The sequence below is a fragment of the Aedes aegypti genome, chromosome 3 (genome assembly GCF_002204515.2).
Source record: "Aedes aegypti strain LVP_AGWG chromosome 3, AaegL5.0 Primary Assembly, whole genome shotgun sequence".
Classification (NCBI taxonomy): Eukaryota; Metazoa; Arthropoda; class Insecta; order Diptera; family Culicidae; genus Aedes; species Aedes aegypti.
In genome coordinates, this window is record NC_035109.1 from 234,924,438 (window position 1) to 235,026,777 (window position 102,340).

At 37.3% G+C, this 102,340-nt stretch overlaps 4 protein-coding genes across 4 annotated transcripts; 2 read left to right on the plus strand and 2 right to left on the minus strand.

The window, feature by feature from the left end:
- Positions 1 to 17,519: 17,519 nt before the first annotated feature.
- Positions 17,520 to 19,224, minus strand: LOC5576224 (serine/threonine-protein phosphatase 2A regulatory subunit B'' subunit gamma). Its single transcript, XM_001655952.2, has 2 exons — positions 19,109 to 19,224; positions 17,520 to 19,047 (listed from the first exon to the last, which is right to left on the minus strand). Exons 1-2 carry the CDS (start codon positions 19,158 to 19,160, stop codon positions 17,711 to 17,713), a joined length of 1,389 nt encoding a protein of 462 aa, XP_001656002.1. The 5' UTR covers positions 19,161 to 19,224; the 3' UTR covers positions 17,520 to 17,710.
- A 1,413-nt stretch (positions 19,225 to 20,637) lies between these two features.
- LOC5576223 lies at positions 20,638 to 21,362 on the plus strand. Its single transcript, XM_001655951.2, has 2 exons — positions 20,638 to 20,897; positions 21,028 to 21,362. Exons 1-2 carry the CDS (start codon positions 20,775 to 20,777, stop codon positions 21,238 to 21,240), a joined length of 336 nt encoding a protein of 111 aa, XP_001656001.1. The 5' UTR covers positions 20,638 to 20,774; the 3' UTR covers positions 21,241 to 21,362.
- On the minus strand, positions 21,317 to 31,176 carry LOC5576222 (trafficking protein particle complex subunit 5). The gene is made up of 4 exons (XM_001655950.2): positions 30,872 to 31,176; positions 30,681 to 30,807; positions 29,529 to 29,711; positions 21,317 to 21,446 (listed from the first exon to the last, which is right to left on the minus strand). Exons 1-4 carry the CDS (start codon positions 31,039 to 31,041, stop codon positions 21,348 to 21,350), a joined length of 579 nt encoding a protein of 192 aa, XP_001656000.1. The 5' UTR covers positions 31,042 to 31,176; the 3' UTR covers positions 21,317 to 21,347.
- A 7,419-nt stretch (positions 31,177 to 38,595) lies between these two features.
- LOC5576221 (cathepsin L) lies at positions 38,596 to 93,783 on the plus strand. Its single transcript, XM_001655949.2, has 6 exons — positions 38,596 to 38,747; positions 38,901 to 39,053; positions 84,065 to 84,270; positions 84,669 to 84,790; positions 92,785 to 93,221; positions 93,291 to 93,783. The coding sequence occupies exons 2-6, from the start codon at positions 38,961 to 38,963 to the stop codon at positions 93,450 to 93,452; spliced, it is 1,020 nt and encodes a 339-aa protein (XP_001655999.2). The 5' UTR covers positions 38,596 to 38,747; positions 38,901 to 38,960; the 3' UTR covers positions 93,453 to 93,783.
- Positions 93,784 to 102,340: the final 8,557 nt, after the last annotated feature.

Below are 102,340 nucleotides of genomic sequence, written 5' to 3' on the forward strand. Positions count from 1 at the left end.
TTCAGATAAAAACATTTATTATTAGTTAGGTATGTTCCAACAAAACACACAAGTAGGGTCTGTGCTGGCTAGATAAGAATTGATTTTCTAATGTAAAAAAATTCAATGTAAATGGTTATTTTTCAAAACAAAGTTTTCACCAGCATCAATGCCCCAAGGAAAAATGCAAAACTATAAAAATATTTATTTGTTTTGAAAAATATTGTGATATTCGTTATCAAAGTCGTGCTCATTCTTTCTGGGACACCCTATATCAGGGTGTCGACTACCTGGAAAAACCTGGAAAGTCAGGGAATGTTAGGGAATTTAATTTTTGACCTGGAAAGTCAGGGAATTTCACTTGAGGTCAGGGAAAAAATATCAATACTACAACATCAAACGATTTGATGGTCTGCAAAGATATCGATCAGACTAAGTGCTATACAATAGTTAATAATCATGATGTCCACATTCAATACAAAATTCTCCATTGAGGTAATGCTATAATGCATAATAGAGTAAACTGTACTTTACTGCCTAGATATATCCTCAGAATTCAAATTTTCTTGAACAAAAACATCAACAGTGAAGCCGAATAAAAGCTGTATTTAAAAATTTGAAAAGTATAAATCTGGTGAATTAAAAAATCATTTAAATTAAAAAATCATTTATTTTGAAAAAAAAAAAAACTTATCGATTGGCTACTCGCTGGTGGTGATCTATCGATCAATTTATCAGCTCGTAACACTCTTTGGTTTTCTAGATTTGTGCTCCTGATGGCTGTACATTTTTTCGGTTGAACCTTTTGTACAGTGTCACTGTTTTTTAAATTTAATGTAAAATTGCAGCATGGAAAAAAAATTAAAAAAAAAATCGAGGAACTCCTCGGACAAGATATTTCATTATTTTTTTCAAGTTGTTTTTCAAAATAGTTTATTCAGATAATACCACATTTCTTCAGAATTTTTATCAAGAGCTTCTTATAGATACAGAAGTATTTCTGAAATCATGGTAGAAATTCCAAATGTTATTCTTGAAGGCATTCAAAACTGAAAGAAATTCTCCAATATTTTTTAGAGAATCCTAGAGATAAGAAGGTTCAAGGTGGGGATTGCTCATCAAACCTTCCGGTCCGCCTTATAGTTACGTACTATTTGGTGCTGGGTGTAGTTCTTGTTTTTCCAGCTGTATCGAAAAACATGAGCCATAGTCTTTGGCATACAATCGGATCTATCTTTAGCAGAAAAGAACCGAAATGTCTATCGACGACCGGTGATTGCTAGCAGATATAGTGGAGAGCTTGTCTTGAAACGTTCATCGCTTCAAGCTAGTTGAAAAACTGAATACACTGATTGCCTGTCGATCAGAGCCGAACTAGGCATAGATCGTATACATACATCTGAATCTACATGTCTCCGATGTATTACATCGTTCCAGGTGGGAGTTATCTGATATGTGAATATGGTACCATAACAGAATTTTCCATCTGAACGAAGTGATAAATCATAATATTCCGCAAACTGTATCACACATCTACAGAATGTATTGCGTGAAGTTAAGACACAGCAGAGTATTGGGTACATAGGACCAAGTCCCTGGCGGGTGGCGCGAAACTGATGAGCGATAGACAATAGAATCAACAACACTGCCATAAGGGATAGTAAGCATGTGACTATTGTCGAAACTATGATTAGGAGGCAAATCAACATCCCAAGATCAAATTTTTGTTACAACCAATGTAGGTGTGTGTGTGTGTGTGTGTGATACAATCCACCTCCCACTGGCCGGCAGTGCTTTTATGGAAGAAAATTGTATGCATGTATTTAATAATACCCTTCGATATCTTTATATCTGCAGACAATTTTAGCCCAGGAGATGAAAGGTGATAGCTCTACTGAAATTCCAACGACCCATTTCAAGAATGGCAGTAAATACACACACATTCTGAGGTCATTTTCATTTACAGTAAGCCCCGCATAAAAACATCCAGATATCAAATGGATATATGCAATGTTTTTACACTTCCCGAATCGAAAATTATATTTTCGACCCTGGCACGTATTTAGTTTGAATTGGTAATAAGTGAGTAAAGTAAACAATAATAAAGAACGATTTTACCAGGATGTGAAGCAGTTTTTCTCCGTCGCCGCACTGGGGTTTCCGTAAAATACTATACACTTTTTCACCGCACTCCACGCGCAACACGTTCGATCCTGACCGCATCACCCGCCCCGCAGGAGCAAGTGTCGTAGTCAAAGGATCACACTACTGAACCGATCCGCGAGTCACGCCACTTTTTTTTTCCCTGCACTTCGCGCGTAACACGTTCGATCCTGACCGCATCACCCGCCCCCGCAGGAGCAAGCGTCGCAGTCAAAGGATCACACACTACTGCAAAACAGGGGAAAAAATTCTCCGGCAACGAAAATACGCGCGAATCCGTCAGCAAAATCAATCGGACGACGCCAAACCGAACTGTCCTGCTTGGGCTTCACAAAGCACTCTTTGTTACAACCAATGTAGGTATTATTAAATTAGGCTGTAGAAAATGATAAATAACTGCAAGGTAATAAATGCTCGTAGTCTGTTTTCTTCGAATACACATGTATAAATTGTTAAAATTGCCGAATCATACGCGGAATTTATTAAACGGATCATGAAATTAGGACTGAAATCATAATGATGATAGATTATCAACTTTCCTTTCGTCTTGCTATTTGTTACCGTTAGAATCACCAAACTGATTGGTTTCCCACTACTTACACCAATACAACAGCACGAAAACTGAAGTATTATAATCGCGCGTTGGAACTTTCAATATCCATATATTACATCAATAGTGAATTCTTGTATGTAGCCAGTATAAATAACAGAATCATCAACTTCTTGAACATTCTTTAACTGAAAACAGGATGCTTGTTTTATCAAACATGCTCAATCTGCACCTAAAATCTCGGATCCAAATAGTTTTCTAAATAAAAATTGTGTCTAAATAAAACGTGTAGGCCAACAAAACATAATTGAGTAGGAGTTTACAAGTTACTTAGCACATGAAAAGCAGTTTAAATTAATCTATTACTAGATCAACACTAATGCTCACATTTTTATATTCTCATTTCATCATGGTCCTCATTGCTCGAGCGGAGACGAACACCCTGGAGATGGAAAAAATCGACAGCGCTACGATAAGGAAACGTAACAGATGAGGAACTATCGATACATTTATCAATTATAAAACCCCGTTTTAATGTTAATACTTTGTTTCTGTTTTTTTCTGTTTTTTTTCGTTTCAGCAATCAAATAACCGAACCAACTCTACTATCTTTTCATTTCTTCTTCGTTATACTTCGTTATACAAAATAAATTATCAGCACCCATTTCTGTAACCTCTGGAGTACCTCAAGGTTCTCATTTAGGCCCACTTCTTTTTATTTTGTATGTAAACGACATTTCCTTTTTACTTAGAAAAATAAAATTTCTTATATATGCAGCAGTGCTGGAAAAGTTCGCATCACGAAGCAGCTCACGAGTGTATACCAACGCATAACAAACATCACAGACTCGGGATCTGGCTAGGTGTGAGTAAGCCCGCACCCGTCTGCTCGGGAGAACATGTCAAAACAAGAAGCAACTAGCTCGCGAGCGTTTACTCGCGAGTAACCGAGCATGGTGTGATTTATTATGGTTTTGACAGACAAATTAATTGTATAACCATCATATCGATAGTAAACTACTAGTTTGTAGTCAAAAGCCCTTGAAAACCATAAATCTCGGAGGGTAAGCAGCTTTTTTCCCAAAAGCACAATATGACTCTGAGCAGCTCCGAACACGTTCGCGAATCACTTTTTGCTTCAGTTACTCGGGAGTCGACAGATGCGAGTAGGCCAGCGCTCTGACGCTCGGGAGCGTTTGGTTTTGTTTTTGTTCCAGTTCAGATGAAGCGTTCGCCACTTTCCATCACTGATATGCAGACGACATGAAGCTCTTCATGGAAGTAAGTAATTCTAGCGAAGCAGAAGAATTCCAGAATGACATTAACTTATTCTTCACTTGGTGCCATAAAAGTTTACTTCAGCTCAATATCAAAAAATGTAATTCAATAGCATTTAGTCGAAAATATGTAACACCACCAATTGAAGTATTTTTAGGAAATCAAGTAGTACAGAAGTGTAAAATTGTAAGGGATTTGGGCGTAATCCTAGACTCTAAACTCACTTTTGTAGAACATTATAATTCCATAATAAACAAAGCAAACAGCATGCTTGGCTTCATTAAGAGGTTCAGCAACAATTTTCAAGACCCATATACTATTAAACTATTGTATACTACATATGTAAGACCAATTCTGGAATACTGTCACCTAGTATGGAACCCGTATCATGTCGTACACGAAGAACGCATAGAATCAGTACAGAAGCAATTCCTTTTATACGCCCTTCGGAAATTGAATTGGACTGTGCTGCCACTTCCGTCGTATGAAGCACGCTGCATGCTCATCAACTTGGAAACACTTAAGCAACGCCGTGAATTCGCAATGATTCTCTTTATAAACAACATTATTTCGAACCGTGTAGACTCCGCTGCACTTCTTTCTCAACTAAACTTCTACACACCCTCTCGGCATTTAAGAACAAGAAAATTATTTTCAGAAAAATCATGCAGAACGCATTATGCTCAAAACGGACCAATAAACCGTATGATGCGTCAGTATAATGTACATTGCGAATTCATTGGCATTACTATGTCCAAAGAGCAGCTTAAAACACAACTAAAGAACAATAGAAGTAATCCATAGCATGTAAGAAAGTATTGTAATTATTGTATGTAGTCTACCTATGCTTGACGAAATAAATAAATATAGTCCTTCTGGCACTGAACCGAGTGGTGCGCCTTCCGCTTTCTTACTGGTGCTGTTTTTCCTGTACATTTGGCATAGTGTCGGAGGTGGTGTACTGTATTTGCTATACAACGCGCTACTTTCGATATTGTGCTTGGCGTGTGGGGAAGCAGTACTAGTGGTGAAGCGGAGGGCGCCATTCGGTTTAGTGCCAGAGGGACTATATCTATTTAATGTATCTGAAGCTTGTGGGACCGCTTTAATTCCGGCGCCTGCTTGTGGAAGATCCCGGTGTGCTAAACGGTATAGGACATGTTAACGGGGGAGGCTTGGTAGGTCCTCACCCAGCCCGTGTCTAGATGGGCGGATAATTGTCTGCCAGGGTGTGGATTGAGCAATTACAATTACAATTACAATCCTAGAGATAAGAAGGTTCAAGGGAAAATCTTAGACGAATTCATGGAGAAGTATTGAACGAATATCTGTAAAAATATATTTATGAATTTCAAGAGGAATTTCTGAGAAATCTATATGAGATTCCTTGAAGCAATTCTCTAAGAAAGTTCTTAGGCAATTTCTAGAATTTTACATCTTTGTTCATACGGATTTATAAGTTTAAAAAATAAATAGGTACTTAATTGCTCAATTTTGTAATATTTACTTGAGTAATCGCTCAAAAATAATTAATTGACATGTAAAGTAAAATTTTTTTATCATGCAAATCGTCGGATATGTAGCTTTTTGTACAAATGGTACTTTTTTCTGTTTAAATTAACCAGTGGTCTGGAATTTTTCTGGAAAACGACTGGAAGGTCAGGGAAAGTCAGGGAATTTTATTTTTAAAATTTAGTCGACACCCTGTATATCTGAGTCGCTATTTATAGGATTTAGAGAAAGCATATGGGCAGGTTAGCAGTTGGTACACAAAACAATTACATGGCGCTTATTAAAATTTTAAAATGAATAGATAAATTTCTCTAGGATTTGTTCTAAGATATCGGGTAATTTCCACAGGGATCACACTAAAAAAATAACAAGATTTATCACAGGATTTCCTTTAAAGATTTCCCAGTTTTGTTCTTCAGTTGCTCTATGATATCTTCCCAAGATTCCTACAGGAGTTTATTCCAGACACAAATGTTGTTCGGTCCTTACTGTCATACACCTTATTGTGCTTAGAAGCATACTGGGCAACTTGTAATCAGAAGGCACATTGTATGTTTGATTGACACGTATTTTTCGAAAATCCATGTCCCAATTACCCAATGAAACACACACATTTCCGTATGTTCATTTCAGTGTTTTTGAAGAAATTCATTGATATTTTTTTCTGGAAACAAATAAATTCCTCCAACCTAATTTTCAGTACACTTTCAGACATTTTCATGATTGTTTTTTTTTTATATTAATTTTCATAACCCGCATAATCATATTTTTTCAAGAATTAATTCTAATGACGTTCATAGATTCATCTGGGATTTATTTAAAAAATAGTTTATGAATACTTACCTTGTACCTTACTTTGATGGCTTCAGCGTAGCGTCAAGCCATTGCCGGGCGTTGGACTTGGGCAATACCTGTTGAAAGTTTAGGGTCGCCAGGTCCTCTTCCACTGCGTACAGTCAGCTTGTTCGTAGTCTGCTGCATATTTTGTCGCAATACTTTGTTCCGACATTCGCACTAAGTGACCAGCCTACTGAAGCCTGCCGTATTTCACACGCTCGTGATTCATGCGTCTGCGTCACTAGTTTCCCACCGAGTCCACGTCCACGCCTCGTGCCCGTAGAGAGCCACCGGAAAAATCAATGTTTTATATAGGGCGAATTTTGTTTCCGTTTGCAAGTTGCGGGGCATAAGCTGGTACGTAGTCTGTAAAAGGCTCTATTCGCTGTCGCAACACGTCTTTTCACTTCGCGGGAAACGTCGTTGTTACATGGCACATGTGTTCCAATGTAAACTAATTCTTTAACATCTTCAGACACATCCCTATCAAACACTACCTCAACACCTACACCATCAAGCCTACCTCTATCTCTACCTGCAATCATGTACTTCGTTTTGGTAGAATTAATGGTCTGGTCATATCCTATCCAATTGGATTGAACATTTTCTCGGGTTACTGGATACCAGAACAAATCCAGATGCTCCCGAAAACAATACTTCAGTTAAGAGCTTCTAATATGTTATTTGTTAATAAACCGAGCTAAGAATTGAATGAATTGAATAAGTAAGGTAAATGCGGCTTGGATTCATCTTTACCAAACTTAGGGCAATTCGCCTAATGTTAAACGGCTAAAACCCTCGCCTATTGTTGAACAGTCCGTGTATTCCTTACGGCGTGTTCAACAATTAGCGAGCATTTTTTCGTTCAACATTTGGCGAATTACCCTATTTGCTATAGAGAACTATTCAATTCATGATAAAAAAATCGAAGGATTAGCAATTGAAATACTTTCAATTGGGGTAAAGACCTACTTGGGCATTTCGGTGATTTGCTTTGGCATCTGTGGTTTTAGTCGGAAAAATTGTCTGAAAATCTGAAAAACAATGGAAATTTGGTGGCTATACAGGCTTTCTTTTTTATAATAGTTCATATAACCTGATGAGTAGGTATTCACAAAAGTGGCCATATCTGTAAAATCTGAGTGGTAATTCAGTCACAGAGCGTAACTATTAAATTCGATCATAATTTCTTTCAAAATGTGTATATTAGTTTTTCGTAAATTCTTTTTAGTATAATTCCAAACATAACATTCATTACACTTTTATATTAAATTTAGGGGAGGGATTATTAGAGTATGTATAAAACTACAAATTGAACTTTAACACTTCACTTTTGCAAAAAAAAAATAAACTACTAAAATCACTAGTAAGGCGAGCAAATACCTTTAAACTCTAAGGGGTCGTGCACAAATTACGTCACGCTCCAAGGGGAGAGAGGGGGTCAGGCCAAGCGTGACAAGCCTTACAACATTTTCGATGGACTCATACAAAAAACGTGACAAAGGGGGGGAGGGGGTCGAAAAATTCGAAATTAAGCGTGACATAATGTGTGTACCATCCCTAATATGTGTTGCTTATCTTGACAGATAGGCCTATTTCGTCTGCGACTTATAGACTTCTTCAAAGTCGAGCACTCGACACTTGTGTTGTGTTGTTAATTTTTTAGTTGAAATTTATGGTCATCATATCAATTTAATGATATTGCTCAGAACCCCTAATAATTTGTTGAAAAACTTTGGTAAGAACGGCACAAACAAGGGGTGCTCATCTTGTTCCGCGTTCCCCTACTTGAAGGTTTCAAATGAAGAGCTTTTGGTTTATGTGGGAATATTATCAGTTGAGTTTTGGAAGCATTAGGAGTAATATTCCATTTTTGCAAGTATGAAGATAAAATATCCAAACTTTTTTTGCTATCGACTACAGACGATACGCAGGGAGTTCTGTTTGATCTTTCGACCTTGACACTTGCTTTTGCCGGGGCGAGCGACGAGGGCAGGATCAAACATGTCGCGCGTTGGTCTAGTAAGTGAAAAAGTGGCGTGATCGGTGAGTTCGGTTGGAGTAACTGAAAAAGTGCCGCGATCGGTTAGTTCTGTTTGATCCTTCGACCTTGACGCTTGCTCCTGGGCAGTGCGTCAAGAAAGCCCGAACAGTTTTTTTTTATTCTTTTTAGGTCGCGCGCTTATTTTTTTTTTCCTGAGTGCTTTTTTATAGCCGAGCAAACGAGTGAAGCCGAAAGTGGATTGTGGCTGCTCAGTCAAGGATAACGGATCAATTGGTGAGCTCGTTTCATGCTACTATTTCTAATCTATAAAATATGTATGACTGCACATTCAATCGTTACAATGGTGGGATGTAAATATGATTTTTCAACAAACTATGGATGGTTCGTCACTGTGAGTGTCGACACAAACTCTGATTCATGATTTATTTATGTTTAACTTTTTTTTTCAGAACACCTCTTATATACCTTTATTTTTGTAATTAAAAAAACTTTGAATGGTTCGACACTACAAGTGTAGACTTGCGAAAGGTTCACTTTATTCAACAAACTTTGGATGGTTCGCCACTGTAAGTGTCGGCATAAGAATAAGAGTGTTCTATGATGTCCCAACCAATCGAGTTTTTTGTTTCTTTTCAAATGAGTAAAATATAATAACACATGCTTTCGTCCTGACAGTAGGAATGTTACATTTAGGTATTTGTTCAACAAACTTTGAATGGTTCGTCACCTCAAGTGTCGGCATAATTTTCCTCTACATAGAAATTGTTCATATCAAATGAAAATATTATATTTACGTATAAGCATGTATAAATCTCACAAATCATTGTTTATCATGGTCTAATCGCTTATCAAAGTGAATCCTTTGACCCAACGATCCTCCCCATTAACAAACATCCCTCCCAGTAACCTTTGTGGAGATGCAGAGGCAAACACGGTCTCCAAAAAGCAAAGGTTACACACTAACATTCCTTCCCCCAATCCCACCTGACTGCAAGGACGTGGCCGGCGCCGTTATTGACCCTGTATAAATAGAGGCACTGAATTATGCACACTGAAGAATATTATGGCCAATCCCAGCCGAACTTCTAGTTGATTCTTTGTGCATTTTCACTGACTTCGGTCAATCACGGAATAGCAACCATTGATATGTGTAGTCAGTCTAAGCTAAGCTAAGCTAGCTATCGACTACAGACGATACGCAGGCTTTATCTTTTGGCGGAGAGGCCTGTGTCATTTGCAAACAAGGATTTTTTACATCCCCGAGGTAACTCAGGTAAGTCAGATGTGAAAATATTGTATAATATTGGTTCCAAAATGCTGCCTTGTGGAACACCAGCTCTTACGGGAAGTCTTTCAGATCTGGAGTTTCGATAATTAACCTGAAGCGTACGATTTGACAGATAACTTTGAATTATTCTAACAATGAATGTTGGAAAATTAAAGTTTTTTAATTTTACGATCAAACCTTCATGCCAAACACTGTCGAATGCTTTTTCTATGTTCAGAAGAGCAAGACCAGTAGAATAGGCTTCAGATTTGTTGGAACGGATCAAATTTTTACACGTAAAAGTTGACGAGTGGTCGAATGTCCATGGCGGAATCCAAACTGTTCATTGGCATAATTTGAATTTTCGTTGATGTGGGCCATCATTCTGTTCAAAATGACCTTTCCAAAATTTTACTGATGGAGGAAAGCAAACTGATTGGACGATAGCTAGAAGCTACTGCAGGTTTTTTGTCTGGTTTTAAAATTGGAACAACCTTAGCTTTTTTCCATTTGTCAGAAAAATATGCTAATTGAAAACATTTGTTAAATATATGAACTAAAAATAATAAGCTACTTTCTGGAAGTTTCGAAAACGTTCTCTTGATTGAGAATATTTTCGAAGTCCTGAGTAACTTGATTTTTAATTGGACTAGTAAGTCCTTAATTATAACTGTGCGCACTTTCAAACTGCATAGCAAGTTTTTGAGCTTTTTCGCAATTAGTTAGTAATAGGGGAACTGGGGGTAATATGCCCATAGGGGGCAAAAGGCGCCATCCTCGATTTGGACGAACGGTGTGGTTTAGAATACTTTTTTTCACCCTAGGTTATAGAAAATGGATAAAAATGCTTCTCTTAATTTATTTTTATGTGTTTTTCTCAAGAAAAACCGTAAAAAAGTATAAAAACGTTTTTTGCTATTTTCGTTGCAATTTTGTGCGATCTTCAAGGTAAAATTTTAGGTCGATAAATAACCAACTTTCTGAAACTATCGCCGAGGGCAAACTTGTGCACTGTCATAGTTTGTATAACATGCAAAAAATATGTTGAATTTGTACTTAAAAACCTTATTGAAGGACCTAAACTTTAATCAACTCATAGGGCAAAACGCCCACCCTTATTTCATAACACCAAAACAGCCGTTTGAATTCAAATTCTATCAAATGTAATGCCATATTGAAGTTACGCGCAATTCGGAACCATACAAATGTACAATTTTGGCATCATCATGTATACTATTATTGAACAATAACATCTGAACAAACGCCCGGATGTATGCAACCTATAAACAAGCATGATTGTGTGCGTATGTTTACAGCACAGCTAACGCCGAACTGAAGCGGGGCGTTTTACCCCGCAAAACAAAACATATGCAGTTAAGCAAGTTTTTTAAAAAATACTTTATAAACCCCAGAAAAGCTAAAAAGGATAGCTGTTTCTACTATTTGAAAAGAAACATGTTTGTTTACTTAGCCGACCATAATTCAAAAAGATCATAAAATAATGTTCTTCACATCTAAAATCGCTGTTTTCCTTAACGTGGGCAAACTACCCCCAGTCCCCCTAATTTGTCTTCCTCCTTCAATGCCGATATTTAGGGGGGGGGGGTCCGTAGCCTTGGGGTTACGCTTTCGCTTCATAAGCGGAAGGTAATGGGTTCAATTCCCAACCCCTCCACAAAAAAAACCGTCCAGCCACCAAGAAGATGCCGCACGGAGGACCGTGCTTTGGAGAGCACATCCATCCTCCGTCAGTATCAGATGGTGACTGAGACAAACTGACCCTGTATTCGAAGGCAGCTAGCCTCAAACGACTCAGGAACACGGCAAAAATGAACCACCGCAAGAGCAATAGACTATGGCTTATGGAAATCGATTGGACTAACAGCAGAGCACTCTCCTACGTGCTCAGTGTGAGAGTAAAAGAGTAGAAGAGAGTGAAAGAAGATGTAAATACCTACCTACCTTACCTTGATGGCTACAGCGTAGCATCACGCCATTGCCGGGTGTATTGTAGAGCTCCATCTTCGTCGGTCTTGGGCGAAACTTCTCCAGTTGCCCCGAACGTTTAGGGTCGCCAGGTCCTCTTCCACTGCGTACAGCCAGCGTATTCGTGGTCTTCCCCGAAGCCGCCGACCTCTACCTGGTTCCCTGCTGAATATTATTTTCGCAATTCTTTCTTCCGACATTCGCACTAAGTGACCAGCCCACTGAAGTCTGCCGTATTTTACACGATTGATAATATTCGCATCTTTGTACACCTGATACAACTCGTGATTCATGCGTCTGCGCCACACACCATTTTCGAGTTTCCCCCCGAGTATTGTCCGCAGCACTTTACGCTCGAAAACACCGAGAGCTTTCCGGTCTGACTCTTTCAACGTCCACGCTTCGTGCCCGTAGAGAGCCACCGGAAGAATCAATGTTTTATACAGGGCGAATTTTGTTTCGGTTTGCAAGCTGTGGGACCTAAGCTGGTTACGTAGTCCGTAAAAGGCCCTGTTCGCAGCCGCAACACGTCTTTTCACTTCGCGGGAAACGTCGTTGTCACATGTCACAAATGTTCCAAGGTAAACAAATTCTTCAACAACTTCAAACACATCCCCATCAAACACTACCTCAGCACTTACACCACCATGCTTGACTCTATCTCTACCTGCAACCATGTACTTCGTCTTGGTAGAATTGATGGTCAGGCCTATCCTCAGTGTCTCCCTCTTCAGAGGCACGAAGGCCTCTTCCACTGACCTGCGATCGATTCCAATTAGGTCTATATCGTCCGCAAAGCCAAGGAGCATGTGCGATCTTGTGATAATAGTGCCATTTCTTTGCACGCCAGATCTCCTAATAGCACCCTCAAGTGCAATGTTGAACAGTAAATTCGAAAGTGCGTCTCCCTGCTTCAATCCGTCTAACGTCACGAACGAGGTTGACACCTCGTCTGCGATCCGAACACTTGATTTCGAACCATCCAGCGTAGCACGTATCAGCCCAATTAGTTTCGCCGGAAAACCATTTTCAGACAATATCTGCCAAAGCTCATTTCTTTTCACTGAGTCGTACGCCGCCTTGAAATCAATAAACAGATGGTGAGTCTGTAAGTTATACTCCCGGAATTTGTCTAGAATCATTCGCAAGCTAAACATCTGGTCCGTTGTTGAACGGCCCTCACGAAAACCAGCTTGGTAGTCGCCGACGAGGGACTCCTCAAGCGGTCTCAGTCTGTTAAACAGGATGCGCGACAGAATTTTGTACGCCGAATTCAGCAGGGTAATTCCTCTGTAATTGGCACACTCCAGTCTGTGCCCTTTCTTGTAGATAGGGCGGATGAGGCCATCCAACCAGCCGGTGGGCAATTCTTCGTCCTCCCATACCTTCAGAAGTACTCGGTGGATCGACTGGTAAAGCTACTCGCTTCCGTGCTTGAGAAGCTCGACCGGGAACTCGTCCTTCCCAGCAGCCTTACAGTTCTTCAGCTCGTTGATAGCCTTTTTAACCTCTCCTATGGTCGGTGGGTCCACAGCTTGATCGTCATCATCTATGTTCATCCTGTTCCTCGCTACATTTCCATTCTCACCGTTCAACAATTGCTGAAAGTGCTCCTTCCACCTGGCAGCCACCGCCGTTTTATCGGTCAGCAAATTCCCTTCTCGGTCATTGCACATGGCGGGCACTGGTACGGTATTGTGCCGCGCACCATTGACCGTTGCATAAAATCTCCGCATATCATTCCGGTTCATGCTTTCTTGTGCGTCAGCTACCACACTTTCTTCGTGCTGCCTTTTCTTTCTGCGGTGGATTCGCTTTTCTTCGGCTCTCGCAGCCCTGTACCGCTCTCTGTTCTGTCGGGTACCGGCCACAAGCATACGGCTTCTGGCGACATTCTTCATGTCTGTCACCCTCTGGCACTCTTCATCGAACCAGTCGTTCCGTCTTCGTCGTTGACCAGTGCCGATCACTTCCCGCGCCGTTGTTGTCACAGCTTCGTGGATAGGGTCCCACAGGCTGTCGACGTCTCCAGCAACGTTGACTCTTCCCAACTTCTCGTCTAGTTGCTGACGGTACTGCGCAGCTACCCCATCAGTCGACAAGCGTTGTATATTGAAGCGTAGCGTTCTGTGTGTTGCGGAACTCGTGACGCTGGATAACCGCGCCCGAATTTTACCTACAACGAGATAATGATCCGAGTCGATATTAGGGCCTCGGAAGATCCTGACATCAATGACATCTGAGAAATGTCGCCCATCAACCAGCACGTGGTCTGTTTGGGAGCAGGCATCGCCACTCGGGTGTCGCCAGGTGTGTTTGCGGATATTCTTTCGCGCGAAGTATGTACTGCTGATTGCCATCCCTCTAGCAGCAGCGAAGGTTACTAGCCGCAGGCCATTATCATTGGTAACGGAATGAAGGCTTTCCGTTCCAATGACGGGTCGGAAAATCTTCTTTCCCGATCTGCGCATTTGCGTCGCCGATGACTATCTTGACGTCTTGTTTTGGGCACTCTCCGTAGGCCTTATCCAGGCTCTCATAGAAATCATCCTTCATGTCATCGGGCTTATCGTTCGTTGGCGCATATATGCTTATCAGGCTGTAGTTGAAGAACTTGCCCTTCATTCTCAACACACAGATTCGGTCGCTTACCGGTTTCCACCGAATAATTCGCTTCATCTGCTTCCCAATCACTATGAAGCCAACCCCACGTTCTGCTCTGTCGCCACCGCTGTAGTAGATGTGGTACTTGAATGAATTGTTGGCGATGGGGTCCACCGCTCGGAATTCGCGTTCTCCGGTTCTCGGCCAGCGTATTTCCTGGATAGCTGCCACGTTCACACCGACATTCCGCAGTTCACGAGCCAGGAGCCCAACACGCGCGGGTTCATTCAAAGTTCTCACGTTCCTAGATACAACTTTCCAATCGTTGTCCTTTATTCGTTGCCGAGTCTGTTGCCGTAAAATCAATCCGTTTGCTCTACTTTTGCCTTTCTTGGTTGGTGAAGAGTTTTCGATAGGCCACCTAACCAGGGTTGCGCTACCTACATCGTGCTAGAGGGGCTGCCTCCTCGATGCTGACACGATACAGCATCGTCCGCTTGTTCTTTACATGATGACCACGGTCATAGCCATCACAACCATCCACCTTTATCAGGGCTTTGGACCTGTAGCTCTGGTTCTCAATAGTTTCAAGTTTTTTCGGACATGCTACTATGGTGAGCCGTCATGCGCTAGCGGTGTTAAATAAAGATTAGTTAAAAATAGATCTGTATCGGCAAAGAAGATACAGAGGCACTGATTCCGGCACAGTAGTGGCCACAAGCACAGAGTGCCCACAAAAAAAAAAAATGCCGGTATTGATTTCTGAGGTTTTTTTTTCTTAATTTTAGATAATTTCCAAAAGGACTTAGAACCAGGGACCAATTGAGAAATTTTATTTACAAAATTTTTGTTTCCTGATTAGGAAAAACGTTTTTTAATTTCTTTATGCAAGTTCTGCCATATCACTTTCATAGCAGGATCGCGAGTGCGTTGAAATTGACTTCTCACGTTTTTAAGGCGGATCAAGTGTTTAAGATCATCGTTTATAATCACGGATTCGAATTTTATTTCACGTTTTGGTATTGCAATGCCTCTCGCTTCAACAAGTTTCGAGAACATTGTCAATATAAAGTTTTGTTTGCAAAGAAATGCTAACATCAAGATTACTACCAGTGAATCAAATTGTCATCAAAGAGGCGAAAAACAAACAAGAAAGCTACACTTGTTATGGACCAGCAGGTCTGCACCAAAAAGCGAGAAAGAAAGAAAGCTACACACTTAAAATAAATCGCAGTATCCTGTAAAACAGGCCTGCCCAACCTTTTTGAACCGCGGGCCAAACCGCAGAAACAATTTTGTGTCGCGGGCCACATTTTAAACGTACTAATATTCGCATGAAATCTGCAAAAATCAGTGATGAAGTATACTTCATTTGAAGAAATCAATAAACAGATAATAACCAATAAGCTTTCTGTTGGATATTGTGATTTTATTTTCAAAATTTTATTATATTCCTGTAGCTACAGAATTTTTACCCCAGAAATTTTGGATTATTCGACTTTGTATTATTAGCATGACCCGAAATGTGCTAAAATCCTAATCAAGCTTTTACGAAAACATTGATCAGAGTGTCCATAATTTTACAGAAACCGTGTCTAGAATACCTTCAGAATCTCACTCAATAGTCATTTCGAATGCAACCTTGAAATCCTTGAAAGTGATAAAAAGTATTTCAGAAGAAACCTGCGTAAAACTGTAAATTCACTTAAGGTCCTGCCAAGTTTAACATAGTGTTAGATTGTAGTCTTAGCCAAGATTTTAAAAAAATATGTATTCCTTGAAAAATCTACCTGAATTCAATGAAATCTTGGTTAAATTTCTGTGAGAATCTTTCCAATTGTCCACTTGTTATCCGTGAAAGTCGTGGCTACTTCATTTTTATAATCCTGTCCAGGATTCTGCGTGAATAACGCCCAGGTGATGGTAAATATTATTTCCAATATTCTGTGAGAATATTAGGCTATGATTCAGTGAATTTATGTATGAAAATATAGCCTTTTGTCCATAAGTTTTTTTAGCCTGCATTTTTTTTAATGCCGTAGAAAGTCATGGTAGAAATATTGTTGAAACACATGATATTTGATATTTACAATTTGAATCATTCTCAAAAATTAAGCATTTAAGAAGATTAATCAAATAAATACCAAGCTAAAATATTGGCTGAAAATGAAATAGTCTTGGTATTGTCTAACTTCAGGTTGGTAGAATAGTCAACGGGCCAAATATGAGAAGAATCTTCGAACCCTCCGCGGGCCGCACAAAATGAGGTCGCGGGCCGGATGCGGCCCGCGGGCCGTACGTTGGGCAGCCCTGCTGTAAAATAAATCACCGAAATTGAACTGTAAACAACAAAAATACAGATTTTCCAGTGAAATTTACTATTTTACCGACAAAATCCGTGAAATCAACTATTTTACCGGAGAAAATCTGTGCAATCTATTATTTTACCGGAAAAAATCCGTGAAACAAACAATTTTACTGTAACCCTGTGAAATACTAACGAACAGTTCGGTAACAGCATTATTTTCACCGAACTTCTGTGAAATCGTGTGACAGTCGCTCTGGCAGGCATGAGCTTCCTTTTGTTTCAGTTTTTGCACACCACTAACAAGCAATGAAAGCTGGCTTAGCGGTAGCAAGCCTGCTTCCTGATCGGTAGGTCGGGAGTTCGATACCCGGTCTGAACCATTTTCTTCTTTTTCTTTATGATTTCGTTCAAAGATTTTACAGATTGTTCGGTGATTTTTCACCGAAGCTTCAGCTGTTGAGATTACGGTGAAATTTCACCGTAATCCGTAATTTTTTAAGTGTGTAGTCGCTCACAACCTGTTTATCCATACTTTTACGGATTGGGATACAATCAGAAGCAAAATTGTCATGACAATCACAGGACACAACATTGTTGCAACCTTTTCAACTCGCGATTAATCAGTTGTTTCAAACACAAAACCAAATTTATTTTATGCATGCTGTTCGATAGTGTGCCAATGTTTACCAACACAGAGAAAGTTCTCGAAAGCCCAGAAAATCGCTGCGCACGTGGTGATCGATCTTTGTCATATTCTTCTCAAGTGATGATAAACTGATGATGCGGAATAAAATTATTGGAACAAGAATAGGAGATGACAATGTCTTAGTTGCTGGGTGTTGGGTGACAATTTATTCACTGATTACTACCAATTATGTTTCCTATGAATTCCAATCGGCTCAAAAATAATTGAATTTGGAGCTGATAGGATTGATAATCGCTTCATGGGATATTTGGAATGTAACAGGGACATGATCAGAATCAAAATCAGCATGAGTTGGCTACAAAGGTGACTAGAAAGCTTAGCTGATTAATATAGAGTGTAAGGCAACTGTAATGTTTTATTTAGTCTTAGTTAAAATAGTTGTATAATTGATACTGTTTGATATTCACGGAATGTAGTATTCGCCCACTGAGCACTTGGATCTATTTGATACTGTAAATTCAAAAGGCCGTCACCACCTCATCGAAGCTGTCCCCATTCGGGAGTCGCCCCCGATATCATAAATTGTGGGATTCTTCGTTCGTCTGGGAGTCCGTTACCATCACTTCTCGGTTCTCATAGGCCCAAAACTTGTGGAACTCGATCAGTATCGAGACGACAGTTTCTCCATGTCCACTGTTGATGAGGTCTTTCAGGGTTATCCTGCTGGGATCGGCCGGTTTAACCATGTCGAAAATTTCGTCCTTCACGTCGGCAAAGTTGACCGGTTCCGCTCGGTGGGCTGATATTTCGTCCTGAATGCCTTTGAAGAAATAGTTCAACGTGAATGCTGTGAGGTAGCCTTTGTGCTCGACGTCAAGAATGCGGAACAGATAATGCAGACTTTGTGGTTCGGATCGGTTCTCCAGAGCCAACACAAAGTCCAGATAAGTCTTGTAGTCCATTTCACCGTCGTAGGTCAAGCATTCGGCGAACACGCGGTCCAGGAAAATGGGTGTAAGCGTTCCCGATCCGTAGCCGATCAGTTCTTTCTTGCTGAGCATTCCGTTGTGATCCTTGTCCAAGTTCAGATAGTGTCCATAGACTGATAAGGCTGATGGTGCGGAGAACCAGTTCATCTCCTGAGCATCCTTAGGAATCTCTTCGTCTCGTAATTCGAGTAAATCATCCAAAAAACTACACGTCAATATGTCCCGTATCCGGATGCGTCCCGTCCTCAGTGGATCCAGGAAAAAGAAGAACTTCCTTACGGTCGTGCAGACGTAGAAGCTATGAAAGGATTTTTCCAGCCCTTCCAACTGCGGAAAGGTCGGAATCAGCTCCAGAATGTACGATTCCAAATCCGACTCGTTTAGGTAACCCTGTCCGGTGTAATCGTACAGGGACAGGCCAATCCTCGTTTGCTGCAGCCAGACCTTCCGCATGGCGTAGTTGAACAAGGACATGACACTGATCTTTCCCGGATAGCTACTAGATACCAAGAGCCGGGCAAAAGTTGAAGCCGTCAGGTACCTCCTAAACTTGTCCCCAGCGATCGTGGCCACCTTGCAGTAATTCTCGTAGTTGATATACTGCTCTTCGCCCATCAGCGGTGGGGAATGGTGCTTTTCCAGCAAGCTCCACAACAACTTCAGCTCGTTATTGTCCAGCAGTTCTTTGCTGCGCTTCTGCAGGAACAAAGTCCGAGCTTCTTCCCGGAGTTTTTGGGCCAGCCCATCGGTGTTTTTCGGCAGTTCGAAATGGAACTGCGGAATGAAGCGGTACGATTCTGATCGTCCGGATTGGTCAATCATCCGTTTGAGCTTCCCATGGGAGTTGATCTGCTGCCGATACTGCTGGAAGAGAATATCTTCGATTTCATCGTCCGTTTTGGATGGATACTGCTGGCGAACACCTGGAAATGATAAGGGTTAACGTACTGTTGGGACAATTCACTTCAAACTGGTAAATCTTACAGTTTTCATTAACATTTTCTAAATTATTGAGCAGTTTATCTCGAAAACTCATTGTGTTTATGTTTTCGGGATTTTCTGACGTTTTGTTCAGTTGCACTGAACGAAATCCCCTGCCATGAATTGAATGATTATTGCCTCATTCGAGCCCCATGCCTATTTTCCGACAAGAACAAGATGATTTTCATCTTTGTTGAAATCTCGCGTAACTTTTCAAAACGGCCTATCTAACATTTCACACATTTCGAGTAAATCGAGCTTGAAGGTTGTGAAAATATATTTTGAAACTGTATCAAAATGAAACAATTTTTCCCCACTGTGTTGCTTGTAGAGGGAAGCAGTGAAATCGAGTTCAACGTAAGAAATGAAATTTTGTCAATTTATTTGGAAATTACACTATAAAAACATCAAATAAAACGTTTTGACCAAAAATATGTACATTAGAGTGATGCAAATTTTGAAATGTTGGCTCCCCAATGCTTAAACAATTTATATTATGGTAAATAGCGTTCTCCCAAAGTTTGAAATGATTCGGAAGTAATTTGACTGTGCACAAGCCATTTGAAATTTATATGGAGATTACAATGGAAAACGCCAACTTTTTGTGTTCAGGCATCTATCTCTTCGTCTTAATATTTTATGGAAAAGTGAACAAATTCTTTTAATGTGAAATCCTCCCAGCTACAACTTTGCCGAAGACCACTTTTTGATTGGACCTCAGGATAAATTGTTATTCATCATCATAAAGTTGGTTTGTATGTAGCATGCTCCACCAACTATTCGGCAGGCAACAATGGTGCTCCTGGCGGGAAGAATAGATCAAAGTAATCCAGGCTACTATGTTCTACAGCAAAACAGCAGTGTGACTCTGAAAGTAATTGAATGATCATCTCAGCATGGTTTAGACTTTGATATCATTAATAACAAATTATCCTTACGTCCCATCACAATGTGGTCTTGGGCAAAGTAGTAGCTGGGAAAATTTCACATGAGTAGAGTTTGTTCACTTTTCCATAGATTATTATTGTCGCACCGCCACCAAACCGGATCGCGCCAGTGAGACTCGCGACGCGCCTCAACTCGCCGCATTTTGAAATCAGTTTTTTAGTGTGGCGCTGCATTCTTACGATTTTTATGAACACAGCGCACTATTCACATATTAGCTGCGACGCACGGGTCCTGAGAAAACAATAATTTTGAATAAATGTTGGTCTTGATTTCTACCGGATACATAATATTACGAGCAGTCAGAGGACTGAACACAAAAGGTTTGTCTTTTTCATAGTAATTTCCATAGAAACTTCAAATGGCCTGTGCACAACCAAATTTCTTCCGAATCACTTCAAATTTTGGGAGAATGATTTTTATCATAATTGACACCGTTTAAGCATAGGGGAGCAAAAACTACAAAATTTGCATCAGTCTAATGTACATAGGATAAATCACAGGACGTTCTGTTTCAACAATTTAATGTAATTCTATTGAATTTGGCTCAGTGTATCAATGTTCGATCAACTCGCAGCTCTCGGTCGGCTGTCATTCGAATCTTGCGTATTTTGAGCATTTTGAGCAACTCTGATGGGGAACTGTCAAAAAGTATTCCTCGAACAGCCGTAACAGAAGCACTGTGCCTCACTCGATCGGAATCGGGGGAAAAACTATATCCGAGATGGCCAATCCGGAACAGCAGATCCAGCAGGAGAAGGCAGCCCGCCGGGCAGCCATCCGTACCGAGTACTGGCGGACGATGACCAACCCGCACGGACATCTTCACGGCGAAAGTGGCGGTGTGGTAAGTGTTTGTGTCTTTTCGCTAAACGGATGGTTATGTCATCGAGAGGGGAATCTCTTTGGCCATCAAAACAATACTTATCCTAGAAGATGAATCTCATCGAAATTTTAAATGCTTTCTATCGTCGTAGTTCGATACCGGTTTGGCGCGCTTCCAAGCCATGCGAGTGAATCACTTCGAACACTTCAAACCAACGGGACGCACCCTGAAGATTGGCTTGCTCAGCACCGTTATTCCGATTGTGGCCTACGCTGTGATGTTGAAGAAAGAACGCGACGCACGGGAAGAGCAATACCGCACCGGACAGGTGGCCTACAAGGATCGTCGATTCAAGTTTATCTAAGGAAGAAAAGTTGCTCAGAGCCAACGAGTAGAGAGTGAATTTCGGCTGCAGGAGGGAATGATGCGAAACAGAATTCGATTGGTAATGTAATAAATTGAAAAACATGTTTATTTTTCCTCCAACTGTTTGTCTCTGCTAATAACGTGATCTTCGAACTTGACCATATAAGTGGTGCCTTTGTGCCAGTGAGCGGAAACTTGACATGTCTGAAACAAGAAGAAAGGTAATTTAGTATCTGGAAGTACAATATGAACATTCTGAGAGAATTGAAAATCAACGAGACTATTTTGGGCCCATTCACAAATTTCATAACGCTAGAGGGGGTGGGTGGGTGTCGTGAGGCTGTTACGGCTCATACAAAATTTGCAAAATATTCATACAAAATTCGTTACGAGGGGGTGGGTGGGTATCGAAAATGGCGTTATGAAATTTGTGAACAAACCCTTTACAAGTCAAACTGATTCTTTTGATAAAACGTGACTTAATATTAACCGATGGTGAGACTCTTCTTACATTTCAATAAGGGTTTGAAGTAATTATTATGTATCAATCATTTGGAATCATGTATCAGAATAACTAAACTTTAGTATGTTGCGACTATGTCCTATCCAGGGCAAGCAATCGTCAGATTCGTCACAGTGCGAAGACGAAATAAAAATAGACATCGTCATCCAGTATAATAACTCTGGCAGGTCGTCGTCTCGTCATCGACGAAAGAATGCACGACAAACGTCAATCCAAAATCGTAAACGAACCACTTTGTCTTCATTCCGTTCGCTCCCCTGTCTCAAAGGAAGGAGGCGTTTATTGTATATTCGCTGGCTATGCACAAAACGGCGAATGCCATCCCATAATTGCTTGTATTGGCAATTTAACCCGTACGCAGGGCCGCATTTACGTCCAAGGGGGCCATGGCCCCCTGGCCCCCACATTTTAGGGGCCCCCACAAATCTCACAAACATATCTGTAGATGTTTTTTACGAATAATAGAATCAATCAGGCATTGCAGAATTCTATCTCATTTTAGTATGAAGCACGATCAAAGCAAGCAAAGAAAAACATACCATCTGTTGCGGTCCATGATCGTCATTGTATCGCAAGGTGTAACAAGTCTGATAAATGGAAGCAGTGAGCGAGAGCCCCAAAGAGAAAGCGATGATAAAATCCATTTTTCTCGCTTGTTTACTCTTGGGACAGGTATTTTTCTTTACTGGCACGATAAACAATCTACGAGCTTCCAATAGCAATAGTGTCCCCCAGGCTTGGAGCATGTTTAGAGGAGTTTTATCATGCACTACTATCCCCCCAATCTGATCAAAGTTGTAGCAGTAGACGATAAACAGTCTCTCATAATGTGCAGCATGTTATGATAGTTACAGAGAGCGATTCGTGAGAGATTCTCTCAACTTTCTCAGGATTCAATCCCTGGAACTGTATCATATGATTTGAATTTTTTTAAGTAAATCCGGAAGAATGTGCAAAATTATGCAAGTAAGATTACTAAAACAAAATATTAGAACATTCAAAATGGGATTTTGTTTATTGACTTAACGAGAAATAAAAAAAAATGGGAAAAATACAAAAACGATTTGGATAAACAAGTAAAGTACTATCATTTGCAGAAAACCAAAACATAACCTAATAGGAATCAGCGGATAAGAGTTTAATTCTCCATCAAAGAATTAGGCCAGATATTTATCTTTTTTCTTTTTTGTAATTAAGAATTCAGATATTTTCTCAAATATTCAGAGATTATTCACAAAATTTCTTCAGGGGTTCATCTTCTTCTTCTTCTTCTGGCATTACGTCCCCACTGGGACAGAGCCTTCTTCTCAGCTTAGTGTTCTTATGAGCATTTCCACAGTTATTAACATAGAGCTTACTATGCCAATGATCATTTTTGCATGCGTATATCGTGTGGCAGGTACAAAGATACTCTATGCCTTGGAAAGTCGAGAAAATTTCCAACCTGAAAAAATTACTGGAGGTAGTATCATCGGAGGTAGTATCATTGGAGAGCTCAAGGATTTTCTGGTGAAAATTCTGCAGAAAATGTTCTATACATCTTTCATAAAGTAGCTGGAAGAATTTCTGAGAGAATTGGTAAAGGAATCTCTAGAAGAAATTTTAGATCTTTGTATGAGTTACTGAAAGTATGATGAAATCTTTGGACAAATCATTAGAAGATTCCTTGAAGTTTTTCCTCGAGACATGTGAGACGAAATTCTTGAAGAACTTGCTGAACATCCGCGTCAACAGTCTTCGAATATTTCTCTGGAGCCTGTAAAATTTTACAGCAGGGTTCACTACAATTAGAATAAGGAAATAAGAGACTCTAAAGACTATTTTGATTAAAACTAGAGACCTTAGAGACCGTCCATTAAAAATGGCAACTTTTTAGACACTTAAATTTAAATAAATAGAGACCTGCTACCAGATCCACACCAATTTCTTACCCCCAAAACTGTTAAGTAAATCTGTATGTTAAACTACTTGAATATCAAAACATACATAATAAGTATAATCTGAATTAGAGTACCAATAAAAAGGGATTCAACAAATGAATGTTGTTGTTGACAAATATGCCCGAAAACATCTAATTCAACCTGTAAACATATACAATCCACAAAGCTATGTGAAATATCAAAGAAAATATTAGTTAAATTAATTTAAATTTAAAATTGGTTAACGTTTATGAGAAATTTGGATTTTTTTTGTTAAATTTATCATTTGCAAAAAACATTAAAAATATCTAGTCTATTCTAAGGTATCAAAATATTTTTCCGAGGAAAGGGCCCACACAAGGCAATGGCCCCCGGGCGCCCAAATTTGTAAATCCGGCCCTGCCCGTACGACTGATGCTTCAACAATAGCTCTGTTGGAAAGCGTGTGACGTTGACGATTCAGAAATCGTTGTTCACACGTTTTGTTGTTTTGTTTTTGTTTTATTTCTTCAAAAAAGGCTCATAATCTATCGACGCCACGGTTCATATTTTTAGTCGGCTCAGAGGTCCCGAACGAAGATTCGACTATAACGAAGGAGGCTCATTTGTTCGTCATGACGCCGAGCCTTTTGTGGCGGACAACTGCAGTAAATCGTCATCCAACGATGGTTGAGTGACGATGACGATTCTTTTTTAGTTTCGTCGACGACTTTTTCCATTTGACGGTGACGATTGCCTGCCCTGGTCCTATCTGACATTTTCTAATAGTTCAATCGTTTGCAAACAATCCTGGAAACTGCACGTCAAAAAGAGGATATCAAACTTTATTACACTATTTTATACTTTATTTTATTAGTAAACTAATACCGAAAAATAAAAAAAAAAAATGTTTCAAAATGATCCTGCCAGCATTTTTTTTTTATGATTTATGTGCTGTCGAATTAAAAAAAAAGAAATTTTATAGATTTTTTGGAAAAAAAAAATCGATTTTTAACTCTGTCTCTTATAATCCGATTCCAATATGGTTATGAATGATGTCAAAGCTTTCAATCGACGATAAAAGAGCTCAAATCGGTTTAAAAATAGCTGAGAAATTGATCAAAACGTAAAAAGTTGAATAATTTAGAATAAATTTATTATTTTTTCCAGCACCTTACAAAATTCTTCCATTGATATCTCTGTAACTAGTAATCCGATTTCAATGAAAATTTGAAGGCTTATGAATGAATTTGAATCGGTTTAAAAATGGCTGAGAAATTGATCAAAATGCAGACACTCGAAAATATTAGAATAATCTTTTCCTACACTGAGAACAGCGTTGCGGTTGAAAATACTATATCAGAGGGTTAAATTAAATACACAACGCCACTTGATTTGTGCAGACTAAATTTGCATTTATTTAGAATATTTTGTGCATTCAATTTTACCATGGCACCATTTGTATAGTAAAAATTACTATATCATGGTTAAAAACTTGCAGCAGACCAGATTCGAACCGAGGATCTGGCGATTGCCAAGCGCGAACGCTAGCCGCTCGGCTATCGACGCGGTTGGATTGAGAGGGAACAAAACGCAAATAAAAAGCGTTCATGATAGCTCAATCGTGGTTGGGATAGTAAATTTAAAAACACGTTCATGGTTCTCATTACTGCAACGCTTGTTTCAGTGTAGTACTTCGCGATAGGTACTGTTTGAATCATAACTCTGTAACGAAAAGTCCGATCGCAATGACATTTAATAGCGTTCTATATTGTCGAATTCGTTTTTGAACCCAGGTTGGAACTGGCGCAACCCGTTCTGAATCACAGTTTCAACCCCAACCCGATTCAGGTTCGACCGGACTACAATTTGTTTGACGTTTGTTTGTTTATGTGTTGATCACCGACCCAGTTCCTAAAAACGAAAACGACATATGATTGTTGTAGCTTCCATTTGGAGCTAAAAGTGTTTAAATCGGCTGACAAACTGAGATAATTTTTTTATCTTATCTTATCTTTGATTCATAACTGTGGTATGAGTTTTAATGCCCCACAGTTATGAATCAACGCTTCTGTGAATACGGTTAACATTTCATTTCTTACGGACCGAAAAAATATGCTTAAGCATATTTTAATTGATTGCAATGCTGTACAGATTTATGGTTCTCGTAAGTAAAATATGTTCTGGAAATTGCACCCGTATTTGATGAGATATTCCCGTTCTAACTTCTAATCCAACTATGATCCATATCTGTGAGGTGACTGTGATGTTTTTCTACATACCAGAGTCTATGAATGGAGAGTTGCGCGAAGAGTGAAACCAAATCTACCTATCGAACTGTCAAACCGTCTACCTATCGAGCAGACCAAAATAGATAGGGGCTATTTTCGAAGACGAAGAACAACTATTCAAAGAAGCCTCTTCGCGCAACTCTCCATTCATAGACTCTGCTAAATACCAAAGACCCTGGGGTTGTTCCTATCTGACATTTTTGAAGGGACACGAAAAACAGAATACCCCCAAAATTGAGTTTGAACCTAAAGGTGTAACAAAATAGAAAAAAAATAATTTTTGGACGTTAACAAACGAAAAACATTCAAAAATTGAGTAAACACGTGTTTCTGGCCCATACTTAACTGTTTGGTACTAAAATTGGGACTGGGCTCTAGGACCCTATTGAAGACATGTCTGATTAACTCTTTATAACATTCTGCAAACATTGACCTTTTGCATAGCGTACTATGGTCAACGTTTGATTCCACCCAATCATACGCAAACCATTCAATTAGGTTTCCGCTACCAATAGTGGATAACCTGAGAACAAAAAAATATAACAAAAATAACGAAAAGTTACATCAAGATTCCCATAGTTCTCGATTACTTTTTCAAATCGACGTAAGTAACTTCCATACGGTTTAGAGAAAATTAATTCAGAAGCTTCACAACCTGTCTTCTAAAACTGTTTTAAAATAAATCATCTTTTTAACATATTTTTTTGTGACGTGTACATTCTTTACATTTTGCGTACAATGAGCACGCGTTCAAAAACTATGGAGTTCCTATTATTTCACACAAGAATTTTATGACAAATTGATAAGCCGTTTTATTCAGTTACTTGCGACGTTTTTCTACCAGTGCAAAATCGGCTCAAGTAGTGTTTTGTTTTGATTCGTGGTTAAGTCACTTTGTTCCTCCACACAGCGGGCGGCGAAAGTAGTGGTTAGGTTGCGAAAGTTGAAAATCTTACTTATCTTACGATTTGGTTCAGAGCGAAACATGTAGAATTTCGTCTGCGAAACACGTAGGATTGATAAAGTAATTTTGTATACCTTTTTTCTTGAGTCTGTATGAATAAGTTTTCGAGAGTTCTCGCATACTCTGAGATAACGCCCTAAAAGCCATTGGTAGCCACGTGTGTAGCTCATTGTTTCTGAGCACAAGAAAGAATAAGCATCCAAACCAACATCACGGGCAGGTAGATAATGATCCTTTCTTTGCCATAGCGTTGTTAAATAACATGAAAATCCATTCAAATGCTCAGAAACAACGAGCTACACACATGGTTACCAATGGCTTTTAGGGCGAGATCAGAAGTTATGCGAGAGTTGATCCTTTTATCACAGACAAACAGACGTCATACTGCTGTCCATCGACCAACTTTTTAACGTTCGATTCGAATATATGGTAGGTGGTCAATCGACCACCCGCAGCGCTCGCGTCGTTTTTGTTCGTGTTTGACGTTTACACACTACCGTCCATCGGCCAACTACAGTGTTTTTAGTATTGGGCGTACATGTTTTCGCGACTATGATTTTGATCGCGATTTGTTCTAAGTGTTACGTCTGTTTCTCTGTGCTTTTATGTTAAACAAAGGAGGGAAAAATAGAAGAAAAAAAATGTTTGTACATGACATTGCTTGAGGCACTATTGGTACTTCTGTTCCGAACAAAATATTTGATTAATATAGATTTTTTTCCTGTCAGCAGCAGAAATTTTGCCACTAGGCGGTGCTAGTGAGCATGAAACTTTTGTTTTGTGGTGATCTCAGGATCCTTACAACTTAGGAAGATGGCGTCTTCGGCAAAGTTGTTCAGTAGCTCAAGGACTACCATTATTTGTGCCATAAAATTTGAAATTTTGACACTAGGCGGCGCTAGTGAGCATGAAATTTTTGTTTTGACGTTATGTCAGGATCCTGACCGCTTAGGAAGATTGCGTCTTCGCCAATGTTGTTTAGTAGCTCAAGCGCTATCATTATGTGAGCCATGAGGTTCGAAATTTTGCCACTAGGTGACGCTAGTGAGCATGAAATTTTTGTTTTGAGGTTATGTCAAGGTCCAGACCACTTAAAGAGATGGCGTCTTCGACAAAGTTGTCCAGTAGTATAGGAAGAGATACAAGGATTGCATATAACCTTCACTATATTGTCCACTGGACAATGTCCAGGTTGTACATTACATATGCGCGAATGTCATGTAGGTAGTACCGTTTTCATGTCGAAGCGGTAGAGCAAAAAGTGCTTAGTACGAATCCACACGTTTCAGGACAGAATTTTGATTTCTTGGTAAGTATGCTAGTTTTAACAATGTTTTGTCTCTAACAATATTTATTTTCCATAGTATTTGTAATCTAACCGGAAATAACCAGCTACAAAGGTGCGCTGGGTAATCGGTAGCCGGTTCTCAAAGATGTTTTATGTCGGCATTTTATTTCGTAAGTAAACAAATTTTAGTTTTAGCTCTTGTTATCACATAATTATTTAAAATAATTTTGTCGTAGAAACTGCAACCACAATGAAATTGACGAGATGCCAAGATGCGCTTTCAACTTACAAGTTTTGAGAGGCGGATCGATTTCCTGCAACACTTTATTTAGTTCTTAAATTTGTATGTACATTTAATCTGAAGCATAAAAATATAAGCAAATTAAAATTTAGTAAATATAATAATTCAAAAAAAAAAATGGTCTGGGTATGTTCTTATTGTATTCATAGAATCCTAATCCCTACAGGGGATTTAATTTTAATTAAAAGCTACATCCTGAAAAATGTTAGGATCGAACATGAAGAATAAAGATCTTTTTGCAATGGAAACAAAGTATAAACTTTGACTATGTTTTCTGTTTGGCTGCAATAGCATGTATTTACTACTCTCTTTATTCGTACAGGTTATATTTTTTGCATATAACATGAACATGTATGTAGAAAGGCTATTTTATATGTCACGCATATAACTCCAAGCATACCTTTTCATACTATGGTGACTTTCATAAGAAACTCTAATAGTGCAGAATTATATGAGTACCATATACCCTTTAATTAGAGAGTTGGCTCAGTGTATCTCGGGGATGGAATTCGATCCCAGGTCCTCGACGTGAGAGGCGTGTGTCCTAACCCCTACACCGTCTTCTAAAATGTGCTATGTGACGCCAAATATATAGCCATTAGAACGATAAAAACATAGTTAGAACTAATCAATGAATTAGTAGTGCTCAATGTTTTGCATCTTGTCAACGAAATTCAACCAAAAGACCCCAAAATATGGAGGAAATTTACAACTTGTTAAAAAATAATAATGAAAGGGTATAATCAGTTAGCTAATAACTGTTAACCTGAATCTCCATTGAGTCAGCACACTTTCAGTGGCGTGAACTTTGGCGCTTTAGTTTTACTGATACGATGGCTATACTAGACATGCAACGATTGCGCATCCAATTATTCATTAAACTTCGTAGAACGGAACCATACAAATCAAGTTGCAACCAGATTCAACAGGCAACTCTCAATACTCATCCCGTACTATTATGTGCACCACTTCTGAATGCCCCAATGAAAAGTGCAGGAAGAATAGTGGAAGCAAAACTTACAAAGCCACAGTTTGATAGTACCGCCTGAATAATGCCGGCCACGAAGACGGCACAATTCAGCGAACCCTTATCTTTCGGCACGCTGATAAATTTATTGACCAGCGGTTCCTTCTCGATGATGTAGTACGTGCACTCGTCATCGGTGGCATGCTCCAGTTTGTCCGCATCCTTTCCGAACAAAGTCTGCAAAGGGAAAATAACGCAATAGAATTATAAAATGTATTTCGCATTTTACAAGGAATGTATCAAAAAGTAGTCGCAAACATTCAAAACGGTATATCACAGGGCATAGCAGATCATGTGGATACTTTTTTCAAGTAAATCTTTATTGGGTCATCAAGTATCGAATAAACCAAACGAATATCGAAAAAAAAATGCAGTCTTAAGATTAAAACAAGGTTTATCTAGCATCAAAAACATTTGTTTTGCTCAAAATGACTTTTTTAAGTGTCTTTTGAAGATTCGGTGATTGAGCTTGTAGAAGAGGTTTTCTCAAGGATGTTATTTAGTTCACTTTAACAAAAATGATCTAAATAATATTAAAGCTTAAGCAAGAGTTATGTTCGATGTCCGCGTGACATGGGAAAATTTCCAGAAACCTGGAGGAAATTTCCAGAACCCCACTAAGTTACGTCGGTGTCAAAAGTGGAGTCATGGTACAAAACATTGCCGCATGGATACTAAATGCATAATTTGCGGAGGTTCTTCTCACGCTAAGGACGTTTGTCCGGTGAAGAAAGATACCAAAAAGTTTGTCTGCGCAAATTGCGGGGCCAGCCATAAGCCTAACTTGTGGGATTTCCTTTCTCGCAAATGAATCGTTGAGGCTCGTATCAGGCACAGGAATGGTAACGTTTTTCGTAGTCGGAATTCCCCAGGCAGAATCTCCAACAATGCTTATTATTCAGTTAATGATCGCTTGCGTAATAATCATACTCATCAGGTTAAATTAAAATTAAATTATAGACGTAAACTTGCTATAGTAATATGCTAAAAATACATACATTCAGCGAATATAGAAAAGTTTAATTAGATGGTCTCAAAGTTCTGTCCTTCATAGTAAATGCTTGCGACTACTTTTCGATACACTGCTTATGGAAAATGTAATAGGTAGTTTGTTCACATCTTTTATATTTACATTTATCAACTCACCTTCCACAGAGTAGTCTTAATGAACAACAGCATATTAATCAGTTTAGTTTCCCTCTTAGAACTGCGTTCCCTAACGAAATACAAATCTATTATTCTGCAACCAACATCCTTCCCGAGATCATGTAGCCTAAAATAGGAAAATAAAGGATTGAAGTTCAATCGTGATTATCGTGCAAGTCGCAGAATCATACTTATTCTGTAAATCTGGAATGGTGTTGACCCGACTCTGGGAATACTGGACCACTTCGGAGAACAGCAACGCGTAGCAGCTTAATGAAACTTCCCCCTTTCCACGGCTCAGCGGTTTGTCCAGGATGCTTACTTTCGGGCGCGTCGATAAGTTCAAATTGATTTTCTCCATTTCACGAAGATTAATCACCGGTAAGCGTTAAAATAACTTTTAAAACTGAATCACAGAACGAAGATCCCAAAATTTTATCAGAAAACTGTTGTTTACAACAACATTCGGGAGCTTCTATCAGCTGAAGTTTTTGACAGATCAGCAGTGGGTGGGGGGCGTGGTGAGTTTCCTTTTCCCCTCTCAGTTGCTCAATTCTCACAATCCAATCAGCACACGCTACACGCTTGGAATGATTGTCACAAGTGCAGACTAAATTGCACCATGAAGAATTTTATATTATTGCGGTTCTTTAGAGAATGTTTCGCTCTGCGGTAGCCGCCAAGTTCTACCGCAGCTGTCAAAGTTCTACCGCAGACTTGAGAACCACTGTATCATTGAACGAAACTATCTAATCAAAGTTTGCTAGTAGAGTCCAAGGCATTGAAAACCAGCCGAAAACAACAGTCATCACCGTGGTTTCCAAGGTTTCGTCGCAGCCAATCGATGACGCGTTGTGAAAATCAGTAATGTGACAGCTGCGATAGCTTTCTGTTCAACCATAGAACGGAAAGTTATCTCTAAAATTGCAATATTATATACTGTTTCACGTTGAAAAATGGGTTAATCAACGTGTAAAGTTCGATTTTGGACCAACTTCGCAATGTCGCATATCGATTTGCAATAGTGCGCATGATGCACACGGTGGATGGCAAAGATGCGCATAGATATACACTACACTCAGAAACACGGGTAGTCACAGAATTACTAAAGTTTATGCATTAATGACTATTTTCTGTCTGCCTCTCTTTCATTCTGCAGGGAATTTTATTCCTATTTGTCAATTCACCTGGGTTGAAGCATCGCTAAGCTTCAACCCAGGCGAAATTACATTCAGTGTAGAAATTCACAGCATCATGAAAGAGAGGCAGCTAGAAAATAGTCATTGATGCATAAACTGTAGTAATTCTGTGACTATTATTATTTATCAGTGTACTGCTACGCGTTGAAAAATGGGTTAACCAAGGTGCGAAGTCCGATTTTTGACCAACTTTGCAGCGTCGCAACTCGCTTCGCTATAATGCGCATTTATGCCCTCCACTGCGCACTATTGAAAATTTAGTTGAAACAACCCATTTTTCAATGCGAAGCAGTATATTTTTACTTGAAAGCTGAATTCGAAGTTACCAATGGTTAAGCGAAGTATGCACTTCAACAGAAAAGTAATCGCCTATCTCGATGCGTGGGAAATTTCTTGCAAGAAATGCGCAAGAAAAGCATTTTTCTTTGATCGCAGTACGCAGTTGAAGAGACATGTCAATTCAAATGGAGCTCACTGTACACTGAGAACAGCGTTGCGGTTGAAAATACTATATCAGAGGGTTAAATTAAATACACAACGCCACTTGATTTGTGCAGACTAAATTCGCATTTATTTAGAATATTTTGTGCATTCAATTTTACCATGGCACCATTTGTATAGTAAAAATTACTATATCATGGTTAAAAACTTGCAGCAGACCAGATTCGAACCGAGGATCTGGCGATTGCCAAGCGCGAACGCTAGCCGCTCGGCTATCGACGCGGTTGGATTGAGAGGGAACAAAACGCAAATAAAAAGCGTTCATGATAGCTCAATCGTGGTTGGGATAGTAAATTTAAAAACACGTTCATGGTTCTCATTACTGCAACGCTTGTTTCAGATGCGTATAGGACCATCAAGCGTGTGCTAGAATAAGGGCGTAAGTCGCATGATCGATTTCTCTTCGTCGATCCTCTCTTCAGTGAATAAAGGTGACAATATGCAAGTTTGTCAGCATTTTTTCACCTCAGGACGCAAGATTGCATCGCTGCCAAGCGGTCTGAAGCGAAAAAATGCCAACAAACCCGCATCTTGTCACCTTTATTCACAGAAGAGAGGATCGATGAAGAGAAATCGATCATGCGACTTACGCCCTTATTCTAGCACACGCTTGATTTCTTGGGCAAATTTTTTTACATTTTCTTGAGCGGAACAGCATACTTAGCTTTATGGGAAAAGTGGTTTAAAATCAGTGTTCAATCTCAAGGGACATTCAATAAATACTTTCAATTGATACGAATATTGTCTTACCCAATGAGAATATATACCGAGGCATGGGGTAAGACACTCATTAATATTGGTATTAATATCCGTTAATACGGATTAATATATATTATTTTTATGATATCAAACAGTGTGGTCTATGTTGCATTTCTCATATATTTTGCTCAATATAGAGAATGGAGGTGAGGATGTTTCAATTACGGTATCTAGATTTAGCAAGTAGGTACATGAAGCTCCCATAACATATTGAACATATTATGGCTAAAAGGTAATTCTGATCCATTCACTCATCATGATATCATGACCATATGGATCTAAGACGAACTGACAATAAACACAACTTGTTTTTTCATATAAATAATCAATTTGCCTTGGCAACTCCGGCAACAGGAAAACAGCAAAACTCCATGCATACTTTATAATTTTCTCAAAATCAATATTAATATCTATATAAATAAAAATGGAGTGGTGTTTGTATGTCACGAAATGGCTTGAGAACGGTCCAACGGATTACCGCAAGATTTTCACTGTTGCACTCCTCAAGGGATGCGATGTGTTCGTGCAAAGAAAAAATGTAGGAAAGTCTCCGGGTTTATCGGGAAAACGGGAGAAGACTAAGGTGTAATTTGTATGGGGAATTTCTTGACGTTTTCCAACAGCCTACTTGATGGCAAAACGAAGTTTGCCGGGACCACTAGTCATTAATAAATATTAATATTTTAATACTGGATTCAGTGTCCTGCCCCATATACCGAGGTGAGGAAAAAGACATTTAGTGTGCGTGCGTGACATCCGTGTACGGTGCAAAATGCTTCACAACTACTAAAGAGCGTTTACGTTTTTTCTCTTTATGAAAACTACATAGCCATTGCTTCTTCTTCCACACCTTATGTCGAGTTTGTTTCTAAACCTAAGCAAGCATGGGAAAATTCACTCACTCACCCGAACGCCACCGATAAAAATAGCAAAAAATCTGCTGCTACCGAACATTCACTGATAGCTGAACCGTACTGGGTGAAGTGTAGCATGAAAGCGTCGAAACCGATTGTGTAATAGGGAGAATCGGTAGGAACACGAAGAGAAATGAATACCAATGGACTGATGCACGAGTTCACTGTCTGTCGTTTGAGCGGTGCCGTGTCATTCACGTAACCATGGCAACGAGTGAATTCGGCACCGCTCAAACTTGAAATCAGTGAACTCGTGCATTGGTGCATGGACCAATGCACAAGTTTACTATTTTGACGTTTGAGCGGTGTCAAATCCAGGGTTTTAAACACGCTAATGGCTGCCACAAACACGCTCACTTTTTGGTAGGGATCAGTCGATTTGACGTTAGGCTTGGGTCGTTTTACAATGAACGGGCCCAAGCTAAACGTCATATCGCCTGATCCCTACACGAAAGCGAGCCTTATTGCGGCATTTCTGGATTCATTCGTTTCCATGGTAACATAAATAACATAATTTAAACATAATATATATATATATATATATATATATATATATATATATATATATATATATATATATATATATATATATATATATATATATATATATTTTTTTTTTTTCTTTTTTTTTTTAAATCCTGTTTTTTGACGCATTTCAGTCCATACAAAATGTATGGAAAAAAAACCCCGATAGAATATTTTAAAACTTTCCGATTATGAAAATAAAGACCAAATACTGATCTCTAGCGAGAAAAAATCCGATGTACATTCGATTTCTATAATCGCCTGGTTCGGATATAGCGTGCGGCACCGCTCAAAAGTCAATGAGTGAACTTGTGCATTGGTCCATACGCTTGTATACCCGGATAAAAAATACAATACAAAAACAATATAACGTATTGAAACAGTACCATTCAATATATTGGAAATACAATACAGTATTTTGTGAAATGACAATACAATTACAGTACAATATATTGTTTTCAACAGTTCACTGTATGGTATATGAGATTTTTGCAATATAATGTATGGGTGGTTAAGTATCGTAACAATACAAATATAGATATTTTCTCATACAAATATTTTGAAAACACAATATGATATATTGTTCATGTATTGTCTTGATAAGCAATTCGTGTATTGTTGTACAATACAAAAACAATTCAACAAACTGTATCATGGTTGCATGTCAGCTAATGTCAAGTGACTTCTAAAAAACTACTTATTTTGACTTTTTGAATATTTTCCACCCAACATTTCTTGCTTTTTGAACTTGTTTTGTTTATTTCTTTCAGCAAAGCTACATAGAAAAAAGCAACAGTTGTTTTACGCGAAAATAGGAATTTGACCAAAATTGTAAGGTATAAAACCAATTAAAAACAATACAATGTTCTGTTACAACATATTATATTGTTTTTGAATTGTATATCCAAACATGAATAATATTGCTTCGACATTCAATTACAATACGCTGTATTGTATCCAATACGTTATATTGTACATTAATGGTTTATTCCATTCACTGAATGATACGTTTTTATCCGGGTATGCGAGGCACGAGTGAACGCATTTAACATCTATTCGCCGAATGCATTGAACTGACTGAGCGGATTCCTACTCATTGAATAATTTCGTGGTGTGGACTGCCTGTCAGAGAATTGCATTCAGCTGCTTTCGGCTTTCAGAATCGGTAGCGACTCAATCAGTTGCCGTTTTTGTTTCGCTTAGTGCTCGCCGAAGAAGCAGAATGAGCACTGGAAATTGAAACGTTCGGCTTGGTTAAAGAAACGGCTTTCTCGATCCCGATTGTGCGTGAAAACTAGTGAGGGAAACGCAATAACTGAGTGAGTGTTTCTCATGCTTGCTTACAGAAGTGGTTCAAAATCAGTGTTCAATTTTAAGGGACATTCAATACATTCAACTGATATGAATATCGTCTAACTCAATGCATGTGTATTAAGGCCTTTTGGTGCGTCATCACAAAATGGCTTCTCCTAAAATCATTAACAGATTGTTATGATAGTATTGGTATTTGCAGCATCTATGAAATATAACCAAAGACAAAACAAAGACCTCCATGTTCCTTGCAGTTGCTCAAAATTTCATGGCACATAAAGTAGTAGAGCAAAATCTAGAATGCCGTGAAGTTTACTGCGATCTGTCAAACTTTGGTACCTTATGCAGTATCAAGGGACCGAATGCAGTACTAGAAGTAGTACCCAATCTGAAGCCGAGTGGAACGGACCTGATATAACTGCTCATAACCTGATTTTATGGATAATTTATACGAAGAAAAATGCTTCAGGTGATATTTCAATATTTAATCAACACTTTCAGATACAGCATTATCAGTTTAGCGACAATCTCGGAAAAATAACAAAGTTATGAAGACTTCATTGAAGGTCATATATCATAACATGAAAATTCACCTTCAAGTCGCTTGCGCTTCCTCTCAATCTTACTATTTTTGGGTCAAAATTTGAGGTTTCATTTTTTAGGGCCCATTCACAAATTTCATAGCGCTGAAGGGGGTGGGTGGGTGTCTTGAAGATGTTACAGCTCATACAAAATTTGAAAAAATGACATACAAAATGCGTTACGAGGGGGTGGGTGGGTGTTAAAAATGGTCAGTTTTGGCGTTATGAAATTTGTGAACAAACCCTTATGTGATTTGAATTTAGAACCGAACAGCACATGAATTTTCGGTTTTGAGGCATTTCAAAAAATAAGCCGCACCCCAATGAATTGGTCTAATATCCATTATGCGAAACAATAAACGACAATTAGAACTCGGACTTAAGCTTACTCAACTGTTCAAAACTGTTGAAACTACAAACTTCGGTTAAGTTCGGTATCGGCATTCAATTCAGTGCTTCGCCGATGCATAAGTTAGCACCTGAGAGAGACTCGCGAAGAGGAAAAATATCAACGTCATATGCAGCCCAGATTCCCCTCTCACGAAACGTCAAATGCAGCCCACACTGAAACAAGCATTGAAGTAATGAGAACCATGAACAAGTTTTTAAATTTACTATTCCAATCACGATTGAGCTATCAAGAACGCCTTTTATTTGCGTTTTGTTCCCTCTTAATCCAACCGCATCGATAGCCGAGCGGTAAGCGTTCGCGCTTAACAATCGCAAGATCCTCGGTTCGATTCTAGCCTGCTGCAAGTTTTTAACCATGCTATAGTAATTTTTACTGTCGAAATGGTGCCATGGTAAAATTGAATGCACAAAATATTTGAAATAAATGCAAATTTAGTCTGCACAAATCAAGTGGCGTTGTGTATTTAATTTAACCCTCTAATATAGTAATTTCAACTGCAACGCTGTTCTCAGTGCACCGTTTTTATGGCTGAAAAAGTGAAAAGTATTGTGCTCAAAGTAAATTGTTATTGAAAACATCAGTCAGCGGAGCAGTTTTTTTTTTCAAAGTTGCTGATAAATCTAAGCAGAAGATTAATTATTTCTAATGTCTGTTACATTTGCTGGCATGAAATTTCACTCAAACAGCTATTAATGATTCGATGTGATGCAAACTCAATCATTTTCTGTTGAGAGGTTCATGTGAGGATTTGAACGGCTTGCGCATAATTGGGTCCTAAAGCCCTGTCCCAATTTTAGTGCCAAACGCTTAAGTTTAGGCCATAAACACTTGTTTACTCAATTTTTTAATGTTTTCCGTTTGTTTAAGTCCACAAAACATTTTTTATGTTTATTATTATTTTTTGTCACACCCCTTGGCTTAAACTCAAATTTTGGGTGTATTTTGTTTTCCGTGTCGCTTCCGAAATGTCAGATAGGAACAACCCCAGTGAAAAAACTATAACCCCTGTGGTGTTTTTGTCGACTGAGCGAACGTCAAACATGATCTTAAGTGTCAAGGTTCATTTATGGACCCAATTTTTAAATTAAAGTTTAAACATGATATAGCCGTTATTTGAGCGGGAAAAATTGCTAAAATAGTTACAGTAACATGCTCTTTCGTGTTATTGAATAAAAACAAGATTTCATTCAACATTTTAGGACCCTATTGGCATAAACACAAAGTGGAATAAGAAAAAAACTCAGCAATCACAGAAAAAGAAGACCGTCTTCGCGAGTCTCGTCTCAGGTTAGCACTAGTTAGAATGCCGACGCTGAACTTCGTGAACATTTGTTGGAAAATTTCATTATTAGGAACTTCGGTTTAAAGTTAAACCAAATGCACAATAAATGAAGCAAAATGTCTTACTATTCAGTATTCTTCTAAGGCTCTCGTTTGATTCTTGGAACTTCCACTTAAAAATGACACTTCGAGAATTAGTTTATAGTTATGCAGAAATATTCGAATCGTTTAAAATTACTTTTAATTTAATTTTGACCATCTTCATTTTTAGTAAACACTGTGTGCGGAAAGAAAGCATATACCCATAATGTGTGAAAACTGCTTAGCGTGGGAGCGAACAATCGTAAACAAAGAGAAAAAAAAACTCCGGACGCGCGGAAAACCAGAGAGAGAGGAACCCTTTAAAATGCGTCACTCTCTCGCAGTTAACTCATTCTACGCCAAACAGTGACTTCGGTAAGGCAGAGGGGCAGTGTTTATAAGAGCTGTTCTATCATATAATTTTGGGCAGCAAAGTTCAAAGTGAAGATTTTTGTCAGTTTTTAAGTGTTATTTCATATCAACTCATAGACTGATTTTAAGTGGTAAGTACAGCAGGCTAGTACTGGTCAGCTAGTGTAATTATGCAATATTGTTTCATCATTCAGAACTGCATCAAACTTTCGATTCATGCTGATTGAACCAATACTCGTATACCCGCATTTTATCCCTGATCTTTTCTTTGTTACATCCCGCAGGAATTATTTAAGTGGACAATAAAGTGTGTAGCAGTGCCCGCACGGAACATCCGAAACAAAATGAAGATTCTGATCCTCTTGGTGGCCTTCGTGGCGGCAGCTAATGCCGTCTCGCTGTACGAGCTGGTCAAGGAAGAATGGAACGCATTCAAGGTGAGTGTTCCCAAAAGTTCTAACGGAGAAGTTGATCTACCTACCCAATCAACATATTCTCCATTTCCTGTTATCATTTTCTATTGCGTTTATGGTTTCCTGATTTGCCAAAACATCTAAGTATAAATATACGACGCATTAGTAAACTAAACGCGATTGACTTGTCGTGCGTGGTTTGACTACAATATGCGTATTAGGGTGTGGGTTATTTTCCGACAATTATCAAAACCAAAATTTTGTGAGCTATTTTGAATTTTTATCTCACAATAAGAGAAACCTCGAAGTTTAAGTCAGAAATATGAATGTTCAGAGGTGGTGTAAGCGACTTGAAGGTGAATTTTTATGTTTTAAAAAATGATCTTCCGAGAAATTTTCAAACTAACGTCGATTTTTCTCGATCAATTTTGAACCGTTGAGCACCATTCTTTTCAAAATTGAATTTATGATGTTTATTTAAAAAAAAAACATCAAACTTGCCTATTATTAGTTTTAGTATTAGTCAAACTACTGCTTTTAATTTTCCTCGTTTTACTAAAAAATGAACTTTTTTTCACCATAAACATATATTCCAAATATATTTACATATTATTGCTCTAAATGATATGACTTAATTCTTAAAAAAATATTTAAGGACATGAATCTTCAACTAAAAATTCCATATATGTATTCTGAACGTATGCAAGTAAAACGGTAATATTAAAGATTAAATTACTTATTCTACTTTTCTACCGTCTTTGCAATGATTTTCAATTTATTTCAAAACGAAAGTATTTTACGCTTAATCGAGAATAATGTTACACAGGGTGTCCATCCATCCGAGAAAAGCGGAAATACGGGGTTTGTTTCAGTGTAAAGCATTTGGGCGAAACTAAAAACTGCCTGTCAACTTGTAACTAGCTATTTGATTTGATTTATTGTGAAAAGATATTGAACAAATTCATAAAAGATTTAATAGAACACAAACATTCTTACAAGGGTAGATTAGAGTTTCTTTTGGTTTCATTTAGAGTCATGGCACATTTTTAATAAGATCTTTGCAAGATTCTCCACAAGAATTGAAGCAATAATTTACCAATTATATAAAAGTTCTTTGATTTTAGAAAAAATCTTAGTAGATTCGTAGCGGTTGGCGAAAAGCTGCACCAAAAATGATGTCAAAGTTCTTGGGAGATCTATTGAAATTTTGGGCAAATTTATTAAGTATTATTAAGTATTTGACCCATTCTCACCCCCAACGACGGTACACAAATTTCACTGAAGCTTTTATAACTTTGTAAATTTATGCTACAATCCTTTGTGACACCTCTAAATCCTAATATTGTTGACTCAAACTTTGAGGTTTCTTATTTTATGTGATTTGAATTCAGAAGAACACACACACACACATTTTGAGAATTTTTGAGAAAAGTAAGCCACACCCTAATGCGTTTGTACTCAAGCATAGAGGAAGTTTGTAATCTAGTTCGTGTACCTACTTACCTATCCACATAAGCAAAGAAGACAAGTGAAAAGTAACAGTCGTTAATTTCGGCTGTTCCATGGGAAAACGGCAAAATTGCTTTGCTTCAGGAAGTATGTCTTATCAAAAAAAAAATCGTTTTACGGTGAAGCGTAATCTTAAGTATGAAAGTGTGTTCTATTCTGTTGTAAATTATTTCTAAGAATAATTCTTAGGACTACTTAAGGTAAAACAGCTAAGAGTACTAATCTCGCAAAGGCAGCCTCCTACAATAGTTGCATTTTGTACACTATCATAAAGCTTAAAATAAGAGGATCAGGAACTTTGGCCTACCATTTCTTCGGTTTAGTACCTTTGAAAACGTGAGTAGTGGCACAAACCAGCCAAGTTTGGATTCCAAGATGTTTCACCTTTGACACAGAACATAGAGCAGACGCCATGTTTGAACCCAAGTTCAATGACGCAGTTCCCAACACCAGAACGTTAATTTCTAGGTCACCGTATCATCTTTTTGTGCGATTCGCAAATAGGAACCACAAAAGAATCTTATCGCTTGAGAAAGCACCATTCGTGCAGTGTGTGGCTGTTTTCTACTCATACAACTCTTTCCCTTGTATGTCGTACGATTCGAAGAGTTTGTCGTCCATTGTGACTCACAAAATCTGTTTAATTATATACGACGGCGACGGTTTACAATCAGCACATCGGAATCAGCTTCGAATGCGGCTGTTTGTTGTATCGCTGTTTTTGCCATGTTGTTTGTTTCCCTCCACGAATTGATTCATTCACACTGTCATCATCAACGGTATGGTATACCTAACTAGTCTGTCGGTCCCGCAAAATCCCACACAGCCAAAGCGGCAGTTGAAAACAAAAATGACCCTCAGACGGAACGGTTGCAACAACAGAATAACAAAACCCACAGCTGACAAACAGCAGGCGGATTACCTCGAATCGATGCGGGCCAGAGGTTTTCAAACTTCGTCTAGGTGGATTCTTTTATATAGTAAGCAACAGTACTAGTTTATTAAAAAAATAAATTATATGTGTACCCAAACAGTCTACCCATAAATGCATGTCAGTTCCATATTTGCTAGTTTTCCACTTGGGACAACTATGCGTTCATGGGCAGAAGTATACACTGTTTGGTCTAAACATTATAGATAAGATTGATGAAATTTTACTAGTATTTCAAAATATTTCAAAAGAAATGCAAGTGCCTAGTTTATTCATCATTATATTTTTTTTCTTTTTAGTTTTTTTTTTTCTATTTTCATAATGTTTTTTGAACATTACATAATTTTATGGGTGGACGTTTCGCATAATGGACATTTGGCATAAAGAGAATTATATGCCTTCTTTAAAATGCTACCTGTTCTTATATGAAACTGCTTTATGCGAAACGTCCATTATGTCAAACGTTCTTATGCGAAACGTCCTTATGCGAAACGTCTTTATGCGAAATGGGTCACCCCCATTTCTTATATTTAGGTGTTCTGTGTTATGTAAAACTATCATCGTAATTCGGTAAAACTAAACTAAGCTGCTATTAACATTTTGTTAACAAAATACTGTGCTACCTTGCTAAAATGTATTTCATTTTTTATTTTTGTTACGTTATATCGTAGCAGAATATGTGTTCTTGATAATAAATCTTCGAGCTATTTATTGGAACACCTATGAGTAAATGAGAAACGAATTTATTAATATACCATTCAATTCCGATACAGTTTGGATCCTTTGACAGATTCATGTATTTCGACGCGTATCGTGGAGTCTAGAACGCGACACTGAAGACGACCTTTCAGTTGAGGTCGAAATACACATATCTGTCAAACGATAATAATTAAATTAAACAGTATAGTACTCAATTCGGTTTTCTTTTCTTAATGTTTGTTAATGTATTATTTGATGAAAGAATGGGCCAGGTATTTCCAGCTGTTTGTACAATGTTCTTAGATAAGTTTTTTTTCTTGTTTCTTTTTTCATTTATATTCCACTTGGCCTAGCGTACCTATTGCAACAGAGCCCACTTCTGAGCTTTGTGTTCTATGAGCGCTTCTACCCTATGTTACTTGAAAGCCAAGAGATGCGTTCTCGTTATCCAAAGTTGAGAACCTCTATAATTAACATATTGCAAATTCATCGTATCAACACTTTTAGAGGGTATAGTTGTTTTGTCACTATAACAGCAGGGCAGCTCAGCTGATATCTGTATATGCTGTTTTGAGTGTGGAGAGACGTAACCGAATCGCTATATCCACCCATTCACGACTGTAGAAACTGGTTTACATTCGCTGAACTGATACGTAATCAGTGAGACAAAGGGATCCTGTACGTCTGGACTGGATGTAATTTGAAAACCCATCATATGTGTCAGCAAATCTTTATATTCCTTTGCGCACTAGCAGAGAGTTTAACTAATGTCGAATTCGTTTTTCGGTTGGAACTGGCGCAACCCGTTCTGAATCACAGTTTCAACCCCAACCCGGTTCAGGTTCGACCGAACCACATTTTGCTTGACGTTGGTTTATTTATGTGTTGATCACCGACCCAGTTCCTAAAAACGAAAACGACATAAGAATAGGTACCATAAAATGGGGTGAAGTTGATCACTTTCAAGCGAATTTATTCTGTAGCTCCTAGTAGAATACATGTATTATTATCCAAATACTTTTAAAACATGTACTGGTTGGATGTCTATAGAACTATACAAACGAAATTTCGACGAAATGTTCACCTAAAACAAAAAACATTTTAAAAAATTGAAAAATCGGAGTATTTGATTCCGGGGTGAAGTTGATCAATTATTGCGATACGTTTCCTAAACTAAAGAATTATGCTATTCACTAAACTTGGGGTCACTTGATCTGGATCAAGTCTCAAAAATCTTACAACTTAACGATATATCTATTAATTTCAAACTTGAATGTTGTAAATTACAGAACACACCATATTAAACGCCTAAAGGTATGCAATTTTCTTTGAAATTAGTAACTCGCGCACAAAAACATACATTTTTTTACTCAGAAAATGATTACTTATCCACTAAGCAAATTTAAAACTGTATTCACTGAACATATCTGAAATGTATGAACAGTTTATTTAAATGGTTTCTTCATATAGCCTTGTCAATGGTCGATTGTTTGAAGAAGAACCCTTCACAGTTCACCAAACATTTCATAAAAAATCTGTTTTTCCATGGTATAATTAACTTGAATGTCAAACGGAACTAAGGAACATTAAGAGCAGCCATTAGCTAATACGACGTCACAGAAATTGTGCTAATTGAAATCGAATCATAGCTCTCTTGACAGTTCATACATATGGGTAAGCGAATGATCAACTTCTCCCCACTGATCAACTACACCCCGAATTACAGTATATGCTCAGTTGGTTTTGGATTAGGTAGTATTTCTTTAATTTCAGGAATATGGGGTTTAAAGCGATTCCAAATATTGTTTTTGCTCCGCCGATTCGATTGTGGTAATTATAGGTCAGATTCTGTGTGTCCTCCCAGAATTTGAGCTTTTCGATTAAAGTTGAGACTTCACACATACCGTCAATAAATGACGTAGCATTTAAGGGGGGAGGCGGAGTCTTCGATTTTGCTACGAACCATGTATTAGGTATGGGAAAAAAGGCTACGATGGGGGAGGGGGTGTCAACAATTGGCCAAAAAATGCTACGTCATTTATGGACGCTGCCTAAGGTGAAGTCAAACATCAAGAGCACAAATCTAGAGAACTTAACCGCCGTTCAAGCTGAAAACTTGATCGATTTGTTACCACCAGCGTGAGACCAATTAATTTATTTTTAATTTTTTATTAGTATCATTCCAAACATTACTTTTTTTTTACTTAATCATTTATTTATAAGGCTCATGCGCCATTAGGCATTACGGAGCCGATATCTTTTGAAAGTTTTAACAATTCTTGTTGACTTCTTAATATTCTATATTAGTTTTGGGGAACCGTAAAACTCGCGGTTTGGTCGAGGTTAGGGGTAACAATATTTTTAAAGGAAGGGATAGGATAGTGGGATCTTTTCGTTGACGTTCAGCAGTATTCAGTTGTGTCATGTTTTCTCAGCTGCTGGTCGAACGTAGAGTGGACAATGACAACCTGAATCGATACAACAAGACGGTTTTCGAGGGGACACAAGGTGGACAAGTAGACCGATGAGACGGGAGAATCAAATACAGAGATTGTTTTAAAAAATCGTACAAAAGCTTCATGTATACAACGTCAAGTTTACCAAACACATCTCTAATGTCTTCCTTTTCTGGTTTCCCTTTGGTCCTGAGGGATGTACAAAAAATAGATCTGGCAATACCGTATTCAAGGCACTCCCAAACTACATGGTTAATATCTTGGTAACCTGCACCACAGCTGTAGTGATTGCTATCCGTGACCCCTTCTTCTTCTTCTTTCTGGTGTTACGTCCCAACTGGGACAGAGCCTGCTTCTCAGCTTAGTGTTCTTATGAGCACTTCCACAGTTATTAACTGAGAGCTTACTATGCCAATGACTATTTTTGCATGCGTATATCGTGTGGCAGGTACGAATATACTCTATGCTCTGGGAAGTCCAGAAAATTTCCAACCCGAAAAGATCCTCGACTGGTGGGATTCGAACCCACGACCCTCAGCTTGGTCTTGCTGAATAGCTGCGCGTTTACTGCTACGGCTATCTGGGCCCTATTTGATAGAAATAAGAGCCTAGAGAGTAGTGGTTGGATATAAGTCGACACATTACCTTAATAAAGTCTCGACTTAAGTCCAACCATTCCAAACATTACATTTATTACTTATATTATTATGTTAGAAAACACTATCATTCTAATTTGGTAAAACTAAATAAATCATTTATTAAAATGTTGTTAACTACATATTAGGGGGAGATCCCCCAGTGCCGGACAGCACCCAATACCGGACAAAGTTGAAACATTGAGAAATCATGGTCCAATCAAGATGGTGTATTAGTAGAAAAGAAAGCTATTATGTAGACTAATGTTTTGCGTAGAATAACATATGCTTGAAATATGCATCCCTTTTTAAAAAAGTAGAAAAGTTTGAAAATCTTTAAAAAATTGACGTATCTTCTTAATTTTGAGCCTATTTAGTAATTATTTTGAATATGAAAAAATACTTTGGATCCCGCAAGCATGATCGAACATAATCCTAATTTGATAGTATGCATGTATTTTGTACCATAATTTTAGTAAATATGGACAAATTACAATTTTGGTTAAGCACCTCCTGTCCCTCAGTTTCGGACAGCTTGATTTGTTATATGATATCTTTGTAATTATCAGTAATCAGTGTCTCAAAATACTTTCATTTTTCATGGGTTCCGTCGACCATGGTATCAAACATGCAATAAAATTAAGAAGAATGAACATTCATAAAAACATCGTAAAATGTGCTATTTTCATCATATATGAAAGAGGTTTTTTATAGGCATCTTGCAAACTAAGAAAAACTCAAATTATTTTTGTAAATGTTGCAATTGCATTGAATTGGTAATTATAAACTATTTCTATAGTGTACACATTCAATGATGTTCAAATTTACAGAATTCGAGGCATTTCCAGATCGTGTCCGGTATTGGGTGCCACCTTTCAAGATCGATCAATTTGGTACTAAAATACATCATCAAAACACAATGTTAAAATTCATATTTACATTTTCAAATTTATTTTTGTACACTATAAAAATGATAATATTTATCATAAATGGGTAACACGAGCCCATAAAATCAATATTTTTGGAATTATGAATTTAGTGGCTTAAGTGTCCGCTACATTTTATTTGCCGTCGCAGTTCAAAATGTTTACAGGTGAGCTGATGTCACCTGCTTATAAGAGAAAAAAAAAGAGTTTTCAATTCACTTGACCTATGGGCTTCGTAGCCGTGCAGTTAGTGTCACCAGGCATTTAGCCGCATCATGCTAGGTAGTGTGGGTTTGATTCCCGCCTCAGGCCGGTAAACTTTTCGTGAGGACTGTTTTCCGACTGTGCCACTGGGCGTTGCATGCTGGTCCGTTGTCTAGTGTGGTTTTTTTTTTTGTTTTTTACAAGGGGGAAATCTGCAAACAGATCCCCTGAGAAGATAACTCAGGGAATGCGGGGATGACGCACCAACGACGACCCGCTAAAACCAGCCTATGCACTGTGCATGAGCAATTCATTTAGAATTGCTCAAGTGGTGAACAGTGCATCGACATGACCCTTGGACTCAGACCCTCATCTCCCCGGAACCACCTTACGGTATTTCTTCGGGAAGGGACCAGTGCATATAGCACAACACGTGTAGCAGAAGTAGCCTAGGCAAACTGCTTCTCCTAGCCGACTTAAGGCGATCGTCTAATGGGTTTGCGCGATTTGGAATTTGTATGGGAGCGAAGGCGTTATGCTGACTTCAGACCATTGGGCTGCTCAAACCTGGCCGAATTGGGTCATATAAAACATTTCACGCTGTGAGGGATCATGTTTCCTCCAAATCGTGGAAAAAAGTTTTCCCGAATTTTCCTTCGCTTTTCCAGCTTACTTCGGAGAAGCGAGGTAAGTCGGGAAAATTTTGCCATTGGATGACTTTCCACGTGTATTTCTCAAAAATTATCGCGGTGACCTATATATTTTTGGGCATGAAATGGTTTGTATGAGTCATTGGAAGCTGATTGATGTGTTTTCTAGAGAAATAGATATAGTTTTCCCGGAAAATTCATGGTTTTCCATTGCATGCCAAACCGAGATAATACAGCATGTATTGATACTAAATAGTTTAATACAATTGCTCAAAACAGACATTTGAAGTATAAGTATTTGATATCAAATGAAAACTGAACTATATTTTCAGCTTTCCTCGTGATTTTCCACGATTTTCCCAAATAAGAGTAATATTTTTTAATCATAACTCCTGCCTGTTTGTATATGTGAGTAGTGGTACATGGTCTTTGTCCATTGATTTATCTGCGAAAATACGATATATGATCAATTTTTTTTCGATGTTTCCATCGATCATAATGTCCTCCACAAGACTGTGGCGAAAAACCTGTTGGTTGCATATAAAATATAGCTGAAAACAGTAAAAATAATATTGTGCATTTTTTTCGCCAAGGAATTTATTTACGAATGGGAGAATCAAAGCTGAACCATAAAGTAACGCCCGTTTGTTGCGCGACAAACCTCACATGTATTGGCATATACGAGGGGATGCCTGATATTATTGCGCTCTGAAACAAATATTTGGCACGCAGTCATGACTTTCTGTGCAATACTTGACATACATAAGAGATGCTTTATTGTAATCAGACGTCTACATCAGGTTGAATTGAATTGTATTTTGCAGTCATTCAAATAGTGGTTCGATATTGACCTGAATACAACATATAAAACCCAATGTTTAATCAAATTTTGGTTGATGGATTTCTGTTAAAATATTGCAGCTTTTTTCTGCCTTATCTTTCACAATATGATAACGAAAAATTGATGGACTTTTTCTGAACGTATTGTACGGTTACATTAATTACATTGAAATAAATTTGTCATACATAGTCACATGTTGTTGTTGTTCATGCTTGTGATTTGTGTCAAGCCTGGAGCTAATGTCATTGACTCAATGGAAACTCGTTTGTAAAGAGCAAGAATCACATGTTTCTGATGTGTAATTATTTGTTCGCCAGTATTATAAATAAACCATCAACTCACCCCTCAAATGCTGCATTATGTTGCATACATCCGCTGCGGCATCTCGATGCAACGGCTTTTGTCGCACGCAAACAACCATACAAAAAAAAAGGCATCTCCTTTCAAATGGGCCTGAATCATTTTGTACAATATAAGTTTGCTATATTATGAACAATTATTTTACGGAAATTGTGTCGTAGGAGTGAAACAATTGATAATTATTATCGTTAGTGATGTTTATAGGGTAATTCTTATCAGATGAGATAATTTTGTATAGGCATTGACTGGAAATTGTTAAAATAATTTACGTCCTATTCATATTAGCTACTATAATCGTGTCTTGTGCTCTACGGCATGGCACAGCATGGCACCGCGAGATACATCGCTCGTTGAAGCTTATTCGTACTTTAGAAAACATGCTTTCAATTCAAACTATACGCTTAGATAAATATACCACCGCGTTTGTTATTTTCGCTCAGAGATGAGTAAATCCATTTAAATCCGTGAACTAACTGTGGAAGTGCTCATAAGAACACTAATCTGAGAAGAACGCTTTGTCCCAGTTGGGACGTATCGCCAGAAAGAAGAAGAAGAAGATGTAACCTAAAGTGACTAGACATGTTCGGCTTCAATGCAGGACACAATTTGTAAACCTTTGAGAGTTAGTGTAAGGAATATTGAGAAGAAAAATTTCCTAACCATACATTTTTAACATTATTCAAAAATTAATATTTCGAGGAAAAGGATTAACATTTTTAATAAAGGTATTTTTTCAATGAAGTTTTTAATTTATCAAAATTACATTTTTGTTCTTTTGCTCATAATTCGACATGCTCAAGTGGGATTTGAATAACCTTCTATGAAAGAGTTTTCAAAATTGAACAGATAAAAAACAACAAGATGAGCGTAAACATGGATCTGAATCACGTAATATTTTAGTTAGAACCAGAATATTTACGGAGTTCGAATCAAAATTTTGTAAGCTTATCAAACAAATTTCAGTGATATTGAAGTAAAAATTTATAATATTTTTAACTGAATCCTTTCAAGATTCTTGGCTAAATATAATCCTATTTAAAAACCAATTTTCTCCAGAGATAGCTTCGATGATGTTTCCAGAGAATTGATCTGGAGTATTTCTCCAGGAATTTCTCCGGAGCTTCCTCCGGAGATTTCTTCCAGGAATTTCTTGCAGGAACACCTCTAGATATTTTGGCGATTTGCTCCAGTCATTATTCGGAAGATGTTTTTCAAACAATTTCTTCAGGATTTCCTCAGGGGATTTCCATTAGCAATTCCTCCAGGAATATTAAGAAATTCCTCCGAGAATTTTCTCTAAAAATGCCTATTTCCCTGGAGAGTTAAACCAGGAATTTCTCCGGAAATTTACTCCAGTAATTTCGTCAGGATCTCCTCCGGTAGTTTTCTCCAGAAATTCTTCCTGGGATTTCCTACAGGAATTCCTCCGGAAATTTCATTAACAAATTATTCCGGGGATTTTCTTCAGAGATTCCTTCGGTGATTTTCAAAAGAAGGAGATTTCTTCTAAGGATTTCTTGCACGAGCTCCTCTAGAGACCTTTTATATTCTGGCGGTTTAATCCAGGAATTATTCCGGAGTTTTTTTCAGAGATTCCCTCCATTTCTTCAGGAAATGTGGAAATTTCTTCAGGAATCCTCGGGGGATGTCCAATAGCTATTTCTCTAGGGATATTAAAAAATTTCCCCAGAAATTCCTTCATATTTTTTTCTGAGATTTTATCCGGAGATTTCCTCCAGAATTACCCTGAAGAGTTTAACCAGGAATTTCTCCGGAAATTTACTCCAGGAATTTCTTCAGGATTTCCCCCGGTAGTTTTCTCCAGGAATTCCTTCGGGGATTTCCTCCGGGAATTTCAAGAACTTTACCGGGGATTATCTCTGGTAATCCCTCAGGGTATTTCGTCCAAGAATCCCTCTGGGTGTTTTTTCGATGACCAGGAGTTCCTCCGGAGGGATTTTTATCAGGAATTCCTCTTGAGGCCATTAATATTCTGACGATTTGCTTCAGGAATTTTTCTGGAGATTTTTTCCAAGATTTCCTCCGGGGAATTTCTGTAGGAATTCTTCAGGGGATTTCCAATAGCAATTCTTCCAAGGATATTTAGAAATTTCTCCGAGGATTTTCTCTAGAAATTGCTTCGTTTATTTTTTCAAAAATTTTACCCGTAGATTTCCTCCAGAATTTCCCTGGAGAGTTGAACCAAGAATTTCTGCGGAAATTTCCTCTGGGAAATTTCTTCATGAATTCTTCAGGGGATTTCCAATAGCAATTCATCCAAGGATAATGAGAAATGTCTCCGAGGATTTTCTCAAGAATTTATTTCTTTTTTTTTTCAAAGATTTTACCCGGAGATTTCCATCAGAATTTCTCTGAAAAGTTGAACCAGGAATTTCACCGGAAATTTACTCCAGGAAAATCTTTAAGATTTCCTCCGGGGGTTTTCTCCAGAAATTCCACTAGAAATTCCTCCGGAGATGTTCTCTGGTAATCCCTCAGGGGGTTTCGTCTAGAAATTATTCCGGGGATTTCCTACAGGAATTCCACCGGAAATTTCATTAACAAAATTCTTCCAGAGATTTTCTCCAGAGATTCTTTCGGTGAATTCTTCCAGGAGTTCCTCCGAAAATTTCTTCCAGGGATTTCTTTCAGGAATTCCTCTAGAGACCATTTATCTTCAGACGATTTGCTCCAGGAATTATTCCGGAGATTTTTTTCCAAGATTTCCTCCGGGGATTTATTTTTAGGAATTTCTCAGGGGATTTCCAATTGCAATTCCTCCAGGGATATTAAGAAATTTCTCCGAGGATTTTCATTACAAATTCCTTCGTTTTTTTTTTCAAAAATTTCATCCGAAAATTTCCTCCAGAATTTTCCGGGGGTTTTCTCCAGAAATTCATATGGGGATTTCCTTCGGAAATTTCAAGATATTTACCGGGGATTTTTCCAGGTAATCCCTCAGGGAATTACTATCTCCCTGGAGAGTTAAACCCGGAATTTCTCCGGAAATTTACTCCAGGAAAATCCTCAGGATTTCCTCCGGGAGTTTTTTTTTTCAAGAAATTCCTCCGGGGATTTCCTCCGGAAATTTCAAGAACTTGACCGGAAATTTTCCCTGGTAATCCCTCAGGGGATTTCGACCAAGAATTCCTCTGGGGATGTCGTCCAGAAATTCTTCCGGTGATTCCCTACAGGAATTCCTCTGGAGATTTCATTGAGAAATTTTTAGGGGGATTCTCTAAAGAGATTCTTTCGGTAATTTTTTCAGAGAATTTATCTGGAATTTTTCTCCAAGAGTTTCTCTGAAACTTCCTCCAGGAATTCCTCCGGAGATTTCTTCCAGGGATTTCTTGCAGGAACTCCTCTAGAGGCCTTTTATATTCTGGCGATTTGCTCCAGGAATTATTCCAGAGATTTTTTCAAAGATTTCCTCCATTTCTTCTGGAAATGGGGGAATTTCTTCAGTAATCCTTGGGGGATTTCCAATAGCTATTCCTCTAGGGGCATTAAGAAACTCCTCCTAGGATTTTCCCCAGAAATTCCTTCGTATTTTTTTTTTCGAAGATTTTATCCGAGGTTTCTTCAGAAATTTTCCTGAAGAGTTGAGCCAGGAATTAATCCGGAAAATTATTACAGGAATTTCTTCAGTATTTCCTCCGGTAGGTTTCTCCAGAAATTCCTCCAAGGATTTCCTGCGGAAATTTCAAGAACTTTACCGGTGATTTTCTCTGGTAATCCTTCAGGGTATTTCGTCCAAAAATTCCTCTGGATATTTTGTCCAGAAATTCTTCCGGGGACTTCCTACAGGAATTCCTCCGGAGATTTTTTTGAGAAATTCTTCCGTGGAATTTTCTCCGGAGATTTTTTCGGTGACTTCCTCCAGGAGGTTTCTGCCAGGGATTTCTTTCAGGAATTCCTCTAGAGGCCATTTATATTCTGGCGATTTGCTTCAGGAATTATTCCGGAGATTTTCTTCCAAGATTTCCTTCTGGGAAATTCTTCAGGAATTCCTCAGGGGATTTCCAATAGCAATTACTCCAAATATAAAGAAATTTCTCCTGGGATTTTCTATAGAAAATCCTTCGTTTTTTTTTTTTTTCAAAGATTTTATCCGGAGATTTCCTCCAGAATTTCCCTGGAGAGTGGATTCAGGAATTTCTCCAGAAATTTACTTCAGGAATTTCTTTAGGATTTCCTCCGGGAGTTTTCTCCAGAAATTCATCTTGGAATTTCCTTCGGAAATTTCAACAACTTTACCCGGGATTTTTCCTGGTAATCCCTCAGGAAATTTCTCCAGAGATTTCATAAAAAATTCCTTCGGGTATTTTCTCTAGAGATTCCTTCGGTGATTTTTTCAAACACTATATCTGGAGTTTTTCTCCAGGAGTTTCTCCGAAACTTCCTCTAGGACTTCCTCCGGCGATTTCTTTCAGGAATTTCTCGCAGGAACTCCTTTAGAGCCCATTTATATTCTGGCGATTTGCTCCAGGAATTATTCCGGAGATTTTATCAAAGATTTCCTCCGGGGAATTTCTTTAGGAATTCCTCAGGGGGTTTCCAATAGCAATTCCTCGTGAGATACTAAGAAATTCTCCGAGAATTTTCTCTAGAAATTCCTTGTTTGTTTATTTTTCTAAGATTTTATCCGGAGATTTCCTCCAGAATTTCCCTAAAGTGATGAACCAGGAATTTCTCAGGAAATTAACTCCAGGAATTTCGTTAGGATTTCCTCCGGGGGTTGTCTCTAGGAATTCCACCAGAAATTCCTCCGGGGATTTTCTCTAATAATCCCTCAGGGGATTTCGTCTAGAATTTTTTCCGGGGATTTCCTACAGGAATTCCTCCGGAAATTAATTTAAGAAATTCTTCCGGGGATTTTCGCCAGAGATTCCTTCGGTGATTTTCCAGGTAATTTATCTGGAGTTTTTCTCCAGGAATTTCTCCAGAACTTACTCCACAGATTTCTTCCAAGGATTTTCTGCAGGAACTCCTCTAGAGACCTTTTATATTCTGGCGATTTGTTCCAGGAATTATTCCGGAGATTTTTTCAAAGATTTCCTCAATTTTTTCAGGAAATGGAAGAATCTCTTCAGGAAATGGGGGAATTTCTTCAGTTATCCTCGGGGGATTTCCAGTAGCTTTTCCTCTAGGGATATTAAGAAATTCCTCCTAGAATTTTCCCCAGAAATTCCTTCGTATTTTTTTTTCGAAGATTTTATCCGAGATTTCCTCAGAAATTTTCCTGAAGAGTTGAACCAGGAATTTATCCGGAAAATTATTACAGGAATTTCTTCAGTATTTCCTCCGGTAGGTTTCTCCAGAAATTCCTCCGGAAATTTCAAGAACTTTACCGGTGATTCTCCTTGGTAATCCTTCAGGGTATTTCGTCCAAGAATTTCTCTGGGGATTTTGTCCAGAAATTCTTCCGAAGATTTCCTACAGGAATTCCTCCGGAGATTTTATTGAGAAATTCCTCCGGGGATTTTCTCCAGAGATTTTTTCGGTGACTTCCTCCAGGCGGTTTCTGCCAGAGGTTTCTTTCAGGAATTCCTCTAGAGGCCATTTATATTCTGGCGATTTGCTCCAGGAATTATTCCGGAGATTTTTTCCAAGATTTCCTTCGGGGAAATTCTTCAGGAATTCCTCAGGGGATTTCCAATAGCAATTCATCCAGGGATATTAAGAAGTTTCTCTAGAAATTTCTTCATTTTTTTTTCAAAGCTTTTATCCGGAGATTTCCTTCAGAATTTCCCTGTAGCGTGGATTCAGGATTTTTTTCCAGAAATTTACTTCAGGAATGTCTTTAGGATTTCCTCCGGGAGTTTTCTCCAGGGATTTCCAAGATTTTCTTCGGAGAAATTCTTCAGGAATTCTTCAGGGGATTTCCAATAGCAATTACTCCAAATATAAAGAAATTTCTCCTAGGATTTTCTATAGAAATTCCTTAGTTATTTTTTCAAAAATTTTATCTGGAGATTTCCTCCACTATTTCCCTGTAGAGTGGATTCCAGAATTTTTCCAGAAATTTACTTCAGGAATGTCTTTAGGATTTCCTCCGGAAGTTTTCTCCAGAAATTCATCTGGGAATTTCCTTCGGAAATTTGAACAACTTTACCAGGAATTTTTCCTGGTAATCATTCAGGGAACTACTCTGGAGATTTCATTAAAAAGTTCCTCCGGCGATTTCTTCCAGGGATTTCTTGCAGGAGGAGTTCCTGCCATTAGAGGAGTTCTAGAGGCCATTTATATTCTTGCGATTTGCTCCAGGAATTATTCCGGAGATTTTTTCCAAGATTTACTCCAGGGAATTTCTTCAGGAATTCCTCAGGGGGTTTCCAATAGCAATTCCTCGAGGGATATTAAGAAATTTCTCCGAGGATTTTCTCTAGAAACTCCTTGTTTATTTTCAAAGATTTTATCCGGAGATTTCCTCCAGTATTTCCCTGGAGTGTTGAACCAGGAATTTCTCCGGAAATATACTCCAGGCATTTCTTTAGGATTTCCGCCGGGGGTTGTCTCTAGGAATTCCACCAGAAATTCCTCCGGGGATATTCTTTGGTAATCCCTCAGGGTATTTCGTCTAGAAATTTTTCCGGGGATTTCCTACATGAATTCCTCCGGAAATTTAATTAAGAAAGTCTTCAGGAGAATGAGGGAATCTCTTCAGGAAATAGGGGATTTTCTTCAGTAATCTTCGGGGGATTTCCAATAGCTTTTCCTTCAGGGGTATTAACAAATTCCTCCTAGGATTTTCCCCAGAAATTCCTTCGTTTTTTTTTTCAAAGATTTTATCCGAGATTTCCTCCAGAATTACCCTGAAGAGTTGATCCAGGAATTTCTCCGGAAATTTTTCCCCAGGAATTTCTTCAGGATTTCCTCCGGCAGTTTTCTCCAGAAATTCCTCCGGGGATTTCCTCGGGAAATTTCAAGAACTTTACCGGTGATTTTCTCTGGTAATCCTTCAGGGTATTTCGTCCAACAATTCCTCTGGGGATTTTGTCCAGAAATTCTTCCGGAGATTTTATTAAGAAATTCTTCCGGGGATTTTCTCCAGAGATTTTTTCGGTAACTTCCTCCAGGAGGTTTCTGCCAGGGATTTCTTTCAGGAATTCCTCTAGAGGCCATTTATATTCTGGCGATTTGCTTCAGGAATTATTCCGGAGATTTTTTCAAAGATTTCCTCTATTTCTTCAGGAAATGGGGGAATTTCTTCAGGAATTCCTCAGGGGGTTTCCAATAGCGATTCCTCGAGGGATATTAAGATTCTCCGAAGATTTTCTTTTGAAATTCCTTCGTTTTTTCAGAGATTTTATCCGGAGATTTCCTCCAGAATTTCCCTGGAGAAATGAACCAGGAATTTCGTTAGGATTTCCTCCGGGGGTTTTCTCCAGAAATCCATTTAGGAATTTCCTTCGGAAAATTTAACTACTTTACCAGGAATTTTTCCTGGTAATCCCTCAGGGAATTCCTCCGGAGATTTCATTAAGAAATTACTCCAAGGATTTTCTCTAGAGATTCCTTCGGAGATTTTTCCAGACATTTTATATCGAGTTTTTCTCCAGGAGTTTCTCCGAAACTTCCTCCAGGAATTCCTCCAGCGATTACTTCCAGGGATTTCTTGTAGGAACTCCTCTAGAGCCCTTATATATTCTTGCGATTTGCTCCAGGAATCATTCCGGAGATTTGTTCCAAGATTTCCTCCGGGGAATTTCTCAGCGGGTTTCCAATAACAATTCCTCGAGGGATATTAAGAAATTTCTCCAAGGATTTTCTCTAGAAATTCCAACGTTTTTTCAGAGATTTTACCTGGAGATTTCCTCCAGAATTTTCCTGGAGAAATGAACCAGGAATTTCACCAGAAATTTACTCCAGGAATTTCTTCAGGATTTCCTCCGGGGGTTTTCTCCAGGAATTTATCTGGGGATTTCCTTCGCAAATTTCAAGAACAAGAACTTCAAGAACTTTACGGAGACGAACCAGCCACTGGCTGAAAGTCTCCTTAATGAAGATAAAATAAAATAAAAAAAATAAATCAAGAACTTTACCGGGAATTTTTGCTAGTAATCCCTCAGGATATTTCGTCCAAGAATTCCTCTGGAGATTCCGTCCTGAAATTCGTCCGGGGGTTTCCTACAGGAATTCCTCCGGCGATTTCATTAAGAAATTTCTCCAGGGATTTTCTCCAGAGATTCCTTCGGTGATTTTTCCAGAGAATTTATCTGGAGCTTTCTCCAGTAATTTCTCCGTAACTTACTCGAGTCCAGGAATTCCTCCGGCCATTTCATTAAAAAAAAAAACTTGCGGGGATTTTCTGCAGAAATTCCATCGTGAATTTTTCGTAAATTTTGCTGCATTGCGACTACAAAGCAAAATCATGCTGACGGTCGGTCGGTCTAGGATCTTTTAGTAATGTAAATTTCCTTGACTTCCCCGGGCATAGGGTTCATTCACAAATTTCATAACGCTGAATGGGGTGGGTGGGTGCCCTTGCAATGTTACAACTCATTAAAAAAATTGTAGAATATTCATACAAAAAGCGTTACTAAAGGGTGGGTGGATGTCAAAAATGGCCATTTTCGGCGTTATAAAATATGTAAATAAAGAGTTCCTTCTAGAAACTCATAGAGTATCATTGTATTTGCCTTACGATATATGAATGTAAAAATGACAACTTTTGCAAAGAAAACTTTCAGTTAATAACTGTAAAAGTGCTCATAAGAACACTAAGCTGAGAAGCAGGTTCTGTCCCAGTGAGGACGTAATACCAAGAAGAAGAAAATTCAGGATCTCTTCTGGGGATTTCATTAAGAAATTCTTCTGGACATTTTCTCTCAAAAACTCCTTCGAGATTTTTTCCAGAGTATTTATCCGGAGATTTCCTGCAGGAATTTCTCCAGGATTTTCTCAGGGAATTTCAAGGATTCCTCCAGGGGTATCCCCCAAGAACTGTTCCGGTGATTTTCTCCAGGAATTCTTCAGGAGATTTCCTCCAAAAATTGCCCTTGGGATTTCTTGCGTTATTTTTTCAATAGGTTCTACAGGATTTTTTCGGAGTTTCTATAAAAACAGATCTATAGGGGCCTTGATAGCCGTAGCGGTAAACGCGCAGCTATTCAGCAAGACCAAGTTGAGGGTCGTGGGTTCGAATCCCACCGGTCGAGGATCTTTTCGGGTTGGAAATTTTCACGACTTCCCAGGGCATAGAGTATCTTCGTACCTGCCACACGATACCCGACTATGGGTCCATAACAAAATTATATCACCTTATGATATTATGATATAAAAATCTTATCGAACATAAGTTGTTACAATTTTGATGCAGAATGTTGTTAAAATAACTAAAATTATAACAAAAAGTTCTATGAATTGTAACATAAATATAACAAAATATATTTTATATCTATCAAAAACATATCAAACTTAGTTATAATTTTTGATACAATGTATCAAAACTATAATACTGTCTGATATACGGGATAACACTTCCAGTTACGAGTTTTTGATCAATTATATGAAAATTCTAACGAAACTTTATATTTGGAGCAATAGACAGAAAAATGTATGTTTTTATATAAAACAAGCAATTTAAAATTGGGCTTATAGCACAACAAGTCATTTTTCAATCACTTGCAATTTAGTCAATAATTAAATAATATTTTTGTTACCACTTGGATAATTTGAGAAACCATACAGACTTCTCTTCCATATTCCCCCATTTATAGGTATTTAATTTTATTATACAATTGTTAAAAATAAACAAATAGAAATATATTCAATTAATATAACATATTATGTTATTTTTTTGTTTTAATATTTTCTTCGAATAACGGTGCCTAACAAAATTATATCATAATAAGATATGCATATCATATTCTGATAAAATTTTATTATATTTTTGTTATATGCCTCTAGTCGGGTATACGCATATAAAAAGGGTTATTGGCATAGTAAGCTCTCAGTTAATAACTGTGGAAGTGCTCATAAGAACACTAAGCTGAGCCTGCTTGTCCCAGTGGGGACGTAACGCCAGAAAGAAGAAGAAGAAGATAAAAACAGATTGCTGGAGGGATTAGCAATTGCTCCAGAGTCCCTGTAGGAATTCCTTTGGAGATTCTCCAGAAATTACTCCAGAGATCCTTGGTTTTTTTTGCTCCGTAGTTCATCTGGGAATTCCTTCAAATTTCCTCCGACAATTCTTTTGTAACGCCACCGGTATTTTTTTTTCGAATTTCCTCTGTAGTTCCTCCTGGATTTTTTTTCGGAATTTCTCCACGAATTCTTCAGAGTTTCTCTAGTACTTCTTTTGGAGTCCTCCGGAGTTCAAATAGATATTTTCGAGGAGTTACTTCTGAAAATTCTATACATTTCCTCCGGGTAATCCTCCAGAATTCCTTAGACAATTTCTCATGAATTTCTCCGGAAATCCCTCTTGATTCCTACAGAGTTCTTCGTGGAATTCCTTCGGAGTTCCTCCTGGATTTTTTTTTAAGTTCTTCCAGAAATTCCTCTGAATTTCATTAAGCAATTCCTTGGAACTTTCTCCGGATTTCGACCGGAAATTCATTCAAAAACTCCTCTGGAGTTCTTGCAGAAACTTCTCTAGAATTTTTCCAGCGATTCCTCTGGATTTCATCCGGTAATACCTGGAAAATTCCTCTGGAGCTCCACCGAGAATTCCTTTGTATTTCGTATTTAGTATCTGCAGGAATTTATTCGGTGTTCCTCTAGAAATGCCTCTGGAGTTCCTACAGAAACGCATCCGGAGTTCCTCTACGAATAGCTTCAGAGTTTCTATAGGATTTTGTCCAGAATTCCTCCGGAAGTTTTTTTTTTCAGAGTTCCTTCAATTCCTCTGGAGCTACACCGGGATTTTCCTAGCAGTTCTTCTGAAAAAGTCTCCGGAGCTCCATTTAGAATTCCGTCGGAGTTCCGCCGCGAAATCCTTCGGAATTCCTCCGGGAATTCTTTTGGGGTTCATCCGGGTATGCCTTCGGAGTATTTTTTCCGTGAAATTTTCCGGCATTTTCCGACTAGAGCTCCTCCGGGGATTTCCTCCATGAATTTCTTTGGGGATATACCAAAGGATTCCCCCGTTGATTTTTACAAGAATACCTCCAGAGATTTTCCTCCAAACAACATTCAAGAATTCTCTCCAAGAATTTCTCTGGGGATCTCGTCCGATTTTTTCGGGGATTTCCTAAGAGGATTTTCGCTAGCCATTCATTCGGGATGTTTTCAGAGAATTTATCCTGAGTTTTCTTTTAGGAATTTCGCTGGAGATCAACACTAGGAATTTCTCCGGAGATTTCCTCTAAGAGTTCCTACGGAGATTTCAATGATTCCTCAGGGGAATTCCAGTAGCAATTCCTTCGGGAATTTTCGCCAGGAATTCTTCAGGGGATTACCAACAGCTATTCTTTCGAGCATTTTTTTAGGAAATCATCGGGAAATTTCGTTAAGAAATTCCTCCGGGGATCTCCTCTTGTCTTGTTTCCTACGGGAATTTCAAGGATTCCTCCGAAGATATCCCCCAAGAACTCCTTCGGACATTTTCTCCAGGAATGCCTCAGGGGAATTGCAGTAGAAATGCCTCCAGGGATTTCGTTCAGAGCTCCGCCTGGAATGCCCTTAGAGCTCCGCTTTGAATGCCTCGAAGTTCTTTCGGGAATTCCTTAGGAGCTCCACTGGAAATTTCTCAGAAGTTACGTTCAAAATTCATCTGGAGTTTTTCTCGGATTTTTTACGGAGTTCCTCCAGAAATTCCATCGTACTTCCTTCAAGAATTTCCCCGTGAGTTGTCCCAAGAATCCCACTGCAGTTGCACCAGGAACTCTACCGGAGTTCCTCCAGGAATCGCGCCAGGCGTTCCTCCAGGAAGATCCTCAAAATTTTTAATCGGGAATTCCAACAAGTATTCCTAAGTCCGTCTCCTAGGTCGTAATTCCTCCGGAAATTACTCGACAAGTTCCACTACTACGCAGAGATAAATACGCAAAACGCCTAGAATTCCTAAGTCCGCCAGAAATTCCAAAATTAATTAATTCTGCCAGGAACCTCATTTCCTTCGTGTTCTTTTGACCACAAAAAACTTTTAAATTTATATGGACCGTGATCTTTATTCAGGCCCCCAACACCCTTTAAATGTTCACGTGGATTATGGATCACCTCATTGACAAATGATTATTTCTGCATTTGTATTCCGAGCGACAAGTACAAATATATTCTTGAGGAAATTGCATACCCGAAATGATGCTCGGCTGGTGGAATTTGAACCTTTACAAAATTTCGTCAGAGTAACGTCCGTTTTCTTATGGATTCAATATAGAATTGAACTTTTACTCGTAGATAAATTAGATATAACGTAAAATTTGATTCAAAGAATCTCATACCAGGCTATTGTCGTGAATTATAGGTACAATTTATGTCGAAAATATGACATGTGGTTTGGTACGAACAGAGCTGTATAGACAGTAAGATAAAATGTTATGGGTTTCTCTTAATTATACACGCTTATAACTTTTTAGGGAACTAGAAACAATTGTGAATTTGATGCTGGTGGAACAATAAGATCCATGACAAAATTTCGTTAAAATGAACAAATATCTTTTGGAATTTGTTGTTTTGTAGGGGAGAGTTTTCTATGCCCGGACACTTTTTGTGTTTTGGTAATATTTCAAAATCTAGATTATTTTTACCTTTTATGTTTGTACAGCAGTGTTGATAGGCTCACACTCAAAATCTCAATCAATACGCTCTCCCGTGAGAGCAAACTCATTAGAGATCTGCTTCGCAAATCTCACGCTTGAGATTTTGATGCAAAATCAACTCAATCAACTCAAACCGTAAAAAATGATTCAGTCGCAAAACCCGGCAAAAACTCGTGAAACACGAATGTTGAAATTATTGCCGTGTGTGAGTTAATTGTGGAAATACGAGACAATGAGTCAAAAAGGTGAGCCAACTCATCCATGATTTTTTGACTGCTGAGTTGCATGATTGACAACTCACGCATGAAAAATCTCAAGCGTGAGTTGTGAGAAATTGAGTTTTTCACAACACTGTTGTACAGTCTAGAAAATTAACAATATTTTAATTAATAAATAAGGCTTATACAAATATTAATTTTCTTGTATGTCAATCCGAAAATTTTGAAGGGGACAAAAAAAAAGATTCATCATTTTTTGACAACAGTTAGTATTTATTTTGTTTTCAAGGTTTAAAGTAAAAAACAGGTTAAATTATGATCCAGAGGTGGATTGAAGAAAGTTCAACAACTATCTTTGAAAGAAAAAATAAAAAAAAAATATTTTTCATATTTTTTTTTTTTTTGTTCTTTTTTTATTTTTGTACATGTTTGCAAGGCTATAATCCCATATTAAGCTAAATAATATCAAACAAATTCATGAATATCTCTTCTGCTATCCATCGGATTAAATTTCTCTCTTCAACAAATTTCTTTATGATGGTTTGAAGAATGAGTTTTTAATATGGGATAATAAGTGTGTTCTTACATACCAGTACTTCCGTGTTTGGAACATATCTCAAAATTCCATAGTAATTTCCATATAAACATGCATTGTCATTGGGCCACCTTTAAATTACTACCTAGAAAGCTGAAAATTTCACAGAACACTATTTTTGTAGTAAGGATGGCAAGGAACATATGGGGGATTGGATTCTCGAACATTTAAAAAATTTTGAACCGCCCTACTGTACATCATATCTTGTGGCTGCTTCTGTTCGTTTTTTGTATCGTACATATATGAAACAAGCGAATTATGAACTAGATCCCAGCTTTAAGGTTAACATTTTTACTGTTCGGTCATGCAGGACACGAGGTGTCCGGGCATAGAAGACTTGTCATGGTTTCACAAAAAGGTTGCTTTTGTTTGAAATTCTACATTTTTTTAATAACTTTTGCATTGTGATTGATGCAAAACATAATGAAGTCAACATACGCAAACAATTCAGCTTGAATTATAAGAAACATTAATGGCTACACTTGTATGAAATTTGCTCGTTTCGCATTTTTGATTCGAATCAAGGTGAAACTTTTAACAGCTACTGTTTGTTTACGTTTAGACATGAAAACGTCATAGTTTGTATACACTGCAAACATGTGTTTTAGGCATTAACGTCCCCACTGGGACGGCTACTCAGCTTAGTGTTCTTATGAGCACTTCCACAGTTATTAACTGAGAGCTTTCTTTGCCAAAGTTGCTTTTTTCGCATTCGTATATCGTGTGGCAGGTACTCTATGCCCAGGGGAGTCAAGGGCATTTCCATTATGAAAAGTTCCTGGACCGACCGGGAATCGAACACAGACACCTTCAGCATGGGTTTGCTTTGTAGCCGTGGACTCTAACCACTCGGCTAAGGAACGCCCTGTATTTGTGTGTTTTAGTTTAATCGTGGAATACTAAAATCTTAATAGCATTATTCGTTTTTGGAAAATTCAAACTGTCCGGGCATAAAGAACTCCCTCCCAATGACAAAAAAAATGCCGTAAATGCTTTCGATTCAATCAACTTTTCAAAAAGTTTTGTCTGTTCATATGTTTTGTTTCGATATAATTCTGCTAACATCTTAAACAAGACCCATCAAATTGCGTTTTGTATTTCAAAACTTCAAAGTTGCTGACATTGTCTTCGATTTTATGCTCTGGTTTTCACTCATACAGTGGAAGTTTTTACGTAAAGTTTAACATAAGTGCGAATGCTATGAGGAATCTATCCCATAGAAAACAAAATCGAGGAGTTTCAGGAAATCTCTGAACATTTCGTCGTTTAGATTTTTTTTAATCTACGTTTTGCTCAAATATATCCAGTGAAAATCCACAGCAGAATAATAGATGAGCCACTTTGAAGCTGAAAGTCCAGTTGTTTTTTTTTCGTAAAAACAAAACATAAAAAATAAATAGGAGGAAAGTATGTACATTTTGATTTAATGTAAAACATGTCAGCTCATGTAGTGTAGAACCATAGGAAACCCCGTCAAGGATAATATTGGTACCATTGGGATGTTACACGTACATAATTTGGCCACCTGCATTTGATTTTGCTGTAAATGGCCGAATTATATACGCGTAACGGTGTGTCCAAAATACTTTGATCATTCTATCAGGTTTAAATATTTTTTATCATATTTTACTCATATGGTCGCCGTTAAGTCAGAGGGGACCAAGTACAAAACTTGGGAAAATTGGATTATTCTCTGATTAGATGCGAAATTATCTTACCTCCGTTACACTTTGAACATATTTGAAGAATGCTGTAAACTGCGAGAGATATGTAATAAATTTACTATGGGTGATCAACAAAAATCGATAAAAGTGTGCAGTCAGAATGGACCAAGTGCTTATTACCATAACAGCGAAAATGATCAGCGCGCTGAAGAATGCGAGAAAATTAAAAACATTTCAGGAGATTTGTCAGATTTTCCGACATTGAATCATTCTTCTACTTATCCATCAATAGAAATTCATAAATATTACTTAATTCGATGCATTTGATTTTGATTTTTGACCATTTACATATTCGGACGGGTGGTCAGAAATTGCAACAAATTCTGTGCAAACAGAGTGGACCAAGTGTTGAAAAGCAATAAAATGATTGATTACTGCATTTTTTTGAGTAAATTTCAGAGTCCAATAGAAGTTCACGGTAGTTTGAATATTTCTAGTCTTCAATGCCCTGATCCTGCGAAACCTTAATTTTCAAGCTATCGTCACGCCCCTAATTTTGGTATTTACTATATGGAATATTTAAGAATTTACGATACTGGTGTCGAAGGGTCTTGATAATCTGTTTATCTTATAGATATGCACCCAATTTGACCATGTAAGCATTAAATGATTGTTATTTTCCAAGAAATTGTTCAGTCAGAGTGAACCAACTCACTGAACGGTGGTTTTTAGTTCAGTCAGAGAGGACCAAGTACACATAGTCCATCAAAAAATCGTTCTATTACAGGTTGGGATTATGATTTTTTCATGATTATCACTTCACATTATATTTTTTGAAAGTTACATAGAGACGTGTAGAAATATTGAACCAAAATTTAAACGAGTTCAAAAATTACAGAGCGTCAGACTTTAAACCTATTTTCTCAAATTATTGAAAATGTCACTTGGTCCACTCTGACTTAACACCGACCATATGAAACTAAAGCATGAATTAAACTCATTAGTTGAGGCACCATTCTAGAATTAGCAGCCACAAACCAAACCATACGATTAAATATAGAATAACGTTGAAGACTGAAGAACATTTCGAAGGTGTGCGAAACCAAACACGATTTCTTCAGCTTCCATAAAGCACTCCGTAGAGTCAAATGATCTTCATGATTTTAAACATCCTCAAATAAATAAATGCCTAAAGAAAATCTCAACAGTTATAATTGTTCAAATTCAGTTCGATTTCGGGCCGTCCAAATTCGGTCATTTATCGAGAAAAGGGTTGGGAGAGATCTGGCAAAAGACCGCGAACCATACACATTTGTTTTTTTACTTTTATTTATTGTACTTTATTGTACTTATAAATAGACAATGAGAAGATGGAGGAGTCTAAATATAGAAAAAAAAAACACGTAATTAATTAACGGACCCTTTGCCAAAAAAAACTCCAATTATCTCAGAAGTTCCCGTCCTGCTAAATATGTTATAGAGTTCTTCAGCTCTTATCAGTATTTCGTAAATTCAGGAAAAAAGAAAAGAAATGATGGGTATTTCAAAACCACACTTTTGTGAATATCACCAGTATTTTGTTGTTAGATATGGCTGTGAAGATCTCCAGCAGTCCTTTTTTTACACTTTATTTATTTATTTATTTATTTATTTATTTATTTATTTATTTATTTATTTATTTATTTATTTACTTATTTATTTATTTATTTATTTATTAAATTATTTATTTATTTATTTATTTATTTATTTATTTATTTATTTATTTATTTATTTATTTTTATTTATTTATTTATTTATTTATTTATTTATTTATTTATTTATTTATTTATTTATTTATTTGTGAATTCATGTAATATAAGGCTAAACGCCTTGTAAATCATTACACTTGATAAGAAAATAATACGCCAAAGATATTCTAATATTTAATTTTCAATGTTAATTCAAACTATACTTCATCAAATCCCTGAATCATGCTGCCAACAACTGTTTTAGGTCCCTTTTAAAATTCACCATTGAGACTTTGTTGTAGAAATATATTGTTTGCATGAATATTGAATCTACTAGTGGAAGTCCGCAACAATGATCGGATTGAATAAATCCTCGGAAAAAATCTTTCCGTCGATGTAGAAATGGAAACAGACAGATAAAGACCATGATATCAATGTTAATAGGAAAAATATAAGGGAGCTTTTTTTTTGCGTAAACTTAGTTATTTATTTGTCCTTTCAATATTACATTGAAGCTGAAATTTGGCAAATTGACAAAAGTAGAGGCTATATATCCGACAAAAATTGTCGTATTCATCGGACATATACGTTTTAATCCTAAGTCCAATTTACTGACACACTGGATTTCCAATAAGGATTTCGATTGATAAAAAGTTGAATAAATTCTAGAAGTCTGATAATAATTGAAGTATCTTTCTTAGTAAATACAAATCTACGCTCGCGGATATAATGCAAAGCAAAACGTGTCTGGGTCCTATCCCCAGATGGTCTATACCCTAGGGTATTTTGGTAATGGCAATTCCTATAAATCAGTTTCTAGCGTTGTACGAACGAAAAAAGACAACTTTGTAACAGATAGGTCTCAATCAATAACTGTGAAGGGGGTTCTGCCCCAGTGAAGAAACACTAAAGCAAACAAAAAAAAACTTGTCAATTCTATTGCTCTGTTGCTATTTTACAAAAAAACATTATATTTCGAACCCTCCCAAACATATACACATCGAGTTTGTTATTTTCATTTAGAACAAGGCTTTTTTTTATTTCTTTATTAGTATCATTCCAAACATTCATTTTTTATATCTAGGTGTTCTGTGTTATTAGACAAAACTATATTCCTAATTTGGTAAAACAAATTTAAGATTTTATTAACATTTTGTTAACAATATATATTTCATTTGCCGTAGCAGTTCAGATTTTTTACAGGTGAGTTGATTTCACCTGTTTATAAGAGAAAAAAAAACGCTTTGAATATACTTAACCTAAACATATAACGCATTAATCGTGGCAATAGAAGATTGTAACGATTTTTGCCTGAAATTATTTATTATTTTATTTGACATTTGTTCCAATGTTTCAACATTGGATATTCTATGTAACTCATTGGTACTATACCAGGGAGGAAGTCTCAGAATCATTTTCAAAATTCAGAACAAGGCTAATTATTTTGTTCTTTCACTCATCACGACCCCAAAAATGGATTTACTCATCTCTGAGCGAAAATAACAAACGCGGTGGTATATTTATCTAAGCGTATAGTTTGAATTGAAAGCATGTTTTCTAAAGTACGAATAAGCTTCAACGAGCGATGTATCTCGCGGTGCCATGCTGTGCCATGCCGTAGAGCACAAGACACGATTATAGTAGCTAATATGAATAGGACGTAAATTATTTTAACAATTTCCAGTCAATGCCTATACAAAATTATCTCATCTGATAAGAATTACCCTATAAACATCACTAACGATAATAATTATCAATTGTTTCACTCCTACGACACAATTTCCGTAAAATAATTGTTCATAATATAGCAAACTTATATTGTACAAAATGATTCAGGCCCATTTGAAAGGAGATGCCTTTTTTTTTGTATGGTTGTTTGCGTGCGACAAAAGCCGTTGCATCGAGATGCCGCAGCGGATGTATGCAACATAATGCAGCATTTGAGGGGTGAGTTGATGGTTTATTTATAATACTGGCGAACAAATAATTACACATCAGAAACATGTGATTCTTGCTCTTTACAAACGAGTTTCCATTGAGTCAATGACATTAGCTCCAGGCTTGACACAAATCACAAGCATGAACAACAACAACATGTGACTATGTATGACAAATTTATTTCAATGTAATTAATGTAACCGTACAATACGTTCAGAAAAAGTCCATCAATTTTTCGTTATCATATTGTGAAAGATAAGGCAGAAAAAAGCTGCAATATTTTAACAGAAATCCATCAACCAAAATTTGATTAAACATTGGGTTTTATATGTTGTATTCAGGTCAATATCGAACCACTATTTGAATGACTGCAAAATACAATTCAATTCAACCTGATGTAGACGTCTGATTACAATAAAGCATCTCTTATGTATGTCAAGTATTGCACAGAAAGTCATGACTGCGTGCCAAATATTTGTTTCAGAGCGCAATAATATCAGGCATCCCCTCGTATATGCCAATACATGTGAGGTTTGTCGCGCAACAAACGGGCGTTACTTTATGGTTCAGCTTTGATTCTCCCATTCGTAAATAAATTCCTTGGCGAAAAAAATGCACAATATTATTTTTACTGTTTTCAGCTATATTTTATATGCAACCAACAGGTTTTTCGCCACAGTCTTGTGTAGGACATTATGATCGATGGAAACATCGAAAAAAATTTGATCATATATCGTATTTTCGCAGATAAATCAATGGACAAAGACCATGTACCACTACTCACATATACAAACAGGCAGGAGTTATGATTAAAAAATATTACTCTTATTTGGGAAAATCGTGGAAAATCACGAGGAAAGCTGAAAATATAGTTCAGTTTTCATTTGATATCAAATACTTATACTTCAAATGTCTGTTTTGAGCAATTGTATTAAACTATTTAGTATCAATACATGCTGTATTATCTCGGTTTGGCATGCAATGGAAAACCATGAATTTTCCGGGAAAACTATATCTATTTCTCTAGAAAACACATCAATCAGCTTCCAATGACTCATACAAACCATTTCATGCCCAAAAATATATAGGTCACCGCGATAATTTTTGAGAAATACACGTGGAAAGTCATCCAATGGCAAAATTTTCCCGACTTACCTCGCTTCTCCGAAGTAAGCTGGAAAAGCGAAGGAAAATTCGGGAAAACTTTTTTCCACGATTTGGAGGAAACATGATCCCTCACAGCGTGAAATGTTTTATATGACCCAATTCGGCCAGGTTTGAGCAGCCCAATGGTCTGAAGTCAGCATAACGCCTTCGCTCCCATACAAATTCCAAATCGCGCAAACCCATTAGACGATCGCCTTAAACAATGTTACAAGGGACCAGCCTCGGCAGGGCTAATCCTCTGCAGCCAACTCTTGGTCGGCGCGCCATAGACGCTGCAATTCTAACATAATGTGAGTGACAGCCGTAGTTACTGCATTCCAGCACTCGGCATCCGCACACATTCTCTCTATAATATTGTCGGGGGACGTGTCCCCTCCGCATGTAGTGAGCATGCGACCTCTCACAACAATGAAACGGGGGTGTGTGGTGCTTCCTTCCTAGTGTGGTGCTTCCTTCAAAGGGCATAAATGCCCACTGGAAGCATTAACGTGTCATTGTCTTTTTAAAAACCTAAATATATAACGCATTAATCGTGGCAATAGAATATTGCAACGGTTTTTATCTAAAATTATTTTTTTTTTGACATTTGTTCCAATGTTTTAACATTGGACATTCCATGTAGCTCATTAGTACTATACCAGGGAGGAAGCTTCAGAATAATTTTAAAAACTTTATTTTGAATCCTCTGCAGAGCTTTCTTCCTGGTATTACAACAGCTATCCCATATTGGTACAGCATACAACAGGGCTGGCCTAAAAATTAGTTTGAAGATCAAAAGCTTGTTCTTAGGACAAAGTTTTGATTTTCTATCGATAAGGGGATAAAGACATTTTATATATTTATTACATTTGGCTTGAATGCCTTCAATGTGATTTTTGAAAGCTTAATTTGTATCTAGCATGAGCCTTTAATACTTAGCTTCATCTGACCAATTTATTGGAACTCTTCTCATCGTAACAACAGGTCTACTTGAAGGTTTTAAATAAAGAGCTTTTGGTTTATGTGGGAATATTATTAGTTGAGTTTTGGTAGCATTAGGAGAAATCTTCCCTTTTTGCAAGTATGAAGAAAAAATATAAAAAAATATTAGTATTACACTTCATGTCAGAGCTATTTTCGTTGTAATTGAGAACATATGAAATCAATACTCAAATATCAAACATAGATGAAATTTTAGGATTTTTGAAACGTTTCAAACAGTTCTAAGATCACTATTTGATGAAGTTTTAATTAATTCGTCACTTAGCCCTGACAGTTATAGATATAATTTGAATTCGGTGTCAAATCTTTTAGCGAAATTTAATTTTATCGTTTGGGCCATTTCGTAATCAAAGTCAGAAATTAATTAAGAGGTATGCAACGCCCTATGTACCTTACGTGATTTATCCGGTTTTGTTCAAAATATAGTTGTTTATACAAGTCGGACTCGATTATCCGGAGTATGGATTTTTTTTCACTTCGGATAATCAAATCACTAAAACAAAAAATTAAATCTGCGATGAAATAATTTAAATATTATCTTTTTATCGTTTTTTTATTTATATGATGCAGTGGCGTAGCTAGAAATTTTTTTAGGGACATTAGGGGCTTAAAAATAATGAAAAAAATGTTTCACCAGCGTACACAAAAAAAACCCTTTTTCAAACCTCCCTTTTATTACCTAAGTTGTATATTGCAATACTTAACTACCGTCGATGGGGTGACAATGGGTCTAGGGCAGGGATTGAATCCTGAGAAAATTGAGAGAATCTCTCACGTATCGCTCTCTGTAACTATCATAACATGCTGCACATTATGAGAGACTGTTTATCGTAAACTGCTACAAGTTTGATCAGATTGGGGGGATAGTAGGGCATGATAAAACCCCTCTAAACATGCTCCAAGCCTGGGGGACACTGTTGTTATTGGAAGTTCGTGGATTGTTTATCGTGCCAGTAAAGAAAAACACCTATCCCCAACGGTAAACAAGCGAGAAAAATGGATTTTATCATCGCTCTCTCGTTGGGGCTCTCGCTCGCTGCTTCCATTTATCAGACTTGTTACACCTTGCGATACAATGACGATCGTGGACCGCAACAGATGGGATGTTTTTCTTTGCTTGCTTTGATCGTGCTTCATTCTCAAATGAGAGCGAATTCTGCAACGCCTGGTCTAGGGTGTGAGATTGGGTCAAAACGGAAAAATATGATTTATGAAGCCAATAACGCTGATATTACTAAAATTAATAATTCATATGCTAGGGAACATATAATTACACGTAATTCATCACAATATACATTTTTAGAAATAGTAGTTTTTGTTGGGTCTACCCCGTTTAGCATAATGCCGTTTGGCATACAGTCGTTTGGCATAATGCCATTTGGCATAACGGTCGTTTGGCATAATCGCCATTTGGCATAATTGTGAAAAAACATTGAATTTGCTGAAATTCCTTCCATTAAGCAAAGGGGTGAGAATAAGCTGCTCACGATCGTACATTCCGTTGTCAGTTAGGGATAGGACATGCTTCTTAATCATCATTTTTCAAGGAAACCAATATCCAATAAAGCTCTTTTGGAATTGCATCATACATGACTTCCGGGGTCATTAAGTCCGGGATATTATGGCGCATTTTTAACAAAAATATATCCTACGCCTAAATTATTCCAAGCCATTTGAAAAAAGGAACATGGAGTTTTATGACGCATCTTATGGTACGGCATATTACTGTACCACTGCAGTATCTTCCTTTTTCAAATTATGCCAAACGACCATTATGCCAAACGAATATTATGCCAAACGATTGTTATGCCAAACGAATGTTATGCCAAACGAATATTATGCCAAACGACTGTATGCCAAATGGCATTATGCCAAACGGGGTAGACCCGTTTTTGTTTACTATATTGATAAACTTGTATGTTGAAACTAGATAAAATTTACAACATTAAAATTCTCCTATGCAAAGTATCACGCATGTACTTTAACCTCTATCGTTATATTAGTAGAAGGTTGAAAGTCTTTCCATTACACTTCATACGTATTTTCTGGAATCTATTTAATTTTTCCCCAAAAATGTCATTTTTTTCTGCACGGTGTCTAAAACATCAAAAATGGGGGTGAGATTGGGTCAAGTAAGAACGATAGTAAATGAAATTGCAAGTCCACTTTTTTAACGATTTACGGTGCCGGGTGTTCTCTTTTTTCAATAAGATGTGTTTATTCTTCCTAAATATAGCATCTCTGAAACAGCAAACAAGTCTACTTGAGTATTCCATACATTGATAACAATGCAACGTATTTTGACAACTTCTCAATCCAGCAACTGCGTTTTGCGCGCAGCAACATCGTGAAATTTTATCGAATGGATTTGTTTTTTAGAATTTAATTATTTATCAGTGTTTTCATATTATAGAAACATCTCACGGAATTACAAATGAGTTGGATCGCTGAAATACCGAGATTATGACGTCAACAGCTGCCTGAAATGTATTGATCTTGGAATGTCGCACCGAAATTTAACTGTTTGCGAAGGTTCAAAATAATCACTGTTTCAGTAGGGGAAACTGAATGGGCTTTATGGCAATGGGGATGAGGCTTTGAGGATAATTTGAGTTCACATATTTTTCCTCATAGCTCTTCAATTTTTCGGTATAATCGTTCTTTAAAGTGGGTTTATCATACTTGTGAATCATCTTAGATATCTTTCCGTCTTGTTTGCATCGTATTTCATCAATATTTTTCACCTGTGAATGATTTTGCAATCATATTCTCAAAAACAAGTTGTTTTAATTACAGTGACCCAATGTCACCCCCTCTATGGGGTGAGATTGGGTTATTTTTCATTCACTCGTGGTGCCGCTGTCAATAAATATTGTTTAACAGTTGTTAATGCACCATCAAAGTACATACACACCAAATTTGAAGTTTATTGGAGTTAAATTGCGATAGTTATTCAATAAATATATCGTACATATCCCTTTTTGACCCATTGTCACCCTCAACGACGGTATCTCAAATTTATGCATGAAAACTGAAAAACAAGAATATCAAAAAAAAAACATACTCCGGATAATAGAGTCTAAAATATTTCAAAACGATTGATTAATGCTCAATTCAAAGTTCAAAAATTGAAATCATTCTGTTTCTTATACAAATTTTCCTAGATTGATAATGATATTTGGCTTGTTTGTTTCAACATAATTTTGGTAGGTGATTTTTTCTATAAATTTTGTATCTAAATACATGAAATCTAAGGTAGCGTCCACTTATTGCGTAACGCAAAAAATAGAAATTTTACATACTTCCACATGTTTACATACTCATTATCAAAGTTACGCCAAAACCAAAAATCGACTTTCGATTATATGAAAAATAAGATGTGTATAAATGGATCTCAAATTTGGGTTTGATCCTCAAAGTAGCATTAAATGCACTATTCCTTCATAAAGGCTTATCTGACATGTTCAATTCCTTTTAATCGAACCTCTCTTACGCTAATAACTTCGCCAAATTAAAGAAGTCTGTAATGTTTCTTGTTTATGAAGGAAGATATAGTGATTCTTTATCCTACAACACAAAAACATGTTACGAAAAGTGAATAAGTTTTCCGCAATATTGCAAAGAGAGCAACGATGAAGAGTAACCGATGAATGCAGATAAGCTCTTATGAAAAAAGAATGTCGATTCGAGCATATCCTAAATTGGAAAGCTTTCATCGCATGGGGGTTTGTAATTTGTGTTGCAAGCATCATGACTCACTCACAATACGCAAAATTTTCAGCAGATGACCTTTAACCGGTCCAAAAATCGAACTTGTTTCAGATTGGCTATCAAATTCAAAAGCATTGCTCAGTCTAAGTGTAGTTGACTCGTGACCTCTGCGCATTAAAAAATCAGAAATCATATGAAACTTTCAAATTCACCTACCAAACAACTATGCGTCTTTAAGGTAAGGATGGTTTGAAGCCACAAATTGATTTTTAGAAGCACATATCCAGAGAACCAACAAATTGATCATGCATTAATTAATCTTTGGCTCTCTAGATTTGTGCTTTTGAAAATTCAAGGTTTGACTCCAATTTATTTTTAGCTGAAACATGAATAAAATTACTTGGCCGTACATACCAACTGATACAGTGTCTAGTTCTCAGCTTTTGAATTTTTACAATCAGGTTTGTTATAAGACGCTACTGAGGCGTCCGATTGGAAAATGGACTTCAGCAAAGTTGTAGCTAATTAATGTAACTAACAGTATCAGCGTAGCTCTAACCCTCAAGATTACATGAGCAATGACCGATTGAATGAATGTCTTGCTTTTCCCATAATAATTTCCATACAGACTTTGAAGGACTTTTGCAGTCTCAGTTGTCGTCCAAATGAGCTCAAATTCAGAGAAGAGTCACAATTTGATCTAGAATCGAATGACCGGTATCAGGTATCAGAATATTGGCTCAGGCGGCACGTTCCCCTACAAATGGGAGATTTGTGCCTCGCACGTCATTGCCATTCATCACTTACCCGATTGGGGGAAAACGGAAAATAGAGGAAAAGGGAGGGAGGGAAGGATTAACATATCAAAAGAATGGGATAAAGAGATGATTAAATTCGCACAAGCACCTCCGAAAAGATGTTTGTTTGAATAAATTAGAATCTGAAAGATCAAACCAGAACATTCACAGAATAATTTCAAGTTCAATCTTCAGTTAAGGAAGACGATTCATTTCTGCACCCCCGAAGGGATACTGAAAATGATACATTGTTAATTCTCATACTTATGACACCGAATTCTCTACCATAGCAGATGATGAAGTACCATTTTGAGCACGAGAATCAGTTTTATTTGATAAAATACGAACAGATACCTTCTGAAAACCGTAATTCATCAAATAATTTTGTTTTTTGAGAAGGTTCAAAGAGTCGTCACATATGCTGAAAAAGAAAAGACGATGATCATTCACAGTCTGTAAGACTTTATTAACCCTCCAGAAGTTCGCCAGAACATTGGGATTCTGGAAAACCAACCGATTCAAAACATCGTTTTGATTCAAACCTTCAATTGCATTCCACGGAATGCGCAAACAAATGCTGTTTTGATGAAGGTTGTATTGTTCAAAAATGAACTTGAAATCAACTGACGCCTTTTCATTTATCATCAACAATCTTTGTCTCAGCCAATCATGGCTCTCTTGGTTTTCTGGAGAAAACCAAATTTTGCCATATCTCAGCCCAGAACCAAAGAAAGTTGGGATAAATGAATTAGGCGGCGTTTGATATAAAAGGACATTTAAATCCTTTAGCAATTCATTCTTCAATACGTCCGTAAAAAATCCTTTTTCAAGCTTAATTTGCAAACGTAATGAAGCCTTTGAATCGCTTGTTTCTCCAGAGAGAGAAGTTTTACCAGTCAAAGCAACTTTGCGGTTTAGCTTCTTTCTCTGGTTTTTCGCATAATTTTTGCCTCCGGTGGCAAAACTTGGATTACCACCATTCGTGGCTTGTGGCTTCGCACCATGTTCTTGCCCAACACGCGGAATTTCGCCTTCAGCACGTCCAGTAAATGCTTCCAACGAACTCCTCGCGTGCTGTATAGAACTATCACAGGATTTACCTGAATACTCAGCCATGTTGCAATAACGAAATATCGCTCAATCTAAAATCGAACCTTATCCGATGACGATCAAAGTCAAAAGAAAGAGCAAATGCAAAACAATCACTTCTAATGGTTCGAGATAGATTGTTGTTCCACCAACACACTAGCTTTTAGAGAGAACCAAAAGCGAAATAAAGAGTCAATACATTCTTGTGAGTTATTTGCAAAAAAAAATACAGGGATATTTGTCTGGTATACATAGGAACTACACCTGAAAGATACCCCATGTAATGCAAAAACACACATAAATTATTACACCCTTCTACTCTAAAATCAAGGCAATTTATAATTGACAATACTTCAAATCGATCTAATGCTTGTATTGCAATCATATGGTTGACCCCTACTGCCATACGTTCTCATGACATACACAGTAAAAGGTTTAATTAGGGTAAATTGCCAATTTTTGCACATGCTAAAAACGCGCGAATTAGTTGCGCAGCCAGTGTTTTCTTATGGGTGTGCAATAATTGGGTCGATTTCAAGCCCGTGCAACAATTGACAGGTTTACCCTTACACAGAAGAAATACCAAGTAGAGAGCAACTTGCTAAACAGGGATATTTTCTGACGCACACAATGCCATACATCCGAAAGATACCCCGTGGTAAGCAAATATGCCGAAAAAGTATTTCCCCCCTTCTCTCTAGTACAGAAGCAATTTGATCTACAATACATTTATTGCAATACTATGATCAGCTGCTGCATGTACCTACATCTCTGAATACGAGCAGAGAACAGATAGGTTGAAAAACGTACAGAGAACCGGGATAACCACAGTTCAGTACGTCATAACCCTCTAAGGGTGCTGCCATAGTGAATGCGTGATGAAACGCGTGCGCGTATGGGAACCCGCAAAGCAGAATATCCTTTGATCGCAACGCGTTCGCGCACGCACGCGCGTTACTATGTCTTCAGCCTAAGTATAGAACACTGATTGCACTGTTATGCTTTAGATGTTCATCTACTGGCTATAAGTACATACAGATACCCGTAGGTAAACAATGAGTTAAATGCTCACATGGAACTCAGTAGGTACTCACCAACCCTGAGATCACTGTTAGAGATGTGAGTAAACCACATACACATGCAAGGTTTTGCAATATGCTACAACAATTACATGTATGCCGCGTAAATAATTTGCGGCACCACATATTGAAGCACTTGCGAACAAAAAAAATAATATTTTCACATTATTTCTTCTTTAAACGGGTCAGAACTACACTGAATTTTTTTCCGTTCAACAAAGTGGTAGTACACAACTGTTCACTAATTGCCTTAAGTGCAAGTTTTAATGATATCACCCAAATAAAATTAATTAATATGGGCCATCACACAAACGCGTCCACTACCCAACAGTGGTACACAACCGGAGATTTGAAAATGGACTTCAGCAAAGTTGTAGCTAATTAATGTAACTAACAGTATCAGCGTAGCTCTAACCCTCAAGCTTACATGAGCAATGACCGATTGAATGAATGTCTTGCTTTTCCCATAATAATTTCCATACAGACTTTGAAGGACTTTTGCAGTCTCAGTTGTCGTCCAAATGAGCTCAAATTCAGAGAAGAGTCACAATTTGATCTAGAATCGAATGACCGGTATGGAGTAAAAACGATTTTTTGAATCACCTTAATACCCACTTTTTTGCACTGTAATTTCTCAACGGTTTTTAATGAAATGGCGCCGATTGTTCGTTTGTGGCTGAAACACAATAGGGACTAATTAGCTACTGAGATAAATTAATAAGAAACATGACTTTATATCAAGGAAGTCAACCGAAATTTATAGAGCGAAAAGAACCTTGACCATCGTTCCGACAATAAACATATTCATCATAATTCCCAGATCAATAACCTCCACCACACCCATAACAATTGATTAAGGCAATTATTAAATCGCAATAATTATTTATTTTTCTGACCTGCATTACATCTTACAATAAAAGTTTCAACGTCCGATGTATAAATGACTGACCACCCATTACGTAGAACCATAGCCAGAACGGAATACAAAATTTGATAAAGAGCACATCTGACGCGAGATTTTTTGAAAGTCACACTCGTCATCGGCGGAGTTGATTCAGCAGTTCTACAGATTATTTACACAACAAACAAAATCATAACGATTTTATATTGCATGGTCAACGAAAACAAGTAATAAGACACCGTTCGCAAGGAATATGTTTGTATTGTAGCCGAATGACTGAAAGAGAATGGCAGGATATTGTGACGAACTAGCATGGGAGTGATGTGATTCTATTGATTTGTTTATACAGTTTATGGTTTATAGAGGAGGGTTTAGAAGCAATCATATCTGTATACAAAAATCCCAGAAATCAATAGTTCATGCATATGTAAGAACATTGCAACTGCCATTTAGAATGACTACAAAATCTATTCAAATGATTAAATACCACAACAGCTATTAACATAATAAGAGCTTTACAATAGTTTTAAAAATATTTGAACACAATAACACTGCAATTTAGAATGAAAGCAGCTACTTAAATGATAGAACATTTTAACAGTCCAATAGTATGTAGGTTGGGCAGAATACTCGAGAATCTTATTTTTAATTTAAAAAATTAATGAAACGAGCTTGCGCAGAATGTGCGACAATTTAACTCTTAGAGCAACTTAGCATCACTTTTCGACGAATTCAACATAAAATAATTCAGTTCGATATTAATTGGTTTTGGAATAGGATTAAAGTTTATTAGAACACTCATACATCATTGATGGTACACGCCTATGATGGTACCAAACGCTAGAATTGTATGAATAATCATATAGCTTTCAGTAATACTGATGTTTTATACTATATCTAGGCTAATAACGATCGGTGGACTACGACATTGATGTAGTAAGGTAAAGATGCATCGAAGCCACAGCTTAAATTTTCGAAAGCACCAAATTGAAGATCCAGAAGGCCGGCCTACCTACCTCCCATATCTTGCTTACCAGCGTTACGATAAAAATAGTGTTCTGTGAAATTTTTAGCTTTTTAATTTTTTTAGATTTAAAGGTGGCCCAAAGGCGACGCAGATTTATATGGAATTTAATATGAACAAATTTTGAAAATTTTTAGTATCAGTACTGAAATGTAACTTATTATCTTGTAGTAAAAACTCATTTTTCAAACCTTGATTAAGAAACTGCTGAAGAAACGCATTTTTTTGTTTGGGATTTTTGCAGAAGTTTGCGGGACCAAATTTCCATAACAAACAAACATATTCATTAATATCTCTTCTTCCATTCGTCGCATTGAACTACTTTCTTCAGCAACTTCCTTTATTAATCTTTAAAGAACGAGTTTTCACTATGCAAAAATAAGTTTGTACCGTAAACCAGGGGCAAATTGATCATTTTTTTACAACTTTTTGCTGTGTTATCCTTCTTAATTCAAATATTGTCAAATAAATTTCGTCAAAACCAGTACTCCATTGATCTTTATCAGTTTATGTAATTGACTTTTCATGAAATAATATTTAACATATCTTAAAAATAGTTTTAATATCAAAAACTAAGAATGACACATTGGGGCGAAATTGATCACCATATAACAAAGCATGTTTAAGAATAAAAAAAAAATCCCTATCTACTAAATTTGGGTCTCCTGAATCTGAATATGATATCAAAATTCTTACAACTCGAGTATTTGATCAATTTATTACAAAACTAAACTTTGATAATCTGCCGAATACGCCCAAATGTAGGCAATTTCCCTGGAAATAAGCACATTATTTCAGAATAAGTTGTTTTATGAGCATAACACTATACCTGTTCTGCTGTATGATATCAGAAATGAGTTCAGTGGTTCATAGATAAGCTTACACAACATTTTAAACACTCAAAGTTGACATCTAGGCATTGCACCAGTGGATTGTTTAGCACCGACATTACTAACTATATTGTGTATACCTTCAAAAAGTGTGAATATTTGTATGCAAAACTGACCCTAATAAAAATGAAATAGTTCAAAATCATCATTAGGCATCTATAAACATGAATACGTGGAATGTCTGTGGTGCCAAAGAAACCTTTGGCATCCTTGGGAGAAAATATCTTTAGTTACCGACCTGATCAAATTCGCCCCAGTGATCAATTTGCCCCCGGATTACGGTACTTACATTACAATACTAAAGTGTTTGGAAAATTTTATTTTTTTTTCCATAGTAATTTCTATATAAATCTACATCGTTTTTGGATTACCTTTGAATCATCACAGAACACAATTTTCATCGTAAGGATGGTAACGAAGGCATGGGAGTTTGGATTTTAAACTTTTTTGAACTTTCAATCGCCCTAGTATAGCAACATTCTATTTGAAAATTTCAACACTCTCGAAAAGTTTAAAATTACTACAACAGTAACATGTGCTCAACGAATGATTTTTTTTGGGTGTTTGCAATATTCAAATGAAGTGTTGCTGTTGTAATACTCGATGATGGTTTTCCATATTTTAGTCGGGTAGTGTATTTTGTTCAGCCATTTTTTTTCCTTTCTTGAATTTTTGTTTTAATATCAAGTAATGTGTGCATAAAGTTTGACAATTGTATAAACTATCTTTCACTTTTTTTAAACCCAAAAAAAAATTGAAGGTGATGTAACACACAGTGTGACCAGAAAGCTCCAGAATTTTCTGAGATATTATAATCTTTTATGCCGAGAATTTCTGTTGATTCATCACTTCAGGAAAAAGTAAGTGTGCAAATTCTTCAATTTTCAATTGTATTTCTCAAGACAAAAAAAGTGGTTAGCAAATATTTAGACTGAAATTTTGAGATTTTTTATGATACCGTAAACCGGAGGCAAATTGATCACTGTTTCACAACTTTTCTATGCTTTCCTTAGGAATTGAAATATTCTCAACTTTATTTCGGCAAAAAGCAGTACTTCGTTGAGGTCTATCAGTGTACGTAATTGATTTTTTTATGATATCAACATTAAATAAATCATGAAACCAGTTAAACAATATTAAACATTGAAAATGACCTACTGGAGCAAAAATTATCACCATGTAACAAATCAAGTTTAAGAATAATACATTTTCTTATCTATTAAAGTTGAGTCCTCTAATTCAGAAAATACTAAGTTAAAATTAGAAAACCAGCATAATACGCCCAAATGTGGGAAATTTCCCTTGGACCCTTTAGAGAACAAACAGTTATATGATTGAAAAAGTATGCTGAATGATTTCATAAACGAATTCAGTAGTTCGCACTTAAGCTTATAACACAATTCATACACTCAAAGTTTGCATATAAGCTTAGTACCAGCAGATTGTTTAGTACTGACTTTTCCAGCTGTTATCTGCTTCATTACGGCCTGAAATGCGTTTTTCTCTTCTAGAGTACTTATATTGACACCCCTGATGATTGCTTTCATAGTACTCTAGCAGTTCTTAACCCGTATAGGCCTGAGTGAAAGCAAAAATACTAAAACCCTCACCGCTCAGCGAATACTTAAAGATTCAAATAATATTTTGTCAGTATACTGGCTCACATATCTAGTTTCTAAAAGTGACCAGAGGAACTCGGGAATATTCTTGTGGCCGGAGTTATTCCAGTGGGTCACTGTGTCAAGTCGGGAAAAAAATGACGATTTTTTGGGACATGCCAAGTTATCTTTATTTATTTCCAATGGCAATCATTTTAATTTGCAAAAACCATTAAGACCTGATATTCAACATTATAAATGAATAGCTTTTCACCGTTTAGAGTGTACCAGATGCGGCCAATCAGACTTAGTGCCCTGAAGAACCGGCTCTAGATTTGTTAGGTACTAAACCATTTCAAATCTCTAAAAGTATAGATCGAATACGTTCCCATAAGCTTGACACAGATGTTAAGATACAAATTGTGCACTTTATCATAAATTTGAGGCATCCCGGGGACCCAAAAATGATCATTTGTAGGATCAATCAAATGCAATTGACATAATTATTCAATTTAATCGATTATCAGAAGGTTTACGCTGATGCATTTTTCTAAAAATTCCTCGACATAATGGCCACATTATAGCCGATTCTGGAAATTATCTGTGAATTGAAATTTGCCTACCTCCAGGGGCTCAGAAGCACAGAACCCTTGTCACCCAACCTGACCCAGTGATCCACCGCAATAACTCCGGCCACATGAACATTCCCGAGATCCTTTGACCACTTTTAGAAACTAGATATGTGTACGACTATACTGACAAAAAATAATTGAAATCCGTTAAGTATTCGCTGAGCGGTGAGAGTTTTAGTAATTTTTCTTTCACTCAGGCCTATACGGGTTAAATAAGTAAATGAAAATCGAATTTAGTTGTATAATGTATACTATAATGCCTATATTTGCATGGTCGACGTAACCACCAGCACTATTATTGCTGGAAAATTGCGTTTTTGTGTTCCTGGTTGCATTCTTGCGTCTGTTAACAATTTCAGTCAAATAATCTGTGCATTTGGTAAAGATTAAAGTTCATAAGTTGACTGTGGTAATGTTTTTGTATCAGCACATACTTTTGTCAATTGAAACGCAGTCCAAATAAACAGTCGTTTGATTGCATGAATTGACGTAAACACCAGGTTACCGTCATAGCAACAGAATGTATGTTTGTTCGGATAAGTTGGTGTATGTACTCAAGTTAATCCGTTGTCCTCTCATAATTCAACCATTTTCGTACAAATAAATGCTGTTCGCATGTCCAGCTAGTATGTTATAACGTTGAGAATGCATAGCAATGAAAACATGCGTTTTTGGTGAGATTGGCGCTTTCGTCGACTATGCGAATATGGGCAGCATGCTACTCTAGCTGGAATCAAATGGTGTAGTACTTAATTCGGTTTTTATTTACTTTCAGGCATTCTACTAAACATCTCGAAACTTTGTTATCTTTTTGGGTTGATGTTAGTTTCATCGACAAGTTATGGTGTTCTACAGACACCATGAGCATTGAAGAAATACTGTAAAATAAATTTAGCTTATCAAATAATTCAATATTATTTAAAGAATTAACCCTTGCATTCTTTCCACAAAGAATTACATCAAAATCAACATACGCATGCAAAATACAGTAAGAAGAACCTTTTGCGGTCACCTACTGATAAGAAATTATCAGTTGCGTTGCGTCATGTTCCCGTTTGCAGTAACGTAAAAGGGGGTAAATTTGATAATGCGGGTAATTTTGATAGTGCGAGACCCACAACATATTAAACGAAATAATGAAGTTTCTGTTAACCAGTTAAGCAAAACGAATGCAAAAGGTAAAGAGTATTAGTATGATACTTCATGTCAAAGCTATTTTCGTTGGAATCAAGTGAATTTGAGGATTTTTATGCAAATATTAAAAATTTACTAGATTTTAGCATTTTTGGAACGCTTACAAACAATCTGTTCTACGATCACTATTTGATAAAGTCATAATGAGTTCGTCACTTTGGGATGGTACACAAATTATGTCACGCTAAATTTCGACTTTTTCGACCACCCCCTCCCCCCTTTGTCACGTTTTTTGTATGAGTCCTTCGAAAATTTTGTAAGGATTGTCACGCTTGGCTTGACCCCCTCCCGTGACGTAATGAGCGTGACGTAATTTGTGCATGACCCCTTTTCCATGACAGCCTAGTTATAGTAGAACATGAATTCGGTGTCAAATCTCTTAGTGAAAACCATTTTTACAAACTGGGACCATTTTTGTAATCTAAGTCAGAAATTTCCATACAGCGTTAAACGCTTAGAGGTATGCAACGCCCTATAAATGTTCCGTAATTCATTCAATTTTGTTCGATTTATATTCCATTATCAAAGTAACCCCAAAACAGAAAACCGACTTTCGATTATTTGAAAAATAACATATCTATTCAGAATAAATCTTTTAACAATCTATCAAGTGCAATCGATAGTAAGTTGTTTTAAAAATATAAATTGTAATTTTTTGGAACAGCATGCATAAATATTGAAGTTTTCTTCGAAAAAACTATCAAAGTTACCCCGTTTTACGGTACACAAAATGTATAGTCTGCGTCTGACTGCCCCGGCAGGAAAGGGCGTTTCTTATTGATAATGCAGTTTGGTTGCGACGCAGTAGTGCAATCCATCCCCGAAAGACTCGTGTGGCATGGGCACGAGACTACTGTTGGGTTGATGATAATCATCCATACATGCGCGGTCCCCGTGGAACTGGTTTCCAATTTCATGTTTCGGTTTAGTTAGAACAGCTTGAGTAATCTGAACTGAAGTCACCTCAGATTACGCATGGACTATATTCGCTAAATGTTGCTAATTCTAGAATACACCAATGCTGTTTATCGGCGAGCTCGTGCGTTAATGGAACATCTTGAATGTTTCAGTTTTCAACAAAAGCATTTTGTCTCTCGTTTAACTGCTTTATGAGTAATTCTCGCTGAAACCAGGTCGCCATCGGTACACATTGTTAGGTTTCAAATTTTGTTTGTCGCTGTTCGTTAGATTAACTCAAATTGGTGGACCTCTTGAAGGCCAGCAAGCTAAACCGTTTGCGAAAAACGCCAACGGGAGCCTCAAAATTCAACAAAAAACTCATTCTACTGAAAGTAAAACCAAATTTTCTTATAGGTATTCCTGTAAACAGCTCGAACATTCATTATCATTCTAATTATGAAATCCAAGATGGCATCAAAATCCAAAATGGCCGCCAGATATTTCACTCTGAATGATAGTCCATTCTAGACTCCAAAAAAGAACCAGCGATTGAAAACTTGTTACTTTTTTGTTACTTCTTCATCCAAAAACAGATAATGTTCAAATTGGAAATTAAATATTTTTTATAATATTTCTCATAAATTTGTGATGTATAATTATGTAAATATGCCTGGTGCAATGGTTAGAACACATACTAGAGACGAATAGAGAGATAAGTAGTAGTCGGATTCAGATTGGATACCACTTTGGTCCCTTGGTACTGCAAAAGGTGCCCAAGTTTGATAGATCGTACACTTTTCACGGCATAACATTTGAATCCCATCCGCGAGATAGTCACTTATGATCTTAAGATTAAAGTGATGACTTCCGACTAAAAGGTTCTATACAGGTTCTATTGCCTGTTCGAGGACAAATTATACATTGTCAGGAAAGGCCAAAGCTTTGAACGTTCAAAGTTGACTTGTACGCATCATAATGATCTAAATATCCCGCCTTCTCCTTCCCTTTACAGTTGCAACATCGCAAGAATTACGACAGCGAAACCGAGGAGCGCATCCGACTGAAGATCTACGTCCAGAACAAGCACAAAATTGCCAAGCACAACCAGCGCTTCGATCTCGGACAGGAGAAGTACCGCCTGCGCGTCAACAAGTACGCCGATCTGCTGCACGAGGAATTCGTCCAGACGGTGAACGGGTTCAACCGAACCGATTCCAAGTGAGTACATAACATTGAGCGACCGTTACAAAACGAACGACGACAACAGTGTGATGCTTTGTCGTGTTCTTTGTTCTGTGAAGGCCAACGAGAAGCATTAGATTGAGACTTCATGAACAGCTAAATATGAGTAATAAGCGTTCTCAATGACTTTGACAACATCTTGTATAGTTGCTCATAATACTGTTTGCTTCCGTTTCGCTATCACATGTACAAGGGTTGCTCTTCCAAGTAATTGGTTGTAACAACTGCCCGCAATGAATCGCTCATGAAAGCATAATCTGATTAGCAACTTGTTTGCCAGTCACATGGTGTTGTCCGTTTTGCATAATGTAGAGAACACATGTGAATGCCGGTAGAAGGAGAAAAAAATGATTCGATGTTTGTCCACTTTTCAGGAAATCGCTCAAGGGCGTAAGAATCGAGGAACCGGTAACTTTCATCGAGCCGGCCAATGTAGAAGTTCCAACGACAGTCGACTGGAGAAAGAAGGGCGCCGTTACCCCGGTTAAGGATCAAGGTGAGTGCTTCTCAAAAAAAATCATAAATTACCAGGGTAGCGATTCTGGATAGGAGAAACGTGAATGGAATACTATCGAATAACACTAAATCAATGCGACCAATCGAGCTAGTGGAAGTAGTGAAAATGAGTTTTGTGTAAATATTTCCCCAATCAACTTTATTTTCCTTGCAAGACTATTTGGAAGAACTTTCCCAAAAATCCTCAAAACATATACTGTGTCAAGTATTTAAAGAATAGCTGCAGAGAGCACCCAGTACAGAGCTGCCAGTAAGAATTGCTGTCTAATTCTATTAGTATCCGTCCTACTGTTCGATGGAACCTTTAAAAAAAATGTTGAACCTGGAGAAATTTTGGTAAAATTCAGGAGAATTTCCAAAAGAAATCCGTGTAAAACTTTTGGTGGCATTACTGGCAGTATTACTGATAGATCTGAGATAAATTCTAGAGAATTTATTGGCGGAAAAGTTCCAGGAGGAATGCTATATTTGGAAGAATTGGACACATAAATTTCGAAATCGATCTCGGTAATTTGAATTATTATTAATCCCACAGCTGCTATCTAGGTAAACATTTTCGGCAAAGCGTTTACCGAGATGAAGTCACTAAAGAAATTATTGTGAGAATCTCTCGAGAAATCTCTGGAAGAATTCGTTGAGAAATTTATGAAGAAATTCGTGGAAGAATCCTTGGAAGATTTCCTTCCACATAAAATCATTTTCAAAGAATGGAAATAGAAACAGCAATAATTAGCGGAAAAATTTCCGCAGAAGTCATTGGAGAAAATTTTGGGCATTCCTGAAGAGTAAAAATTTCTTCCTGAAAGTCATTCTTGAATTCTTATTGGATTCATTTGGCGGAAGAATTATCTAATGATAGAATACCCCTAAAGAAATGCTTGGAGTATTATTTATGAAAAAAATCACTGGAGAAATAAAAAAAAATCAAGAGAAATCCTGAAAAAGAATTCCCTGGAAAAGGAAATCAGAAACCTGGAATTAATCATGAAATCATTATAAAAAATCTCGAATATCTCTGGATAAAATCTTAGTAGACTAATAAACAGATTTTGTTTTATAAACAATATTGAAAAAAAATCTGGAATAATTTCTGAGGAATTAGAAGTGTTCGTAGATATTACTGGGATAATCCTAGAGTAATAACTAAAATAATATCCCTAGAGGAATTGAGGGGGATGCTTTGAAGAAGTTTAGTCAGATAGTTTTTTTATGGTGTGCTCAGCTGGAGCTGCATGATAGCTTCTTTGTCTGTGCTGGACCCCGTAGTCCAAATTTTTACCTCTACTTTTGCCAATATTTAGACTGAATAGGCTATGTTGCCTGATTTAACACTATTTTGTTTGAATATTGTGCGGAAGTAGTTTTATTAAATTGTTTTTGCGTCAGTTTCCCTCCCGTAGTCATGTTTGTATAGTCATCTTTTAGTTTTGAGCAATCGGATTCTTATTTACGCATGGAGAAGCGACATGAAAATATATGTTAATAATTAATGCACTTCTTGGAAACAACATACAGAGCTGTTGACAAATTGTACCACAGATGTCATCTCCAAGCATCTTTTGACGGTCATATATCAAACGATAGCGATAGGGAGATCCTTTTTTCCCGAATGAAGGTTATTAAAGTGAAAAACATGAAATGTGCTTCCATCTATACGCCAACAAGAACTATCTGAAGTGCCTCGTCATTGTACGTCATGTATTCTCTAGTATTTTAGTCTTATCTTCCGAAGGTCGTACTGGAATGCTAATCAATACAATACTTTTGTAGGAGAGATTACTGTCTATGTTGCCATCTTGTAGTACCGAATCCAAGTTGTAGATAAATAATATGAGAAGAAGTATCAAATCTAAATGTACTGTAAATGTGTTTGGTTTGGTCATCGATGTGCTTTATGTTCGTCTTATTGTTATTGTTCTGAGGTCTTCTCAAAATGAGAATTCAATTGAATAATGTCTCAAGTTAGTTTACAGATTGGATAGACAAAGGCAATGGTAGGGTAGGGGCAATGGGGGCAATATGAGCCACCCAGGATTTGACCTCAAAAACAGTATTTTAATGTTCAGTGTCATCATGATCTGCTAGAAAATGATTCAAATAGCCACCATAATAAAAACCGTAAGAATATTCGTTTTAAAATTCGAAATATTCACAAAAATGTACAAATTTGTCCTTTGACACGAAATGCTTATAATTTTAACAGTTGTCAATTAAGGCTATGAGACAATTATTATTAATTTATTATTCTGGTAAATTTTACCAATGCACTGAAACTTCTGACAATACTGAACAATTTGTGCGAGAAATTAGATTTGTTCATAAACAACATTATTGGAAAACAGAATATTATTTAAAAAGTGGAGAGGAGGGGCAAAATGAGCTACCTAGATTTAAGCAAAAAAGAAGGTGTTTTGAACATCAAAATGCATTACCTAAATATACTAAATCATCTTTTTATCTGCATAGTTACCCGAGCAAAGTCCAACATCAAAATGAAAGCAAGTTGAAAACATATATTGTTTTCAGCATCAAGTTGATATCATAATTTGATATCAATTTATCAATGAAATATTCGATATCATATTTTGTTTTCGTTTTGCTATCATTTTAAATTTTTGTTTATATTTTTTTTCATTTAATTATAAATTTATTCGTGCTACATGCTTAAAATACTATGAGAATATAAAAATAAAGCATTTATCTAGTCGCAGCCACATTTCAATATCAATCAAAAATATGTATATCTCAATGAGTTCGCAATTTGCTCTCAATGATAGCAAAACCTGTTTTCAATTTGCTTTCACTGACAGCAAAAAGAGTTTTCAATTTGATATCATGGGAACATTTTTCTGCTCTCAGTTTTGATATTTTAACCGTTAAAACGACCAAAATGACAACAAACTGAGTTATCAAAATCCGCGACATCACAACATCAAAATTAGTTTTCAATATGATCTCAAGCTTTGCTCGGGTACTTACTGAAAAGAGTTTCCATTTTTTTGACTTGAATTCCCCCACAAAGGTGACATCAAAGTTAGGAATTCCTCTTCCGGCAGGAGTTTTCCTTCCTCTTTCAGTTATTCAACCATGTGTACAGGAGCAATATACTTACTGAAAAGAGTTTCCATTTTTTTGACTTGAATTCCCCCACAAAGGTGACATCCCTGGGCTTGGGATTATATTTTCCAGGGAGCGATGAATTTTGATAATTGATCGCTGTTGTTAGTAGTTTTGATTAGATGTTGGGTGAATTTCAAAGCAATGGCAACCTTTTTATTACAAAATTTAGATTTTATCTTCTGACCTAAAAATTCTGGTTAAACTACTGTACTATGCAGTTGCACTAGGCTATCACTCATCAAAATTACTTTCACTTCGGGAAAATATAATTTCAAACTGGCGAGAAGATTACGAACTGAGGGTGGGTTAGGAGCACAATTAGACCCTTGAATGTGCAATGTGGGGTAGTAATTGGGAATGCCATTGACGGTTTGTAATCTTCTACGAGGTTTTCGAAAACCAACAGGGCGCGTGCACCGGGTTGCGGATAGGAGCAAAGGGAGATCAATAGCATCTAGGGTGCCGGTACCAATGGCTGTAATGTACCAGTAGATTGGACTATGGAATAAAACGAACATTTTTCGATAAAAACGGCTTGTGCTATTTTTGGTGGATAGATCGTCTCTAGTTTCGTCGATTTGACAAATTTCAGCTTTTTATTTTATCAAAAAGTCATATAAATAATAAGGTTTATGCAAAAAATTTGCTCCCTTGCACCAGTAGTAGACGTCGTGTTCCAGTAGTGGATCAATGGATGGAAGCAGTTTTCAAAATGGATGTATAAAAATGAAGAAAAGCCCTAGAGATGATCTTTATGCTTCATTCGATAGATATTAATTGCTGTTCCGAGGGAAAAATGTTAAACCTATGTAAAAATTTACCGTTTTGTTTAAAATTCCTTTTATTATTCCAGAACGTCTACTACTGGAGCACTAGCGCAACTACTGGAACACGTGTACCAATAGTGGCTCAAGCGATTTTATGTTAAAATATTAGTTTTATCATTCTTGTTATATTTTTCCCATATAGTAGAGGTTGAAATCTTTTTGTTGGCGCCAAAAGATCTTTGTTAAGGCTTTTCATTATTTTGTTATGATTTTTTATAGCTTAGGTAGTCCACTAATGGCACCGGCACCCTACCTAAAATAATAGAACAAAAAGCCGTTCGATGATTAGGTAATGTTTAGCGATCTTCTATGGTGTTCTAGTACTATTCTTCACTCACTGGGAATTTTGGCCTTGATAATAACAATAGTGATAAAAACATAAAATAATACCTAATACTTGATAAGTACAATGTAGCTTCAATATAGTAATAAATGAAATAAAATCAATTTTCTATACTTGACAAGGTTTTGAAGACAATCAATGAGTGAAAGAACTACCTATTAGAAAAGCCACATCAGCTAAGGCTATACATATACAAATGTTGGTCATAGGGTCATGGCGAGCATTCGGTATGTACGTCTATGATTGATTCTTATCTAATAGGGGCACTAGAAGACCACGCGGACAATTTCGAAACAAATTATTTTTATACATCGGTCTTACGATCCGAAAGGCTCAGCTATGCTGCAAAGTCATTTTAAAAGCTATTCATTACTACTGTTTAATTGTTTATAATTCTAACAAAACTACATAATTAACTCATTACTAATCACTGTTTCTATATTCTCTTTTTCTCTCCTTCTTATCTGTTGCATGATTATGAGCATCACTAATATAACGCATGAGAATGCACAATAAGAATAATTTCAGGATTGAAAGCAGTACATGGATACCTGGATAGAATAGCTTCGAAAAGGGCGCTCAAAATATAATATTTCTGATCAGGGAAGTATTATTATTAAGGGTATGTAAAATGTTTCCATTATTAACACTTAGATCACACAAACAAATGAACTAATAATATCAAATATTTTTAAAATATTTTTATTTGAATCAGCATCGTCAATCAGTGCAAAAACAGATAAAGTTTGTAAAGTTATCACCATCGATTGAATTGCGCTCTGTATAGTAATGTTCAATCAGTATCAAAATCTCCTAAAGCGTCGCATTGTGCCATCAGCAGCCCTCATATTGTTATTATTTTGTTGTTTATAAAATTTTAGAAAGCGATCAGCATATTCTTTCTTACTTGTACAATGGCCGATCTATTTGGAATTTTAATAAGTCAAATCTAACTTCAAAACTCAAATTTAATTGCTTTCAGCACATTTACATTTTGCAGCATTAATCGCATCACTGTGTCAAGTCTTCTCCATTCCCTATACCCTACCCCAACCCTTCTTATCCTTTCCGATGGTGTTCAAGTGGTCCGCATAGACTATTACGGCCATTACCTATCCCTTCCCCCGGCTTTGGACTGACTTGCGCTCTCATTGCCCCACCAAACGCTGCAAAATGAAAATGAAAATGAATTCCCCCACAAAGGTGACATCAAAGTTAGGAATTCCTCTTCCGGCAGGAGTTTTCCTTCCTCTTTCAGTAATTCAACCATGTGTACAGGAGCAATCTTCAAAAAATCCTCTATCGAACGCTCTCACAATTTCTGCAAAATTTATTAGAAAATCTTTCAAAAATATTTCCACTAATTCATCAAGAAATTTGTCCATGAATGTTCTTCCAGGTTATGCGTATCTACTTTGTCCTGGGATTCACCGTGTAGTTCCTCCAGGAATTTCGTGAAGAGATTTGTCCAGCATTTCATCCACTGCTGCCTTTTCTGTGGCGAACTCGCCAAAAGCGAAAGTTCATTTTTATAAAACAAGTACCGTTTTGATTCATACTACGGACATATAAGGCCTCAATGAAGTATAACTCATCAAAAAGCATATAAAATTAATCATTCTGTATGATTCCTACGCGTTGTTGAGCTTTTAAAACAATTAGCTTTCGAATGGGAGGTGAAGATTTTGATTCCGCAACGTGAATAATTTTATATAAATAGAAATGTGTGGACTGTCAATGATTCTTATTCCGGACGTTTCCTTAACCTTGCCTTAATTTCCGGACAGCTCATGAAAACCATAAATCGAGAAGTCAAGTCATCAATTGAAATCGCTAAACCACTAAACAGACCTCTAATACAGTTGGGCATTGAACATTTTCATATATATCGATGAAAAATGTTTATTGAAACAAGCCACGACTGTACGAACTTTTGAAACGTAAAAATTGAAACATTTAGTGTGAAATGTATCCCATACAAAGAAGAGTGTCCGGAATTGAATGTTCTCCGTAATATGAATCAAAACGGTTATAATAATAATAATAATACTTAAAGGACTTCCTTATGAAAAATAGCCTCTGTTTCTAAAGAAAATCCTGATTAATTTTGGGGAAAAATTTCTTAAAGAACTACTTACTTCAGAAATTTTTGGATGAATCCTTAAACTCTTCTCAAAAAAGTTACAAAAACCGGTTTTTTTGGACCATCACATCTGTGAGTAAATTTCTCACATGCTGAAAATCGGGTTTGTACACATGCTGAAAAATGATTTTGTGCGAATCGTGCTCAATTTTGTGTAGAGTAAAGTGGGGCAAAAGTTCGAGTGGGGCAAGAGTTTCTTTTTAAGATTTCTAGCTCACATCAAATCAAAACTTAGAAATGTCATGGTGGTTCGAATGCTATTCAAGTAAGAGACTTTCACTCCAAATATCATAAAAATCGATTGAGATTTGGAAAAGTTATTGCTGTTTGTTGTTTTTCGACGTAAATATTGTAATATTTGGTAAAACTTTCGATGCATGGAACCAAATGAAGATAAAATATTTTTCAATATTTTATGTAAGGGCGTTTCTAGGCCTATCATAAGGATGCTTTGACGTGTATTAGTTTTTCCATAAATAGTTGGAATCAATTTTTGGCCCATAGCGGGGCAAAAGTTCGAATCTGCGGGGCAAAAGTTCGACCCATGTATAAACCCACGGAAAATTTTTCAAATTTCCTGAAATCTACATATTATCTTCAGAATTAGCGAAATTTGCCTGATCGTGCGAAAAATGTCTCAAAAATTTTACATTTTCACTTAATTTTGCGAAAAACTGCTATTTTTGGGTGTATTACAATTAACCCTGTTTTGAGCATTTTTTGATGAAAATTTAGTGTGTATTTTTCGGCAAGCATAATTTTACGGCTGGTATAAAGTATGCCTGGCATAACAGTATTGATATTTTGTGTTTTAGCCAGCGAACTTTTGCCCCACACTAGATTCGAACTTTTGCCCCACCGGTGGGGCAAAAGTTCGTTTAAGACAATCTATTTTGAAACTGTTATAACTAAAAATGGGTAAATATTTTGACACAAGTTTGTTCAGCAAAGTTATAGCCAATATGTTGAAGGTTCGCTGTATGGTATTTGTTTTGTTTCATCTGCTATTATTTTCCTGGAAACTTTGATTATACCACTAAGGTCGAACTTTTGCCCCACCTTACTCTAACTTCGTTTAAGAATGAAGAAATCTCTGGATGAATATCTATATCCTGATTGCTGTCTTATAGTAATCCCGAACGAATATTTTGTAGGGTAAGTGAGTCCGATGTAGATGTCTTGAAGATGTACTGAACGTAGATCTTAGAGGTTATGCTAGGGAAATTCGTGGAAGATTTATTGGATTATTTCCTAAAGAAAATTTTGGAGTAATACCTTAAAAAAAACTTTGTGCAAACGCATAGGGAAATTTCCGATAAAATTGCATGAGAGTATCGTGGGTTCTCCGAAGAACCCTTATCAAAAATCTTCTTCCCCATTCGCTCTTTTCTGTTGGGTATATCTCTTTTTTATTTTTTTCAGTCAAGAGGTTTTTTAAGGTCTTATATTCCAGACACGCAGTCCTGGTAGCGATTGTATATTATATAAAATAATCCACAAATGTTAACTTCATTCTCTCACCTTGTTCTGATCATTTACAGGCCACTGCGGCTCGTGTTGGTCGTTCTCTGCTACCGGTGCCCTGGAGGGTCAACATTTCCGCAAAACCGGCAAGCTGGTGTCTCTCTCGGAGCAGAATCTCGTCGATTGCTCCGGCAAGTACGGTAACAACGGTTGCAATGGTGGCATGATGGACTACGCCTTCCAGTACATCAAGGATAACGGTGGCATCGACACGGAGAAGTCCTACCCATACGAGGCCATTGACGACACGTGCCATTTCAACCCGAAGGCTGTTGGAGCGACCGACAAGGGCTATGTTGATATTCCTCAGGGTGACGAGGAAGCGCTGAAGAAGGCTCTGGCTACCGTTGGTCCTGTATCAATTGCCATCGACGCTTCACATGAATCCTTCCAGTTCTACTCGGAGGGTGTCTACTACGAACCGCAGTGCGACTCGGAAAACCTGGACCATGGTGTAAGTTTGACAACTTCTAAAATGTCTTATAAACTGTAACTACTGATTATAATCCTTTCCTTCGAACAGGTCCTTGCTGTTGGATACGGAACAAGCGAAGAAGGTGAAGACTACTGGCTTGTGAAGAACTCGTGGGGAACCACCTGGGGAGATCAAGGCTACGTTAAGATGGCTCGCAACCGTGACAATCACTGCGGTGTTGCCACCTGCGCCAGCTACCCATTGGTGTAGGCATCGATCGTTAAGGTTTTGTGTGATCTGAATCGGTAAGAATGGGCCGCATCGTTGCATTTGTATGTTTTCCACCATCGAAAGTTACATTCGATTTTTAGTTACTGATCCAATGCCATGAATATTCGTATGACTATTCACTTATTCTTTTTTTTGTCTAATTAAGCAGAGCGAACGAGATCAAAAATTGCGGTTAGTTCGTAAGAGTTTAGCAATTAGTGCTGTAGGGAATCGTTCAATTTCTTGTGCGAGTTAATGCATGTGAAGCTGTAGATGGAATGTTTGTGTATCACAATCAAGGCGTAGAAATGTACGAAGTTTTATAATACTACGTTGTGATGGTTTTCGTTTCAGATGACAAACCCTGCTCTTTGCGTACTAATTTACAAGTTCGAATAAGCATCGTCATTGTGCTCAAGAATTAGCTTGGGCCCTCATAAACTTAGTACTAACGTCCGCGGTTCGTTATTTTCCCAACACAATAAGTTGTGGGTAAACTACCACGATCTTATACCCAGCAGAAAAAAAGATATCTAATATATTAAAATTTGTAGTTCATTGAAATGGTCGCCATGTAACAACCGATTCAAACACTTCGTTGTTCAATTTAATTTTAGAATGTCATCACTCTACATCCTACAAACATCGGAGCAATAATTTGGTGTAGTACGGGGGCCCAGATAGCCGTAGCGGTAAACGCGCAGCTATTCAGCAAGACCAAGCTGGGGGTCGTGGGTTCGAATCCCACCGGTCGAGGATCTTTTCGGGTTGGAAATTTTCTCGACTTCCCAGGGCATAGAGTATCTTCGTACCTGCCACACGGATATACACATGCAAAAATGGTCATTGGCATAGTAAGCTCTCAGTTAATAACTGTGGAAGTGCTCATAAGAACACTAAGCTGAGAAGCAGGCTCTGTCCCAGTGGGGACGTAACGCCAGAAAGAAGAAGAAGACGTATTAATACTGAGTTTCAGTTAATTTTACGATTACCGTAAGTTCAGATGAAATTGATCATCGTTGCACATGATTTAATTTCTTACAAACAGAACATCAGTATCAATGTAACCATTGTGCTACTTTTCCTAGAATGTTGGATCCCTGAATGTCTCCACAATTCCACGAATAACCCAGTTCCCCGAAATGTCGTTAACACACATCATTGTCTTTTTTTTCAATTCTTTTATCAGTATAATATCAAACATTACATTAAACTCTTAGATCTAGATGTTCTGTGTTGGGCATCCTAATTTGGTTAAGATCATCGTCTATAATCACAAATTCGAATTTTACTTCTCGTTTTGGGATTGCAATGCCCCTTGCTTCAACAATGGAATTAGTCAAAGTTACGAGAGCATTGTCAATATCAAGTTTTGTTTGCAAAGAAATGTTAACATCAAGTTACCATCGACGTATGTTTCAAATGTATTCCAGTCGGCTCAAAAACAAATTGAAAGTGGAGCTGATAGGATTGGGAATCGCTTCATGGGATATTTGAAATGTAACAGGAACATGCTCAGAATCAAAATCAGCATGAGTAATCAGTTGGCTACAAAGGTGACTAGAGTCGGTTAAAACCAAATCAATCGTAGAAGGGTTTCTAGAAGAGGAAAAACATATTTTAATATATATAATAACTAATTCTTCCGAAAGAGGTGCACTTTGCGAAAAAGGACCACGTGATTATTGAGCTGAAATCGAATTCAGGTTAACCTCTGCGTCCATGAGTCCTCTCGTGGCGTGGGGGTATCGCGCCCTAACTGGAGATCGGGGAGTCGTGAGTTCGATTCTAACCGAGAAAACGTGTAACTTTTTCGCAAAACTTCACATCAATTTGTCCATTAAAAAAAAAATGGTTTGTGAATGAGCATGATTATGATCTTCCTGATGGGTATGATTCTTAATCAAGTGATCGTTAACTGAAAAATGAGCATTGTTCGATACTCTACCAGAAAAATTCCGGAAACGACAGTTATCGTATCGGACATTATCGTTCATTTGCCTGGCACGAGCCTCGACGACTCGCCTACGCGAAGGGCAAGTCCAAAAAATTGACTTATGATTGCCCCCGCAATTTGCGCATATGAACTGATCGGTATCTTCCTTCACTGGACAGACGTCCTTTGCGTGAGAAGAAGCTCCGCCAATCATGCATTTAGCATCCATGCGGCAATGTTTTGTACCATGACTCAACTTTTGGCACCGACGGCACTGCGTGGGGTTCTGGATATTTCCTCCAGGTTTCTGGAAATGTTCCCATGTCACACGGCATCGAACATAAGTCTTGCTTTTTCTAAGTATTATTTAGATCTTTTTTGTTAAAGTGAACTAAATAATATTCTTGAGAAAGCCCTTTCTGAACAATGCCAGATTGGGTTCTCTTTTTCATAATGATTACTTGGACTGGGGAAAATCCAAGTAAATCATTTATTCCATTTTTGATCTCTTCAGGTGACTTATAGTCACTTGAGAGACCTTTCAAGACATCTTTGAACAAACGTTCAGTTTTGTCGTCATAAGTAAAAAATTTGTGCTTCTTCTCTTCAAGATGTCTGAGAAGAAGTCCACGATCTTTAAGAGTTTCCGGCAAAACGCGACAATCTCCTTTCTTTGCGATTTGGAAGGAAACCTTGATTCCCCTAATGGAGTTCAAGATCTCCAGCCTAAATCCCCCAAATTCGGAACAACTGACTACGATAGGCGGCACTCTTTGCTTCCTCACTTGAATCAAAGAGCCTGGGCTAGAGGCTGCTTCGATTTGGTGTTCGGAAAATTTGTCTAGATCATCGAACTGATTGCTCATTTCGATACAATTATTCATTTCACCCTTTGAAGCAACTTCGCATTCCGGGGAAGCGTCCTTTCTTCCATTCTTGCCACGTGTAGTGACAGTTTTAAAACCCACTTTTTTGGAAGGAAGTAGTGAATTCCGAGATTCCCCCTTCCTTTTGTTAGTTGTTGATACCATGTTTAGTAAATACAGTCGAAGCTCGTTATAACGACAACTTTTATAACGACAAAAGCTCTCTATAGCGACATTTTTCGGTCCCATGAAAAATATGTCAGTGTTATATCTATTCTCTATAACGAGTTTTCTCTATTGCGACGGTCCCTTGCAATGTCGTTATAACGCGCTTCGACTGTAAACGAGAAAGACGTGACCTTCGAGAGGTTTTTTCCCAAGACGGTGTCCAAGAAGGATTACCACCGCTAGCTTTCGCCAACGGGTCCAACGAAAAATCGAAGGCACGGGTCCAAACAAGGATCGTGAAAGGATCAATAGTAGAAGAAATAGTACTGAAAAGTACTGTTTTAGTAGCACTGAAAAGTACCGTTTTTAATTTTAGCACTGAAAAGTACTGTTTTATTACTTTAGGTAGTTTTTAAGAAAACTTCCAAGAGCAGAGAGAATTCGTGTACGCACAGCACGAAGGTACGATGCGCACTGATCATTTATTTCATTTTTGATCTCTTCAGGTGACTTATAGTCACTTGAGAGACCTTTCAAGACGACTTTGAACATACGTTCAGTTTTGTCGTCATAAGCAAAACATTTGTGCTTCTTCTTTTCAAGATGTTTGAGAAGAAGTTCTGATCTTTCAGAGTTTCCGGCAAAATGCGACAGTCTTTTTTCTTTACGATTTGGAAGGAAAATTTGAACCTCATTTCGATGCAACTATCAATTTATCCATTTCACCATTGGAAGAAAGTTCGCATTCCTTTTATCCATTATTGCCGCGTTTAGTGACAGTTTAAACCCCATTTTTTGGAAGGAAGTTGAGAATTCTGAAATTCACTCTTCCTTTTGTTTGTAGTTGCAACCATGTTTAGTGAATAAACGGAAGAAGACGTGACCTTCGAGAGGTTTTTTCCCAAGACGGTGTCCAATAAGGATTTCCACCGCTAGCTTTCGCTAACGGGTCCAACGAAAAACAGAAAACACGGTTCCAAACAAGGATCGTGAAGGGATAAATAGTAGAAAAAATAGTACTGAAAAGTACTATTTTGGTAGCACTGAAAAGTACTGTTTTATTGCTTTAGGTAGTTTTTATAAAACTTCCAAGAGCAGAGAGAAGTTGTGTACAGCACGAAGGTACGATGCGCACTGCGCAAATTATAGCTTCTCAAAAGAAAAACTTCCCGATGCGCTTCACGGCTCCTGGCTATTCGCAATTTCAAAGACCATTCGTCGGGAAAAGTAATCTGTTGGGTGTAGTTGGCATTTTTACACAGCTGGATATATTTTTTACAACGAAGCTGGTTGCTTTCAAATAAACATAATGATGAAGAAGTTTTGATTCAATCGGTTTGACTGCTTAGAATTATTTTAGAACTTCACAAATAGTGTGCAGATTGTATCTAACACATGAACAATTTCATTACAATCTAAAAATTCGTGCAATGGTCAATAAAAATTTTGCACAGTGGTCGACCTTATTCGCCGCCGAACGCTAGTTTGATTTAAACTGCTGCTCGTTTTCCATGGATTCATAAGTATTTTTCGAAATTCCATCTGACCAAGGCCCAATACCGTTCGAAAGGGCGGAGTTCTGGGCTGTTGGGAGGTTTGTGGTCTTTGGATACCGAAGCCACGTTGTTCGCATCGATTGCCTTGTTTCCATAGTGGCAACTTCAGGAATGGTAGCAGCCGCTTATCGAGGCACTAATCGGCGTAGATCTCTTGATTGATGAAAATTTTACATTTTAGACCACATGTGCTTATGTCATGCCTGACGAGGTATTATTCCGAAAATTTCGATAGTTTGATGGTTTTGAAATTTTTGGCCACGTTCCCTTTCCTGATGCGGTATAAAACTCCTGTCTCGTGAGTTGCTTGAGATCCGCCTTCAGTTTCGTGCGTGAACGTCGGATTCTCTTGCCGCGAGAGCAAAATTTTAACACGCTGCTCGTTTTGCTTGCACAGAAAAAAATATTTAAATTTCAATGTGGTGTAAACTGAAGGCTATTGAAAAAATAAACCAAATTCATGTATTGTTACAGCATCATGTAAATTTAAACGAATATTCATTCAATTTTCAATTAAATATGCTTGAATGTTACATTATCGTGTAAATTTGAAGTCAATTCGATTGAAAAATAAGATATTGGTCGTTGAAATTTACATTTATTTAGATGCTCAACATATGTGCATGGAAATAAACTCAAATTTACAACATTTTTTAGCTATGTGCACGTCATTTTGAAAACTGGAAAGCAAAAGGCGAAACCTCATCATAGCAGCCAATGTATACACACTCAACTTTCAAACGCAGGCATGTCAGGTGTTGTTTTTTTAAGGTGATTATAAAACGAAGCCAAACTTTGAATTTTCAAGTGCACAAGACGAGAGTATCTGACAACAGATCGCATAGAAAACCAATCAACTTGCTTGCTTCCTGGTGGTGACCAATGGGATAGATTTTTACCGCGGAGCGCTGTTTGGTTCTCAAGTCTTGTGCTCTTGAAAATTTAATGTGTGGCTTCGTTCTATAACTCCGTGTATTTCCAAAAGAAATATATAAATTGGAGGTTGACCAATTTTTGCGGGTTCCAGCTATCTTTCTCTATCTTTCTACGTCATCCTTGATAATGACAGCAAACATCATCAGTTCAATCTTTCGTTATAATTGAATCAATCGACTTGCGGTCGATTACTCCGTCCATCACTAACAAAATACTCCTATACGTCCATGGTAGATGTGAGAAATGTAGGTTATTCTGCGGTTTTCTATTAAGGCCGCACGGGACGTCATCATAATTACCCTATCCATTTCAAGAAGCAAATCCCAAGAACCACTCCATATCTTCTTCTTCTTCTTTCTGGCGTTACGTCCTAACTGGAACAAAGCCTGCTTCTCAGCTTAGTGTTCTTATGAGCACTTCCACAGTTATTAGCTGAGAGCTTTCTATGCCAATTGACCATTTTTGCATGTGTATATCGTGTGGCAGGTACGAAGATACTCTATGCCCTGGGAAGTCGAGAAAATTTCCAACCCGAAAAGATCCTCGACCGGTGGGATTCGAACCCACGATTCTCAGCTTGGTCTTGCTGAATAGCTGCGCGTTTACCGCTACGGCTATCTGGGCCCCACTCCATATATCGATGCGAAAAATGTATCACTATGGTTCTATATATGTAGTGCACAACCCAATAAATTTTCAGCTTCATCGGTTCAGTAAAACTCGAGATTTGCTTCCACAAAGTTTTGATGCGAATTGTTAGAGTGAGACAAAAGATAGGGAAAATAACACTGTCTCCCGTGTCTCCTTAACAACGGCTATCTTATTAACATTTCCTCCTCTCCTCGATGAAGATAAGGACGAGGCCGGCGCTGCTATCGACGTCCGATTAAGAATGTTCGATATCATCCTGGAATCCGATTAATTTTCATTTGATCAATAATTATCTTGGCAATTTATCTAAGATATCCTCCCACGAAATTTCCTTGACTTCCCTAGGCATAGAGTATCATCGTACCTCAGCCATTCCATGAAAAAACGATCTAGTGGGTCACCGAACTCCGTGAAAATTTGCTATTTTGTTCCTTATTCGAAATAAGGATACACTTGTTTTTGGATTTTTTGATTAGGGTGACCATTTACGAATTAGGGTGGTTAGAAAAATCGCGATTTTGCAGAATTTTTATTTCTAAGCAAATTATAACTTTTGAACCGTTTGACCGATTTTCAATCTTTTTAGATGAAATGAGAACTAAAGATTTTGACTTTTCAGAAAAAATATAAAATTTCACTAAAAATGTTTTTTTTACATGAAAAAAAAATCATTAATTTCCGTTTTTTCGCGTTTTGAAGGCCTCGGGACCAAAGGGGCTATTGCTGTTCTCATTTTTTCTTGGAAGTTCAGAAAATTTTACGTTTACTGTTAAATTTTCAGTAATGTATGTTTTTTAGTTTTTGAGATATATTTTTTTGAAAATAAAAAATCAGTCATTTTTCATCGGCACACACTGTAAGGTCTGACAATGAGAACATCAATTGTCCCTTTGGTCCCGAGGCCTTCAAAACACGAAAAAACGGAAATTTTTGTTTTTTTTCATGTTAAAAAACATTTTTTATAAAATTTTATATTTTTTCTGAAAAGTCAAAATTTTTAGCTCTCATTTCGTCCAAAAAGATTGAAAATCGGTCGGGCGGGCGGGCGGTTCAAAAGTTCTAATTTTTTAAAAACAAAAATTTTGCAATATCGCGATTTTTTTGGTCACTTTATTACGGAAATGGTCACCCTGATCAAAAAATCCAAAAACACGTGTATCCTAATTTCGGATAAGGAACAAAATAGCAAATTTTCACGGAATCCGGTGACCCACTAGATCGGTATTTTATTGAATGCACATTGGGCCAGACCGCAAAATTAGGAGGAAAAAATATTTCGACTATGAAGATGATTCTTTAGAACAAAAGTGTCTTCAGCAAAATTGTTACATATAATGAGGACTACATTTTGACATTAAGTGACATTAGGGTGGTTCAATAAAATACGGAAATATTTTTGCCAACTTTTATGCTTTTCAAGTTAGCGCTTTGAAGTGTTCTAGGAAGTTGTTCTTTGTTTAATTTTGAACAACTTTGCCGAAGACGCCAACCTTGTGAGTCTACTGTAGACCTTGCTATGGCGTTTTCAATGATGCAGGGTAGGGTGGTCCATGAAAAAATGATATTTTGCCCTTAACTTTTCTATTCCAAATTCTATCCAAATTACTTCTACAAAGTTTTAGAACTAGTTGAAACGCGCATTTTGGTGAAAGAATTAAGTGATTCTATTCATTCGTTTATGAGATATGACCATTTTTATTCAAAAAAAAAAATCATATTTTTCAAACGTCAATATCTCAAAAAGGGGGAAAAACGGTGATAAAATTTGTGCAGGATCTAAAAGGTATAACTTAGGGGTTCAAATGGTATATTGCATTTCTGGAGGATATTGGAGGATTTACAGTATAATTTTGATGTGAAAACAAACATTTTTTTACTGAAAATTCATGATTTTAGCTGAAGTATTGATGTGTGCTGTTAAAAACAAAGTCAAAACCATCGGAAATCTTCTTAATCAAATATTTTTTTTTTAATTTTTCTCTAATAAATATAAACCGTTTGTAGTAGAGGTTGATCGCAACTTTGTATTCACGACAGTTGATTTAATGCATCAGTAATAATATGTATGAAATGTATTCAATAGAATATATAATTATGGCTTCTACAAGCATTTATACATGGTGTTCAATGAAGCTGAACGTTTATTTTTTGTAATGTAAACTGATCCAAGCTCAAGCTCATGCTTATCAATTGCGAAATAATTGTTATACAAAACCAAAGACCATTGCCTATTGCATAGTCTAAATTTTTATTTTTAAATTAAATTTAATCACTTTCAACCATACACAGCCTGCTCATTGGAAATGTATAACGAATCAAAACATTTTTTCGTTTATAATTTAAAACATAAACCAATCAGACTCATACTCCGAACAAGCGGATTTTGTAAGGCGTGTCAGTTGAAATATTTCACTGATATATGTCATTAAATTCCCAGGAAGTGGCAGTCAATTGCAATTCAAATTTAATGTGTTTGAATCTATTTTATACCTTGAGAGTAGTTATGACGTTCTAGCTCGATGTCAGATAAACCAGCTGCGATTAATTAATTTGCAAAATTATTTATATGAATATGTTTGTTCGTGCTGTTCGTAATTTTATTCACAGTGATTGAAATATGTGGCAGAATAATCCCAGTGTTCGGCAATGGAAACAAAATGTTGTTCCGTACTTTTGCGAAAAACTTTAAATAAAAAGTGAAATATTAAAAATTTTATCATCAATTCAGGTTAAATTTCACGCTGTATGGTTCACTGTTAAATTATGCAGAGAAAT

Coding starts and splice junctions, on each gene's coding strand:
- LOC5576224 (XM_001655952.2), bottom strand. CDS start 19,160: ATGAGTTTTCGAGATAAACTGCTCAATAATTTAGAAAATGTTAATGAA. Junction 19,048..19,108: donor AGAAAATGTTAATGAAAACT/GTAAGATTTACC, acceptor TATCATTTCCAG/GTGTTCGCCAGCAGTATCCA.
- LOC5576223 (XM_001655951.2), top strand. CDS start 20,775: ATGGCCAATCCGGAACAGCAGATCCAGCAGGAGAAGGCAGCCCGCCGG. Junction 20,898..21,027: donor ACGGCGAAAGTGGCGGTGTG/GTAAGTGTTTGT, acceptor CTATCGTCGTAG/TTCGATACCGGTTTGGCGCG.
- LOC5576222 (XM_001655950.2), bottom strand. CDS start 31,041: ATGGAGAAAATCAATTTGAACTTATCGACGCGCCCGAAAGTAAGCATC. Junction 29,712..30,680: donor TTAAGACTACTCTGTGGAAG/GTGAGTTGATAA, acceptor TTCCCTTTGCAG/ACTTTGTTCGGAAAGGATGC. Junction 21,447..29,528: donor TACTATCAAACTGTGGCTTT/GTAAGTTTTGCT, acceptor TTCTTGTTTCAG/ACATGTCAAGTTTCCGCTCA.
- LOC5576221 (XM_001655949.2), top strand. CDS start 38,961: ATGAAGATTCTGATCCTCTTGGTGGCCTTCGTGGCGGCAGCTAATGCC. Junction 39,054..84,064: donor AAGAATGGAACGCATTCAAG/GTGAGTGTTCCC, acceptor TTCCCTTTACAG/TTGCAACATCGCAAGAATTA. Junction 93,222..93,290: donor CGGAAAACCTGGACCATGGT/GTAAGTTTGACA, acceptor TCCTTCGAACAG/GTCCTTGCTGTTGGATACGG.